Source organism: Vigna unguiculata, chromosome 1 (genome assembly GCF_004118075.2).
Source record: "Vigna unguiculata cultivar IT97K-499-35 chromosome 1, ASM411807v1, whole genome shotgun sequence".
Classification (NCBI taxonomy): domain Eukaryota; kingdom Viridiplantae; phylum Streptophyta; class Magnoliopsida; order Fabales; family Fabaceae; genus Vigna; species Vigna unguiculata.
Genome location: NC_040279.1, coordinates 31,546,922 through 31,677,819, shown reverse-complemented (window position 1 = coordinate 31,677,819; position 130,898 = coordinate 31,546,922). Strand labels below are relative to the sequence as shown.

Here is a 130,898-nt window from a genome sequence, read left to right as displayed (position 1 = left end):
TACTCATTTGTGCACATTTTTTTTATTACAGCTGGTTTCATATCTGTATTACATCAGTATTATAATATATATTATTTAAATAAATAAATAAATACTTTATACAACAACAGTCTAGGTCGTCGTCTTAGATTGACTGTTTTGATCGTTCAGTCAACGTATGAAACAGGTCAAATAGGATCAAAACGATAGTTGAGACGAACTGGGTCAAATGTTAAGACAGTTCAAGCAAACAGTCCAGAATACCGAACTTACGACCGAGATGGACCGACGAGGCATGACTTACTCGTCTCAACTGGTTCGTCTTGGCCATCGTCTAACCTGTCTCGGTTGTCGGCATGGTCAAGCCCAACCTATCTCAACCAACGTCTTGGCACGTGCCGACATACGATGCGACCACGATTGACAGGCTAGACGAGTCGTCTCAGGTCAACGACCAAGATAGGTCAGTCCGAGTCGACGGTCTACGTAGTGCGACCTGGGCTGACAGTAGAGACAGGTCGGGTCAACAACCAAGACGTGTCGATGGTCGAGATAGGTCAGCACGAGGCGAAGGCCGAGATGGTCCAGCTTAAGTAGGGATGACAACAGGGTGGCGACGAGTTTCACTATTCCATGCCTATCTCCATAGAAAAAATGCATTCATATCCCCATGCCTAATCCCAACGGGTATCAAACTTTTGTCTTATTCCCATTCCCACCGGATAACAGGTATATTCTCATACTCATACCCATACTCATTTTCTTACTATTTCAATATTAGTTAATTATTTTTTATAAAATAATAAAAAATTATGGCAAAGGAAACATAATATATCAAATATTCAATATTAAAAGATGGTTGTTTCTTTGATATAAAATATTTAGAAACAAATTATAATTGCATACATTTCGAATTAGAATACCAAATAAAATTCCATGAAAACCAAAACATTTATTAAATTTGAAAATATTAATGAAACATAGTTGATAAAATTTTAAAATAATTTTAAAAAAATATAAAAGGAAAACAAATATTCAAATTAAAATATATTTTAAATGTCTCTTTACTTAAATTTTTTAAATTTTAATGAATCTTTTTTTGTATACTAACAAAAATTATAATACATCACTTGATCAAAATCACACAAAGAACAACTATTAAACTAATAATAACAAAATTTTAACATAGATCTTATATATTTTGAAATTCAATATGTGTTGGATGGTGATAAAAAAAATTCAGGAAAATTACATTAAATTTTTATATTAGAGTAAATAAAATTTATTTATACAATTATAGTGACAAAATTACATCATGATTATAATGAGTTAGAAATTAAAAAATAATTATATAAAATATATCAAAATAATATTCTACATGATAAAAATTAAAAAATTAAAAAATTAAAAAATTAAAAAATTAAAAAATTAAAAAATTAAAAATTAAAAAATTAAAAAATTAAAAAATTAAAAAATTAAAAAATTAAAAAATTAAAAAATTAAAAAATTAAAAAATTATTAAATGTGTGTCTTAGAAACAATTTGAAAGACTATTGAATGAAATTGCACAAAGAAAAATAAATGTATAATTAAGGGTATGATAAGATGAAAAATACCTTAGAGATATAAGAAAACTTCAAATATCAACATAGTTAATGGTTGAGAAATAACGAAAATTATTTTAACGAAACAAAAAGGTTCTTCAAATGAAACAAAAATTAATAATAATAGAGTAAATAAGATAAATTTTTTATATTACCTAATAAAGGAAAGATTTATGCTATTAAACACTTAAATTGAGAGTCTTAAATATATATATATATATATATATATATATATATATATATATATATATATATATATATATATTGGAGATGCGAATGAATTTAATGACAAACGAAACAATTAGAAAAAATAAAAAAATAGAAAGTGTGCAGTAATATAAAAAACGAATTAGTTATTTTTTATCAATTAGTTTTGAAAAAATCAATTCTTTGTAATATGTCATTCAACACTATTTAAATGGGTTATTTGAATTTTGTTTAAAATTTATGAATATTATATGTTGTATTTTATTTAAAGTTACGATTAAAATATGTTGTTAAATATTTGTTTTTATTTTTTATAAATACCTGCGAGTATCCGTGGATATTAAAAACTTATATGGCCGCATAACGGATACCCGACAGATATGAGTACGAGTACAGAACGAATATTTATCTAACGAATAGGGTATAAAGGAGCTACTACCGCCCCATTAACATCTCTACCAGTAATAGTTAGGGATGGCAACGGGACGGGGCAGGGACGGGTTTCATTATCCCATACTCATCCCCGCATAAAAAATTCATCCCCATACCCAAACCCAACGGGTATCAAACTTTTGTCTCATCCCCATCCCCAACGGGTAACGGGTATAATCTCGTACCCATACCCGTACCCGTGTTCTAATTATTTCAATATTAATTTTTATAAAAAAATTACGGTAAAGAAAAAATAATATTATCAAATATTCAATATTAGGAGGATGATTATTTCTTCCATATCAAATACTTTGAAATAAATTATAATTGTCTACATTTTAGATTAGAATACCAAATAAAATTTCATGAGAACCAAAACATTTATTAAATTTGCAAACTACAACATTGATGAAACTTAGTTGATAAAATTAAAAAATATTTCAAAAAAATATAAAAGGAAAACAAATATTCAAATTAAAATATATTTTAAATGTTTGTTTACTTCAATCTTTTAAATTCTAATGAATCTCTTTTTTATAGACTAATAAAAGTTATAATACATCACTTGATCAAAATGACACAAAGAACAAATAATAAACATAATAATAAATTTTTGACATGGATTTTGTATCTTTTGAACTTCAATATATGTTGGATAGTGACAAATAAATATTCATAGCAATTACATTAAATTTTTATATTGTAGTAAATAAAATTTATTTATACAATTAAAGTGAAAAAATTACAGTATGGTTAATAATGAGTTATAAAATAACAAATAATTAGATAGAATATATCGAAATATTATTTTACATGATGAAAATAAACAATAAATAAAAATATTAAAAAACTAACAAATGTGTGTTTTAGAAACAATTTGACAGACTATCGAAAGAAATTACACAAAGGAAATAAAATGTATAACTAAGGTATGATAAGATGAAAAATACCTTAGAGAACTAATTATTAAATTATGTTTGAAGTGGTTAAAATTAAATAGAAATATCATTAGTGACAAAAAAATTTGTCATTAAATTACAAATAAATTAGTAATTAAATTGGTCACTAAATCAAGTACCGATTCGATCATTAAATCGGTCACTAATTTAATCACTGATTCAGACAATAAATCAATTACTACCACCAACGACGAAAAATATTGACTGATATGGGTTAATGACTAAATCAGTCACTATTTCATGTTTTTCTTGTAGTGAATTATCATATATTATTCCTAAATATCATTATATATATATATATATATATATATATATATAACTTTAACCACTTCAAACATAATTTAAAGTGAAAAAACTACAGTATGATTAATAATGAATTATAAAATAAAAAATAATTAGATAGAATATATCAAAATATTTTTTTTACATGATGAAAATAAACAATAAATAAAAATATTAAAAAACTAACAAATGTGTGTTTTAGAAATAATTTGAGAGACTATCGAAAGAAATCGCACAAAGGAAATCAAATGTATAATTAAAGTATGATAAGATGAAAAATATCTTAGAGAACTAAAAAAACTTTTCAAATATCAACATATATACTCAATAGTTGAAAAATAACGAAAATTATTTTAATGAAACAAAAGAGTTATTCAGATTAAACAAAAATTAATAATAATAATAATAAGTAAATCATTTTTGTTATATTACCTTAAATTGAGAGTATAAACATTCTCATGTGAAAAAATATATATAATAAATAAAAATATTAAAAAATAATAAAAATATTCAAATGTGAGGCATAATTTTTTTTTAATTAACATACATCATTTTAACATAATTACATAAAGGTTATGATAAGATCAAAAATATATTGGAGATGCAAATGAGTTTCATGACAAACCAAATAATTAAAAGAAATAAAAAATAGAATATATATATATATATATATATATATATATATATATATATAGGGTTACTTCATTAATTGTGAATATTTTAATAATTTAAACGAGAATGGAGATATGGCGGGAACATGTATTATGACGGGGATATGTACATCCCCATACCCATCCCCATACCCAACTGAAAAAGTCGGGGATTCCCATACCCATACTCAGTCAATGCGGGGATTCCCCGTCAAAACGGGGACAGGTTCGGACAATACCTACGGGGACGGGTTTATTTGCCATCTCTATAATAGTTATATAAAACTTTCCTGTTTATTTAATCTATAATTATATGATATTGTAAGAATATTTCTATGCAAATCATTTTTGCTATTTTTAATATAGTTGAGGAGAATAAATATCATAAATTATTTTTTCACGTCAATATAAATGGTGTTAAATATCAATTTAAAAGTAGTCAATAATTATTTCCCGTAATACTTCTGCACTTTATATTTTGAAATATTAGAATTATGATGTTAAATTAAAATTTCCAATCATTTTTAAGAAGAATACATTTGATTAAATATAAGAAGAATATATTTATGTTTAATTTAGTATTATCATTTAACACAGAAATGCCATACCTTTCTTGACAAACAAATGCTATGCGAGGCCCCAAATATATAATGGGTTTAGCTAAAGGGTTTTTTTTCCTGCACCCCCAATTTTTCTTCCTACACCCCCAACATTTTTATAATTCCACTACCATTCTTTTGGTTTGTAGTTACCGACGTTGAGAAGCCGGAGTCACAGGCTTTCAGAAGCCGGAGTTACCGGCTTTCAGAACTCGGTGTTACCAGCTTTCAGAACCGGTGTTATCAATTTTCAGAATCCGATTTTATCGATTTTCAAGATAGAAACAATGGCAAAACATGAATATAAATTTTAGGAGTGCCAAATTTAATTTTTTTTTATATAAATTAATTTTCTAGTTAAATAAAAATTTATTCATTTTCTTTACTTAAACCATTTTTATACAGTGATTCACGTATGCACTTTTCAATTTCTAATATTTCTAAATCATTGAATTCACGCAACAAAGGTATTCTAATTTCTATTCCAAATCAAGGTTATCCAACTAATTCATTATGTGTAGCAGAATTTGTAATGCAACCCAATATATATCCATAAATTTTACCATTTCAGCAAAAAACACAACAACCTTTAAATTTCATAATTTAAGACTGTACTAATTTGGGTGAAAGTAGAATTAAGGTTCATGCCAATCTGATCAAAAAATTCCTAAAATCATAATTAGGGTTCATACTAATTTGGGTAAAACTTAATTTGGAATAAACATCATAGGAGAATCATAAATTTAAGATACATAAACCATACTAAAATATTAATGATTTATAACAAATATTGAGATAATCATTTATCTCTTCATTTTTCTTTTTTACTTTAATACTTTCTTGATAACTTATTGAGAAATAATTTTATTATGACCAGAGATAGAACTTTAATCGCTTTTATCAACCAACATCCATTAAATTAATTTTTATTTTTAAACAATAAAGATATACAACTAAATGATATATAAATAAAATTATTAGAAATTTTCTTAAACTTAATATATATAATATAATTATATATAAATATAATTTTAAAATATATAAAAATATATATAAAAAAAATTAAAAACAAAAATTGAGGTTACCGACTTTTAGAAACCGATGTTACCGGCTTTCAGAAACCGGTGTTACCGACTTTCAAAAACTGAAGTACCGAATTTCATTCTTGGGAGTACGAGCTGCGAAGATATTTAATTTATAATTTATTTTTATTTTTTTAAGGATATAATGGTCTTCACAGTTAAATGTGGAGCAGGAAGAAAAATTGGGGGTGCAGGAAGAAAAACCCTTAGCTAAATGACCCCACCATTAACTTCAAGACTATTATTGCTTCCTGCATCTTACCGTTACTAATTGCACCCTATAATAAAAGAAAAAGACTTCAACATCCTTCACTACTGTTGTAGAGAAAGAGTAAGAAGGGGAACACCGCAGAGAGGAAGAAGAAAGAAAGAAAATGCTGAAAAAGAAAACTTATTTGAGAAAAACCAAAGAAAAGCTATTTCCAGAACATATTTTATTTGATTTGGGTGTTCCTGTAAGACTAATTGGGAGAATCATTCCAGAAGATATCTGAGTTTCGGAATTTTCTTTTTAGAAATTTTATTTTGAAATAGATTACATATGTTTTATAAATTTTATTTCAAAAATAACTCTTAATAAGTAATAAATTTTAAATTCAATTGTATATTACACATTTACATTATTTATAATTGACGTGTGATATTTAATACATTTTATTTATATTGAGTTAAATGTGAAATTAAATATTAACTAATAGTTTGATAATAATTCGATAATAAATTACATGATAAGCCTAATAAATAATAAATGCCATTGAAACAAACTTTAAATGATTATAATATTAAGAAAAAATTTTAAATCTAACTTAATCTTAAAATCAACTAACTAATTTATAAGTTGTGGTTTTTGTCCATTAATACGTTACAAATTTATCTTACTTTTAGAATCCATCGCATTTCAAAAATTTTATTATAGAAATTATTTTTCACAAACTTTGTTTTAGAAATAATTTTGAAATTTTCAAAAAAAATTATTTCTGAAAATTTCTAAAATTATATAATTCAAAAGTCACTTTTCAAAATGATAAAATGGTAATTTTTGGAAATTTTAGGAGGTGAAGAAATTGTGGGGTGCAGAAGTAAAAGCGCAACCTTAATTCCTCATCGTCATCCAAGAGACCCAATAACATCATAAAATATTAAGGCAAGGATTTCCTGCACATATCAAATTTCTTGATGCAATCTATCAAATTGTTTTCATAATAAAGTGGGCTCACAAGAAAAAACTTTTGAATTTGTTTTAATATGTTACGGAAAATAGAATTGGGAATGATATGGTGTAGCCATATGGTGGGGGAATTATTAGCCAAATATTAAACTGGTGATTATCACAATAAATAAAATTTTGAGGTATTCGACTTGATTCATTTAACTTGTACTAATGAATAGACAAAAATAATGTTTTTTTTTTCATAAAACAAATAGTTTAACTGTGACCTCTAATTATTTTATCTTATATCTCTATCTTTTTTTTCTTTTGAAATATTCATTTTGTCCCTTTCTGATTTAAATCCCAAAACTCCATTTAGTATTTGCAAAATCTAAAACCTACCCAAAATTAAAATAATTGTTGATTGAAGGATTTGTTATATTTTAAATTATACCATCCAAAAATCATTTATCAATCAATTCAAAATCACCCTAATTAGTAAGGAAACTAATGTAAAAATAGGAGGAACTTGACAGATATGTATGAACAAAAATAAAAGAAAAATTTTATATTGTACCACTAAAAAAGGTGGCCGCAAAAAGTGACTTATTAATTTTATATTTTATTTAAGAGGTCATTTTACCTTTTACCACATCACATAATTAAGATGTAGAAAACAGTTATATAAACTTAGAAATAGAGGCACTCTAACCTAATTATATAAGTTTCTCGTAATCAATAAAATATACAATTCATCATACTAACTAAATCTACACCAATTTAAAGACTTTATTAATTGACTTATACTATGGAGGGCGGGGATTTCGTTGTTAAATAGAGGAGTTTATTCTTCCAAATTGTTTTTACATAAACAAAAGTTAGCATGTAAATACAAATATTTTATTCTAATTTTATTAAATTTTATATTTCTGGCTTCTTCAAATTTATATGCATGTTGTAATGTCCCATTTAATCAATAATCCTAATTAAAGGAAACATCACACAGGATAACATAGTAACGCGGTATTGGAACATAAGCATAACTCCTTACAACCCAAGGCACACCATGATGCCCAAAAAGAAACAGGTTATACAATTTAATGGAATCATATAGAAATATAAAAAGATGGACAAGTACATGGGTCATAGCCCTAAAGAAAAGCCCAAGAAAAACATGAAGTTCAGTCCAAGTATACTATGCAGCAGAATCATCTCTCCCCTGTTGATCACGAGTACCTCTCGCATCTGCTTCCATCAATAAATTGATGATCATCGCAAAGTTAAAAGAGCAACATACAAAGCAATCAAACAAGAAAAGGGTAAGATAGAGCCAAAAAGATTTTATCATACAATCAAATATACTTTCACAGTCCGATATACATACATCATCTAAGCATGTTATGACCTTCCAATCAATACACTAAGACTCGACTCGACTCATCTGGATACATATAATCTTGGTCGGATTCAGCGGATGCTTTCACACACCAGGTTAGCCCTTAATGAGTTGCTACTCTCACCACAGGAGTCAATCCGCTCTGAGTGAGACTAACTGACTCCTTAGAGTGTCAGGATGCAATCCTTACCTTGAATCCTTACCAAGTTATATAGATGGGACACCACCATAGACTCCTACTAACAGGGGCCATGGAATTACGTCCCGACCACTGAAGCACCACCAGGAAGTCTCACCTAGAGACTCATGGATTTACATACTGACAACATACCAATCACATTCCAAACAAACAAATAATATTGATCATGCATTTAACACCTCACACCATCCTTTGTAACCCATCCTCATTCATATTCCATGTTGATTTCATACCATCCCATTCTTCCCAATTCAGGGATATAGAACTTCACCTCATACCAATACCATGCCAATGTAACATTATTGTTCATACCGAATTCATGACCATATATATAACCAACCATTTCATTGAAATCGCATGCCAAGATTTATCCAAGTTTATCATTCACAATCCATGAATCACATCACCCATGCAAATTCATTCATCTCATACTTTATAAATGCATACCAAGACATACATATATCACAAAATAGTATTCATCCCAAATAAATGAGTGCCAACATTTAAGTACTTGCAATTCCATGCAATCAAGCATAGCCCACAACCATAATTCTTACACCAAAATTCTCAAGAAAATTTATTATCACAAAACCAAAATCATTGCAGTAATGTGTGACACATTTTTCAAGCTACAGACATCTAATCGACGATCCAACCGGTCAAACCATAAAATAGCATGTTATGAACCACATGTCAAAATTTGAGCTCAATTCAACAGTTAATGAGTCGGGAAAGTCAATTTTACTAAAACTGCGCATATAAGAAAAACACACAATTGCCCAGCGATCCAGGGCAGTCACCCAACGACTGTGCGACGCCATCAGAATACGAGAAATAACGTCAAATATCACAGTTTCATGAATATTTGAACCCCTAACTCAGAAATATACAAAAAACTAACGTTTCCCCCAATCTTTTCTCATATTTCACAAAACATTAACTGCATAAAATAGAAATAACGTGAAACCCTAGCTTCCCTTACCTGAAAAAGGGCTAATATTGGACTTTGACTCTTAAGCCAACGAAACTAGTAGCTCTAAGGACAGATCTATGAACTGAAACAGTGGCACGACAAAGGAGATTGAATTCACAGAGTGAGTCCCGACATAAACCACGAAAACAACGTAGAAAGACTAGGTTCGAGAACTAACTTACGTGAACGGGAGACAGAGGTTGAGCTCACTTGAACTTGGGTAGATCTCCAAACCCTAGCGGAGGTTCTGTGGAGAGAAAATGGGTGAGTTAGGACACTTATTTTTTAGAATGACTTGCAATTGAGGGACCTTGGCTGCTTTAGGGGCCTTGACACCCTATGGACCAGCCCTTTAGGCCCAACAGTGTGGCAGCCCTTAACATTAGGTCACTCAATAAAAGTGGGCCTTACACATGTATAAAAGAAAGTTTAGCTCTTTCAATGTATCTTCTCAACATTCGTCATTAATTATGTATAATCTATTGTTGAGTTAGGGACGGTTTGAATAAATTGATTACTCTATTCACTAAAAAATAAAATAAAAGGTTAGTAATAACTTTTTTTAATTAAATTTAATGTAAATCACTCTCTTAAATTGAGAGTTAGATTAATTTGATCAATATTTCAAAATACTTTCTTTAATAGAAAAATATAATTTTTAAGTATCAACCTAATTAAAAATAACACAAAATTTATAAAAATTGATTTAAATCTTGAATTGAGTCAATAAGTTAAGTGATAACAAATTTGTAAAAAACTAATTCAAAACATAAAAAGAAAATATTTGCATAATTCAAGTATTAGAGTGAGTCTTGGATTGAGTTTTAGATTACTCATACTACACTTATTCTCAAACTCAAATAAAACTGAACTAGTTTGGATTTTCTTGATTTTGACTCTATGTCGAATGAAATTTTGTTCAATTTAATTAGGTTGGACAACATGGTTCAATTGTTTTTTGAATGGCCATATATTCAATTTCAATTACCACAAGTTGATCATAATGGGTTGATCTAATTAAAACTAATTTTAAGTATATAGTTTTAAATATCACAAGTTTTTTTTTTTAAATAATAAAGTTAAGAACGTATACTTGTAGTCTAATTAGTGGCCAAATTGATTTAAATACTTGGTGTTTTCTTTATCTTAAATTGCAATACTAAGAACTAAACAAATAAAAAATTAGTGTTTTATTTATGAATAAATATAAAAGATAATGCACCTATTATCTGAAATTTTCAAAATAAAACGAACATGTTATCGGATTAAGCACAAACATTGATGTTCATATCTCACACTCATAAAGTTGACAACGAAAAACACAGAAAAAAAAAACATTAAAAAAAAAAAAAACTACATTGAGAAACATTATGTCGACCACCATTGACTGCCCCTAGCTATCACCCAACGGATGCTATTGATTTAGTGTAAATAGTGACCATTAAGGAAGCACTATGAGTGGTTGTGCCTTTAGGTTTAACATATTTTCATCGTACACAAATACCACCTTCCTACCTACGAAACCTTTTTAGTAAAATTGGGAAAACACAATAGTAATTTGTAAGAAAATAATATTTCAAATCGAAAATAATTTTATGAACTGTAATATTGATTTAAATATTTATTTGTTGAAGACATGATAAAATATACAGAGATTTGGCTGCACATGGTGCTGATATTTGACAATCGAGAGTCAAATCTTCTTTCATCTTTTTAACTAGAATGAAAACATCATGGTCTATCATCTTAATTATTTGTTTATTTATAGAAAATATAAAATTAGTCACGTATTTTCAAAACTAATAAATCAGATTTAATATAATTAAATTAATATTATTATTATAGTAAGTGTTTAAAGTAGTACATCATATTTTTTAAGGGCATAAGTACTCATATTACAGACTATATGTTGAGTTAACTTTAGGGTGAGTCCCTTGTTTTCATATGATATATTTTCTTTCAGGTGTATAAGTGATCCTTTTTTGTTATGGTTATGAGGTTAGTCATATCTTTTTCATATATATGATTTATAGTTATAGAGAGATTGTGATTCCATATAGTTATATGACATTAGTCTTACACATATAAGGCCTTTGACACCACTTTAATTCCAAAACCTTAAGACAATTGTGTTATGGATATTTATTCTTATATAGTGTTTAAATTTGTCTATTCTATCCAATATGAGACTTTGACTCACACTTAAAATATTCCTAACATTATACATGCAAATCGCCAACTTGAGCGTTGAAATATAAGAACCACTCGTCTTTAAATCATTGTTAAATTTCAACTTCATTCAACAGTGAACAATTTTGCAATTGAAAATTTATGGTGAATATCAAGTGTATGCATTTGAGTTGATATATCCTATTGGACAAGAAATTAGTGATATAAGTGGTCCGAACCAGTTACTGGATTAGAGATGTGATCGAATCAGAATAATTAACTTCGTATGAATAGACCAATTTTCTTATTAAATTGATAAATTGGTGTGGTTGAAACTGAATCATGATAATATACATTTTAAAAGAATGAAAAAGCAAAAGGAATTAAAAAGATTCTAGATATAATGGGTTTTCAATTTTTGAAGCTAGTTTTTCAACTACTGTGAGACACTTTAAATTTTTGAAAGCTTTTATAGACTGATATTCTAATGTTTAAGATATAATTTTTTACCTTAACTCAAGATTCTTCCAACTTGAAAAATACTCAATATGATTCAGTTCCTTGTGGAAAATAAATTGTTTACATTAAAATTAATTACCATAGGCATGGAAATCTGTGAGATTGTTACCTTAACTAACAGTCACCAAAACCATGAAAAGAAGGGAAGACGTTGTTGACAACAATCTTCCAAATAAAATTATGAGAACCTCTTTATCAGAACAAAACATTAATTATATCTAAACAGATATTTTTAATTTTTCATTTCCATCATTTTCTATAAATCAAGTCTTTACCAAAACTTAGTCACAATATTACCCTTTTAAAACTAAGATGTGTTAGCAATTTGAGTGTTATATATATACAAAATTGGGTTTAAATAATGTTTTTGGTCTCTTAACTTTTACTTTTAGAATTAATTTCGTTTCGAAACTTTGAGCTAGTTTATTCTTTTACCTTTAAAATGCATGGATTAGTCATTTTAACCTTTTAATCATAGATTCAGTCATTTTAAGTAAATTTTTGTTAAGTTTATTTGACGTTTCAAACATGATTCTCAGTTAACATTGAAGTGAAAATTGTTAAACGGTATAAACAATTCAAATGTTATCATGAAACACATTTGAAACGTCAAATAAACTTAACAAACTTTGATTACAATGACTAAATCCACACATTTCTATAATTGAGAGACTAAATTAGACAAATTTTCGAAGATGGACTAGTTCAAATTTTTTCTAAACGTTAAGGGATCAAAAAAACATATATTTAATCCTATAAAATTAGATGTGTTAAGATCATTTTATTGTTAGTCAAAGTATTAAAGTGATCTAATTAATTAAATTTATGATTGAGAACATATATGTCATGAAATATTAAGTGTATACCATACAATATTCTAATTTGACGGGCCAAATTAGAAATATTGTTTTTTAGGAAAAAGTAACCGACAAAGAAAATCAAGACAAATTAGGTTACATAAAGAGTTTATGATACATACAAATATTTTTGTTTCTTTCTATTCATTCTCAATAGAAGAGAAAATCAAGAGAAAACTTAATTGCTCGATTAGATACCAATACTTTATCAACATTATTTTTAATGGTCAAGCCAAGTACACTTATTCTTAATATAATTTAAATAGTTTATTATGACAAATTTTTATTGCTCATCAATAATTGATCTGGTTCTGGTGCATAATCTGTTTCTAACAGTCACAATATTACCCTTTTAACACTAAGATGTCCCTCCATAATGTTCTTGCATTACTTTAATTATGACACTCTATCACACTAAAGATTGCACCACATGTTCCCTTGTCAACTCAAAGCCTATAGTATGTAGGATTTGGGGTTGCATAAATGAATTTTTCAATTCTTTACAACAAGCTTTCCTTCAACTCTCTGTGCTAATAAATTTCATAAATTGAATGATGAAAAAAGCTTTTAACTTTGGACCACTCAGTTTGAAGAGAAGAATAATATAAGTAATGGTGACGTAGGGCACAGTTTGTGCATGTTATAGAAGATGATTTTAGTGGGGGGTCCTTCAAAAAGCATGCGTTGCCATAACCTTATAACTCAATTATTGATCTAAATGGATTTCAGCCACAACACAGGGTCCCAGCTGCAGCAACATTGGAGCTATGATACAGTGCCCTCATATGATCCTTAGTCAATGTGTTACATTCTCATAACCGCCTAAGTTTATGTTCTTCTGCTATGTCTAGCTATACTATTTATAGCAAATTGGAAATTTATGTCGGTGCCATTATCATTACATGCATTTCTATGTTACCCAAAACTAGTCAAGCAATAATAATGCTGACAAAGGGAATCAAATCCATGTTCATCAAGTCAACGCCCACCTTTATTTGCACCCATACCTCACAGTGCAATGTATGTTTCTATGAAAAATCAAACAGACAAAAGTAACTTAGTTTTGGAAAAAAATTGATGAAATTAGTCATTTTTCACCACAAGTAAATCTAATTTGTATAACATGTTACGAGATTAACATCTAATCTAAAGTTGTCATCATTATATTACGACTTGTAAGATATTGTAGTGAAATCTAAAGTCATTACCATAGACAACTTTAATGTGCGTACCTAGATGAAACTTAAAGTCGTTTTTCACTTTATGTTTCCACCTTGCCCTAAAGTCTTGTTGACTTGACTTCTTTTACTGTGCAAGGCCACATGAGTCATGTCATATGTAACAAAACTTGCATAGGATTCCACTGGTTTTATCGTCTTCACCTATAAAAACTCCTCATCCCTTCGATGTACCTCTACATTGATTCTTTTGACTGTGGAAATGTATAAGGATCAAAACTATATTGATTACATTACAAAGTTGTGTCATGCACATATAATATCGACTCTCTGCATGCAAACTTCAATCATGTGTGTGCAAAAGATTTCCTTCACAAATTGCACCAAAATTATTACCTGCCACATGAATTTGTTAATCTATGCACTGTGATAGAATTTACCAAATCTATGTTCGTGAGAAACAAAAAGTACCTCTTTGTACAGTAATTTGATGAAATTGGTCATTTGGAAAAAAAATATGAAGGATCTTTCGAGATAGGTTATCGGAGATAAATAATTTTAATAAAAGCTATGTGTCAATTGATAAATAAAAGATTGAAACTATTTTTAATTTAAAATTTTAAGACAATTTATAAATGTTTATTTTTACTTAATACGAGACTTTTAAGTAAAAGGAGTAACGAACAAGAGAGTGATTTGCGATTTGTACATTGATTCATAAGTCTACATGGGCAGAAACTGAACCATATAAAGTGGTGGGCCCAAACCCACCCACACCGTTGAATTGGATTAATCCAGAACCTCAACATTCACAAACTGCCTTTAGGAAACAAGGATTTGGTACGACATAGTATCACACAAGAGATGCCATTCTAGTTACAATTTTTTTGTGATTAAAACAAAAGTGGCACATTGCTAATCGAAGTTTTTTGGAGAAGAAATAGATACACATTTCGTGTCGGTGCAGATAGATTCTCCCAATCGAGTCAGGTTTTGTTGCCACTCATTATTTTCAAAAGCCTATCATACCATCCTAAACCAATTCTTCTCACACCAAAAGTCGATTCAGCTCAACGTCCAAAGTATAAAATAATTTGTATCATCATAGATAGTCAACCATATAACTTTTAAGATAATTAATGTGAAGATCTATACATTTATCACCCATATACATTATTTGTGATTAAAAGGCAATGCAAATCTCTTTTACACTATTATTACATAATTTATTCTCTCTTCGTTATATGGGTTTACTGAAATGAATTATTAAATTAAATGTGGTTATACTTACGAATTTGAGCTAAATTAGGTTAGAAAAAATTTAATTGTATTTAAGTGTGAGTTAAATTAAATCCAATTTATTTAATTTACCAGTTAAATGAGTTTACTAAGATCTAACAACAACCATTTATATTATTTATATTATTTTATTATATAATTATTTATTACTTTTCTAACCATTTGGTTGACAATTTTTTATTTTATTTTAAGAATATAATATTTTTAATAATTTTAAATAATTTTAATGCTTAATTTATTTATTTACATGATAAATACTTTGATTATATTAATACATTTTAATATAATAACAACATTTATTTAACAAAACTTGTTAAATTTATGGCATTGTTGACTATTAATTGATATATTATATTGGAAATGTGCCTATATATAGAGAGGCTCAATTATATTAAAAAAGGTTCAAACTCACTTCCCTTATTTTTTTATGAACTTTTTTAGATACTCACTTTATCTTTTCACTCTGTCTCCTCAATCCAAACAATTCACTTTCTTACTTTCCCTGAAACAGAAGCTGAACTATGGCCATTGCAAAATTCCCCTCCTGTGTAAGTAAAAGACTTCGAACCTCTGTCTGTTCTCTTTTACAGTTCTATAGTGTGGATTTTGTCTTGAGGTCTTCCTTAGAACCTCATTTCGTTTATTAGTGTTTTTGTTTTCAGCTTTTTAAGTTGTTCCGGGTCTTGGTATTCATTCCATTTAAGGCCTTTTTCCCTTACAAGTAGTAGCGTTTTTTAGGTAAGGGAAGCTAGGGTTCAAAGTTTTTTTAAGAGTATTGCGTGTTTTTGGGTTCTGAATCATGTTTACAATGCATGTTTGATGTTTGTGTTGTATGGAAATGAGTTGGGTGTTGTTTTGCTTGTGTTTCTAGGTTCTAGGTTTGCATGCGTGAGTAGGTGAGGAACTTGCTATTCTCGCATAAGTAAGCAACTATTGTCTAAGTAAGAATAGCAGAAACTCACATTTGTCTTTGTTCGAGTTGTTACTCAAGCGAGGAGCTTCCGTTTAAAGCGAAGAGCAATCTTGCTCAAGTGAGAAGCTCTCGCTTAAGTAAGAACTCGCAGAATCTCACAATGCTCACTTTTTGAGCTCTTGCCTAAGCGAGAATGCCTAGGTTAAGCGGGAGAACTTCTGTCGCTTAAGTGAAGACTTCTAGCTTAAGCGAGATTGGTTCATGGAAGTGTTTCATTATGTGATTTCTTCTATGATTGGTTATGTTACTTCTCAAGAGTATGATGTATGATGTTGTGCATGTATGATGTGGTGATTTAAGACTGTATTTCATATGATTAACATGGGATGATAATGCTCTAAGATAACATGCGGACTTGGTGTGGGAATTTCATGGAGAAATCCCTTTTGATGATAAAGTAGTGTGTGTAGTAACTTAAGAATTCAAGTAAGGTTGCACCCTGACACTCTAATGAACCAGTCAGAGTCATATAAAGTAGAATGGTTCATGTGGTGAGAGTAGTAAAAAGTCCTAGTCTTTGACAACATAATAGCCTTAGATGATCATAGACCAACCTTGTGTGGTAGGGTGAAACCCATTGGCAACGATTCTGCAGAGCCATAGAGGTCACCACAAGTACAAGCAACTAGTGAATCTGATTTCATTACACGTATTCAGATAATTGATTTAGATGATTTGTTATGGTTGCTATCACATATTGCTTGTGTTTAATAATTTGCTTGCTCATTTATATGTTAAAATTATTTTTCTCTAGCTTACCCTTTTCCTTTTTGTGCTATGTTTTCTTGTGGTGTTTTTCTTTTTGCAATGATCACCAAGGTTGGTGTGAGCAGACATGGAGACTTGCTTGTAATCGTTCCGATAGTGAAGATGCAACTCTTTAGACTAAGTTTGTTATTGCTCTTTGGAGCACCTTTTGAAAAATTGGTCTTATGTATTCCTTACTTTGTGAGCAATCTTTTGTAAACTGTTTCATGTTTAAGTTGTTTGTGGATTTTAGGATGTTGTTTTGTGCCTATAATATTTTGAGTTCAGTATATTTTGGATAATTGTAATGGTTAATTCTTACACACTTTATGTTACGTACTCTATCTTATTATAATATGTGATGTTTTGTTTATTAAAATTTATCTATTAAATGGGATGTCACGTTTTTATTATATATATATATATATATATATATATATATATATATATATATATAAACAAAAGTGAGTGTAAAAAAAATTGTAAAATTGGAATATGTTTAACATTTTTTTTAATAGTTATTATATTAATGTTTTAACTTAATTAATATCAAATTTTGTAAAATGAAAGTTCTGGGTACAAATTAGTTAAAGAATGTTACCTATTAAAATCAATAACTCATTTAAACTATACACTGAACAGAAAAAAACAAATGTAAAGAAAAAAGGCAAATATATGTTGTTTTGAAGATACTTTGAAGGATTACATTATAGAGTTATCTGCGATGAAGGGGACAGTGTTAGGAGTTTGAAATATCTAAATGTGATTAATTAAATCTTCTCCCATTAACACATGCATTTGGCATCTATTAGATGTGAGTTTCCATACACCCACAAATTCCAGCTAAGTAACCTATTTAGATCTGTCAATTTTGCTCACGATCTGAGAGACTTCGTTCTTATTACTATATATTGTTTTTTTAAATTAAGTTTCAGATTTTTTTCTTATTTTTAAATAACAATAGTATTAAATATTTAACAATTTTTTTGTTTTCATAGAGACATTGATTTGATTCAACCCTCTTATATTCCTCCCTATCCTCCCCTCTTTGTCGTAATGATCGTCTTATCCATTACAATAATTTAAACATACTCATTGTACCTTAAGCGCGTACTATTACACTGCATTCTAGGCTCCTAATTAATAATTGTTAATTTTAAATAATGATACGATTCTGAGAAAAAATATATTAATTTTAATCTATCATCAAATTACTGTTTTTTTTTTCATAATTGCATTAACAGCATATTTAAAGTAATGTTTGGATATTGTAAAAATTTACATTATACAATTTATGAGAAATGCAAAATACTAGAAGAAATAAACAATGTAATTGCAATTAAATATGACGAAAAACTATAAGTGTATTATTATTTTTCGTTATTTTTTCTTCATTTGTAGATAAATTCCTCCTTATACTCGTCACTTTTGTTAACGCTATTAACTTTAAGAGTTAACATTGTATTTTTTTTTTGTGTGGAATTTAAGATATTAAAAATCTATTTTTTTCTTGAATATTTATTACAAATTTCATCTTGAAAAACAGAATTAGTTACGTTTAAAAAGTTAATTAATTTTTTTTATCACATACGGACCGTTGATAAGACCTGTAAGTCAAGTCACGGGTACAAGATGTAACGAAGTCAACTTGAAGCTCGACTCTTTTCAAGATTAAAGATAAATAAATAAAATTAGATCTGTCACCTAGTTTCCATTTTATAACTTTTAATTTTTTATTTTTCAAATCAACATTTAAAATGTTGATAAATAAATCCTTGGTCTAATATAAAATGAGTGATATTTTAAAAAGAAAAGAAATCAAGTTAAAGTATTATTAATTATGATGGTAATTTAACTCTACTGTGCATGCATGTAGCTTAACAATTTGCATATACCATATAGTTAAGTGCAATTGTTAACTCCATGCAGCTAAAGTAATTCTATTTAATTAAAAGGGTATATCCGATAATATTGCATATTACAACACAGAGAGAAATTTTAATCATATGAAATTAATTAATCGTTCCTTTTATATTACACAGTGACGGTGTGAATCACGGAATTTGTTTCGTAAACTCTGCAATGAATGAGGTCACGTATTCACATTGCCCAAGTCTAATTAAAAAAATTATCATTATTTCATCAATTATTTCAACACTAGTTTTTCAGTTTTCCTTTTCCTTCGCATTACAAACTTAAATCACCAATTCCATCCAAATAACAACTTCTATAATTATTCATTTTTTTTTCTTCAACTTGTCATGTTGGTCACGTGATCTTCTTGTATTACTTTTCTGATCAAAACTGGTAGTGGAATTGTCTTACAATCAAACTAAATTTAATTGAAATGAATGTAAAGTACTTTCAATCCAAATACTATAATAAACACAACAGTTACTGAAATGTGTATTTAATACGGGCAATGGATTAACAAAGTAGTCATAGACAACTGTTTTGTTTAGTTATACAGAAAAAAGCTAAATTATTTCTTTAGTTTTTATATTCATATAATTCTTGTTTTAAAATACAGATAAAAGAATAGAAAATAAAATCATTCACGCACACATCTAAACTATATATATTACACAGTACCTCGATCCCGCTAGTATTAATAAATATAATAGTTAATTTACAAAAATACTATAATAATTCCTATGCATATATCGTTTCCTTTTAAATTTCTAATTGTCTAGTAATATTATGTTTTTTTTTCACATAAATATTTTTTTAAGAATTAATGTTGAAAGTCTCAAATCAACCCAAATAAAGTTAATTTAGAATATTAGTGCAAATTTTACCTTACAAGTTAAATTTGTAGAAAGTTTAAAATTTATTGTTAATATGATATTCATGTCATGAATTAGAGTTGATTCTAACCAAATTTATTGTTCCATATATTATTTCATATATGATATTGAACCATCCATTAATTTTAATATCCTATTTTATAAATGAATTCTGTAAGATTCAATTAAGCATATTTATCTGTATAAAGTGAAATTATACGTGTGCATGAAAAAACTTCTAACGCTTTAATCTCTGCCAAGAAAAACTGGAGTATGTATATTTAACTAAAAATAAATAAGATTATCTTCTTAAAGTTTAAGACAAGTTTGATTTTGATCAGCAGTAAAAAGCGAGAAAATGTAGGGTAGCTGAAGCTATGAGAAGTGAAAAAGAAAAAAAGAAGAAGATAATGATATTGGTAACACGATCCTGGTGAGAAGGAAAAAAGGTAGATTCAATGATCTTAGTGTCGAGAGTATCTGAAGATGAGATAGGGAGTGAAGTCATAAGTCATTACCCATAAGAAGATGCGTTTGAGTTTCCTTCCTTTTTCTTCTAACATGTGTTAGACAAAAATCACTAATGCACCTGGTGGTGCCCAACTTCAGCTAACACATAACATTAATTAATATTTTTCTCACACCTTAATGCTCGATTAGCATGTCGCCCTTCTCAACTGTTCACTGGGTCTCTTTCAACTTCTGAACATATCTCACAGTGAATTGCCGGTGAGAGAGTTAAGTATATTGTACTAGATATGTTCCCATATAGTAGTGGTTAGAAAAAGAAGAAAAAGTAGAAACAATATTAGAAGTGAAAGAAAGAACACACCTCAGCATTCCATCCCCGACCACACACATGACCAACATAACTGCCCTTAAACTCTCTTTATATAAACCCATATCATTCACAAACTTCTACCACCAAACCTCACCCTTACCTCTTCTTCTTTCTTATATCATCCCCTCCTCAAAAACCTTACTCTAATGGGTAACGCAGACTATGAATACCCGAACGTGGAGAGTGTGCAACGAGTGGCTATTCCACCCCCTCAACCATTCTTCAAGTCTCTCAAGTACTCCTTGAAAGAGACCTTTTTCCCAGATGACCCGTTTAGGAAGTTCAAGAACCAAACATCCTCAGTCAAGTTCGTCCTCGGACTTCAGTACTTCTTCCCCATCTTTGAATGGGCACCCAAATACACCCTCCAGTTCTTGAAATCAGACCTCATATCTGGCATCACCATTGCCAGTTTGGCCATTCCTCAAGGCATCAGCTACGCCAAGCTCGCCAACCTCCCTCCAATTCTCGGACTTTGTCAGTACTCTCTCTCTCATCATGTCTTTTACTATCTTTTCCTCTTCATAACAACCTTTGCAGACATTAATACTCAAGAGAACATGTCTTCGTAACCAGACCAATAACATATTAAGATATAAACTATTCTAATTTCATAAAACTTGCCCTCAACTTCTTCTGCTCTGCAATATATACCGAGTTCTTTCAAGTTTTGACCTACTTAAAAACATGAAATTTAACAAAAGTGTTTCATGGTATATATCTTGTTTTGTTTGAATGGGGGAACACATATGAAAAAGGAATGAATGAATGCAGATTCGAGCTTCATACCCCCACTGATTTATGCTATGATGGGAAGCTCAAAGGATTTGGCGGTGGGAACTGTGGCGGTTGGATCACTTCTGATGGCTTCTATGTTGGGTCGAGTGGTGAACTACGTCGAGAATCCCAACCTTTTTCTCCATCTAGCTTTCACTGCTACATTCTTTGCTGGAGTTTTGCAGGCATCGCTGGGCTTCTTCAGGTAATATTATATTATTATACTATATACACTTCTACTTGTCCTATGTTTGAAAACATGTTCAAAAGAGAAAAATCATGTTTTGGAAAGTAGAACACATTTTATGCTCTAATTAACATACTAGTTTTTATTTCAAATAATAAGAACTTAATTATTAAATAAATACTTTAAGCTAGATGTAAGTTAAAATGCGAACAAAATGAAAGTGAGCCCAGCATGTTCTTGTCACTTGTCAGTGAGTAGTATAGTATACCTTTTATCTTTTAAAAATCTTAATTTAGAAGCAGAAAACTTGCGTATTTAAAAGGAAAAGTGAAAATATTGTGGGGAATGTTGTGTAGTTCGCTATGGGCTGGAGTTTTTTGTCTTTTGGCCATGATTTGTCTCGTGAAACCATTTTGTGTTTTGCAATTATGAGATTCAACACCACCCACCCCCATTCCCTAAAGCATATACATATTATTATTATTATTATTATTATTATAATAATAAAATGTTGAATTCTGGAATCAGCTCGGGCAGTGCGATTGGCTTGTATTGGCTACTGCATTCCCTTTCATGAATACTGGTTTGTATTGGATGGAGCATTTCTGTTTCAATAATGCCAACTTTTTTTAATTCAATTTTCACCCAAATACCATTGGATTTGAATAATTGTACTATTGAAAACTACAATTTTCGTTTCTTAAAATAATAACAATAAGAAAAAATGTGAGTTGATACACATGATTTGTGCTGTAATTTAAAGTGAGGACAAATGATTGAGTAGGAGAATTGGATTTTTTGCATAAAATATCATTTGTGGATTTTGTTGTTGTTGTGAGCAAGTGGAATGGTTGAGGAGTGCAGGTTAGGGTTCATCGTGGATTTTCTGTCACATGCAACCATAGTAGGGTTCATGGGGGGAGCAGCCACAGTGGTTTGTCTGCAACAGCTAAAATCAATTCTTGGTCTTGAACATTTTACTCACGAGGCTGATATAGTGTCAGTGATGCGCTCTGTTTTCAGCCAAACTCACCAGGTAATTACAAATTCAACACTTTCTCATATTTCTTCTGTATTTTTTTATCCGACACCGCACACGACAACACATTATTCACACCCAAACGCGCACTATCATCCACCACACCATCTATACACCTCCATGTTATCATTGCTCCATTTTTGTATTATTTAGTTAAATCCAAATCTTCAGTTTAATCAACTCAAATTTTACTTTAAAACACGTGCTTTTTCAATTGTTCAAAAATATAAGTTATTTATCTATTAACATATTTTTCGTTAGGCATAGCTTCATTAGTATTTGCTAATATTGCAGACTAACACTACTACCAAATTCGTGGAAGATTTTCTGAAATTAAAAAAAAGAAGAAAAGAATCTTCTCTTTCTCACTTGAAGTTATTGTTGGGTTGATGTTAGCATGATTTTGTTTTTCTTATTTGTTTATGCATATGCAGTGGAGGTGGGAAAGCGCTGTGTTGGGTTGTTGCTTTATTTTCTTTCTCCTTGTCACAAGATACTTCGTAAGTGATACCTAACCCTTACCTTAATTATTCTCCACATATGCTACATCCCACGTTTCACATATTGTGTTGCATTATTTGGTAGGTAAAAGTTTATATGTTACATTTAATCCTTCATTTTCTTTTGTTTTTGTTTTTATTCCTCAAGTAAGGTTGTAAAGTAAACCAAACAAAGAAAAAAGAAAAATACCCAAATGTTATTATACTAAGACCCATGACTTTAACTGTCAAGTGTCAATGGAAAACATCCTAATCCCTATATTAGTGGTCCTTTTTTTTCTAGGGTTCAGATTCTAAAAGGATCAACTTATTCTCTCGATAAACCTATTTTCAATCCTAACCTACCTTCCCCCTTTGATCCCTTATTGAAATTAGATAACAAGTTTTTCAGAGGTAATTGACTTATATATAATTTTTTTTATGTTCCCAACTACAGCCATGATCTTTATATATATCATACCATAGACAATAGTAAATAATATTCGTTTTTTCTATTATGCTATTAGTTTTATAATACTATTGCAGTCAAACAAATCAAACTTGTTTCCATTCGATTCCCACTTCGGAGTTAATATTCGATGAACCTGACGGAAAAGGACATCAATCCCCTTCACAATTCTATTCCAATATAATATAATATAATATAATATTTAAAAATAATGTGCAGTCAAAATATTAGGGCCTGTTTGTTTGATTTACCCTTTTAATTAAAGCTACACGCTTTAATAACTACTGCATGTTTATAAGTTTAAAAGTAGTTTTACGTTTAAAATAATTAACTATTATTTCTTTAGTTTGTAATTCAGAATTTGTAAATATTTATTGAAATTCTGAAAAATAAGCTATCAACTTTTATCCATTGATAACCTTTGCATCATGTGATGACAGAGCAAACGACAACCAAAGTTCTTCTGGGTGTCAGCAATGGCACCATTGACGTCGGTCATACTTGGAAGTCTACTGGTTTATCTCACACACGCTGAGAAACATGGAGTTCAAGTGGTGAGTGTTGCAACAAATTTATTATGCAAAAATATTCACTAATGTTATTAAATTATTTATGCCATCAATAATACAATTTATAAATTTACGTACATATATTTAAAATAGACAAAAAAACAACTATAAATAACTAATAAATACGCATTTAAACAAGTAATACATTTAAATTTATTCCAAATCCAAGAATATAAAGACCCCATTTCGTGACGCACTACTATTCACCTTGGCACTCAAGCAAACACGGCACTAGTAGCTGCCTGATAGGGAATAGGACAGACACTGAGGCTCACATGTATTAAGGCCTTTTGGGTTCTTATCAATGGCCCAATCCCAAATTATTGTCCTACCCTACCACACAACCACCACTTGTGGGACCCATTTACACACCTTCACTATTGGGCCCCATTCACTTTAAACATCGGCCCGTTTAGTGAATAGCGGTTTCTTTCTAGTGATCCATATTCAAATTGTCTGATTGAGAAAACTGGGAGCTAGTTAAGGCTTTATTTTGTGATGTGAAGTGATAGTAATGTAATTTATTTAAATGTTGTTTCAGATAGGAAAATTGAAGAAGGGGCTGAATCCACCTTCCGTGACGAATTTGGTGTTGGTGTCACCTTACATGGGAACTGCCATAAAAACTGGACTTGTCACTGGCATTATAGCACTTGCGGTTAAGTATCTCTCTCTGTCTCATTTCCTTTGCTAGAGGGTAACCTTCGCCATGGTCCATCACTTAATGTCTGATTTGACCAAATCTCAACTCAAATAATTGATCACACCCTAATAATAAATGTTTGGACAAAATGTCAGACAAAAAATGTTTCAACTTCTACCAAGAAATACCATAAAAACTTGTATCATGTTGTTTCTTTGAGCATGTATAAATTAAGAGATAGTTTAGTTAAATAGTTGCACAATGTTTTGTATGAAATGAAAAAAAAAAAAGCAAGTAATCAATCACATTGTCCTTCTTTCCTCATTTGATGAATTCGTTTTTGGTCTTTGAAAAACACTGTTCGTGACCAAGCACAATAATATACAGTCACATCAGATCACTTTCTTCTTTTCTTGTTGTCTATCTCTGGTCTCTGCTTTCTTAATTGTCCTGATAAGATCATGTTCCAAATATCTTTTATACTAAAATAATATGCTTCAACTAGGTTTTTAAATTTAATTTTAATGGTACTATATAGTATATTATTTTGAAAAATAGATTAAAACTGGACAAAACATAGCATTTGAAATCTGTTTTATAAATTAGGTTTATTTTGAAAGAAAACAAACAACATAATTGAACATTTTAGTCCAGTTTATAAAGAGTATTGAGAATAAATATGATTGATGATTGTGCAGGAAGGAATAGCAGTGGGTAGAAGCTTTGCAATGTTTAAAAATTATCATATTGATGGGAACAAAGAGATGATAGCTATTGGAACCATGAATATTTTTGGTTCCTTCACCTCCTGCTATCTCACCACAGGTAAAAAAAAAAACCTTGATCCAGAAGAAAAATCACAGACTATAATCAAACAATTGCTAACAAAATGATGTTTGTTTCAGGACCATTTTCACGTTCAGCTGTGAACTATAATGCGGGGTGCAAGACTGCAGCATCAAACATTGTGATGGCAATAGCAGTGATGTTAACATTGTTATTCTTAACACCCTTGTTCCATTTCACTCCCCTGGTGGTGTTATCAGCCATAATTGTGTCAGCAATGCTCGGTCTCATTGATTATGAAGCAGCCATTCATTTGTGGAAAATCGACAAATTTGATTTCTTTGTGTGCTTCAGTGCTTATGTTGGCGTAGTCTTTGGCAGTGTTGAAATTGGCCTAGTCATAGCAGTATGTATCATCCACCTCCTAACTGTTTCTCGTGGATATTCTTTGAAAAAATTGTTAAATTTAGCTTATTATTTAATTCATACAAGTTCCTTTTCTTCTTAAGAAGGGTTTTTCAAACAAAGGTCAAGGAAATTAATGTGTTGTTTTCTGTGAATATTCAGGTTGCAGTATCTCTACTTCGAGTACTTCTTTTTATTGCAAGGCCAAGAACATTTCTCTTAGGCAACATTCCAAATTCCACAGTATACAGAAACGTGGAACAATATCCAAATGCAAATCATGTTCCTGGAATCCTAATTCTAGAAATTGATGCTCCCATTTACTTTGCCAATGCAAGCTATTTACGAGAAAGGTAACAATCCACCAGTGATTTTGTTCCTCTTTGCATGCATGAAACTGTAAACTCACCTCAAAATTTTATTCTTAGAATCACAAGGTGGATAGATGAAGAGGAAGATAGGATAAAAGCTTCAGACCAAACCAGTTTACAGTATGTTATAATGAATATGACTGGTAAGTTTATTGATTAAAGAAATTAAGTAAATTTGATGACAATGTGATTAAAAGATCATTAATCTAATAACTTGCAACGTGATTTCATTGGCAGCTGTTGCAAACATTGATACAAGTGGAATAAGCATGCTTGAAGAGTGCAAGAAAACTGCTGACAGAAGAGGGTTACAAGTAATTATTTCTTTCTCCTCTTTTGAATTTTTGGGTAGGTAGTCTTACGTGTAAAAACACTTAATTTATGTATTTGTAATGATTCCTTTATCTGTGTTTAGCTTGTTTTGGTAAATCCTGGAAGCGAGGTGATGAAGAAGCTGAACAAATCGAAGTTCCTTGATGAACTAGGGCATAAATGGGTGTATCTGACAGTTGAAGAAGCTGTTGGTGCATGCAATTTCATGGTCAACTCATACAAACCGAACCCCATGAAGGATGATTCAGAACCTGATAAAAGCATTGTTTAGATATTAACCCTAAAGTATGTGCCATGAGAATCATGCTGCACAAGATTTAGAGTCATATGGGTATTTAAATTTCTCAAGATAATTAGTTGGAAGAAAGTTTTCAACATGAGCTGTGCTTAATTAATAATCTATCAAAGAGAAAGTGGCTGCAATGGAATTGAGTTCCATGGAAATGTTATAGAGCTGATCAGTGACCATTGCAAAATTATAAATAAATATTTAGTTTCCTTCATATCTCTATCATTTTCACTTATTGAGTTCTGGTTTTTCGTTGTTATCAATTAAAATACATTAAAAATGCTGACCAAGGAGATTGTAGTTTTATGTCTAACTGGGTTGGTGCTATCAACAAGTGAGGTTGTGGTGTAAATCTGATGAACTTTTCTGAATTAAAAATGATTTCAAAACTTTATGCAGTTTCTTCATTATGCTATAGAAGGCATTATTGGGAGGGGTGGGGTCAAAGGCTGTTTAGTCAAAGTTAAATTAGGAAAAAGGTTATAGAGAAGAGGAAAAGAGAAAAAGAAAAGAAAAGCATAAACAGTTAGATGTTGTTATGTCTAAGAAATTTTTTAATAATTTAACTAAGTAAAAAATATATATAATGTTTAGAAATTTTGAATACCATTCAAAATCCATACCAAGAAACTCTATTTTTTGTCGTTGGTAACACCAATTTTATATATCAAAAGAGAGGTATGACATACCATTTTTCATCACTTTTTTCCCTTAATTATATTCTTCAACATCCAACTTGGCCATATAAAATTTATACACGTGTCCATAACATTGAAGTCCCTTGTAAGTGTCATAGTTTTGTTAATTTGTGTTGACTCTAATAATAAGATTTTAAACGTAACAACAATCACCTTCTATTATTGATTAGAAATAATGTTACATTTTAATATATATTATTGATTAGAAATAACTTTACATTCAATATTTATATAGATACAATATCCCTCTTGTGTTTTTACCACATAAGGCTTTATCCTCTAAACTCCCAGTCCATTTTGTCGTGACGTAACAAAGAAGTGGGCTTAAGGCCCAAAGGGCCGATTATGTCATTCCACTCTCCTTGCTCCATCTTTTTCCACAAAAAAGAAAATATGACTCATGCACAATATATTTGTCCATGTTTTATTACTATTTATAAAAATACACAGGCTATCAGCATCTTGGTATTTACATTTTAAAAAATTTAAAAGATAATTTGAATCATTATTATCAGATGTTGTAATTAAAATGTTATAAAACGATACATTATTTAAAATATATTTCAGTTTTTCTTTTTTATTGTTCGATTTAAAAGATATTAAAGAAGAAAAATTGAATGAGGTGATGACAAGCAATTATATGATTTATTGCTAGAGAAAGTAATTAAATTAAAAAATAATTTTTGAAAAAGATGATGTATAAAAGAATCTCTTTTAAATATTATTATAGATTACATATGCTATAACTCTTGAAAACATGACCATCTAAATACATATTTGACACCAATTTTTTTCTTTTTATAGTTGGTACCCTCCTCCACTTGTCAATAAAGATCTTGCTATTGATACCTTTTGTGTATCTTCTATGTGTTTGAGAAAATAATTCTCTATATTATATTTTTCAGAATATCCCCTTTATTGGATTCCTCTAAAAACTAAGTAAAAGAGCTCTTTTTTTTTTTACTATAAAAATTCCTTGGTCTTGGTCATGGTCAGAACTTAGTATGACAACTGTGTTTTATTTTTAATTCATTGGAAAAGTATGAAATGTGCTTGTTCGCTATGGAAAGGAAATTTACAAAGAAGATTTTCAATTAATTTGTCCAAATTTTGAAAGGGTTTTGTTCTTCTGGGTATAGAGGCCCAAAGTTGCCATTTTTAAGAAATATAAAATCTTGAATTGGACAACAAAATTAAGTACCGAAGACAAAGATAGCGTGTACGCTTCCGAGTAACTTTCAGTTTCACTTCACTCTCTGTACTCTCCACTTCTTCTATCTCACCAAATAATCCTCCACACTTCTAAGTAAGGTTCTCCTGTCACTTGAAACAGTGAATTATTCGTCCTGTTGTTAATGTTCAATGGCACCCTTCCAGAAAAAATCCAAGACCAAAAAGAAGACTAAGAAGTTCAAAAAACACAAACAGGTGAGTCTTGTACCTGTTGAGCCCAGAACCAGTGAGACCGATTGGTGGGACTCTTTCTGGCACAAGAATTCTACTACCCCAGGTATCTTCTCCTTTCCCATAATTCCATTCCCCTTCAAAGTTTCGAACTTTAATGGTTTATCATTGATGTTGTTCTGGAATGAAACCCTTCAAAGTCATGCATGTTTTTCTCTAGTGTTATCACCTGATCAATTGTCAACAATTTTGTTGTTTATGTCTTGTTGGTAAAGAAATAAGGGGGTTTCCACGCGTGGGTTTTCTTCCCACATCCCATTGTTTGAGGTGGTGATCTCATTCAAATTGCTTAGCTGTTTTGGGTGGTGTTACGGATATGATTGATTTGATTTGAAATTTTTTTTATTTGAATGGGTATGCTTGATGAAATGTGCAGGATACTCTGTACCTATTGATGAGGCAGAAGGGTTTAAGTATTTCTTCAGGGTTTCAAAGAGTTCTTTTGAATACATATGTTCCCTTGTGAGGGAGGATCTCATATCAAGGCCTCCATCAGGGCTCATCAACATAGAGGGAAGGCTTCTGAGTGTTGAGAAGCAGGTTGCAATTGCCCTTAGAAGGTTGGCATCTGGTGAGTCTCAAGTCTCAGTTGGAGCTGCCTTTGGGGTTGGGCAATCAACAGTGTCTCAAGTGACTTGGAGATTCATAGAGGCACTTGAGGAACGTGCTAAACATCACCTCAATTGGCCAGATTTCAATAGAATACAGGAAATCAAGCGTGGTTTTGAAGCATCCTATGGGTTGCCTAATTGCTGTGGAGCCATTGATGCAACACACATCATGATGACCCTTCCGGCTGTCCAAACCTCAGATGACTGGTGTGATCAGGAGAAGAACTACAGCATGTTGTTGCAGGGAATTGTGGATCATGAAATGAGATTTATTGACATTATGACTGGTTTGCCTGGTGGCATGTCATTTTCCAGATTGTTGAAGTGTTCAGCATTTTTCAAGCTATCAGAGAATGGTGAGCGTTTAAACGGAAGTGTGAAAGCTTTGGCTGGAGATGTTATAAGAGAATATGTGGTTGGTGGGTGCAGTTATCCTCTTCTTCAATGGCTCATGACTCCTTATGAAACTAATGGAGCTAATGCCATATCAGTTTCACAGTCTACATTCAATCAGAAACATGGAGCTGGAAAGGTTCTTGCTGTGAAGGCATTCTCGTTGTTAAAGGGAAGTTGGAGAATCCTGAGTAAGGTTATGTGGAGACCTGATAAGAGGAAATTGCCCAGCATTATCTTGACATGCTGTTTGCTCCATAACATAATCATTGACTGTGGAGACTCCTTTCAACCAGACGTTGCCTTGTCTGGTCATCATGATTCTGGATATCAAGAACAGCATTGCAAGCAAGTTGACCCTTTGGGGAGGACCATGCGAGATATTTTGGCCAAGCATTTACAGCAATAATGTACTTAGATGTTCATGATACTTCTGATGTTACCTTTGTACATCTGATCTACAATTTGACTTTTGACCGCGGCATTCTGTCTTTGAAATTAAGAAACTGAGTTTTCTCTCCCCTTTGGTTGGGAATTGTGATTTATCCCCTTGATTTTGTTTAATGTTAATTATTCTCGAAATATATGTTGCTGAACAGTTAGCTAGATTTTTATTAGCCTTCAGTCTTGTAGGATAATTTGTCCATGAGCCACTGTATCGCAGTAACTAGTCCTATTCTCTCTTGTAACAAATGAAATGATGCTTAAGACGCAAACATGACAGAAAAAAGTTCCATCGTAGCTTCTTCTGAGAGAACATTACATAAATTTACAGCAGGATCTCTACACTACAAGAACCGTAGATCCTCTATATTGAAAAACAAGTACGGTCTTGAACCATCTCTAGATTACAAAGAAAAAAGGTAAACGTCTAATGTAATTTAAACTAAGTTAAAAATCCGGCTGACTTAATCTCCCTTAGTGGGAGGCTGCATGCATGCACAAAAGGGTGCTTTCTTCTTCTTTTTCTGGTAGTTTCTTCTCGTCCCATCATAGAGATAGTCTCGCAAAAGGACTTTTGAATTTCGTTCATCTATCATTGTCTTTCCTTTGCCTTCTTTTTCATCATTCAACTTCAGAAGTAAAAATTGCAGTCTTTGCACCTCCAACTGCAGCCGACCTATCTTTTCAGACCCTCTCCGAGCCTGTTCTGAAACTCTCCTCCTGCTGGCACTTCCACTCTCATTTGATTCTGCTGTATACTTCGCAGCAAAGGATGAAGTACCCTCTTCTACATTCTTCTTCAACTTGTCGTTGGCATCAAACAACTTTGTGATGGCTTCCTGGGTAGTTTCAAGCTGCCCTTTCACCGTATCCAACTCAATACCTTTTCCCTTTGTGGTCTCAGTAATTTCTAGCTTGCTCATCAAATCTTGCACGGTAATTTCAAGGTTGGTCAACTTTTGAGCATCAGAATCTAGTCTTTCTAAAATCTTCCTCCTGTTGCCTTCTTCATGTGAATGTGGCAGTGTCAATCTTCTTGAGATCTCTAATTTGTCCACACTCAACTCCTTCTCAATCAAGGACTCTACGGATGGATATTTGTTTCTCAGTTCCTTGGTTGCTCTCTTTTGTTGGTATCCAGTAGGCACAATGGCTGTCTTCTGCGCCTTTCCAACTGTCAGTCCAATAACGCCATCCTTGTTAGCAGTTTCCCACAATTCGAGCATCTGATCATCAGTCTCAAGAGTTCCTCTCCTACCTATCCCATATGAACATTCAGACGTTTGATCAAGCATGATGTCTTTTGGCAGAACTTCAATTTCTGCTACAGGGACATCTGACACTGATCTCTTTGATTTCAGTTCATCAGAAGGTCCACCCCGATGCCCCTTCGTATCATGCATTTCAGTAGCATACTTACTTGCTTGAATATTTCCTTGGCGCCAGCTGAATCCAGATTTTAACACTTGAATCTCTCTCATTTCATCCTTAGTTTTGAAACTTTCATTCATCTGTTTAACAGCCGTTTCAATTACGTTGATTCTTTTCTGCATGTCTTGGAAATCTGGAAGTGCATCTATTGCCGCAGCATTCTGATGTTCACCTGTTTGTTGACCACCTTCATTGTACTTGTGAAACGCCAAACCTTTAACCTGGAAACAATGATTTAAAAAAAAAAAAAAAAACTTCATTTTGTCAATGTAACCAATGCAATAGTAGCTGGTTCCCAGTTGAAGATAGCATGTAAATCACCTTTGATACTTTGTCTTCATGTGGTTTTGCATGCCCAAGTGTTTGCATCTCCAAGGATGTTATGCAGTCATTCAGAGCACTGGCAGCAGGGACATAAGCAGCCAACTGAACCCGAAGCTTCCCGTTTTCACCTTCCAACTTGCAAACTCTTTCTTTCAGCATTTCACTTTCCATATCTTTGAAGTTCCTTCTGCGTTCAAGATCTTCACATGCATGAGCTAGCTCGCGCACCTTCTCTTCAAATAATGTTTCATTGACGGCAGAAATCTGCAGTCTAGTATAGAGTGTGGCTGCCTGAGTTTCCCATTGTTTAATCTCATTTGTTCCCTTGAGTAGTTCATGACTTAGCTTCTCTTCCCTCACTTTAATTTCTCCAAGTTCTTGGCGCAGGTGCTTCATTTCTGCCTCCAACTTCTGATTCACTTCACCAAGGCATCCAAGCTCTTCATTTTGTCGATCCTTGTCGGAGGATAATTTTAAAATTTGACTAGCTTGTTCTTCAAGTATCACCCTGGCTTCATCATACTTACTCTTCAGAACTTCCACCAATCTTTGTAATTCTGTTTTCTCATCATGTAAAGTGCTAAGCATCTCTGCTGCTTCCAAAAACTCATTTTCCTTTTGAGACAACAATTGTTTTCCATTCCTAATCTGACAATTTAACTGATCATTGACCGATTGAACCAATTTTAGTTCAATGCTTGACGCTGCAAAGGACTCTCTAAGATCGGAATTTTCCATTTGTACATCTTCTATTTTGTTCATCAGTATTTTTAGTTTCTCCTCGATGTTGGTATTTACAGAACAAAGTCTATCGAGATTGTTGCTTAGCTCTTTAAGTGCCAGGAGTTTTTCGAAGACAATGTTCTGGTAGACCAGCGAGAGATTAGATTGTGTGATTGTCTCATGAATCATAATGCAGATTTCATCTTCCATCTTACTTTTCTCTTCACCCAGGTCCATAAATCTTCTCATCAAGGAATTTTTCTCTTCAAAGGTTTTGCAACTTTCTTCCTTTATGTTTTGGTGATCCTCTTTCAAATCTAACAGCTGTTTGCATAAATTGTCTATTTCAGTAGCCATTACTTCCATTTTTTCTTCTCCTTTCCTTATTGTCAACTTCAACTCCTGATTCTTCTCCATTATCTTTTGTACTTCTGCCTGCATTATCAAGAACTGTGTAGACTGGGTTCTCAACTCCTTGTCTAGGGAATTTCTTTCCGTCAAAAGATTTTCAGCCTCTAATTTCAACTGGCCAAGGAATGTAACAAGAACTGAATTTTCAATGGCCACTTGCTGGCTTTCATTGAAAATTGTGACAAAAGAACTTTGTGTCTCTTGAATTTTGCCATGTACGTGGTTCAGAAGCTCCTGGTCCTTTTCAATCATATTTTCACACCAAGGCTCGCTGTTAACATCAAGAGCCTTCAACACCTGAAGGAGCCCGATCCTGAGTATTTTAATTTTCTCAGACAATGAATTAACATCAACTTGCTTCTGAGTGTTGTCATTCTCCAATTTAGATATCAATCTATCAGACAGTTTGGAAGCCTCCAAGAGTCCCTGACACTCAACTAGAAGGGAGAAGTTCTTTTGCTCCAAATCCTGGATACATCTCTGCAAGATGAATATTTCCATTTGAGCATGTACAGATCTGTCCATTTCCTCTTCATACTCTTTTGTCTGGTAATCTGCATCTTCTTGGAGAACAAAGATTTGTAATTCCTTCTCAGCCAAGTGACATTCATGCAATTGCACAATTCTGGAATGTTCTTCCCTCTCAGCATATAAGGAAACAAGTAGCTCTTCCAACTTTAGAAGTGCAGATTCCCTTTCTGCTTTCAGTTCAGAATGCTTCAGTTCCAATTCACTGTGTTGTTTCCCAAGATCTTTCAGAGTTTGATGAGTGATGTTGAATTGTGAAACCAAGGTTTCTTTGTCAGAGTTTAGACTGGACTTCTCATGATCTAGCAACATACAAGAGTCTTCTAAAATCTTTGACTTTATCCTTAATCCTTCGAGCTCAGCATTCACGTCACATAGTGAATTTTCTAAAAGGTTGTTTTTTTCTGAGAGCTTCTCCAGCTGCTTAGCTGTGGTTTGTAACTGAGAAAACAGGGTGGCTTTCTCAGCAGCAAGAGTGGCTTGCTCCCCAAGAAAAGATTCGCAAGTTTGTTCCAATACCTTTACCCTTCCTCTAGCATTCTCAAGCTCCACAGTCAAATCTGAAAGAGACCTCTCCAAAACAGCATTCTTCTCTAAAAGATTCTCCATGGTCTCCACTTTTTCCTTTAGATCTGCTTTCTCATCTTTGTAGGTTTCACATCTTTCCTTCAGCTTCGAGTTCTCATCTTGCAAGTTCTTCACAGAAGAGGCAAAGCACTGCGGATCTAAGTCAGTTGATCTGACATCCTCCATCATGGATTCATGTATTTTCTTCACATCATTAAGCTCTTCTTTAAGATGGTAAATTTCTTGCTGGAGAGCATTTCTTTCATCTACCTGCAGTCCAACCTCCAGTTCAAGTTTCTTTATTATCTCCCTCAAATTTATTATCTCATCCTTCATTTTTTTTATAGACAAAGATGAAGATAATTTAAGCTCATTTAGAGTTTTGTTTTCCACTTTGACCTTGTGAGCTTCATCCTCTAAAGCCTGCTTATGGGATTCCATATTCTCCAGAATCTCAGCCTTACCATGAAGCTTGGTGGCAAGAGATCTTAGTTCTTCCTGAGATTGAGAATGCAAATTCTGCAGAGTTTGGAAAGCAGCTTCAGCCTCGATAAACCGCAATCTCTCCTCTTGTATGCAAGTCCAGAGTCTACCCAATTCTTTCTGCTTCTCACTAAGTTCTTCACCCTGAGATCCCAACTTCTGTGCAAAAGACTGCAATTCAGATTGCAAAGTCTGATTAGATGTTTCCAAGAGAAAACACTTCTGTTCAGAACTATGTAACTTTTCAACCCCATCATTTATCTTGCAGTTTAGCTTATACACCTCCGCTTGGGCACAAGAGAGTTTATGCTCCAAACTGGAAATTATCTCTAAGCATTGTTGATAGCTGTGAGCTGCATCTTGCTTCTCTGCAGTAAGTTTAGCAATTTCTAACTTCATGCTTTCAATTTCATTTTTTGCATCATCAGCTTGTTCTTTAATTATCCTTGCGTTCTCTTCAGCTTGTACGAGTTTCTCCTCTAGTTTTGACAACAACTCCAAGGACTGTTTATACTGAGCAAGGGCAGCTTCCTTTTCAGCTTCTACTCTAGCAAGGTCTTGATTTAAGGATCCAGCTTTAGTTTCAGCTCTACTAGCTCGTTCATTGAGTTCTCCTACATCCTTTTGGGCAGAAGAAATATGATTCTCCAGATTATATATTTTCTCCAAGCATTGCTGGTACTGAAGAAGACTAACTTCTCTTTCGGCCTCTAATTCATCAAGGGCTTCCTTCAAGGTTTGAACTTCAGCTTCAGCTATGTTTGCTCGTTCATTAAGTCCTTGAGAATTCTCTCTTGCACGAGACATTTCTGATTCCAGATTAGACAATCTCTCCAAACTCTGCTGATACTGAAGCAAGCCAGCCTCCTTTTCACTTTCTAAGTTAGACAGGGCTTTCTTTAAGGCCAAAATTTCTGTCTCAGCTTTTGTCATCCGTTCAGACTCAGATAAGACTTGAGTCCTACTATCTTGGCTTTCATTGTCTTGCGCATTAATCTCTTCTACGTCAAGAAAATTGAGCCCCCTTCGAACGCGCCCTTCTGAAGACTTTGCATGATCTCCTGACATAAATAGATCGTTGAGCTGTTTCAAACCCTTTCTGCTTATACCACAATCAGTTTCATCAGTATAAGATCCATTTCTTTTTATGGATTGGAAATGAGTTGAAGCATCCTTTTGCAATTCATCTGAGTCAAGAAATGAACGGGAGAAGGTGAATGTCTCTGGTGTATGTGGCTCAGTCTCCATGTAAGAAACTCCGGGTGAATCATCTGCTGATGCAGGAGGCACTTGATTAGGAAATGCTTCAGCCATGGTCCGATGGGCCTGACGAATCACTCCAGTTGCATGATCATATCTCTCCGCCAATGCCCGATATGCACGATAAAACTCTTCAACTAATTTCATCAGCTCTGGCCGTTTCTTATAATACATTTCTGCCCTCCTTGCAAAGGAATCTGCATCTTCTTCAATAAGCTTGATCATATGTTTCACCTTGGAATCCATATCTGTTCAGGAGAAGGTATCGATGAGATAAATTAACGAGTTTCAGGGAACGTACAAGGAAGTTAATCCACAAAACTGATACTTGTGACTTTTAGATAGAAATGTAATTTTAATTTTAATGAAGATACACCAACATAGAAGATTCTGAAAGATGTATCAAAATACAATACTGCAGTTTCATTAAATGTCCTTGCATTGCAAAGTTTCTACTAAAGTGCATCATGACTGTAAGTAAATTTGGAAGTAAAACCGGAAACTGGTTTAAACCAGAGTAAATCTTTTTGCCATATACTCCCAAAGGGTGAATATACATTGACGATTACATATGATAAACCAGAGCACTTTGTAGCCAGTCCAATAATCTTAAGATGTTATCAACAATTATTTTAAAAACCCAAATTTTACAAGGTCTTACATCAGCATAAGCAATTATCTTTTATCAAACAAATACTATAACTAGAATTAAAATTACCAGTCAGATTCTCTTGGAGCCATTTCGAGTTCTTGGGGCTAATGTGACTGTCCCACCACCATGAATACATTCTTCTAGAATCAGCATGGGACAGAGCCGCCATCGCTCCCGCCAAGTAAACCAACACCAACACTGTGTCTTCTGGTGTTCAAAATACTTAATCCACAAAAGTTCAAGGGAAGAGTAACCAGGACCACGCTAACACTGTTACACAGCTGATGAAATACTAGTCTCTCTTGCTGCTACCATATAGTCATTGGAATAAACAAAAAATACAAAGGAATGCAAATGATTCAGTTTCAGATAAATCATAGACACACCTTTTCTCTCATCAAAGCAAAAGTAAATTTCAAAAACAGCACCAAAAACAAAAGTAAGAGAAAGAAAATACCAGTTCAGTTAAACTCTCAAGTTCCAAGACTGAATGAATCAACAAGCATCTGAAACACCAGAACCAGTGCTGATCAAACACAAAATTTCAATTAGAACCACAGAAAGAAAGTTAACAGAATTTGGCTAGTACACAAAAAGCATAGATTATGTGCCTGTCAGGAAATACAAAAAAAAATGTTATAAATTATTTCTCCGTGAAAATCATCCATGAACATGAGATGGCTACACCATATATTCAAAACACATGACCGGTCAAGAAGGTTGCACTCATAGTTAAGAGATCAAGGCTCAAAACCTGCAACATGAAGCTCATAATTCAGGTAACAAGTTACTCACCAAATAAAAACAAAATTCAAACGTAGGACATTCGGTTCCAATCAGCAGCAACGGCAATGAACAACTTCAACTGTTTTTCTTGACTTTTTCTTTTTTATTCCATTTTTCAGAGTCACCCCATGTTGCTTAGATCTCTCTATTTTGCGGACAATGTTGTTTCTGTTCTGTGCTTCTCTCTCTTTCTTTCTCAGCTTTGCTTTTTATGCAGTATAGGTTGGTGGTACTGTCTCCCAGCGTCTCAGAACTGTTAAAGTGGAAAAGAAAACAAAATCATAACAAGTTGGCAAAGAAAGAAAAAATAAAGGCAAACATGGCTCTTATAAGGAAAAAAAAAACAATTAAAGGTTAGCATAATAAAATCACATTAATAAGTACTAATTTAGAATCTCAGGCTCGATCACATTAATTTGGAACATTGAAGATGAAAACGGGAGATTGTGATATTAGTAACCGCAATTGTATTTCTTTCCGTTACTAATAATAACCATGATTATACTAAAAATAAAAATATAGAATATGTAATGAGGATGAAATTATTCGTTATATTAAAACATTAAAAAAAAAAGTATCTAAGTACTCCTTAAGCATTCATGTATCAAAACTATGATAAAAAAGTAGTACGAAACTTAGTTGCGTGTATTTTACGAGGAGAGGTATAATGTGGTTTTGTTATCGTTACCAAAAATTTCAAACATGTCGCGGACTTTAGGGTGAACTTATTCCTATGTAATGCAGTGTAATAATAACATTTTGTTGCCGTTGCAGAATGGTGCATCACTGTGTGAACAATGAAAATGTGTAAAAAGCAACACTATTATTGTTATTGCGTGTCAAAAAGTAATGGTTGTACCAAACAAAAGTCATACGCTCCCCCATTTAAAATATACAAAAATACGTAGTTCCTTTTTTTGTTTCTATTTACTCACTCCATAAATATTTTTTAAATATAATCAAATTTATTCATTCAAGAGGTCTTGGTTGAATCGATGCCTTACTTGTTCTGAACTTTCTTTATTTCATGTTTATATAGATAAAAAAAATTATTTGTTTGAAACTGAAGGGGTTAGTCTTCACAACTCACAGACCAATATTGATCTTTGTTTGAAAAAACAAAATGTCCACATTTAATATTCAATAGAGGACACTCAAACATGATTAACTCCAAAAAGATGAGGTGTGAATAAAAAAAGATATTTTATTTTATTTTCCGTTTAAGATATGGAATATTTCAATATTAAAGCTATTTAAGTCTATTATTTAAAAGGAATATTTGTGAATTTAATAAACGGATAGTACTAAAGTAATTACCGACCTTACCAAAATTGCCAAATGTCCTTGAGACAATCTATCATTTTATCATACTTATTTGTTATGTAAAATAGTTAAAATGAAAATCACGTAAAAAACACACAACCCTATTGTATTTTTAGTGAAGGTATAAGTTATACATAAACCATATAACCAATTAATACATACATATATATATATATATATATATATATATATATATATATATATATTGTGAATATATGAATAATATTAATTTTTGTCATTTAAGTCAAACTTGTTTTTCATCTATATATTTTAATTTAATAAATTTAGTCTTTTAATTTTTAAAAGTATGTGAATTTAATTACTCCATAAATTTTGATTTGCACTCTGTGGTGATTTCTTATTTTATTTTTTCATTTGCAAAATAAAAATATTGACAATGCATTCTTTAAAAAAATTATATTTCCATATAATTTTTCTTAATTGTATTCTTAATATTTCATATTCCCATGTACTAAATGCAATTATTATAAACAATTTTTTTGTAAATTTAATGAAACTTTTAGATCATTATATTTAAAAAAAAATCAGTTTTTCTATCAATAATATTTATTTTCAAAATTGTCAACGAGTGTAGTTTCTAAAAAATAAATTACTTTTAAACAATCAAATTAAATTGTAGTTTTTCGCACTCTAAAAAACAATTGTATACCACAGACAATTTATATAAGTAAAAAATAAAAATAAAGTTGACATAAATAATAAAATAATAGAAAATGTTTGAAAGTGACAAGTGTGAATAAGATTGAGAAAAAACAGTTGTAAAATTTCGCAACAGCACTCGTGTTACACGTGCCCCAGCAAATTCCTTTGTCCCATTAGGAAAACCATACGAGTTTGTCGTGCGAGAAAATAATATACTTTCAACATTAGATAAAATTGCATAAACTCACTAATAATTAATATACTTAAATATTATTTGAATAAAAGATCTATTAAATTTTCTTGTAATACTCTAATTGTTGTTGTATTAGAAAATTTCAAACACTACGAGAATAGAACGTTATACTGATCATTTTTATTAATTAACTTTCGATCACCGGTAGATATTACAATTTAACTATATATGGACGTGTTTGTAGCGTACGTGAGAATTAAATAATTAAATTTTCAATCTTTTTTAAAAGGGTTTTTCAAAATAATTAGCTGTGGTTAAAAAAAAAAACCTACTTTAACAGAAAAAACGTGTGTATAGTTGAAAAGAATTTTTTTTAAATTAATGATAAATTAAAAAATTTCATGTAAAAAAAAAGAAAATTTTCTTTATAAATTTTAGTTATTATTCCAAATATAGGGTTTATTTTCAAAAACTTTTGAAATACAATATACGATGAATGAAATATTAAATGAGAACCAATACTAGATATTTAAAAAAATAGTTATTTAGAAAGTCATTCATCCTAAACTGTCATTTTCTAGGGATCGAATGAGTTGATAGATGAAATGTTATTTATCTAAGTTGACCCATTGAATTTGTTAGAAGTCTCACATCGACTATATATAAGACAATTTCATAGTATATAAGTGAGCTGCAAACCTCACCTTACAAGCTGGTTTTGTGAGATTGAGTTAGGCTTAAAATTCATTTCTAACATTACAAGCCAACACATTTTAATTTTAATTATGAATTGTAAGGTTTATTTTAAAATGTTTAATCATATTATAAACACATTAATTATTTTAAAATTTATTTTGTTAATTTTTTAAATTATTTTTATGCTTTAATATTAAAATTTATCATTATCTCAAATCTCAATGACTTTGTTTTAAAAATATATCTTCTATTACGTTGCTTTCAAAATACCCATTTTCACTTTTTAAAAATCTAAATACTTGTCTAATCTTACTGAACTAATTGCGTACATTCACCCTAAAAAAATAATTTTTCTGTCTTAATTATTTTCAGCACTACTTGAAATATGAAAAAAAAAAGCCACACATTGCACGAGATAGTCCTTAGCTTTGAAATAATCATATCATCTATGTGAGTCAAAATTGGGGTGTGAGATTGGTTTGGTTTAATTTAGTTTGAAAGGAAAAGATGTTAGTCAAACAAACAAAAATACATAAACTTGAATAGTTTTTCTCTCTTTCCCCGTGTATATTTTTTAAAATATCATGCTATTTGTTAAATAAAAAGACTCTCAAAAGCAATAAATTATTAACTATATATTCTGTCTATAAATTTATAAAGTTTTGTGATTCCAACACTATTTATTAATTTATAAAGTTGCTGCTTTTATATGTTATGACATGAAGTGTGCATGTGTGCCTGTGAGCTCAATGGCACGCGTAGACCATATAATAATCACACTCTTCAAACTTTTGATGCTGTTGTTGAAAATAATCTTCTAACTTCATCTTAACGTTTGTACTATGATTTTCCTTCTATAGGATGTGGTAACTGTTCTACGTTGTCTACAAATCTGCACATGCTATACTAAAACAAGCTTTTCACTGTTTTTGGTGACAACGTCAATATCAGCACCACACATTAAGTACTTGTATGGTTCACTCTTAAAACCCACCTACAACCTACAACAAAACTTGCTTCATCAAGAGCCCAAACAAACAGGGCGTAGTCTTGGGGTCATCTTTTACATTATTTAAACAATATTACTAACTAAAGTAAGATACCAAGTATGAGGTGTTTGACCTTATCACACGATCACATGACCGATACATGCAGCTATTTAAAGTTCAGACATTTCCTTATTATTATTTTACCAAAACTTGATCCTTAAATTAAACAAATAAATTCGACAGTTGGCTTATCTTGAAAGTAGACTAAAAATGATAACCATGTGTGACTTGTGAATAAAATGAGCTGTCTCATAACATAAATGTTCACTTTTTTTTTATAATCAAAAAGATTGAGTTAATAGGGAAACTAATGCATATATATGGTCGAAGATTATCACAAATAAAATAAAAATAAGGTTTAGTTTGCAATGTTTGAAAGAATGAAGGGCATGTAGCTACATATATAAACACCCAAAACAAGGTTGTTGGATATAATCAGTTTAAGTAAACCTAGCCTTCCAAAATTGACATCTTGAGTTTAAAATACATATTTAGATGGGATATAAATTTAAATGATTATGAATTTAAGCGAATAATTAATGTTGGTGAAAACTTATGAATTAATACTCCAAAAGATTAGTATGATTGAATGACATTTTTTGTTTATCTAGTAATTTTTATTTAGGGTATGTTTGTTTTTAGGGATGTATTTTTTAAAAGGAGTGAAATAAGAAGACGTCTCTAATTTGTTTCAAGAGATTTGTACGGTTTTGTGATGATTAATTTGGAAGAAATCCTTATAATAGAAAAGATTTGCAGAAATTTACAAAAAAAGTCACATCATCGATATTATTCTACCAATTTATTGCTAACTTTTAATTAATGATATGTTTATTATTATAATCTCATTTACCTATTAGAATTAATAAAAATGTATTAAATGCTTTAACATTTACAAGTTATAAATTAAATTAGACATAAAATTTAACTATTTTTCATATATTAATAATAACAAATAATAATACTTTATTTTAATAACTACTAATAATATAAGTTTTATTACTAACTAATAAATTTTATTAATAACAATAATCATAATAATATATATTTAATTAATAATAATAATGATAATATAAAAATATTAATCTTAATTTAAACAAATAAAAAAGATACATATTAAAATATTCCATCAGTTTTAAATTGACGATAAATATAATATAAATTATAATTTTCTGTTGACATAATGCCACTTTGTTAAAATTGTCTTGTTTGTTTAATTGAACCTATGACCATGTGTTGATAGAGATTTATTTTGTCGGGAAAACAACTTCACTCGTTTTGTTCTTGGTTGTTGTTTCAAAGATTCATGACCATCCAATAAGTGTAAAGTGTGCACATATTTCATGGTGGATCAAAGTTTTTGCCCCTATACACGGCTAATGATTCATGAGTGAAAATGAAATAAAAATATAATAAAATTAATTAGTTAAATTTAAAAATTCTCACAAAACTAATTAATAAACATTAAAATAATTGACTTTGTAAAAAAACATCATAATCCAAATTAGTTTAGTTTATTTTATTTTAATTCTTTATTATATTATAATAAAAACATAAATATTTTATTATATTTTTGTAAACATAAATAATTTTTTTAAAAATTAATCACTCATATCTGTAAATATTTATTTAATATAATTGGTTATGTTTGACTTTTTTTTACAAATTTTCGTGTAGAATTATGTTTATATTTCTTTCGATTTTTCTTTGTAGTTTTTGTTTTTTCATGTTTCCATTATTGGAATGAAACAAAGTAAAAGGAAGAGATACTGAGATCATGAAAGAGTGTAAATATGATAAAAAAAATTAAAAGTACCACATTGTCTTCCCTTGTACCCTTTTTAATCTATTCAAAACAGTTTTTTCTTCTTCTTTTTTCCAAACTGAAGTGACAATCATCTGTATAATCAGTGCAGAACCAAGTTTACCCACCTCTTGTAACAAGTAGGAGGAATAAGTAGCTTTGTAGGACATTAATAAAATGTTTCATAGTTATTTAGTTTTATGCGAATATTTTTAGTATGTTCATATAATTTTTAAATTTGTTAATATTTATTTTGTTCATTATTTTAATATTTTTAAATTTACTTCCTTAATTTACTTGATTTGAGTAAATTAAATTGCAAGTGTTCACAATTATAAATGAATTTAACTATTATTTTTAGGGTTAAATATGTTTTTGTCCTCATGTTTCAGTAAATTTTGGAATTAGTCTCTTTTGAAATTTGATACCAATTTAATCGTTCTTCTTTAGAAATGTGTGAATTTGGTTCTTTTTACCAAATTTTGTTAAGTTTATTTGACATTTTAAATGCATTTTATGATAATATTTAAGTTAACATTGAACCGAAAGTGTGTCAAACAGTGTAAACGATTCAAATATTATTATGAAATGCGCTTGAAACGTAATAAACTTAACGAAATTTGACAAGAAGGACTAAATTCATATATTTCTAAATATGAAAGACTAAATTGGTATCAAATTTTGAAGAAAAATTAATTCTAAAATTTACTTAAACTTGAAGAACCAAAAACATATTTAACCTTTATTTAAAAAAAGAAAAAGCAAATTGAGTTAAAAAATAAAATCTGTACCTGAAACTATTGAACCACTTTTTAATTGATAAATATAGATGGATGGTGTAGGTGATAGAAAGATGTGAATGGTGCAGCAAAAGAGGGAAGAGATTCTCAACTTTATAAAAGTAGATCCAACCACAAATCTTGTTACTGCTTCCTTTTCTAAGGCTTACAGTAACAAACTACTCATACTTATATCTAACATGTCTGTTCATAACTTGAGTTTTTTTTTTAAAACATATTCAGAATTTTCTCTATATATTTGATAATATCATATAATTGAAACATTTAGAAAGGGTAACTGAAATGGAACCGCAGCAGTGGGGACTGGGAAGATGAGGCGCTAATGACGGCAAAGTATTATTGATGTGTAAAATTTTGTTCGTGGTTGGGGCATTTCATCATACACCTTTTAACGTCAATTCGCAGATCTAACTGTCTCTTATGATTCGTTACGATTGTCAACTATAATGTTTTTCTTTAGATTAGAAATGAATCAGAAACAGAATAAAAATGCAATTTTAGACGAATAAAAAAGAAATAGATCTGAGTGAGATCCACACTCCAAGTTCTCTGTGCTTTTGAAAACTCCATTTAGTGTGTGGCTTTAATATTCATCTGCGTTTTTGTTTTTGTTAAAGCTGCTCTTAAATGCAACAAACACAGTGCAGAATGGGAGCCTGCGATGGTCCCACGCTGGTCCTTGTCGGGTTGAAACCGATGTAAATACAAACTTAAGGTTGTAGGTTGTGTGGTGTCCCCATTTAAACTTGTGAAGATGTGATTCTACATATAATTTGTGATGATGTTGTTAGGTTAAATGAGGAAAATAGGCGAAGGAGAATCCCCTTCTCCTTTTCCACCCCATGTGAACACATTCAAACACTCCACATCACTTTATTACTTTCCATGTTCTTCAGTCCACATTGGTTAAAATTAATCCAGTTTTGGTTACATTAATTTGTTGCATGATAGGCTAAGATCTTGCTAAGCACAATGGATTAAAAGAACGTTTTGGTTTTCGTGAAATTAGGTAAAACTACTTTTACTACCATAATTTTACTACGTTTTGATTTTTGGAGAAAGACGAGACATTCTAGAAGTACTGTTGTACCAGCAAAACGATGGAAACACTTTTACTGTGCAGCAAAGAATGTCGGTCATGAATGATTTACCGTAGCAGAGTGGACATATATCAACATTGATGAAATAATTTTTAGTGATTTAAACTCCTTTAAGATAAACCAATGAATCTGTCACTTAAGACCCCAACTCACTCATAAACTAAAAAATTCTATAAGAAAATATTATTTTCTTCAATTTTAATTATTGCTACATCATATGTTACACACTCAAGATTAGAATTTAAAAAAAAAAATCTATTTGGTTGTGACTTATAAGATTAGACTAATAAAGAGAATAATAATCTTAAACTATCTACTGTGTACTTGTGTATGGCTCACTAAAATTAGGTAAAGACAAGCAATATATTACTTCGATATGACACACTTAAAAATATAAATAATATTTTTAAAATTAGTGACCTAATTTAGCTTATTCAGTTCAACCTAATTGAAGTTTTTTTTTTCTTTTTGATCGAGAATGAATTTTCGGACACAATTTAAGATGATGCGTATATTTATGAAAAAAAAAAAAACAAGTTATGTTAAAAAATTGAATAATGTAATCAACAAAAAAGTTACATGAAAATTCATAAAATCTGTCAAGTGTTACAGTATTTTAATACTACTCGTTGTTGAACATCCAAAAAAACAAAGCACAAAAAAGTAGAAGAAACCGAGAAAAAAGATATATTGTACCAGAGTACTTCAATATAATTGTGTTTATTATAGAAGTTCCCACCAATAGAAAAGGTTGGAAGTATTTCGCCTGCAACTGATTTAATTCATATCTAGATTCGGTCGCAAAGCATAGTACCAAAACAAAGATATTGCAAAACAAAATTTATAAAAGTGCACGAGGCGGAGATTTAACTTTAAATTAAAAATCATTAAATAAAAATTGGATTTTCAAGATAAGTGAGTTAGGAAAAAGCCATTATACAAGATACTCTCATAGTAGACTCTTTAATTTTTAAGAAACCGAATGGTCTCATAGTAGACTCTTTAATTTTTAGGAGATTGAATGTTCCCATAGTATATTTTTTTATTTTAGGATATTGGTTGGTCCCATAGTAGATTCTTAGTTTTCTGAGATAGGTTGTTCCTATAATAAATTTTTTGGTTTTAGGAGATTGGTTGCTTACATCGGAGATTTTTAGGAGACTGATTGTTCCCATAGTATATTCTTTCATTGTTGTCTCATTAAAATTCTCACATATTGTTAGGAAAAAATTGTATAACCATACAATGTAAAAGATAGAAAAAGAAAATAGGGAAATAAAAAACGTTTCAAAAGACAAACATTAGTCAAACCTTAGATTTCTAATGTTCCAAGTTTTGGGGAAGGTATCACCATCTAATGTTTGTAGCTCAAACGTCCATTTTCCTAACACTCATCGAACTTGGCATGGTCTTACCCATCCATATGATAGATCATCTTTCATTTATGGATGTGTGGCCATTTTTAACACCATATCTCCTTGCACAAATGTATGTGGATTAACTCTGCTTGTGTACTTCGCCTATATTATTCTCTTTGTTGTCAACGTCTGGATATGTGCAATCTCTCTTATCTCCTCAGTCGTGTCCAACATTACCTATCTGCCTCCTTCATTTGTTGACTAAAAAAAAATGTCTACTCGTGGTGACAAAAAATGTATCTTAATGGGAAGCACCAAAGAAGAAGGGGTCTCTTGCATAGTTGATTGTTCAGTCGTATGATAGACCTTCGACCATTTGCCTTTGTGACCAGTCACCTTTTTCTTTCTGTCACCTTAGGTTGGCGATAATCATTTTCATTAACTACTCCATTGTGGGAGGAGTGAATCCCTATCCCCTTTTATTTATTTATTTATTTTGTTTTCAAATTTGTAACACATGACTAGTTTTTATTTGCTTGTGGACGTTGCCAAAAAGATTGGTATTTGATTAGTCAAAGCATTTAAATTGTTTATTCTTTCTTTCCTGTCGTGAAACCCTATTTATCTTGTATTCCCTCAATCTCTTAAGCTCTTTTGTCTCCTTAACGCTTTCTTAATGTCTCTTTTATGAATTTAATGCCTCTTTAATTCTCTCATTTATCCTTATATGATATCTTAAGTCGATTTACTCTTTCTCCTTATCAAATTTTCGATCTCGTATTGGACCGATTGGTTGAGCCTACCATCACAAAAGTCTATCCTAACGATATTTGTGTTTGTTGGACATATAATTTCACTCGTTATCGGATCCTTACCGAACCAAAATAATTTTATAATATAAAAGTGAATACAAACCTTGCCTTAGAAGACGATTTTGTTAAGTTTTGAATATAATGGATTTGTAAGTTGCTATAGTTATACATGGTTTATCTGAAACTTCTATCATGTGAATATCAACTCCAATTAGGGATGGCAACGGGGCGGGACGGGGACGGGTTTCCCTATCCCATATCCATCCCCGCATAAAAAATTCATCCATATCCCCATATCCAAACCCAACGGGTATCAAACTTTTGTCTCATCCCCATTCTCAACGGGTAACGGGTATAATCTCGTACCCATACCTGTGACCCCCCGACTACTATACTAAATAATTATTATTTGATAAAAAGATATGGAATTAATTGTTTTTTTTTTTTTACCATAAGATTATCCTTGAGAGAACATTAATAATAACATAACTTCATATTTATATAGTTTACATCTCTATAATTGTTCATGAAATATTACAAAAATATATATTTGTAAAATATTAAGAGTTCTACTTCAGAATAGAAGATTATCTATATTTTTAATATCTCCTAAACATATTAATAGAAATTATCCATGAGTCAATCTTCAGAAGATCCACCAATAATATCCCGAACAACTCTCATTGAGCAGGTTCCTCTTCTGCTCATGCAACGGGTACATATGAAAGAAAAAAAAATGAAAGGAGTGAGGTCTTTATAAGCCTTAAATATCAATCTTAATAAACTCAACAAACAATGCAGACACCGGGGGCCTAGATTTGGACCTATAACCACCAAACTTGATCTTGTTTTACCAGACATATGGATCCATATTCCACTTCTGATGATCCAATCTGAACATCAAAAGTTGCTTTGGGAAGTGATTAGGTAGTTGAGTATTTCTCATAAAACATTGGTACAATCATAATTATTTCTTTCTCGAGAATATCAGCCATTCATCGGCTCACAAAAGAGATATATACTCACTACCTAACCTTGGCGATGCCGAGCAGGTATCGGATAGTCCCAAGTTTGGCCTATGAATATCCTAGTCCAGGGCGCTATTCTGAACTATCCAGATATTCACCTACTTGGTAAAACTTCCTTAGACCCCACCATGGTCCCTGCCTTTCATCCCGCAGTGTACCAAACTGTGACTTCCCAAATACAAACACTTTGACACTGGTTTAATCTCAACTTATTGAAACCAGACTTAACTCTTACTTAACCGACATACTCTTGGATATTTTCAAAGGTCATTAAATGTGATGACTATCAATTCATGTCATCGTATAAACTATACAAAGAATATAAAATAACAATAAAATGTACATACAATTTTCTTATATCCAAGCTCACTAAATAAATAATATATACTTTCACTTCACATTTATTTATTTTTAATTGTAAAAATAATGATAAAATAAGAATCAAAGCAAGAACTTTAAATAAATAATTAGATAAGGGTAAGAACGTTATAAATAAACAAAAATATAAATTAAACAGGAGTAGTACGTAATTGGAGATTAAATAAAATAAATAAACAGGACCAGTGCATAACTGGAGATAAATTAAATTAAATAAAATAAATAAATAGGACCAGTGCGTAACTGGAGATAAAAATAAAATAAAATAAATAAATAGGACCAGTGCGTAACTGGAGATAAATAAAATAAATAAATAGGACCAGTGCATAACTGGAGGTAAATAAAATAAAATAAATAAATAGGACCAGTGCGTAACTGGAGGTAAATAAAATAAAATAAATAAATAAATAGGACCAGTGCGTAACTGGAGATAAAAATAAAATAAAATAAATAAATAGGACCTGGAGATAAATAAAATAAAATAAATAAACAGGACCAGTGCGTAACTAGAGATAAATAAAAAATAAAATAAATAAATAGGACCAGTGCGTAACTGGAGATAAAAATAAAATAAAATAAATAAATAGGACCAGTGCGTAACTGGAGATAAAAATAAAATAAATAAATAGGACCAGTGTGTAACTGGATATAAATAAAATAAAATAAAATAAATAAATAGGATCAATGCGTAACTAAAGATTAAATAAAATAAATAAACAGGATCAATACATATTTGGAGATTAAATAAAATAAATAAATAAACAGGATCAGTATATAACTGGAGATTAAATAAAATAAATATAAGAGGATAATAAATGAAAATAAGTTAAATGAAAGTAAAAAGAATAATATATGAGTCAAAATAAATAAAAGATTAATATAAAACCCATGAGCTTATCAAGATTAATATATAAGAGCTTAACCTCACTCCCCCCTTACCTTATTGATTGAAGAGAACACTAATAATAGTTGTAAAAGACTAGGATCTCTTTGAATCTTTGCTCTAAACTTTCTTTCCCTATTTTCTCCTTATCTCTCTTATTTCTCTTTCTCTTTCTCTCTCTCCTTTCTTCTTTCTTTCTCTCTCTTCTTTCTTTCTTTCTTTCTTTCTTTCTCACTTTTTCTCCTTTTCTTTTTCTCTCCCGTAACTTCTCATCTCATACGTATATACATGCTTGTCTTTCTCAAGTCATCATTACCTACATTAATTAATGTTTATCTCTTAGGTTTTTTTTTTTTTTTTTCTTCTTCTTATCTTTTCTCATCTTATCTTCTTTTTTTTTTTCTTTTCTTCTTATCTTTTCTACTTATCTTTTCTTCTTTTCTTCTTATCTCTTTTTTTTATATATATATTTTTTACACACCTATTTAATAAAATTTAAATTAATATATATATATATATATATATATATATATTTTACGTAATATTTTTTTTAATATATATATATATACATATTTATTAGTTTTGTTTTCTTCTTATTGTTATTCTTAATAAGTAAAAACATGATAAAATATATTTTTAATGTTTAAACTACATCATAATAAAATATGAAACATTAGTAAAAATAGAAGATTTTCTAATTGTTTTATTTAAAATAAATAACACAGTTTATAAAAAAAAGGATGTTACAATACCCGTACCCGTGTGCTAACTATTTCAATATTAATTTTTAAAAAAGAAAAAAAATTACGGTAAAGAAAACATAATATTATCAAATATTCAATATTAGGAGGATGATTATTTCTTCCATATCAAATACTTTGAAATAAATTATAATTGTCTACATTTTAGATTAGAATACCAAATAAAATTTCATGAGAACCAAAAAATTTATTAAATTTGCAAACTACAACATTGATGAAACTTAGTTGATAAAATTAAAAAATATTTCAAAAAAATATAAAAGGAAAACAAATATTCAAATTAAAAGATATTTTAAATGTTTGTTTACTTCAATCTTTTAAATTCTAATGAATATCTTTTTTATAGACTAATAAAAGTTATAATACATCACTTGATCAAAATGACACAAAGAACAAATAATAAACATAATAATAAAATTTTGACATAGATTTTGTATCTTTTGAACTTTAATATATGTTGGATAGTGACAAATAAATATTCATAGCAATTACATTAAATTTTTATATTGTATTAAATAAAATTTATTTATACAATTAAAGTGAAAAATTTACAGTATGATTAATAATGAGTTATAAAATAACAAATAATTAAATAGAATATATCGAAATATTATTTTACATGATGAAAATAAACAATAAATAAAAATATTAAAAAACTAACAAATGTGTGTTTTAGAAATAATTTGAGAGACTATTGAAAGAAATTGCACAAAGGAAATCAAATGTATAATTAAGGTATGATAAGATGAAAAATACCTTAGAGAACTAATTATTAAATTATGTTTGAAGTGGTTAAAATTAAATAAAAATATCATTAGTGACAAAAAAATTTGTCATTAAATTACAAATAAATTAGTAATTAAATTGGTCACTAAATCAAGTACCGATTCGATCATTGAATCGATCACTAATTTAATCACTGATTCAGACAATAAATCAATTACTACCACCAATGACGAAAAATAGTGACTGCTATGGGTTAGTGACTAAATCAATATATATATATATATATATATATATATATATATATATATATATATAACTTTAATCACTTCAAACATAATTTAAAGTGAAAAAATTACAGTATGATTAATAATGAATTATAAAATAAAAAAATAATTAGATAGAATATATCAAAATATTTTTTTACATGATGAAAATAAACAATAAATAAAAATATTAAAAAACTAACAAATGTGTGTTTTAGAAATAATTTGAGAGACTATCGAAAGAAATTACACAAAGGAAATCAAATGTATAAATAAAGTATGATAAGATGAAAAATATCTCAGAGAACTAAGAAAAGTTTTCAAACATCAACATATATACTCAATGGTTGAAAAATAACGAAAATTATTTTAATGAAACAAAAGAGTTGTTCAGATTAAACAAAAATTAATAATAATAATAATAATAATAATAATAAGTAAATAATTTTTGTTATATTACCTTAAATTGAGAGTATAAACATTCTCATGTGAAAGAAAAATATATAATAAATAAAAATATTAAAAAATAATAGAAATATTTTTTTTAATTAACATACATCATTTTAACATAATTACATAAAGGTTATGATAAGATAAAAAATATATTGGAGATGCAAATGAGTTTCATGACAAACCAAATAATTAAAAGAAATAAAAAATAGAATATATATATAATTTAAACGATAATGGAAATATGGCGGGGACATGTATTATGGCGGGGATATGTACATTCCCATACCCATCCCCATACCCAACTGAACATGTCGGGGATTTCCCATACCCATATGTATACCCAGTCAATGCGGGGATTCTCCGTCAAAACGGGACGGGTTCGGACAATACCCACGAAGACAAGTTTATTTGTCATCTCTAACTCCAATATCCTAAAAATGTAATAAAAAAAATAATTTTTGTTTTGACGTAATCGTTATGGGACAGTTTCATATTTTTCACCCCCGTATCTTTACATAAAAAAAATCCATTTTATTTTTCTTAAATTATACAATCCGAAAATAAAAATGATTTTTAGTCAATTTAAAAGCTAAAAGTGTTTTTTAGATTATATAATTCAGAAACTAAAAAGGACTTCTAAAAATTAGAGAGTTAAAAAAATAGCGTTTAAAAGTTTTCTTTTTCTAAAAAATAACTTTTAAACTACGATCTAAAAGTGGTTTTTAACTTCTAAATGGATTACATAATATAAAAAGAATAAAATGGATTTTTTTTTTGATATGAGAATGTATGAATAAATATATGAAGATGGAGGAAAAAGCTGCCTTATAGTCGTCGGATTGGGCCATGTTGTATCCATATATAGATGGGGCCATGAAGTATCCATATGCAGCTTGGGCCGGGTCTCAATTCGAAGATCTAGCTATAAATATGTAATAAATAATAAGCAAATAATTAAATATTCAAGAAAACCAGTTCCTCTTTCCGGTGTAAAAATGTCGTCGTTACTAGTAGATTTGCTCCGCCAAAGAGGCGGCACCGCCGTCATCGACGGCGGTCTTGCGACGGAGCTGGAGCGCCATGGTGCGGACCTCAACGATCCCTTATGGAGCGCCAAATGCCTCTTTTCCTCTCCTCACCTCATTCGCCAGGTACATTCTCCTTCGTTTCAATTCTAACACCGCTCGACTCTTCAATTTTTTTTTTTAAATGAATAAATCTCTGGTATTTCATGTTACCACAATGTTTATCCATTGTTGCCAATATAAAGGACCATATTTTTGTTTTATTTTTGCTTATATATCTGTTAAATAGTTCTTTCATTGTTAACGGTCTTAGCTTAGTTAAACGATATTTTCTTTTTCTTTTTCTTTTTTCACTTTCAAATGGAGGTAATGATTGAGTTACTAAATTGAGCAGGTGCACCTTGATTACCTAGAAAATGGCGCTGACATTATAATCACAGCATCTTATCAAGTGAGTTGGTTTAGTTTAGGGGTGTCATATTTCTCTGTTGTTTGTTGCTAATGTTGAAGTTGAGGTAGTTGTTCGTGTACAGGCCACCATTCAAGGTTTTAAAGACAAAGGCTATACTGATGAAGAGAGTGAAGCCATGCTCAAAAGAAGTGTTGAAATTGCTCGCGAGGCGCGTGAATTGTATTATAAAGGATGTTCTGAATGCTGTTCGGGTGATGGGGCTGAGGGTAAAATCCTCAAACAACGGCCTATCCTGATTGCTGCGTCAGTGGGGAGCTATGGAGCTTATTTAGCCGACGGATCAGAGTACAGGTGAAATTATTAAGATCTATTCTTTAGCATCGGCCGTGGTTTGTTATATATCCCATGTATTGACTAATAATCAAGATGATATACTTTATGGTTACTATATGCTGTAAGGTCACATGAGTGGCTTTGTAATTTATATTGATTACTTTGGCACCAAGCTTTCCCGTTCTTGAATGGAACTATATCAAGATGCTGTATCAAATGGATTTCTAGGCCCATCTTAATTACAGTTTTCAGCTTTTTTTTTCTGCATAGGTTTGTTAACATTTTAGAAAGGTTGTGGTTTGATAATTGCTTCTGTCGTTGACACTAATAGAAATTATATTTTTTTATTGTCGTGTTTCTTGATATTGTGCTCTTAACAGTGGTCATTATGGTGATGCTATCACGAAGACAAAACTAAAAGATTTTCATCGTAGAAGAGTTCAAATCTTAGCAGATTCAGGTGCTGATCTGCTTGCATTTGAAACAGTGCCCAATAAGCTTGAAGCTGAGGTACCTACCCTAAAGTTCTGGACGGCCAGATGCTTAAATCTATTCCCTTTTTTCTTTCTTATATCTTTAGAAAGTGTCACCTGTCTCTTTACAATAATGCAGCACAATTTCTTTTTCTAACTTAGCACTTAATACTTATGAATGAGAGAAGATCAATAGAATCTTAATAATATTTTAAGGGGCACCTCAGTCCAGTGAACTTATTTTTCTCATAATCATGGCTATCTCATGACTTTCTTATTTTTTATGCTGTAACCTTAAAAGCCAGATAATGAACGGAAGGGATGGTAAAATTATTGATGATTAAAGATATTCTGGTGCAACTGTATTATTCATTTTGGCTGATTTATTTTTGTTCCATGCTACCATGAAAATGTGAACTATGTAAGCTTCTGATGGATTTTTGTTTGAGTGAAGAAATTTTTGACAAAAGAAATAAAGAAATAAATAGCGATCCTGCACGTAGGGAAAATCCTCAAATTAAACATATGAACATGTTGACTTTACTTCCAGAGAAACATTAGCTTCGTCGCTTACAAATATATTGCATTATATGGTCTATATCTGTTATAAAAGATGAAGCCTTATTGTCAATCAGGTTTAATCATGCATTTTATGTGTATTGTTTCTATTCATAGCCCTTTTGCTTCAATGTATAGTTTGAATTGCAGTCTGAAGACATACATGGTCTTTCAAAGTATATTTGTGGATTCAGAAAAGAGCAAAAGGCTGTTCTTGTCAAAATAGTAGTCTCTTTAATATTTCATTCCTTGTTATCTCCGTTTCTAAAATACTGTTCTAAAATTAGGCCCAAATTATGCTTTGCTTCTCTAGACCACAGGAAATTCAGAAAGCATTAAGTTTTCGTTGCTTTTGTGAAATGTTAAAATCACTAGTAATGTAACTGTGATGAATAACTCATTAAGAGATATTTAATCTATTAAACTCCCGGAACAAGCACAAAATAACAGTTATCTAAAGGTAAATAATAGTTTTGGATAATAAAAATTTGTATGTCTACCATTAAAATGTTCGTTTTTGTCTTGACTCCTGAATTTATCAAACTTTACTGATTGACTAAGCAGGCTTTTGCTGAGCTTCTGGAAGAAGAGGACATAAAAATTCCAGCATGGTTTGCTTTTAACTCTAAGGATGGAGTTAATGTTGTTAGCGGTGATTCCCTTTTGGAATGTGGCTCTATTGCTGAATCATGCAATAAAGTTGTTGCTGTTGGAATTAACTGTACCGCACCTAGATTTATACATGATCTGATTGTTTTGCTGAAAAAGGTATACTTTGGTTCTCTTGTTTCGAGATGAATTTGTTGTTTAACTTTTTTTACATTATTATTTAGTGCAGTTTCAGTTCTAGTAGCGTTAGTATCTGTGTTGCCAAGTTGTTTTTATGTTTATTGGCTGTATAGGTTTTCAACTATACTGGAATAGCAGTCAACCTCTTTCTCTCTCTCTCTCTCTCACACACACACACACGTTTCAGTTCTAGTAGCATTAGTATCAGTGTTGCCAAGTTGTTTTCATTTTTATTGGCTATTTAGGTTTTCAACCTTCACACACACACACACACATGGATATATAAAGATGGCTTATATGAATGGAAACCTCTTTGAATCATGTACTTAATCTATATACCCTCATACAGTTTTCACAAGTATGTCTTTTGAAAAATATCACTATGCCTTTTTTCCCTTGTTTTTGATTTTCATGAAAGGAAATGTGCCTGCATTAATAAACTGTTATATTTTTATTGTTTTGGGACTTGTCATTGTGGAATAAATACTTATCCTTGGTTCACATATATCTTCAGGTGACAACAAAACCAGTTGTAATATATCCTAACAGTGGGGAAACTTATGATGCTGAATTGAAACAGTGGGTGGTAAGTTCATTTCGTGTGGTTATACTGTTATATTTAAAAAGATAGTTGCCCATTTTTAATAAGAAAAATGAATCACTATGTATTGGAAAGTTTGATTGTGGAAATTGCTTGAATTAAAGCAACTCATGCTGTCAAATAATAAGTTGTAGAGGCAAACCTAATTAAAGGACAAAGTACGTAGATGTGTGCTTATTTCTTCTCTTGTGCTTTTTGGTGAAAACATTTTATTCATTTTTATTTGAACTGTGTACTACTGATTCTGATTATTGTGTGTGATTTATCGTCTAAAATGGAAACTTGCTCAGAAGTAGAAGTCTAACTGTAAGTGGTAGCCTGGTATGGTACCGGTTTGGAATGACAATTTTCTTTTTGGTCGTTTTAATTTATTTTTCTTCCTCTTTTGCTCTCTAGAAATTGTTTGTTTTAATTGATGTCATGACTTACAAAGATTGTTGCATGACCTAATGTTTCCTAAATAGCAGTGTTTAAAATGAAAACTCATTACAGAAGAGGGGCCCATATAAAAATTTACTGTTATATTGTAACTGAAACTAACATCAGGGACTAAAATTAAACAAAAGTAATTACCGGGACCAATACAGGAAAATCAAATTAAGAGGGTCTGAATAAACAACCGAATAGTGTAGAGACTAAAATGTTATTTGAGCTGTAAAGTAAATTTGGATGCAAAAAGTAGGATCCTCCTCCTTTAGGTTCATTACTTTCTGATTTTCATTCTAAATTTTGCGCTGATTTTTCATTTAACCTTACACGGGTGGTTGCGGGATGATTTAAAACCATTTTGGAGATAGTAAAGAGAGATTATGGCATCTCCAATTGAAGCAAGTCATATAAGTTGCTTCATAGATTGAAAATTGTGATTTGTTGTCCCAACTATACTACATCATATTATTAAACAAGTTACACTGAACTTTTGCTTTGATAAAAGAAACTCTAAATCTCCAATTTTTTCTTGAAAAATGTGATTTTTGGTTTCTATTATCCTTTATTGTTATTGGTTGTTCTGAAAGAAACAATTTTTTGTTCACAAAAAACCATTTCTTACATAGGAAACAAATTTTAACTTCAAAAAACCGAGACTACCACATTGATTCCAATGGAAGATTTCTTGAAGGAGCAGTTTCTTCAACTTATGATACCAGAAAGAAATGGTTGTTGGATATGCTCTTAGCGATTATTTAATCATGTTCAGCCTGCACAATGTTCTATACTTTTTGGAACACAACAGCAAACAATACAAGTAACATAGTAGATTATAAATTAATTGAATATTGACATGAATGCAGAGAACTGAAAGGTTATACTAACCTAACCTGAAGTTATTTATCTGTTTCTAGCTATGTTATCGATTTTATTGTGTTTTAAAAGTTTATGAACTTGATGGTTTGTTAAAGTTGATAAGTACTTCATATCATACAAATCGTCATGTTTCTGAGAAACGAAATATAGGATGGAGATATTTAATTAGTGTGTTTAGATTTACTTTTAGACACTTCAAAGGTCTGTTCAATTCAATCTACCCAAAGACAATGTTTTCCGTTTGTATACTGATACTATGCTGTTATTGTTTGCAGCAAAACACTGGTGTTACAGATGAACACTTAATCTCATATGTTACTAAATGGCTTGAGGTAGGGGCTTCCCTTGTAGGTGGCTGTTGCAGAACGACTCCAGCTACTATAAGGAAGATATACAGTGTACTGTCTAGAGGTAAATCTGCTATTGTTGGCAAAGAGTGACTACCCTGTGTTCTGAAAGGAGGACCAATGCGCAAATCAATATAATGTACATGTCAACAGTGCTGACAACTGCATTTGGATCAAGTTGCAACTCTGGGCTAAGATAGGACCATGAATATGATTTGCCTAATTGATGAAGACATACATTATGAAACATTGGCCAATGCAAATTGGAATATGCTTTAGCCTTGGAGCTAGTTACCTGAACAATCGCAGTTTGTGCACGTAAAGAGCAGGAGAAAGATGCGCGTGTTCCTTTTCTCTTCGATTTTGGAAAAAAACATGTTTAATAATTGGCATGCGAAATATATATATATCTTTAGCAGTTTAGGCTAGGGATTTATGAAATTGACTGTGAAATGAGATAAAATGAGTTGGTCCATGAAGTTATATTTTGAAACTATTTGCAAGTAAAAATGTATCGCACGCATATGATATTTCATGTTTAAGCTTTTACAAAATAGTTACTTTTGCTTGGCCTTAATATCTTTAGTTAAATTACACTTTGAATCATTCTTATTTACATTATTTAAGGTTGTCCCTTTATCTCCAGAACAGAATGTTTAATTTTTAAAAGTACTTAATGTTCTTATTCTGTCTTCCTTTTCATTTGTCTTAGCAGAAACAGTAATATTGGACATTGTTTTGATTAAAGGATAACATTTTTTAAATTATTAATGTAAAAAAGGAAGACAAGAAAATTATTAATTTTTATGTATTATTTTTTCATCTAACTGATCTACTTATGGTTTTCTGCTATTTAGATTACTTTGAATTTACTTTTATCTGTTAATCACTTAATTTGTTGTTTTATCTGTTAATCACTTAATTTGTTGTTTGGCATGATTTTGGTTAAAATGTTTAAGTCAGATTACAATTGCACAATGGTATTGAACCAATTTGATTGAGAATACATTTAGTGAACGATATTTAATAATAAAATATTCTATTAATGTTATAAAAATAAATATATATAAAAAATTATAATATAATAATAGTATTTTAAAATGTTAAATGATAGTAAGAGAAAAATTGGAGTGTCAACTACCACCGTTCTTAAAAATATGACCCCTTCTGAACTAGTGAACTCTAAAAATATTTATTGTTTTAAATTTTATCTAAAACAATTTAAGATAACAACAACAAAAAATACTAATTTAAAGAGTACACAAATGTATTAGTTATTTTGTCCATGATTATTCAATTTACTCTCCATTTTCTAAAATGTCCATTTGGTACTCTGTTTTTTTTTTTTTAATATTAATAATCCCCTTATGTCTGATTTCATTAATCTAGTTAGGGTCAATCAGAACAAATGACAAGATTGAACGTTTTTATTATTATTTTTTTAAAATTAGAAGATAAATTAAATATTTTAAAAATATAGAGATAAAATTAAATATAAAATAATATAAATAAAAAATAACCTAAAACATAAATTTACCTTATTATTATTATTTCTACTTAATTCAACACTCCTCATCTTGTGGTATGAGAAAGAGGACCAAAGAGGGAAGTTGTTGGAATTTTTTTTCAGAGCATTATGTTCCTTATAACATTGAAGTGAAAGAGAAATACTGTCGTCATCAATGTAATTTATTGTTGTTGTTGTGTGCGCATTTGTGGTGCAAAAGGTTTAAAATAAAAAAGTAAATAAAAAATGCATGAATGAATATATGCAGATGAGTTGCAGTACAACATACAACTATATATATGAAATAACTGCATATTAACACTGATGAATATAGACAACTACTATTTAGCAACCATTTCATCACCCTCCATTGAAGCATTATCAAGTATAAACTCTCCACCAAAATCATAACCCACTCATCTAATTCCTCGGTGGCCTATTTAAAACATTCAATATGCCACCCAAGAAACTTAACTTCCAAGTTAACCATGCTGCGCTGGACCATAAACAGTGATGACCAATGAAACTGGTTTTGTACACAGATGCTTAGAGAGAAAGATAAATGACACATGATATATGAAAATGCATGACATGTTTATTACATTCAAATTGTGAGCCTTCAATTGCAGAAATTACTAAGATGGTTGTTATATGGTACAAACAACTTTTGAAACGATAAATAAGTGGTGGACTAAGACCATCTAATAATAATTTGAGGTGTCACGGAATTGTTATATGATGTATATGGATAATGCACAGAGAGATACTGAAAACACAAATTGGGACTAAAATGGTACCCACTGAGAAAAGCAAAAAGGGAAAAATGTTGAACAAGTTAAATATATAAACAGTGAAGAACATCATGGATAACTATAAGCATGAGACCTGAGAGCACTGTTGTGCATGCGATGATTGAGCATTCTTTTGTCTGTAGAATGGCAGGATAAAGCAAAGATCCAAAAAAAGAAAAAAAATAAACAAATAAAAGAAGACTTCTTTATAGTAATCTTAAGCAAGTGAAACATTTTTACCTAGAAGCTCAGTTTCCAAATCAGACACAAGTTTCAGTCTCATGCACACACCATGTCCTTTTCCTAGGTCCACTAGGTGTGTAACCTTGTGTATCTCTTGCAATGTGTCATTATAATTTTCTTGAACAGTTAAGCATCATGTTGTGTACACAGTTTCCAAATTGTAGCAGTGACGATGTGATGATCCAACATGCAAGAAAGGGTTGCATGCGTGGGTTTGGTCTGGCAGGAATTAAAGACAGTGATGATGCAAATGATATAGTAAAGCATGACAAAATATCTTTTGTCTGGTTCTGTGAAAACGAGGAAATGGTCTGAACTCACTCAAACCATAAATAACAATAACTGTTTGGGTCTCTGAATTTTTTTCTACCCTATGGTAAAAACCTTCACATCACCATCAGCATCACCATCAATATCAGCCTTATGAAGTCAACACCACAGCCTTAATTGTTTGTTTAAGCTTTTCACACAAACTGCAAGTCATTTATGTAACTCTTAACAGCAACCTCACCAAAGGTCCTTAAGAAGAGAGTTTGTTGCTGAGGCACTAACCTCAAAGTTGAGAAGGGTTCAAAAAATATACATTTCTGATTTCCCTGCATTCTTCTGCTTTATCACTTGAATAATGCTGGGCCCATTCTGGTATATGCTATTCCATTAACTCTGCACAATGCTCTTTCTGCTTTCAATGCCAACTTTTCTTTTCGCTATTCCTAATGTTATTATTACTACTGTTGTAATTAGACAATAACTGATGAACAGTATTCATCATAAATTGTGGCCGGTGTAGAAATCAATAAACTTAAATATTAATAAGAATGTGTTTTATGTTCCTGCTACGAATCCTATTTATTGGTGAAAAAGGAGGATATGCTGTGAAACTTTTATTTGGAAGCAATTTTTATTGCAATTAAGAGCTGCTTGCTAGGTTAATTTTTCGATGCACGTGTGAAACAGTGTTATGTTTTTAAGGACTTTTTTTTTTATTAAAATCTAATCACAGAATTAGTAAATTTTTAAGAGATCCTAAACATATTTGAATCTATTTTCATAATTTGGAATTTTATCTAAATTTTTTATTTCATTTTTCAAATCACAAAACTGCTAATAACTATTAAGAACCATTAATCGAGTTAGAGAATTACTGCACTAGAAAAAAAAAACTAACAAAAATATTTATCAAGATGGATTTAACCGTGTTACATGAGGAAGGAAAATATTCTTGTAAATAAAAGGGAAGGGGATATAATTTTAAAGAAGCATAGATATAATTTACTATTTCTTTTTCTTTTGAAAAGTTAAAATAAAATTCTTTTCGCATTCAATCCTTAAATTAAATTTGCTAAAACTGCAAATAGACAATATAGGAAATGTACTTATAATGATGTACATTTTCATTTCTACGTACAAAGAAGCATTAAAAAGAAACTACATTAAAAAGTTTTTTCTTATTATTTTTAAACACTAATTAATTCGAAATATAATGTGTATTCAAACCAACAAAAACAATATTTATGTTTGGATGGAGACATGCTTATGCTTATAGTTTTTTGAAAATTTTAACACATTTCACCTGAAATTAAAAATGCGATTATTCAAAATGAAAATAAATAAATAAATAAAAGAATGTTTAGATAATCTTTCAGTGTTTATTCTTTTCTTTTCATAAATTTCAATCCCAAAATTCTGTTTAAGGAAAAAAAAATCTTATTACTTTGAATAACAAGTTTTGGTTATCCAACTTATGCAATTTAAATCTTTCATTAATTGATTCATCTAAATATGTGCTCTCATACAAATTGAATGCACTGTACCATTTCATTCATTATGATATCAATACCCTTTCAGAGTATTCAGTACAATTAAATAAAAATAAATAATTAAAATTGACACAGAGTGAGTGCCAAAAAAAAAAAGTGTCCCTTGAAATATGACTAGAATTGAACAACTGTATAGCCTGCTTTCCATTATTCAAATAAATAAATAATTCAGATTTAAAAAAAAAAACAAAAATTGTACATAAATGGCCGTTCAACTAACGCCTCCCATGATTGAGCATTAATAAGTCCAATTTTGATTTACCTATAAAAGAAAATTTATGAGGGAGGAATAATACCTTCATAGCTGGAGAAATCTTAATCAATTTTAATCAATAAAATATTTTTAATTCCGTTTCTAGACATTCTCTTATCAATATACATACAGTTGAAAATTATTATTTTATATATAAGACTGTTAAAATGAATTTTACCTTTAATAACAAAAATCCTATGATTAATTAACATAACTAATATATAATTTAACCAAATGGTATGAGATCATCACTCTCATATGTTATTTAATTCTTACCAGATACTTAATATAGAAAAAAAAAAACTACTGCCAATATGTTCAAAATTCTGAATACTTACCAATTATGTTGGATAGTATTTGTAAATAAATAATTTTTTTCATAAATAAAATAAGTTTAGGAGTGTGAAAGTATTAAGTATTGTAGTGGTCCATGGTCCATATCGTGATTAATATTTTTGTACTATAAGGACATGTATATATAAAAATATAGTTGAGAAAGTAAAAGCGTTGATGTTAACATAAATATCTATTTCAATATCAGCAAGTGCGAGTGTACAACAGTACCAGTTACATCTCTCCTTTGCCAGATTGTTAAGAAAATGACAGCAAAATAAATTGTGAAGGACAAAAGGAAAAAAATAAAATAATGAAAAACCTAATTTGACACCTTCATATGAAATGGCTAAGAGAGTGAAGGAGAAAAGGAAAGTACGATAATAACAATAGATTTTTCAAAGCTGCAAAAGCAAAATAAATAGAAATAGAAAGGGTATCATCCTATCTTAGATCCAACTTGCTTTAGTTAAAGTACGATTAAAGATCATTCTTTGACTGCCTCGTTTCTCTATCAACCATTTTTTTTTACCTCATTCTTCACAACACAATGCATCAATCAATTTATCACATTTTAATAATTTTTTTATGGATTAAATATATTTTTAGTTCTTAAATTTAAACTTGAAATTAAAATCTTTTTATATCTTAAATTTTGATATATTTTAATTTTTAAATTTAAAAAATAAATAAATATAATTATCGAAATCCAACAATATTAATATTTTTTAGTTTGTCAAATAATCTACAATCTTTCAGTTTGACAGCGTCAAATAAGATAAATAATTCAAAGATAATTTTAAACATATTTAACATGTGAAACAAATTTAATGTAATTAGATTAAAAAAATTATATATATTAATTTTTAAATATTAGAGATTAAACTGTATTAAAATCTGAAACAATGATGAATCATAATTTTTCATCAATATTAATAAACTAAAAGCATATTTAATTTTTTGTGCGAAAAATATTCAATTTTTTTTCTAGAGAAATCATTAAAAAATAATAGATGGGTAAGTATTTTTAAAATAAAACTAGATCAAACATATAGGATGAATATTTGAAAACAATCACAAAGATACTTTATTATTGACTGAAATTACTAACCGATCTTAACTAATAATTCTAAAATGTTAAAGTAATACACTTTGTAATATATAATTTTGATAGAAAGTTATTAAAATTTATTATCTACACTCGAAAAATAGTGTGATGGAAATTCTCATTCTTTTACACACATATATTATACTACTCTTACATACTAAAGAATACAAAACAATTACATCTTCTTTAATTACCAATAACAACAATGGTCTCATCTCTATTTTTGAGAAAAAGAAACATCAGAAGCAGTGAATTGAGGATGGAGTTGAGGGGTGGAGACTCCTAAGAAAATTGAAATATGATGAAATGGGTGTTGTGAAGTGTAAATGAGAAAAGGAGGGAATGAAGAACCCTAATGAATGATAACAGATATACTAGTATTTCATTATTGAATCCAATAATAGGGAGCCCCAATCTTTTTGACAATGTAGTATCTACTAGGTAGCAACCTTTCCCTAGGCAATTTAGAAGATTCAAATTGTAGGGTAAACGATATCCCCTTTAGTTATGCATTCCATGAATTGGGCCCATTCTTATTTAATTTTGATACTGCCCTTTCTTGTAAGCATCATTGCCACTATTATGAGGGGAACATTGAAAAAAAAAGGAGAAAAATATGCAATCGTGACCTTTCACCTGTCGGATTCACCTATATACATCATCATTCTTAGTCAACATTATCAAATACCTAAGAACTCCCATTTCCCAAATCAAAACTTTTGACTTCTAACTCAATGCTCCGTCAATGATTCCTCAGATCATTTACACCAAGAAAAAAAATTCCATTTTCGTTTAACATTGTTACAACAAACAACCTCGTATAGAGTAAGAGAAACAAATCTAAGTTATACTCAATGATTGAAAAAGTTATATGCTTTTTCTACCCAACTCAATTTCTAAGTTATATACTATATGATTTGGTGAGTATGGAAAGAAAAAATACGAAAAATTATGAGTTCAACTTCTTCGTTAACAAAATACTACCAATTAATAGAAAGATTGAATATGTTTGGCTAGATAGCCTAATAGAGGTATATATTTATATGGGTTAAATATGATTTTAGTATCTTAATTTTCAGTGAAAATTGAAATTAGTCTCTCTTTGAAACTTTGAATCAATTTAGTCTTCTATTTTTAGAAATGTGTGGATTTAGTCCTTTTAACCAGATTTTGTTAAGTTTATTTGGTGTTTCAAAAGCATTTCTTAACTAATATTGAAGCGGAAGTATGTCAAACGGTATAAACAATTCAAATGTTATCATAAAATGCGTTTGAAACATCAAATCAATTTAATAAAATTTGGTTAAAAGGATCAAATCCACATATTTCTAAAATTTATAAAATAAATTGAACCAAAGTTTCAAAAATAAACTAATTTTAATTTTCAGTGAGTGAAAGTTAAGGAATCAAGATCATTTAATCCTATTTATATATAAGACGCAAGCTATAGGTAAAGATTGACCAAATGGAAACGCGTCTAGTTTTGGTTATTCCTAGAGCATTTGCTAGCTCTTTTAGAAGAAAGAAGTGAAAGAGTGTATAGATATGAAGTGTTTGGGTTTAAAAGGAGATGAAATACAGAGAATATTGGTGAAGAGAGTAATGTTGGGTGTATTTTTTTTTGTCCGAAAGTGTAATCATATGATATGATAAGGTGAAAGGACACGACACGTATAGTTAGGAAAAGAGGGTATTTTGGAGAACCACATGTACTGGTCTTGACAACCTATGCACTATTGGGGGTAAGGCTTATATGGTGGTAGTGGAACCTTCACTCAAACTAGTGGGTCACTATGTTGGGTTCATTTCAAATTCCAACCCAAACATTCACCTGGGGTTCTCTGAATCTTAAATTCTTGATTTGAAGTTTTTAACATCAGAAACCTCCCACCTAGTTCTTATTAAAAATGCAAAAAGCTCATTGAAAACAGAGAACTCATAAACTATGATTTTGCAGATACATGGTTTCACTTAGGTCAAGGAAATCGCATATTTTCACGTGGGTTAAGTAGGAACATCATTTTTCGACGAGGTGGGACTTAAATCGCTATGGCCCAACAAGATACTGTTTTATAGGGTAAAAATATTAACTTACTAAACTTCATTTTAGATATATATGTTTTAAAGTAAATATTATAATTCAATGATAAATAAGAAGATATAAACATGCATTTTAGCATGATGAAGGATGCGTCAAAATGAGGAGTACTCAAAAGCCAAAGTTTCATTTGCTTAATAATATTTGCTTTCAAAAAGCAATGAATGAAGTTTTTGAGGAGACATAGTGTTATGTAACTTGTAGAACCAATGAGTCCTTTGAATTTGCCAAACCCAACACACACCAAGAGATAACAAAACTCATGAAATTACAAATGGTGTGGCATTGGAAACACAAGTAGTTCTACACTTTTCCGTAAAACACGAAACATTCTCTCGGACTATGCCACCACACACACTATGTTTACAATACTTTGTCTCAAACAAGGTAGATTCAAAGCCTCCATGGAATTTTACCAACCAAATAATAAGAAATAAATTGGGTGGAAAAGGGAAAAATAGAAATGATTTTTGTCGTGTATATTGAAGACAATGTGAAAACATGGAGAGAAGTTAAAGAAGGAAGAAGAAGAGGAAAACGATCCTCCACACATGCCTCTTTATCTTTTCTCCTCTTTAACTGCTTTCTCCTACATCACCAACTTCTTACATTAAGATCAAACCTAACTTTACTGTCCCTGCCACAACTACCAGTCATGTATATTTCAAACTACTATACACTCTTCATTTCTAATCTAATCTCTTAACTTGTCCACTCATGTTCATGAAATTCACATGTTACACTTCCTAATTCCTTAGATATGAAAAATGCTGAGTGGGATTTCTAGTAACTTTTAATGTAAATTCCAACAAAATATTTGTTTTAATTTTCTTATATAGAAATGTTAGTAAATACCATTTAAAAAGACATTTAAATGTCTAAGCCTAATGACATCTTTAAATGCTGATTGTCTTCTTCTGTAATCACCAAGTATATAAAGTTTTTAAATTATATCCTTAATTAATCTCCTTTTTATGAAGTCCATTACATAATAGAGTAATTAAGCTCAAATCAAGGTTGGAATACGAAAAATTATTAAATGACCAATCACTAAGTTACACATGCTTACATTTTAAAAATATATATAATAGAGTAATTAATGACATTTAATTGGATGTTCATTAAAGGTTATTACAACACCACTCAATGGATTTCTTATACATTATTCAATCCTTAACTAAATAACTCTTATATACACTATTTCAATTATATATAACTCAAGACAAAAATAAATATTTAAAACATTTATATATAATTTTAACTTGTAAAAACACTAATTTCAATTATATATTTTTTCTTCTTAAAAATCTTTACAAAAGATATAATTGTAAACAGAATTTAAGTATTGAATCATTTGAGAACATCGATGAAGGAATGTGAGCATTACAAATATATAAGCAAACGTAGTTGCAGGTTATGTTTTGTTGAATGTGTGAGGTTGGGTGGGTGAGGTAAGCCTTGTTTTTGCGGTAAGTGAAAGTCCTCAACAGAGACTCCAACTTGCCTTCCTTCACTCTCTTTCAATTGTTTTTGTTGCTTTCCTCTCTGTACCTCAACGAGGTTTCTCCAAAACTCTCTCTTTCTTCATGTCTTCTACATTGTCTTCTTCTTCCTCTCTCCCCTCAAAACCTTAAACTTCACAACTGGTGCTGCACTTAATCATTTCTTCAGTCTTCACCTTCTTTAACTTCATCACATTGCTATCATCACCACAAGACGTTTTCCCCTCCCTTTTTCTATCTGTTTGAATAGAGATACATACATATACCAGAAGGTGAAAGTCAACAGAAATTAAGGTTGTCCTGTCCTGGTGTATAAACTTGTGTTCTGACTTTCACAATCTCCATTTTGGTGTGTAAGCGTAACCTCAGAAAGGAGGAGTGTTGATTGAAAGAAGGAATAGATTGTGTGACAGTAATTCAGTGGCTTTGTTTCTGAATAGAGAAAGCTACATGAAGTTGTGAGTTTTGCCCCAACAATGAGAGATGAGAACTCGAAGAAGAGCAAGGTTTGAGAAATGCAAGCTCTCTTCAAATTCATTTGCATTTGATTTCTGGGATTGGCATTGCTTACCCTGTTTTTCTTGTTCAAGCTTTCTTGGCCAAAAACATTGGTCAAGAAGTGGTTCAATATCAAGAGCAAAGCAGAGGATTTTCAGGCAGATGATGTTCTCTCCCAAGGTGATTCATCAATTTTCCCACTTTGATGTAATCCACATTCTAGGGCTCTCGTGATGCAAATATTTTGTTTTAAAACCAAAAAGGGCATCATTTCTGCTACTAGTCCTACTGATTTGTCTGTGTTTTTAAACAGTTATTTTTAAAATATTTTTTTATTGTCTGTTTCCATGGGTATGCGCATGCTACTTGCAGCACAAGATCTGCCCTTTGTTGTTTTCCTGCTTCCATGGTTTCTAATTCACCCTTTTGCTATAAAAAATAATTCTGCTTTATTTTGCCTTGTTTGATTGAGTAGGTGCTAAAATGACTGAAAAGAGCACAGCTTTGTTAACTTTACGGTTTTCCTTTTTCAGGTGTTGATGAAGAGTGTAGTAGCAACTACTCAGAGAGGGAGGCATGCACCATCAGGAAAAGCAAATCAGGTTCAATACCTTCTTCACCTTCTTTTCTCTTAGGACCACATCATTCCAAATCCCTCCACTAGATATGGATAAAAAGATACTTATTCAGACCACATTTTTCAGCCTTCATTTGTAAATTTATTTCTTTTTGCTCTTTTTTTTTTTCTCTTTTCTAGTTTTTCGCGTCCTACTAATTGCAGATGTTTAATGTCATTATTTGATATGTAGAGAGATCAAGCAGATGGTACTCAGACAGATCGCGAAGAGGTAAGAATGACCTTGATAAAGCTCAGGTTACAGATGTGTATAACTATAGGTATGATTCATGCAACTGTGTATAGAACTTGATTACCCTGGTTGTTACTATCGCCATGAAATTTGATAATTTTTATCCTATTGAGCTTCTTTTCGCCCCTTTCGAATACAGAATCTTTGCTGCCACTTGGAATGTAGCAGGGAAGTCACCTCCAAGTTATTTGAGTCTTGAAGATTGGCTTCACACCTCTCCACCAGCTGATATCTATGTTCTTGGGTAAATTACTGTCTGTATAATGTTCCATCTCCTTTACTTACGCAAAATTTCACATACTGAAATATTTTGAATTTTCATGGCTCAGGTTTCAAGAAATTGTACCTCTTAATGCTGGTAATGTTTTGGGAACAGAAGACAATGGTCCTGCAAGAAAATGGCTAGCCCTTATTAGGAGGACCTTGAACAACCTTCCTGGAACAAGTGGAGGATGCCACACACCTTCACCCCTCCCTGATCCTATTGTAGAGCTAGATGCTGATTTTGAGGGATCAGTGAGGCAGAAGACAACCTCTTTCTTTCAACGAAGATCCTTCCAATCCCTGAGTCGTAGTTTGAGAATGGACAATGATATGTTAATGCAACAAGCATGCTTTGATCGCCGTTTCAGTGTCTGTGATAGAGTGATATTTGGTCACCGAGCGAGTGACTATGACCCCAATTATCGATGGGGTTCCTCAGATGAAGAAAATGGCGCTGGTGACTCTCCAATTACAGCACAATATTCACCAATGTCGTATGGTGGTTGTTTCTCTGCAGAGGACAGTGATAGACAGACAGGCACAGGCCACTCAAGATACTGCTTGGTCGCTAGCAAGCAAATGGTTGGGGTATTTCTAACTGTTTGGGTGAAAAGTGATATAAGAGATGATGTTCACAACATGAAAGTGTCTTGTGTTGGCCGAGGGTTGATGGGATATCTCGGAAACAAGGTACATTTGACAATCTATTTCAATAGCAGAGTTTATAATGGACTAGGGAAGGAAACAATTTCATTGTCTTGGATTTTCCAGGGATCAATATCAATTAGTATGTCATTGCACCAAACAAGCTTTTGCTTCATTTGTAGTCATTTGACTTCTGGACAAAAGGATGGTGATGAGTTAAGGAGAAACTCGGATGTAATGGAGATTCTCAGAAAGACAAGGTTTCCCCCAGTCCACGACATGGGTGATGAGAATTCTCCTCAGACAATTCTGGAACATGAGTAAGCCCCTCATCTCCACTCATGATCTATACAATGCATTTCATACTTGGAGATTGTAAATTTAAATAAAACTAAACTTTTGATGTAACTGGTGTAGTCGAATAATTTGGCTGGGGGATTTAAACTACCGGATAGCACTTTCTTACCGTGCAGCAAAAGCTCTTGTTGAGATGCATGATTGGAAGACTTTGTTAGAGAATGACCAGGCATGTTACTATTTTGTTTCTTAACAAGTAATTTATGATTCATCTTTGCTCCTTTCCCATATTAGATATGTTTCTGATCGTTTGATATTTTTTTGTTTCAGCTGTGTATAGAGCAGAGGCAAGGTAGAATCTTTGAAGGATGGAACGAAGGGAAAATATATTTCCCTCCAACTTATAAGTATTCAAACAATTCAGACCGATATGCAGGCGATGACAGGCGCTCAAAACAAAAGAGAAGAACTCCAGCATGGTACTCTTCTTTCTTGCAAATAACTTGTGTGAATCAATGCTATTCCCTAATGAAATGTCCTGGATCATTATTGTGAAATTGTATCATTATTTATGCATACAAACCAAATCTATATTCATGAAGGTGTGATCGTATCTTGTGGTATGGAAGGGGCCTTCACCAATTATCATATGTTCGTGGGGAGTCAAGATTTTCTGATCACAGGCCAGTTTATAGCATATTCTTGGCAGACGTTGAGTCTATTAGCTGCAACCAAATAAAGAAAAGCTCCAGTTCCAGGATTGATGTAGAAGAGTTGTTTCCACATTCACATGGTTATGGCTACACTGATCTGCACTACTTTTGATGAATGCCAATAATCCTTATTCCACATGATCAACTTGACTATTATGAGAGAACTGAAGGTCTACCACGCAAGGTAATTTACCTCAACAAGAAAATTCCAATAAATATTTCCGTTGATTACATTTCCTTCAATTTCAAACATTAATGAAGGTCAAGGTCCAATATGCTCAGTACCTGTACTTCTTCTAAATCGTCTTTGTGATGAAAATTAGTTAGTTAATTGTGAAATGATCATACAGTTTAGGTATATAGCCACACCTAATTTCACCAAACAAATAGACATTTGTAACCACAAGATCCATTTCAAGGAATGTGTACTTATATTGTCAGTTCTTGCTTATTAATTTGAGTGTGCAGAAGTTGATGGTAGAAATATTTCAGAGATTTCTTGATAGTAATGGATTTGACCATGTCGTTCTTCCTAATAAAGTTTCTAGTTGAGATGTCATGCAAGCCTTATCCTATCCTTGACTTGGGGCCCCTACACTTTTAGGTGAGCAATACTGTGAGGAGTTTGCCAGCCAAAATCATGATCGAGACATTTACCCTCACCCCCAAACAAGGTTGTCCTTTGCCCCTCTTTCCTTTTCTTAGTTTCTCTACATTTTTTCTTTCTATTAACTTCTAACCTTCTTCATACATCATTGTTGCAGCTGCAGAGTTTGTGGCTATGCACCAACTATATATATTTGCGGCTCACAACCATATTGGCAGAATAATGGCTATGTGGGGCAAAATAAACCGCATGTTCTCATTTCTCGTGAAAGAGAGGTCAGTCTCTTAAATAGTATTTCGAAGAATTAGTTTAATGAATATAACTTAGTATGAAGTAGTAGTTTTACTTCCTCACAAATTTTCTTGTCTTTGTTATTACTGCAGGGTTTGAAGATTCTAACTCGGGGTTTGACTTATTATTCTTTAACACAACTGTGATAAGCCATGGGAATATTTGTACCATCCTACTGTATCCTTATAGAAAGCTTTAACGATAATCATTGAAGCTAACGACTAAAATTACGTTTTTGTTTTTCTCAACAAGTTGCAACGAAAAGGAAAAAGGAACTATACTACTTTCACTGCTTTATTGGCTTTTACCAGTAACTCATTATTTGTACCCAACGCTAAACTTCTTTTTCCTTTTGTTTCATTCTGATTTAGGCATGTTTCTTTGAGCAACATTTGTTCATTTCGGTCAATGTTTATTCTTAAAGGAATAAGTTCAATTCGCATAATGTTAACAAGAATGATGTTGTCTAAATAATTTGTAACACCAAAAACAAAAGCCTGCGGTCCTTCATGGATCGTCTGGTTTAGAATTTTTTGGTGATAAATATCAGAAAAGCTAATCCGTTAAAGAATGACAAAATTATTTTAGCTATGTAAGAGAAAAGGGTGTACGTAGTAAAGTGTACTTTTTCTTGACTAATTGATCCTTTCACAGAAGAAATTTTCTGACCCCAATAATGACTCACGTCTAAGTTGTCAAAATCTAAAATGTGGACCACCATCATGAATGCAACTTCCACTAACCTTCTCAATAAATGCTCAAGTAAACAAGTGTTTTGTAGGACAAAACCACCAATGAATCTGATGTTCAATCCATATACCCATGTTTTAAGTTAATGCATTCAAAGTTAGTGCCTTCACGCATTTCAGTTGTTTCTGCATTTTTCTCTTATCGAAAAAGGGTCTCTTTAGACAACACATGTGTTTTGCTTTTTATAAATCCCTGACATTTTTATATATTATTATACTTGCATTCTAACTAGTTACAAAAAAATTGGTCAAGCACGTTAACCTCATCAGGAGGTTTTTTGGCACTTAAATCAATTCAATGGAAGTAAAAAAGAATATAAAGCAACTGTTCCTAAGCACGTTAAGTTCGTTATTCTTGGTAACTGCCCAATTATTAGACTTTGTTTTGCAGCTAATATTAATCAAGTTTTGATTACGTCACTGTCAAATGCTAGTTTGTCTTTGTTCGCAAATCAGCACATCAAAAGCATCCTAATGACTGCAGTTTAAAGAGGCAACAACTTGAATAAGAAACAACTAAAAAAAGATAAAGAAAAAGTGTTTTGGCTCCCTACTTTTTTCCTTTTTCTAATAGTAGGTATTGCCTCGCCTTAATAAATTTTGAACTAAATTGAGATGAGTTTATTGCATAAATAAGTGTATGATTCACTGTATTTCAAGCACGACCATATCTCATTTTTTTTTTATAATGAGTGAACTTCCCGGTAATTTATAACATGAACACACACGTGTGGGTGTATAGTTCTTTTTTTCTAATTAGATACTCCTCTCAATACTTTTTACAATAAGAAAAAATATATGAAAATAATAAAAAACATGAGATAGGATACATGTTACTGATATAAATGGAGAAAAACATAAATTGTAAGAAGTTATTGAAGAAAATTGATGTTAAAATGGTATTAGTCTTTCTACAATTTTGTTGTAAAAATTGTCAGTGGCATGTTTCAGCAAGTGATATCATTGTTGGCGTAAGATTGTTGTTCAGTCTGTTCAGTAATTGTCTTCCTATGGCCCATTTCTTGATGCTTGCCCGTGTGCAGTGCAGGAAAAACCTCTTGTTTTTCCCATCCTGCTACTGTTATTAATGTATTATCCGGTTTATGATGTATAGCTAGCTGAGCCCTGCATGTACTACAAATTACAATCACGCAAGTCCATTTCATTTCATTGCTTGTGTCAGAAATCAGAATTCACAAATAACAATGTTCTCAGCCGAGCATGTGTTTGTCCCAATTGATAAAATACATCAACATATTTTATGGCCATGAACTATGTATGCATGAACGTATGTGCCACACCATCTTCTATTTGTCGCCTTAAAATAACGGAACTGAAGATGTATAACTTAAATTTTCTACATAAAAAAGATATTGGTTTATTCACATTGGTAGTACATTAGTGTTAACCCTGTAAACATGAGAGGAGATAGAACAAAATTAAACAGCCTTGACTTATGAAGTTGATGGTTTGAATTTTGAAACTTTCAAAAGCTAGTGCCTTGATTTGGTTGAAACTGTCATCAAGTCAAGCCTATCCACCTTTTAAAAGACAGGGCTGCTTCCCTTTTGCTTAGTTGGGATTCTGTCTGAAATTTCGGAGCCTTCCCTTTGTAAAGTGATTTATGGTATTTCAAGAATAGCATTCGGTACTTGTATTTGTCAATAAACATGTTTCCTTTTTCCATCATGATCACAACTTCATTGGCTCGAACGAAAAATCCACCCCTTACAAATGTATACAACACAGAATCAAGAAGTTCCTGATCAAACGTCATGGAGACGGAAGAAGCAAGACCTTTCATCTCACCCCACAGCTCTGTCACCTCTTGATATTTTCCTCCAGTGGCAGCATACCCTGTGACCATAGAATGAAAAGTTTGAGCATTTGGCAAGTGGCCTAAGCTTCTCATCTTCTTTAGAGCCTTTTCTGCATCTTGCATCAGTTTCTTCTTGCAAAAGAAGTGGATTACATTATTCCAGTCATGCACTCCACAGTCCACTCTCTGCCCTTCCTTGATTTCCTGTAACAGCTTGGTCATTAGCCCAGCTTCTTCAGTCCCCGTTCCATCTTTAGCCATCATGCCAGAATTTTGTTCAGTAACTCTTGGAATTCTAGCCTCTTTCCTCTCTTTAAATAGTTGAAGTGCTCCCTGGGTGTCTTGCTGAAGCACTCTGGATTGGATCATCGCCTCATAAGAGCTTGAGTCAAACTGGATACCAGCTATCCTAGCATCTCTCAGAAGCGATGTGACATCTGCCACCCTATTCGCTCTGCAATATGCTTTCAAAAGAGAGGAGTATACAGATGAACCAGTTCTAACTCCGGCTAGACGCATTTCATCCAGGAGATCATGTGCTTGGTCCAGCCATCCAAGTGAGATGCAGGCGTTAATAACATGAACCAAAGCTGAATTGTCATTGGAAAATGGAGAATCTTCTCTTTCTGCCTTGAGAAGAAACACAGCTAAATCTTTGGTCTTGCCAGCTTCTAGCATAGCTTTAACTAATTTTACATAAATTGTTTCAGTTGGTTGCAATATACCATGCTTGGTTGTGATCAAGTCCACCCGCATCTGCAACTTTGATAATAAAGAACCAAGTATAGCTTTGGACTCTGCCTCAAGCTTTGAGAAGTTCCTATCTTTAGAGAACTCCTCATAAGATAATACAGCACTTGAATTTGACCTGTTATTTTGTAAACTATCTAAATCTTTACTGTTGTTCAAACTATGCACAGAAGCCAGTCCAGGAGAACGGTTATGATCAATTCCATGTGCATTCATCATAAATTTGGCAGCTGCAAGAGAATTTCTTGCTTCCTTTGCTTTCCTAAGCATTTCCAAAACCATGTTTGATGCAGAATCTAGATCCCCAAATTTCAAATGGCATGTCAATAAACAATTATAGAAATGTCGAAACTGTAAATCAGTTAGATTTGGAGCTTCCTCTACGTGCCTTTGCAGCTTTTTGAGCTCTTCCCTTCTCCCATTTCTCTCGTATACACGTGCCATTATTATCAGTAAGTGTGCATCTGCTTTGACACCAATTCGAGGCATCATATCAAGAAGCTGTTCTGCCTTCCTAGATGACTCAAATAGGAGGCACCCTGCCAAAGCAATGCTAAAAGCAGCACTGTCTGGCTTCATGGCTATCAAAGGTGCATTGCTCTTTTTACGCGGCTCTACTCTATTGTTCTGGAACAAATAACCTATTTCAAGAATCAACTCAGCAGCAAGATAACTTCCTTCTGCTGTTTGTGACATGTGCGCTAAAACTGCAGACCAAGCAGTGGCTGGGGGAAAATGCTCCATATCTATCATCTTTCTTAAAATGGTTGATGCTGGAACTGGTAGTCTGGCTTTTGCAAGGCCAAAGCTGAGGTAGATAAGCACATCCTTTTCCAACAAATCTTGTTTACCTTTCTCAATAGCACGTTCTACCAACTCATAAGCCTTACCTAGCAATTTCGTATCAAGGCTGTCCACATAGCTTGTTACAAGCTTACTGATGACTGATTTTCTGGGAAACCCCTCCATGTGCATATGCTGCTCCAATAATTTCCACGAATAATCTAATTGATTCAAATCGATAGCATTTTGTATCTCCAAACTAACTTTGGCAGGGTCTTGAGCATGGATCAGGATTCTTTCAGCCACACTAGAGAAATATAGTCCCTGAAGAGCAAAATTATTCTCTGATCCCAGTAGAAATGCTGGTGAACTTGATTTAGCTAAACAAGAGACAGCCGACTTAACAATATACCTGACACTTTTGTCACTGGAAACTTGGGCTGTTCTATAATTGCATTTAGCAACCATGACACTTAAAACCAAAGGGATATCAGGCCCCGTTTTGAGCTTTCTCACTCCAAGCATCTTTAACTATAAGCAATTTTGGGAAGATGAATTTAAGAATGAAATCAATAAAAACCTGCACAATCATAGTGTCCTTGGTAAACAAAATGCATAACAAATGTTACACTAAAATAGTATAAACAAATCAGAGTTATACTCAAAACGTGGAATGAGCAGTGTTGAAACTTAGTTTCAACAAGAGGAGTCTGGTTAAACAAAAATAAAAGCAGGTTTAGAAGTGCATTATGGTAACAGCCAAAAATAAAATTGAAAATTCAGAATTATTACATTTGTAAGTACATAAAACATCTCCAGAAAACCGATATAATTATGCAGGTTAAAATTAAACTTTACTTATTTTAATTACATCTAACTTGTGACACAAAAATTAAAACTTGCTTTGGCATCATTCCTTAAGCACTTTTCACAAACTACAGACAATTATTACAAAGAAAGAAAAGAGTCGACAGACATGAACAACGGCAGAAACCCGATAAAAGTTTGAAAGTTGGTACTTTCATCACTATAAACAATTAAAGAAGTGAATATAATCTCATAAACCAAGTGGGTCGCTAGTAAGTGGGGAAAATGTAAGAATTAAGGTCTCACCAGGATATGAGTAAGTGGTTGATGCCCATGATTTCATTTCATTTGATAAACAGCCAGACAAGGCAGCGAACAGCAACCACTTGGTTTGTCCACTGCTCAGCTCTGCTCTGCCCATCAACACACACAAACCAACCATGAAACCACCGTACCCGACTTCGATCAGCCACCGTGGAGAGAGGCTAAGCCCTGAATCAGTTAATCAATGCCCTTGCTTTGGGTTTTAGTTTTATGGGCCAATTGCTTTGGGTTTTAGTTTTATGGGCCAATGGGGGTTTTTAAACGGGTCTTTCTTCCTTCACCTCCAAAATTTCTTCTACACCTCCGAACTTTCTTTAAATTCTCAAAAAACCCTTTGACCATTTAAGAAAACCCGTAGACACCACACCCTCAAAATTATGTCGACTTCCGGAAGTCAAAATATATAACTTCCGAAAGTCAAAATATATCACGAAAGTCGATTTTCGAAAGTCAAAATACATAACCAGAAGTCGACTTCCGGAAATCAAAATGTATCACTGAAAGTCGAATTCCGAAAGTCAAAAATCATCACCGGAAGTCAACTTCTGGAAGTCAAAAAATATTTCCGGAAGTCGACTTCCGGAAGTTGATTTCCGTAAGTGAAAAACAAGTTTTATTCTGAATATTTTCAATTCTTTTTAAAATTTATATTTTTTAACTTCTAATGATTTTTTTAGTTTATTATTTTATTTATTTTTTATGTTTTCATATTTCTTAATATATATTTTTTTAAACAACATTAATATCTATATATATAATTTTATTTTTATTTAATATACTGAAAAATAAATATAAATATAAAAATAAGTAAAATTAAAATAATATTAAACTTTAAATAAAAAAAACAAAAGAATACAAAATTTATTCTGCTTCATTTAATTTTATTTAATATTTAAATTCATTTTAAATAATAAAAATTTAAATTAAATAAAAGAAAAAAGAAAATATATATACAAATATATATATATATATATATTCGTTTTTTAAAATTTAAAATTTCATTATTTATATATTATTTATATATGTTATTTTAATATGATTTTTTTAATTTTTTTAATATGGAAATAGAAGGGTACAACAGATGCTATAATGATTAATTAACCAGCAGGAACTAATTCTCAGATCATTCCCAAATACCGACTTTTACATTATGCATTCTATGCTTGGACCTGTTATTGAAAGTCACAAAGACCCCCTCTAAGCTGCATTAGCTTGCCACATCTAAGTTTCATGATACCTAAATACAGTAATATATATTCTGAAGGGTCAAGGAAGAGTAATTTAATATTAAACTTCCATTAGTAAATGTCCAACCCCAATAATGGAAAAACAAAAAAGAACAAGTCAGTGATATGCCCTTCTTATCCGGCACGAAATAGAGCAAAATGTTTCTGTCATTTAAGAAAACCATGAACGACCCGATAAAATAAACCTCAGGATGCAGATGCTCCGAAGAAAAAAAAAAGAAGGTAAAATAATATCTACATGTAAAAGGACAAATCAATTTCACTGAATCACTGGACATTATACGCTCTATAGCAAACATGTGAAGAAAAACTCTTACAAATTTCTTGTGAACAAATTACCCCTCACTTGTATATATTATTTTGGACATATCACTAGTCAATATAGAATCTACAACAAAAACCGCCCAGGGAGAGCCAAAAAGGGAAATATGATCTAATATGAGTACAATGCAATGCTTTCCTATCAGTATCAAGAAGAAATACATTCAAAAATGAAATTGACCGAAAAAAACCTCTAATTCAGTTTCAGTGCATAACCCAAAACAAAACGAAACTGAAAGTTTCGAAAAATGTCTTAAATTGGAAGCAGCAAAAAAGAGACCAAACTCAGTTCTACCAAGAATACAGCAATGAACAAAGTCAAATGGGAAAAACCAACAACGAAACTCGGCGCTGGACACGGATTGACGAACCACTTAGCGTACACACAACACATAATTCAAATAGGGATTCCAGCCCTAACATTTCTCACCACTCGAAAAAAAAAAACAGTGTAATAACAAAAACAGGAACAAGCAAGTACGATAATTGCGACAAGTGGTAAAGCAAAATAGAGTCGAAATTCGAAATTAACAGAGCAATGGGTATTGGATCAACTCCAAACACAGCCAAAATCAACGCAAATTAAGTATCATCCCTCACTCAATTAATTAAAAATTAAAAAAAAAAAAAGACAAGAGAAGGGACAGAGGAAGGTGATTTACCTGGCAGCGAAGAGAAGCGAAGAAGAAAGGTAATTGGAGAGATTGCGAGGAGAGAGAGAAAGAGAGAGAGCGCGATGGAGAGAAAGGAAGCTTAGGAAACGGCTCGCTGAATTAAGAGTTAACAATGTGAATGTGAATGTTGTGCGTTTCGGTTTGCGTTACTTCCCCTTCCCTAGGTTTTGTTTTTCAAATATGCAAACTAGATAATACTTACAATATATCTTTTTATTTTTCAGTATTAATTTATCCTTGTGATTTTACATTTTATGAATCTAATTAATTAATTAATAATTAATAATATACCATACCATAATTTAATTTCAATTAATTTATGTTTCCCTTTGCGTGCTCCAATTCACCACTCTCATTCGTTATGGTGCTGCTGCAGCAAACCAACGAATAACTCTCCGCATATTCTAAATTCCTTTTCATTTTTCTTCCCCACAACTTCTGGAATCTCTAGTTATTTATTTATTTATTATTTATTAATTTTTTTTCAACTCTCTTTTGTTTTTATTTCCGTGCTTCAAACTATCATCAGAATTATTCTATATTCGTATTCACGTTTGGTAGACATGTGAATCGCGCGTGGACAACAAAAAATATAAAGACTCAACTCAACAACAACGATGTGTTCTTCTTTTTCACATGAGAGGTTTTATTTTAGATTACAGTGGCCCATTCAATTCCGTAACTGGCTACGTTGATTTGGATATTGACTCTTGATTTCGTATGGACCAGGTAATCCACCCGTTTATTCTCTTTTTTGTTTCCAAATATCGGTTTACTTAACTTATAAAATAACATTGAATAAAATATGACCATTTTTTTTTTAAATTCTTCGTTTATTAATGATGTGATATTAAAAAATATTTGTATGTTGCGTGTATAGTGAGCACCCATTGTTTCTAGGCTTGGTGCTATCTAATTCGGAGTTGTCTTTGATGTTGATAAGACATTATAAAGTATCTCGAAAAATTAGAGAGTATTGATTCAATTAGGTAATACGTATTTTTTCCATAGCTACCAACGTAATTTTCGTTATACTCTAATTTCAATTACAAAAAAGGGTTTGAAGTTAGATTTGTGTATTTTTTAAAAATAGTGTCGATGCATATAAATTTTTTACATTAATTTGGGATAGTTTAAGGTATTAATCAACCAATATAATAGAGGATATTTGGAGTAATTTTATATTAAAAATATGAACTATGATTCAAACTTAAAAGGGAAGAAAAAATTAAAAACAATTATTTAAAAATAAAGGTTATTTATTTATCTTGAAAATAGGAGTTGCATAGCTCAAATTTAAAAAGTAAGAGAGAACGTGCAAAGATCACACTTTTAAGGGGGTAATGGACAAAAAAAAAGTTTTTGTAATATGTGATAAGCCAAGAAAATAAAATTATAAATACCGAATATTATGACTTGTCATAAAAATCACCTTAGAGACTTTGACTGTAATATTTTGAAACCCAATGGGAAGTAGGTAAAATTGTTTCTATATTATTATAAAACAAAGTTTCTTTCTAATATTTACTTCAAACCCTTTTAGTCTTCCTTTTACCATAGTCGTTGGAACACATTTCTTTAAAATCATTAATCTAACAAAGCAAATTGAGAAAATTCATATAAATTGGAAAAAAAAAATAACATGAATTATGAGTTGATGATAAAAGATTCATATGGTGACATCTAATTTTTCATTAAATAAGAATTAGACGTTGGCAAAATAAATTGCTTTACAGCGAACACAGCAAAATAAATTGCAATCAATAAGTGAATTAATTCATCATCATTCTTAAAGTTAATAGATAAAAGTACCCCTGTATTTTTAATGTAGCGATATATATATATCATCCCCTGCATTTGAAAAATAATTTAATGAATAAAACTTTATTTCGCTGACAATAAGAAAAATAGATTATCAAATTCAGTCTAAGAAAAAAAAAATCTGACCCATGAAAAAGTATATACATTTTTTACGATAATCGATTATCAAATGTGTAACTTGTAAGAGCATTGCCATCCAAATGTAATTGAATTACTTATATATTTTTTTTTCTCAATTATGCATGTTGCAATAATACCAATAGTTGAACATGTGACACAATTTTAGAAATAAGACAAAAGAAAACAATTGTGAATGATGAGACAAGATCAAGATGTTTTGAAGAATTTCACCAGAGGACAAAAGAGTAGAGAAGACCATGCCTTTGTTTTCCAGAAATAGTGAAAGGAAAACAAGTGGATAAAGTAAAATGTATTAACAACGAAAAAGTTGGTTCATGCAAGATATCAAACAAATATAAGAGAATTATCTTCACAAACTTTTTTGCGATAAACAATGATCAAGTTGTAGTATGTAACAATTATAAATTCAGGAAGAAAACAAAATTTAGCTTAATACCAGAGAATTCATCTTGGATAGATAAAAGGGGAACATGAAAGAATGAATAAGTGTAAAGTTGGTGGTCCTTCCTTATGGTATTTCTTTGAATTTTTGAAAATGTAAAGGAAAACAGAGCATGATTTGATTCATAAAATTTTGAGATATTAGAAAATGTCAAATACAAAAAAAAAAAATGAGCATTTTGATTATTATATTGAAAGTAAGAGACTCAGAATTATGTAAACTTCATAGAAATTACAATAAAATTTTAGGATTGTGAAAATACTCAATTTTATTAATAAATTATGTTTATCTATAATAATATCGGGGATTTCTGAATGTATGAACATTCTTCGTTTCTATTTTGTCCTTGATTATATTTTAAAAATTAATATTTTTGAATTTTAAAACTAATCATTTCTATAAGTGTTTCTTTTCTCTTTCACATAAAATTGTAATTTATATTGCCTATTTCATATTATTTTTATTAAAATTATAAATTACATATCAAATATAAAAAAGAATATATATTATTTACGTAAATATGTAAAATTAAAATTAAAAATATATTTTGATTTCCGGAAGTTATATATTTTGACTTCCGGAAGTCGACATCCAGAAGTATTTTTGGGGTGTGATGTCCGTGAGTTTCTTTAAATGATCAAAAGGTATTTTGGAAATTTAAAAAAAAAATTGGAGGTGCAGAAGAAATGTTTGGAGATGTAAGAAGAAAGACCCTTTTTAAACTTACACAGGTAAAATAAAAAGTGTTTAAATTTATATAAAAGATCGTTTTATATGAAATGTTTAAATTTAGATTGTAAAACTTACAATTAAAAAAAAAAACTCATTTAAACAATCATTCACTGTTAACACAATATTAATCAACTTTTGTTCTATAGTTGTTTAAAACCTCTTTAGTTTTGTGAATTCATGGAATCTTAGTTAAAATAAGAATTGTCTTATATGTTTCATTTCAATTTTAGAGTCATCCTTAGGCACGATTGTAATGAAATATGAAATTTGTGCATCTCTTTGGTCCATCATAAATTTTAATCTAATATTTGTAAGAAAAAACTGAAAATATATAGAATTGTAAACACACATATCTTTGTTTTGCTTTCCACTTATCTTTAGAACACTTCAAAAATTAAAAAAATTCAACACCTTTGGAGCTCTTGTCTTTGTCATACTAGACGAGAAATCGTATGGGTTTTTTACTCTCGTTTTTTGAAATTCATGTAGAGAAAAAAATCATTAATACAAATTTTGCATTTATTTGTCTCATAAGTTGTTAATTAATCATTAACATGTGTGGAAGCGTTTACAATGGCTGCATTTTTTGTTTTGTTCAACATTAATGATTTTAAATTTTATATTAATTGAAAATTTTGTTTGGTGTTATAAACAGTACTTACTAAACAAATTCCTTCTTCAAATATAATTTCTTAAAACATCAAGTTTTATTTTTTATATGTATATATATACTTATTTGTTTCAAATTAAATTAGCTAATCCAAATGAAAAATCAAACAGCACTTATTTCATTTTTTTTAATTCTTTCGAAACACCACCTGAACCATCTTATCTCTATACCGAATCTTGTTCATATCAAACTTATTACAACAGGTTAATTTGGCTAAGATTGATGATGAGTCACATAGTACTTATCAGACTCATAAACACACACAACGAAACGATCAAGAAATTGGAAATTGATGTGTCGCTTAACGTATCCAAAAATTTAAAGCATGCATGAAATGAAACCATGACGTTCTACTATTATTTATTAGAACATTATTATTTGTATGAGTAAGCAGAAACATGGAGAAAGCAGGTTGTGCAGAGTGATTAGATTAGGGTTTTGGTGTTATGCATTGCACAGTAAAAATTAGGAATAGAGGCACAGAAGCACGATTCCTACGAGAAAAGTGGAAGGTGGTGATGAGAGAAAAGATGAACGAGATGGCGAAGGAAGTGGAGTCAACACTGGTCTGATCTGTGGAATTCTACTTCTACTGGGTGCTTCTGCTTCCGCCGGAGATGCTGCTGCTGCTGCTGCCAATTGCACTTTCTCATATTTCTCTTCTTCGACCATTTTTGAATCTGCTAAACATCTCTTATAAATTAGTGTATAAACCAATTTTCGTTACTTTTAACATTATAGTTCTTCTGTTAAGGCCAATTTCCACGAACCTTTAGACTCATTGCTCGCACCTGGTGATAGCGCTGGGCCATTCGATCCAAGAACTGCAGGACCTAACAAAAAATAATATACATTAGCTGTTTTTTTATTGACCGAGGAAGGTAAAATTTTGATAATCTGGAGTATTGGTAAATGCAAAATACCTGGAGCTGGTAAAGGAGAACCAGAAGCTGCGATGATGTATCCGAAGAAAACACAATTAGAAATCTAATTTGATTATGAGAAATGAAAATGGGAAAGTTAAAGTGTGTGAGTGTAACAGATGCAAACCTTTGCACTGCAAAGGAAGAGCATTGATGTTGCATGCTTGTGAAAATGAGAGGGCAAGGGTGAGGGGTAGTTGGAGAAATGGAGCATTGGCAGAGAGCAGAAAACAAGCACAGTTGGAGTTGGTGTTCATGAAAGACCTCAGTGAATCACAACACGTACTTGGTGGCTTTAAGCCATTGTTATTAGTGCTTCCGGTGATGACGTTGGCGCATGGTGTGAAACTGTTCATCATAGAGGTTGTGCAAGAAGTGCTAACTTGTCCAGTAACCGAATTTACTGAACTCACTGCGAGGGCTGTCAGAATCACTCCGATTTGAAAAGCCATGAGGGATAAGAGCATGAATCTTTGATGAAGGAGATTGTGTTTGATGAATGATTTTATATACTACAATGGAGGATTGGTAGATGTGAGAATATTGATAAAGGAGTTCAACTAACTTGACTAACATTTAATATTGCTGTCGATTGCGCCACTTGTTGTTACAGGCTTGCAATTTGGTGTGGTTGGCAAGAAGAATTTGCAAAGCTTCACGGAAATTGGATTTTACGAATTTTGCATTAGAACATGCAGAATATATTTATATTATAAAATTTTGACAAACTTCTTTAGAAGATGAGGTGTAAATGATTTTAAAATATTAAAAGTAAAAAATGAAAAAATGAAAACTATTCAAAAAATAGCATTTATAATTATAAAAAAAAGTTTTCAAAATTTAGTAGTTAAAAAATATTTTTCTTAGATTATCATTCACGAACCATTGCAGTATACATATGCTCACAAACCAGAAATTCTTTTTTAATATATTACATGATTTTCTTTTTCAAAATATATGAAATATAAATGTTTCCACAATTCTTCCATATGTGTCACGAACCACTGCAGTGTACATGCTCACAAAGCAGTACATGTCCATTTTTTTAATATATATCTATCACTCTCATTTTCATTAAATCATTTCAAATATAAATTTCCTGGTAAATAATTTATGTATTACTTTTATTGTTCTTTTCATTAAACTTCTCATATTAACTAAGTTAATTCATTCACTTTTACACATTTTATTTATTGAAAACTATAATTCGTTAGACAAACTTTAACAAAAATAACCAATTGTTCTTTGATTGATATTTATTGAACAAAACTTAATCCACTAAGTTAATTTATAAGATTTATTGAGTAATTAAGTATGTATTTAATTAACTTCTCTCAAGTTGAAATTAGCTGTGATAAATAAAATAAGTTAAACATATTAACCATATATGAGCTTACTTTTTCTACTTGGGACCATAACTTAACCTATTTTGGTTTGAAAAACTACTTCTCTATCACTCTTGAATCAAATTAAAGTTCTCCAACTCTCAAAATTTTCATCCTTAACATTAAGACAATTTTTCACAAACAAATTTTAAGTATATAATTTAATATCAATTCATTTCACAACTTGTGTAACCTCAAATCATTTAAAATATTAATTCTATTCAGTTAATTGAAGTTCATTCTTCGATTACTCTTTGTGTACTATCAAATCAAATTTGTCTAAACAATATACTTTCATGAAACTATCAAATACTCAATTCAATCATCTAACAATTTAATCATTGATTAACGACTCAATAAACAATTCCCACAATTATAAATATTTTTTCGAACCAAAAGATTAGTTGGTCCATTTTACATTAACCCTTAATATCTCTCAAGAAATTGCTCTTAGAAGTAAAAAAAAAAAATTAACTTATTATCTGAAGGGATAATATGGGTTAGGAATGACAATAGGTCGGATCAGACAGATATACTCTCTACCAACTATCTAATTCACAACAAAAAATTCATCCTGGTACTCGTTGGATACCCTTTAAAACATATTTGCGAGGTTTTTAAAACCTACGAGTATTTGTGGATACCCAAAAATATTTTATAATTTTAACATAAAATCTAAATAAAATTACAAAAAATAAAATAAAATAAATTAAATATAAATTTAATCTAATCTAATAAAATATAAATTAAATTTTAATTAAATTTAACTTAAAAAAATATAAATAATTTTTTGTACAGGTAACGGATAATCACAAGTACGAAGAGCATGATACTTACATCCAACATATTTATAAAAAGGTATTAAAATATCCGCTACCTGTTACTCACATGAAATAGATACATGTGGATATCAATTATCTTATGTAAATGTAAATTTTATCTACAGACACGAGTATTTTTACATAATATGTACTAAACATGTCATAGATTAACATAAAATCATAAATTGAGTTTTAATATCACATGTTATCACTGTAACTCTGTACATGAAAAAAAATGAAAACAAAAAAAATCAAAAGAACATAAAAACTCAATCTAAACAAATTTAATCGGGTTCGATGATTATCATATTCTATATCATCTTCTAACATCTATTAAAGAAAAGATAAGAAATTATCTCAAAAACATTAAAAATAACTTAAATATTTTAGAGTTTAAAAAGATGAAATGTTATCAGTTTCAAAATAAGAAATTATTTGTTCTCTATTTGATTTAATTTTTTTCTTGTAACCTTATAAAATAAAGGGTTAAATATGTTTTTGGTCCCTCAAGTTTCAGTGAATTTTGAAATTTAGTCCCTCATCAAAACTTTATACCAATTCAGTCCTTCATCTTTCAAAATGTGTGAATTTAGTCCTTTTAACCAAATTTTGTTAAGTTTATCTGATGTTTCAAGCGCATTTCATGATAGTATTTAAGTTAACATTGAAGCAAAAATGTGTCAAACAATGTAAATAATTTAAATACTATCATGAAATGCGATTGAAACGTCAAATAAACCTAACAAAATTTGGTTAAAAGGACTAAATTCACGCATTTTGAAAGATGAAGGACTAAATTGGTCAAAAATTTTGATGAGAGACTAATTCCAAATTTCGCTGAAACTTGAAGGACCAAAAACATATTTAACCCTAAAATAAATTCTTACATATGGTACTAAAAAATCGTTAATTACAATTGTGTATATAAATTGTAAAGATCTCCATTTTAGACCGTCATAAGAGTCTTGTTGAACAGAATGGAGGCCCATAGTTTTTGTATACGAAGATTGAGTGTTGGACACAGTTAAGTTGAAATTGGCCATAGGAACTTAACAAATAAAAATTAATTTCGAAAACAATTTGTCATCAATCAAGTTAGGAATAATCGTGACTAGGAAACTTCAATGCTTAAGCAAAAGTAAAGTTTAGTATGCGTTGAAGGTTTATTTTCTTAGAAAATGAAACATGTAAATGCTAAAGTTTTAGTTAGAAAATCAATTAGTGATAAGAATCTTGAAAAAATTAGGGAAAATAAAACTGTATAATTGGGTCCAATCTGTCTCTGATTTGAAAAAAAAAGAAAAGAAAAGTCGGTCAAGTTGTTTAATCAAATGAAAGCTAATTGAACATTTTGCCGCTTTACCTAAAAGTGAGTTGGTAGGCAAATACACTAATTAGACAAAAAATAAAAATTAACCTATAGGTAAATTTGATTAAAAATTTTAAATATATCATAATTTAGTCTAAACAGTCTTCAGTATTATTAAACAAATTAAGTTTAAAGTAGCAATAATAACATATTATTATTATTTAAAAAAACTTTAAAATCTTAAAAATGTAACTAATTGATAACTTTGAACTTGAAAAATCAGTGCATATACTTTTTTAAATTTTTTGAAAATAAAAAAAGTATATACTACTCTTTTTCCTCTCGTTAGTGTGGTCCACTTGGTTTGGCAAGGTTAATAAGATGTGAGCCACAACATATTAGCGAGTTAAATCACCATTTCTTTAATGAATTACTCCATCGGCTAATTAATCCATACAATTTTGTATAAACTTACATTAAATTTTCCTAAAGACAAATATTTATTCTACTCCTAAAAATAGAATCTTTATGATATGATTTGTTTAAAAAAATTTAAAAACAATTTTATGGATTGCCTGTTAAAAGAGTGCACAAAATAATATAACATTTTATGTTTTTGTTTCCTCCAGCAATGAATCATTTTCTTATTTATAATTATTTTGTAGCTATTCTTGGCGTGACCATCTTTGCATCACACATTGGAAGTAGAAAGAGGAAAAAGTTGTTGGACAAAAGTATCCCATGTTTCAACGCCCATGCCCACAACATGCCTTCTCTTCTAAGCATTTGTTTTTGTTGTTATTCAATGCCTTAACATTTTAACTCCCCTTTAAGTACCCCTCCATTATTCATCATAATTATTGCACCAAAAGCACACACACTAATTCCACTACAAATCATTCTCAAAAGTAAACCATCATCAATACATTATGCATTGCCCAAGGGACATACATAGCAACAAAGGAAAGATAAGAAGAAGCATTGAACGACACATAGGAAACTTTATTAAATCAAAAATGGTAAAGTTCCAATCACAAAATTAAGAAAGAATCTGTTGCCTATGCAAAGTAAAAAAAGTTATTTCCCTTCTGCACAAGCTATCCAGCTGCCACTCTTTAACTCACTTTTTCTCACAATAAGTCATTCTCTTCCTACTTTTCCCCCTCAAAAAATCCAAACAAACGCATTTCATCAACACCAACATTGTTGGGGGAATAACTTATACCTACAAACAACAACAACAACATCGTCAACATCATCAACATCATCGTCCAATGGCACCCAGAAGGATGAAGATGCTGCTAAGGCTGTGCTTTGTGGTGGCTCTTTGGGGTGCCACATCGGCTCAACCTCAATCAAGTTGCACCAATGTGTTCATAAGTCTTGCTCCTTGCCTTGACTATGTAACAGGAAATGCATCAACCCCTTCCTCTTCTTGCTGCTCTCAACTTTCCTATGTCGTGACTTCACAACCACTGTGCCTGTGTGAGGTTGTTAGCGGCGCTGCTTCATCTATTGCTGCAAGTTTCAACATCAATCAGACTCGGGCTTTGTCTCTTCCCACTTCTTGCAACATTCAGACACCCCCTCTTAGCACCTGCACTGGTACAACTTCATCACATTTTTCAATATGTAAATCACACATGTCAAAAACTCATCACCTTCTTATTATCTCTTGATTTCAGCCTCAGCTTCTTCCTCACCAGCGTTTTCCGTCTCAAACTTTCCCAACTCCCCTTCAGGTTCCATACTCGTAGATGCTTACGTTATTATTTTCTTCAATTTCAACATCAGATATGAATGCAATACAGAATACAGTTTCGTTTTTTCTTCTTTTATGACTTGTACAGTGGAATTGACAGAGTACCTTTTTGGCACAGGGATTGGATCTGACACTGTTTCATCAGCGACCGGAGGTAGTAGAAGTGTCGGTGGTTCATCTCACGGAAATTCAAGTTCCTCTACTAAATTATCGTGTTCTTGGTTTCTGATGTTTGCCCTTGCAACCGCTTTGACTTTCACCTTCAAGAGTACGACCTACACCACATCGCTGAACCTTTTTTAAACCCTTCTTATTATTATCTCTTACATCTTCCATCGTACCCACTGGTGTTATATTGTGCCTTTTGCCTTAACAGAGTTAGGAATAATTTCGCCTCTGTATTTTTAATTATTTCTATTTGCCTTCTAACTATGTCTGCGCTATGTACAGTGATACCATATTAGATTCTGTCATAACATGATATAAGGTAGATGTGAACAATTAATTTAAATAGAAACTGATACTGAAATTTCAAAATATTTAGAACTATGAACACTGGGTTTACAATTAATTGAAATAAAAACTGAAACCGTATATATAAAAAAAGGATTGAATTTTAAAGTACATACAGCCAGTTAATTTAAAATAGTTAAATATCAAATTTAAGAAAAAGAAGTAAGATTTGTTATCATTTGTTTGTTTTTTAAGTGTCCGCGGATTGAGAAATTAATTCTTATTCTCTCAAGAATGGAATAGAAAACATTTCTACGTGAGGAACTCAAGTTTTTTATTTTAATAATAATTTCTATACATATTTTCCTGCTTGATAATTACAAATGTATTTATTTTTTGTTTTTCTAATGTTTTCTGTTTTTTAAACAAGTGAAATTGAGATTTTTATTGTCATACATTTAGTTACAACAAAAGTTTTATCCTACTATTTGCTACTCCTACCTCTTGTGTGTGGCATTTCGAACTTGTGGTATGAGATTTATTTCCAAATTTACCTCAAGGTGGTTTTCTTTTATTTATTCGTAATATTGCAATGTATATACTTTTCTCAAAGTGAATCTCCAAAGTTTAGAGTTAACGTTTTCCCTCAAGTATTTTATCGAAACTGTACCAATTACAAAACCATGAAATTATTAATATATTTGGTAAGCAAATTCAAAACTAAATTAAACAAGTACTAAAAAATAAATCTTGATATAATTAGCCATATTCTTATAAAATAGGTTTTAGTATAATTTATTTGGTAATCCTGCATCAGTGTAGCTGCCTCATTATATATGTCTTACATAACTCGTAAAATCAAAAAGAACAACTTTCTTTTCTAGAAGTCTATTATCACAATTTTCTTCTTAAAAATCATTTTTTTTTCTTCGATTCATTAAAATCTGAATGTAGAACCTCTTTTTTTTTTAAAAAAACATTTTTAACTTGTAAAAAAATTACTTTTGAGTTAAAATTTAATATATATTTTTAATTTTAATTTTACATATTTACGTAAATATTATATATTCTTTTTTATATTTGATATGTAATTTATAATTTTAATAAAAATAATATGAAAAAGGCAATATAAATTACAATTTTATGTGAAAGAGAAAAGAAACACTTATAGAAATGATTAGTTTTAAAATTCAAAAATATTAATTTTTAAAATATAATCAAGGACAAAATAGAAACGAAGAATGTTCATACATTCAGAAATCCCCGATATTATTATAGATAAACATAATTTATTAATAAAATTGAGTATTTTCACAATCCTAAAATTTTATTGTAATTTCTATGAAGTTTACATAATTCTGAGTCTCTTACTTTCAATATAATAATCAAAATGCTCATTTTTTTTTTTGTATTTGACATTTTCTAATATCTCAAAATTTTATGAATCAAATCATGCTCTGTTTTCCTTTACATTTTCAAAAATTCAAAGAAATACCATAAGGAAGGACCACCAACTTTACACTTATTCATTCTTTCATGTTCCCCTTTTATCTATCCAAGATGAATTCTCTGGTATTAAGCTAAATTTTGTTTTCTTCCTGAATTTATAATTGTTACATACTACAACTTGATCATTGTTTATCGCAAAAAAGTTTGTGAAGATAATTCTCTTATATTTGTTTGATATCTTGCATGAACCAACTTTTTCGTTGTTAATACATTTTACTTTATCCACTTGTTTTCCTTTCACTATTTCTGGAAAACAAAGGCATGGTCTTCTCTACTCTTTTGTCCTTTGGTGAAATTCTTCAAAACATCTTGATCTTGTCTCATCATTCACAATTGTTTTCTTTTGTCTTATTTCTAAAATTGTGTCACATGTTCAACTATTGGTATTATTGCAACATGCATAATTGAGAAAAAAATATATATAAGTAATTCAATTACATTTGGATGGCAATGCTCTTACAAGTTACACATTTGATAATCGATTATCGTAAAAAATGTATATACTTTTTCATGGGTCAGATTTTTTTTTTCTTAGACTGAATTTGATAATCTATTTTTCTTATTGTCAGCGAAATAAAGTTTTATTCATTAAATTATTTTTCAAATGCAGGGGATGATATATATATATCGCTACATTAAAAATACAGGGGTACTTTTATCTATTAACTTTAAGAATGATGATGAATTAATTCACTTATTGATTGCAATTTATTTTGCTGTGTTCGCTGTAAAGCAATTTATTTTGCCAACGTCTAATTCTTATTTAATGAAAAATTAGATGTCACCATATGAATCTTTTATCATCAACTCATAATTCATGTTATTTTTTTTTTTCCAATTTATATGAATTTTCTCAATTTGCTTTGTTAGATTAATGATTTTAAAGAAATGTGTTCCAACGACTATGGTAAAAGGAAGACTAAAAGGGTTTGAAGTAAATATTAGAAAGAAACTTTGTTTTATAATAATATAGAAACAATTTTACCTACTTCCCATTGGGTTTCAAAATATTACAGTCAAAGTCTCTAAGGTGATTTTTATGACTTAAGTCATAATATTCGGTACTTATAATTTTATTTTCTTGGCTTATCACATATTACAAAAACTTTTTTTTTTGTCCATTACCCCCTTAAAAGTGTGATCTTTGCACGTTCTCTCTTACTTTTTAAATTTGAGCTATGCAACTCCTATTTTCAAGATAAATAAATAACTGTTATGAATTAATGATTGTCCATTGATTTGATACATTTACTGATATGATTCATTACTCTTTATGGTAAATATTTGTATTAACTAAGTTGATTTGTTTCCTTTATGGATTACATATTGTATCTATAAATAGGACTCTTCCTATCAATAATAATACACAGATGAGTTGCTCCCTATTCTCTCATTCTCTATTTTCTCTTGTTTCTTCTCTTCTCTATTATCTGTCGTCATTCTCTATGTTATTCGCTTTATTTCATAACACGTTATCAGCACGATGCTTCAACCAATTGAGGACTAGTGGAAGCTTTTTCTCTATAACGATAGTGCTCTGCATGTCTCAATCCAGGCTCTTTCTAATCCTTTCTCTAATTATAATTTTAACTTATATTCTTCCTCTTGCGATAAGAATTGTTTAACTTTATCAATTTTTATCTCCGTCTTATTATTTTTATTTTTATTATGACGGTGATTATTATTATTATTATGATTATTATTATTATTATTATTATTATTATTATTTTATGTGCTAGTTCTAAACACACGAAATGTTGCAAAAATTGGATTTGTGACCCTTGATATTACAAGGAAGAATTCCTTATATTGGATTTTAAATGTTGAAATATATTTAGATGCAATGGATATTGGGATACCATTAAATAAAGAAATAAAGCATCTAAGCAACATGACAAAAATATTGTGAAAAGAGATTTCACAAATATTGTGAATTTATTTCATGTCTATGTATGGCTGGCTGTACAAAGCAACAAAGCTTTTGATGAAAAATCATAAGATCCGCCTAATATGCTCCATTCCCAAAAGTGAATGCAGTAATCAATATTATGAATTTATTTCATGCCTTTGTATGGCTGAACAAAGCAATGAGCTTTTGATCTCAAGAAAATCATGAAACCTGTCCAGATTGGTTCTGCTTCATTCCCAGAAGTGAATGCAGCAACATTTGATTTATATTTTCATGATCGTGATCATGATCTTGATTTTGGACATGGTTATAAAGAAAATTTCAGAGACACATTTTGTCACCAGAAGTGGCACAATAATGTGAAAAAAAAAAGAAAAAAAATGTGAAAATATTGACAAAAAGATGAAAGTATATATTATCATTACGGTGTTAAAGGCCATTTGAGTTGTACTTATTGTACACCAAAGCATCCTACAAATAACGAGAAGAGCATAGAAACATACTTTGCTTATGAAGATGGTGATTCTGATTATAGTTATATGGATGCTACTCATTTTGATATTGTTATTTTCTTTGCTAAAGCAAATGAAAGCATTGATCACCTCATTGATTATGAGAGTGTTAAAATTTTCTTTTGTTTGATAATGTGAGACATCGATGTCAGTATTATTTATAGTACTACAAATATATTTGAAGACTCTAGAAGAGCTATTATACTTCTACTAAGAAGTTGAATAGAAACTTATTAAGTTTCAATGATATTTGTCTATATGGATATTATATTGAGACAAACAATGAAAAAGATATGAAATATCTTTATATCTCTATGATTGAGTTGAAAAAGAAAGTGTATTGGAGAAATTATCAACATTCTCTTATAGTTTGTACTACAAGTTTATTAGTACAATTGAAATGCATGTCATGGTAAACCATAAATTTACAAATCAAAATGATGCCTTGTTTGACATGATCAATTATGATGCGAAAAAAAAAAGGGTTGAAAAACTCATGTGAACACGTTTGAAGCGTGGTAGATATGTTGGTTCCAAAGATAAAAACTCTTGAATGAGAAAGGGAGCTAATATGCAAAATGACCTAATCGAAAAGGTTGAAATCCCAAAAAGATTCATTTGACATAATTAATGGTTCGGTTCCAGAAGAACCTCAGGTACCTGAAATGGTTGAAAATGATGAGATCTCAATAAATTATGTCATGAATCATATAATATGGAACCAAAATGAAGTTAACATTGACGAAACTTTTACTTATAACATAGCGATGAATGCTATGAATGACAATGAGGATCAATAAACAATGATCATTGAAGATTGTCGGCAAAGAAAAGATTGACCAAAAATGAAAATATGCAAAGAAGCAAATTGTATTTGCTTACTGAACGAAAGGTTTTTGGACGTATAGTTCGCACACCTGAAGTTGTGAAACTTGTTGGGTACATATGGATTTTTGCGCAAAAATCAAATTAAAAATGATGAAATTGTTAGATACAAAGCACAATTGGTTGCTCAAGGTTGTTCACAAAACCTTGTATTGATTTGTGAAAAAAACATATTCACTAGTATTGGATGCAACAACATTGCAATATTCGATTATCCTAGTTGCACAACAAGGTTTGCATTTACATCTAATGGATGATGTTACAACCTATTCGTACGATTCTTTTGAGAATCATATTTATATGAAAATCCCTGAAGGATTTTATTTGCCCAACAAGACAAATTCTTAAGAGGGTTATTCAATAAAATTGAACATGCTCTTTTATTGATTAAAGAAATCAAGACGTGTGTGGCATAACCGTCTTATTGAGTACTTATTAAAAGAAGGATATAAAAAATGATCCTATTTGGTCTTGTATTTATATGAAAAGATCCAAATAATGAATTTGTCATAATTATTGTTTATGTAGATGACATAAACGTCGTTGAAACTACTAATAAGCTCACAAGGCAATTGAAAGAATTTGAGATTAATGATCTTTGAAGGGCAAAATCTTGTTTGAAATTAGAAATTGAGTATTTAAATAAAAGTATTTTTATACGTCAAGAGGCTTATATGATTAAGGTGCTTAAAATGTTCTAAATTGACAAGTCATGTTCATTATGCACTCCAATAGTTGTGAGGTCGTTAGATGTTGATAAAGACTCTTCTTAGACCTCAAGAAAATGATGAAAATCTTTTTGGTCTAGAAGCACCATATCTTAGTGTCATAGAAACACTAATGTATCTTGCGAATTATACTCGATCTAATATTGCATTTGCTATAAATTTGTTAAGTAAGATATAGTTCTTCAACTACAAGAAGAAAATGGTTTGGAGTAAAACATATACTTTGTTACTTTAAGGGTACTACGAATATGAGCTTATTCCATCCAAATGATTCAGATTCAGACCAATGGGTTATGGATATGCATGTTATTTTACATATTCTTACAATGTCACAATGGTTGATCACAAACAAGATGTTTGTTCACATGTGGTAGCAGAATAGTTTCATGAAGGTATATGAAACAAACCATAGTAGCAACATCGTCTAATCATACAAATTACGAGGAAAGTTGTGAATATGTTTGGTTAAGGTTTATAATTCAACATGTGCAAGAAACTTGTGACTATCCCCGAGAAAGATGAAATCAACAACCATATATGAAGATAATAGTGTATTGTTCAATTGAAAGGATGATATAGATATCCAAAAATTCGTTCATCTGAAAATATGACAAGTCTATTTGTAAAGTTTTGCCAAGAAAAACTTTTGAGCAAATGACTCACAAATTCGGACTCACCTTAATGATGTAAGTTTACATGAGGGGGAGAAATAGAATATGTGATGAACAATATTGTATTAAAGAATACAGAATGTTGTACTCTTTTTCCTTCACTAGGTTTTTTATCCCAAAGGGTTTTTCCTAGTAAGGTTTTAACGAGGCACATTCTTTATCAATGGACACTCAAGGGGGAGTGTTATGAATTAATGATTGTCCATTGATTTGATACATTTACTGATATGATTCATTACTCTTTATGGTAAATATTTGTATTAACTAAGTTGATTTGTTTCCTTTATGGATTACATATTGTATCTATAAATAGGACTCTTCCTATCAATAATAATACACAGATGAGTTGCTCCCTATTCTCTCATTCTCTATTTTCTCTTGTTTCTTCTCTTCTCTATTATCTGTCGTCATTCTCTATGTTATTCGCTTTATTTCATAACAATAACCTTTATTTTTAAATAATTGTTTTTAATTTTTTCTTCCCTTTTAAGTTTGAATCATAGTTCATATTTTTAATATAAAATTACTCCAAATATCCTCTATTATATTGGTTGATTAATACCTTAAACTATCCCAAATTAATGTAAAAAATTTATATGCATCGACACTATTTTTAAAAAATACACAAATCTAACTTCAAACCCTTTTTTGTAATTGAAATTAGAGTATAACGAAAATTACGTTGGTAGCTATGGAAAAAATACGTATTACCTAATTGAATCAATACTCTCTAATTTTTCGAGATACTTTATAATGTCTTATCAACATCAAAGACAACTCCGAATTAGATAGCACCAAGCCTAGAAACAATGGGTGCTCACTATACACGCAACATACAAATATTTTTTAATATCACATCATTAATAAACGAAGAATTTAAAAAAAAAATGGTCATATTTTATTCAATGTTATTTTATAAGTTAAGTAAACCGATATTTGGAAACAAAAAAGAGAATAAACGGGTGGATTACCTGGTCCATACGAAATCAAGAGTCAATATCCAAATCAACGTAGCCAGTTACGGAATTGAATGGGCCACTGTAATCTAAAATAAAACCTCTCATGTGAAAAAGAAGAACACATCGTTGTTGTTGAGTTGAGTCTTTATATTTTTTGTTGTCCACGCGCGATTCACATGTCTACCAAACGTGAATACGAATATAGAACAATTCTGATGATAGTTTGAAGCACGGAAATAAAAACAAAAGAGAGTTGAAAAAAAATTAATAAATAATAAATAAATAAATAACTAGAGATTCCAGAAGTTGTGGGGAAGAAAAATGAAAAGGAATTTAGAATATGCGGAGAGTTATTCGTTGGTTTGCTGCAGCAGCACCATAACGAATGAGAGTGGTGAATTGGAGCACGCAAAGGGAAACATAAATTAATTGAAATTAAATTATGGTATGGTATATTATTAATTATTAATTAATTAATTAGATTCATAAAATGTAAAATCACAAGGATAAATTAATACTGAAAAATAAAAAGATATATTGTAAGTATTATCTAGTTTGCATATTTGAAAAACAAAACCTAGGGAAGGGGAAGTAACGCAAACCGAAACGCACAACATTCACATTCACATTGTTAACTCTTAATTCAGCGAGCCGTTTCCTAAGCTTCCTTTCTCTCCATCGCGCTCTCTCTCTTTCTCTCTCTCCTCGCAATCTCTCCAATTACCTTTCTTCTTCGCTTCTCTTCGCTGCCAGGTAAATCACCTTCCTCTGTCCCTTCTCTTGTCTTTTTTTTTTTTTTAATTTTTAATTAATTGAGTGAGGGATGATACTTAATTTGCGTTGATTTTGGCTGTGTTTGGAGTTGATCCAATACCCATTGCTCTGTTAATTTCGAATTTCGACTCTATTTTGCTTTACCACTTGTCGCAATTATCGTACTTGCTTGTTCCTGTTTTTGTTATTACACTGTTTTTTTTTTTCGAGTGGTGAGAAATGTTAGGGCTGGAATCCCTATTTGAATTATGTGTTGTGTGTACGCTAAGTGGTTCGTCAATCCGTGTCCAGCGCCGAGTTTCGTTGTTGGTTTTTCCCATTTGACTTTGTTCATTGCTGTATTCTTGGTAGAACTGAGTTTGGTCTCTTTTTTGCTGCTTCCAATTTAAGACATTTTTCGAAACTTTCAGTTTCGTTTTGTTTTGGGTTATGCACTGAAACTGAATTAGAGGTTTTTTTCGGTCAATTTCATTTTTGAATGTATTTCTTCTTGATACTGATAGGAAAGCATTGCATTGTACTCATATTAGATCATATTTCCCTTTTTGGCTCTCCCTGGGCGGTTTTTGTTGTAGATTCTATATTGACTAGTGATATGTCCAAAATAATATATACAAGTGAGGGGTAATTTGTTCACAAGAAATTTGTAAGAGTTTTTCTTCACATGTTTGCTATAGAGCGTATAATGTCCAGTGATTCAGTGAAATTGATTTGTCCTTTTACATGTAGATATTATTTTACCTTCTTTTTTTTTTCTTCGGAGCATCTGCATCCTGAGGTTTATTTTATCGGGTCGTTCATGGTTTTCTTAAATGACAGAAACATTTTGCTCTATTTCGTGCCGGATAAGAAGGGCATATAACTGACTTGTTCTTTTTTGTTTTTCCATTATTGGGGTTGGACATTTACTAATGGAAGTTTAATATTAAATTACTCTTCCTTGACCCTTCAGAATATATATTACTGTATTTAGGTATCATGAAACTTAGATGTGGCAAGCTAATGCAGCTTAGAGGGGGTCTTTGTGACTTTCAATAACAGGTCCAAGCATAGAATGCATAATGTAAAAGTCGGTATTTGGGAATGATCTGAGAATTAGTTCCTGCTGGTTAATTAATCATTATAGCATCTGTTGTACCCTTCTATTTCCATAACTGTGTTGAAAAAGTAGAACCCTTGCGAATGTATTGAATGAAGGATGTGCCTATTTATTTAAGTGTAGTTACTCTATCTTCTTGTGGCTTTTATATAGGCAATAAACACTAGATGATGCTGGGTTGCATTTTTATGCCTTCCTGTCTCCTTTGTAAACCAGATTTTATCCTTCAATTATCTAAAATGAGATGATTCAAGGTCCCTAGCTGTACGCCTGTCAATTTGAGTTAAACTCTAATTGCCAGCCTGGTTCATATATTTCTAGGAGAATAATCGAGCAATATTTGAAGTTTTTTTTATTCTTCAGAGGGGGTGACGTTGAATAGGTATTTATATATGTAATAATTCTGTAAGAGGATTGAAGAGGTTGGTTAAATGTGCATTCATATTAGTTTGAAGACCGTGAGAGAACATGGGATTAGTTGCTGCGGCTAAGGGGATGAAATTGTGAGACATCTTAGAAGGCTATTTTGGCTTAATCTTAAACAACAGCTTGTCATTGCTTGACGCTTAGGAAATTCACTGTTATGTGTAAGTTTTCCACATTTTCAACAGGACTTTTACCATTAGGTAGAGGGAGGGACCGCTGATCTAAAATCCTATGGGTCAGTATGTGTCTCTGTGAGACTCACTTGATCATTTGTACCTTTTCTCCAGTTCTACAATATAGGTAATTCAATTTAAAAAAAAAAAAATCATTTAAAGGGATTCAAAATTATTTTTAAGAAAATGAATTTTAAGTCTAACTCAACTTTATACAATTGGCTTAGTTAGAAGGGATCTACACCCACCTATTTATTATTGCATAGCCATATCTCTCTCCAGTTGACACCTTCACAATCTCTAGTGAGACTAGGGGGATTCGATAGTGGATGCTCGATAGACCTAAAAGACTTGACTAAAAATAAGCTCTAGATGACTCTTGTACCATTTTAGGAAAGTGAATTTTAAATCTAACTTAACCTTGTAAAACTAACTTGTTAAGGTGAGGTTTGCACCCATCTATTAATATTTAGTCATATCTCTAATCAATGTGCGATCTCTAAGAATTTTCATAAATTATATGCCACTGCACTGTTTCAGTTGTTATTCCTGCTGATATTTAATTCACAGAAAGGAAAGCTTATTGTTTTTAATTTATTCTGATATCCAATTAAATTGAATGTAAATGGCTTGTAGGCAATTTTCATTCAAACTTCTAAATTGAATTTGAATTTCATTAAAATCTCCCTTGCCTTTAACATTAGTACTCAATTTGAATTTCTAAAGTATCACTATATTGGTATACATTAATGAATAAATACTGTGATTGCAGGTGCACCTTTTATAGTAACAGAGAGTCAGAAGTGGAAAGTTATCAGAAATAGATGAAACAGCAGTTATAAATTTATAATGTCTGGACTGATTGAAGGACTTCCTGATGCTGTTGCAATTAGGTGCCTTGCACGGGTACCTTTCTACCTTCACCCGGTGTTAGAGCGTGTCTCTCGATCTTGGCAAGCAGCTATTCGAAGCTCTGAACTATTTAGAGCTCGGCAGGAGGTTGGTTCAACTGAGGATCTGTTATGTGTCTGTGCTTATGATCCAGAGAACTTATGGCAGCTGTATGATCCTTTGCGAGATCTCTGGATCAGACTTCCTGTTCTTCCATCAAAGATCAGGCACCTTTCCCACTTTGGTGCAGTTTCCACTGCTGGAAAGTTATTCGTGATTGGTGGTGGAAGTGATGCTGTTGATCCTTTGACAGGGGACCAAGATGGTTGTTTCGCAACAGATGAAGTCTGGTCATATGACCCTGTGGTTCGACAGTGGGCCCCTCGGGCACCAATGCTTGTCCCACGTTCTATGTTTGCATGCTGTGTTTTGGACGGGAAAATTGTTGTAGCCGGGGGCTTCACTAGCTGCAGAAAATCAATATCTCAAGCAGAAATGTATGATCCTGAGAAGGATGTCTGGATTCCAATGCCTGATCTTCATCGCACTCATAATTCGGCCTGTTCAGGAGTAGTGATCGGGGGAAAGGTGCATGTACTGCACAAGGATATGTCAACAGTGCAAGTTTTAGACAATGCAGGGCCTGGGTGGATTGTTGAGGAATGTGGATGGCTTCAAGGTCCGATGGCAGTTGTCCGTGATGCGCTCTATGTGATGACCAATGGATTTATCCTCAAACAGGACAAAGAAGTGAGAAAGGTTGTGGGTTCAGCATCTGAGTTTCGAAAGAGAATTGGATTTGCAATGGCGGGACTAGGTGATGAGTTATACGTGATTGGAGGCTTCATTGGCCCTGATAGATGGAATTGGGACATTAAGCCATTATCCGAAGTTGATGTTCTCACACTTGGAAATGAGAGACCAACTTGGCGTCAAGCGGCTCCAATGACTTGGTGTCATGGTACTATTCTTGGTTGTACGCTGCTGAGAATTTAGGCTTTCGCATTCTAGGTTCTAGTGTTATTTGTTCTCGCAGGATTTGGATACCTTCGTAGACAAAGAATCAGTCGTTCAATGGTTTCCCTGTTTTGTATGTAAGCCATAATATTTGTCCTTGTTTTTATGTTGATCACATGCAGTAACGAGTTGAGTTTCTGTATCTGTTCTGTTTGTAGTAAAACAGTTAATGATCACCATTAACAAGGCAACAAATCGGTTCTATTGATATTTCTACCTTGAAATTCATCACTTCACTAGGAGAAATAAACTTCATTTAGCTTTTCACCCTTTTTCTTTTGTAACTGAAGTTTGATTGTTTTGATTTTGTTTTTTCCTTTAAAAAAGGTGAACCATTTCTTGCTAACAAAATTTTGGACTGAAGTTTGTATGAAACTCGAGAACACTATTGACGGAGAACTCTCTCACTCTCAATACATCACATGATATTAGTTTATCAATATCAATACTAAAGAGGGAAACAATAATATGATTTACAATCTGTTAACCGGTTGAAAGTAAATGCTAGCTGTGAGAGAAAAAGAAATAAAGATTTGAATATTTGCTTTGTCTGGATAGAAAGTAATATTTGAGCGAAAATAGAGAGTTAGTTTACTTGGGAGATAAAAATAAAAAATTATTTTTACTTTAATTCTATTTTCATTGAACATTCTTTCTGACAACTTTTCTTTTTCATAACAAAAACGAGTGGGTTATCACGCTCGTTTTATCATCTCCAACGAAAATTAAATTAAAAAAATTATCAAAATTAGATAGAACATGAATAGAAAAAAAATATTGAAATATATTGCAAAAGCTTAAATTTAAACATGATTTTTATATTCCAGAAATGAGTTAAAATAATTTTAAAATTTATGTAGACTCTATCCAAATAACTTTTTGATTTCAAATTTAAATTTAAAAGCTAAGAACGAGATCTTCACAAACAATTCAAATGCAACCTAAATTAATTGAGATGGTTAGAATTTTTATATAACTTCTTTGGACTATAGTAATTGTAATATTTTGTTTTTGTCAAAAATGAGTAACTATTATGATTCACTTGATGATAGCCAAACATAATAAAAATATGAATGATTGTTTAGGAGCTTTGGAGACTCAGTTCTTATTGGTGTGGGTCCAATAACTATGTTCATACTAGGAGGTTCCTTTATTTTCACACTTTATACATTGTTTTTAAGATTTGTCTCATTAAAATTTATAAAATATGGAGAACGTGATCAAACACAGGAATATTGAAAATTATCCTTTGGAATTGGAGATACTACTTTAAACATAAATCATTTGCATCAACCTTGATTATGTCTTAATCAAGTAAGTATTTTAAATTCATATGAATTATTTTATTCTTGATACACTATTTAGTTTAATCATATATTCTATATCAGAGTCAAATTCATTTGATTTGGAATCGGAAAATTTTAATTATTAGAAGTTGTTTCCAACCCATTTTTGTATTAATTTCACTGTCTTTGTTTCCAGATGCATATATGCACTCATTTAGATCTCCTCGGTCCATTTAATTCCTTTTGAATTCACTACTACACTATACTATATTATATTATATAAATAAATATCCTCTATTACAAAATTTGAATAGATATATAATATTATAAATTAGTAACTTCTTTCAACAAGACAATCACGTATTCACTTTTTTTTCTTCTTTTGCAAAATGCACTAATTGAATTTTTTTTACAATATATATATTTTTTTAATTTAAAATTAACATGTCTTTGATAAGCATACTAAACCATACTGCAAAGTTTAAGTATGTTTTTTTATATATCTGTGTAATATTAGCAAAGTATATAATTTCTGACTAATTGAAATATGAAATTTTAATACAAAAATGATTATAAAATTTTTAAGAGTAATTATTATACTAAAATACGAAAATTAAATAAACTAAGAGTTTATACAGAAATAAAAGAAGTAAAATTGTCAGATTAAACTTAATTGTACATCTCAATGTTATGTGATAATCAATCAAATACTTAGGCTTTTAACGTTAACATCAATCATTAATTTTATCCAAAATCCTAATTTCTTAGGTGAAAAGAGCCTAGATTTATCTGATAAAAAATTTATGGGTATAAAAGCTAAACATTATATTTTTGTTCGGTGTTAATGAGTTGACTTTGTTCTTAATGATAAATGACTTTATGAGTCACTCTCTGATTTTTGTTTAGATTAAAGTTGGAAAACAAATTCTAAATATGGGCTAAATCAAACCGTGTAGTAACTTTGAATATTGATAAATTTAAAATTTTAGTTGAATTGGTTTTGAACTTAACTCAAATATTTTGTTTTAAATATTTTAGGAATCATTTGTTGTAACGCCCCATTTAATTTATATACGTAAAATTAAAGGAAACATCACACATAAGATAGTAAAAACGCGCAGTGATGGGATTCCCAACATCACCCCTACAAAACCAGGCACACCACGATGCCAACAAAGCAGGATAAAAGTTTGACTAAGAGTTACAATCCAAAAACCACGAATACAGGGGTCATAGCCCTAAAGAAAACACGAAAGAAAGAAGTGTGAGATCCAGCCCAGATGGCTAAGTAGCGGAGTCGCCATTCCCTTGTTGCCCATGAGAACCTCGCCCATCTGCTCCCATCAACCAAGTTGATGATCATCGCAAGAGAGAACAGCCACATACATCACAACCATGCAACAAACGGGTAAGCTAGAGCCAACAACATATTCATCATGCAGTCAAATATATTTTCCCCATCTCATATCCACATAGCAACCAAACATGTTATGACTCTTCATTCAATACACTACGACTCGACTCGACTCATCCGGATACGTATAACTTGGTCGGATTCAGCGGACGCTTGCACTTGTGGTGAATATCCCTGCTCAACTCTGAGCTGCTCATCTCCGAGCTGTGTGTTACAAGTGTTACGATGAAATCAAATCTCCCTCACCACAAGGTTAGCCCTTAATGAATTTCAGGCCTCCTGCTACTCTCACCACAGGAGTCAGTCTGCTCTAAGTGAGACTAACTGGCCCCTTAGAGCGTCAGGATGCAGTCCTTACCTTGAATCCTTACCTAGTTATACAGATGGGGCACCACCATGGGCACCCACTAACAGGGGCCATGGAATTACGTCCCGACCACTGAAGCGCGACCCCAGAGGTCTCACCTAGAGACTCCAAGGAATTTACACGCTGACACGGACTAACAGTCATAATTCAGCAATAAGAGAATATTAACACCATATTTACATTTCCATACCGACCCCCTGAGATTAATTCCTCATAGCCTCACATTTTGAATCCATACCTCTGATCATCACCGTCCCATGAGTCTAGGGTCTCATCTCATGACAACACCATGTTCCTTTAATTTCAAACCACCCATTCATTTATTTCTCATGCCAAGTCTCATACCAATCCCTTCATCCTCAATTCATGAATCATGCCAAATATATATTTCATACTCCATTATATACATGTCCATCATCACACAATCATACTCAGCCAACATGGTTCATTCGGGAAACATTAAACAACCAAAACACAGCACGGTCTCGCCCAGCATCTCGCTCAAGCTGAGGGGTCTCGCTCAGGCGAGACATGCTCGCTCAGGCGAGCCTCCCCCTCGCCTAGGCGAGAGCGCCAAAAACAAGGGCATGGGCAACACGGGATCTCGCTTGGGCGAGTTGCCTGCTCGCTCAAAAGTTGAGCGAGCCGCCTGGGCGACGTTTCGCGCAAAAAACTTAGGCGAGCTCCCTGTTTCATCTCGCCTAGGCGAGATGGACTCGCTTGGGCGAGATTAACAGGTCTCGCCACTATTCTTCACTGTACAACCATGTTCTTCATCCAAACCACTCATGCAAAGCACTCTCACACATCCAAACGACAGATCCAACCGTACAATCAACAAATAACTCATAAGCAGTGCCAAGAAAGACTCGAAACTAGAACCCTAACTTCCCGTACCTGGAAAATGGGTTCGTACAGGGCGTTCGACGCGGGACCAAGGAGCACAGCAGCTCTAGAACGCACAGGAGCTGAAAATAGAAGGCACACGAAACCAAGGCAGATTAGTACCCAACCCTAACTGCGGAAAATACAAGGGGGAAAGTAAAATAGGACTCTGATGGTCTAGAGGGGTTACTTACGTGGGGTAGAAGCTGATTCGGGGCTAGCTCGAGAGACTTAGGGAGGAACCCTAGCAGAGCTCTAGAGCGGAAGGAGAAGGTGACGGCTGCGGAGTTTCTGCAATAGTGAGAGTGAGTGTGGAATTAGGGCAGACTTAGGGACTTATACGTTGGGCCGGCCTTAGGCCCACTCACAAAGGCAGCCCATCAACTTTAGGGCAGAATATAAAAATGGGGCCTTACATTTGTTACAATAGTATTTTATAAACTCCAACGTTAAGAAATTGATTTGAAATTGTCTTTGAAACTTCAATAATGTTGAATGATTAAATAAGCATATAGATAATCATAGAAGTGAATAAGATTGAAGTTCAATATTTTTATATATTGCACAATTATTTGAATGAGCATATTTTGGTTATGTAATATCAACAAGTTAATATATGAAAAAAACGAGTCCTAGTTAATTTTCAACTTTTGCGGGGAAAAAAATATTAGAGAAACATGTAACTCACATTATTCTCTAATCATAAATAACAATTTTATTTATCTTTGTAATAAATACTTTAAAAACAGTACTAATATTCATAATTTTGGATTGTCTAATGATGTAAAGATATCTGTTTTCACAGTTTGCCATTAAACTCAAAGTTTCAAAGTATGAAAAAAAAGATTGATTTAAATATATTTTTAATTTTTTAAATCTGTAGTTAATTTGTAAATACAACATATAATTTTAATTTTATCGCTTAAATAATAAATTAAGTTTAAATTTTACGTTTGAACGACTTCTACCAAATTATCATAAAGAGTAAATACTTGTATAAAAAAGAATGTTAAATTTGTTTTTCATCATTTAACTTTTAATAAAAATTAGAAATATTTCTCCATCAAAACTTTAGATTAATTTAATCATTCAACCTTAAAAATGTATGTATTTAGTTATATTTTAACCAAATTTTTTAAATTTTATTTGACGTTTCAAACGTATTTTATGATAGTATTTGAATTATTTATACCATTTAACGCATTTTTATTTCAATATTAGTTAGAAACACTTTTAAAACATCAACTAAACTCAACAAAATTTTGTTAAAATATTAGATCCATCAAATTATGAAAGATGGAGACTAAATTGGTTAAAAATTAAAAAAGATAATAATTTCAATATTCATTATGAATTAATGGAAAAAAAACATATTTAACAAAAAAACAAAATAATATTTGATGTAAATAGTAAAGTCAAATAAACTACTAATGACATGCAAACAAAATTGTTAATATATAGAAGTGAATGACTATTTTTTTCCAAATTATAAAAAAATAAATAAATTTTAGGGGAAAAAACTTATTTTAAATTTAAAAAATAAAAAGCATATTTAAACGTGGAGGTTTTATTTTTTGTTAGTGGGTTACAGAGAAACTAGAAAGCCCAATATTTGGAACGGAGAAGCGCCAAACCCTAAGACGGAGGTTAGTTTCTCAGTGGCAGCATGGATTCGGAACCCAAAAAGGACATCGAAGTCGCTCCGGCACTTATCGCCGTTCACCCCGACCAATGCTCCGTCGCCGTCGCCGTTGGTCATCACCTTCGCGTCTTCGACCTCCTGTAAGCAAAACTTCATTTATCTCATTTCACTTCAACTCACTTGTTATACTGATAAACCCGCAGTGCCGGTTCCGCAGTTTCATTAACGGATGACTCCGGCGCCTCCCCCTTCCACACCGACAACATCAGAGCCATTCGCTTCGGCGCCAAAGGAAAACTATTTGTGTCCGCCGGTGACGATAAAACTGTCAAGGTCTGGTCAACACAGTCATGGCGTTGCATCACCAGCGTGTAATTTCAACCTCTCTCTCGCTCTTGCTTTGTGTTGGTTCACGTGCACTCTTTCAATTCAATCATTGATTTTTTTCCTTTTTTGCTTATGACATTAGGTCCTCCGAGAAGAGAGTATCCGCTGTTGCAATTAGCGACGACGGAACCTACGTTTGCTTCGCCGACAAATTCGGCCTTGTTTGGATTGTGGATCTCGATCCTCCGTTACACGATAAGAAACCGGCACCTCTTCTTTCTCACTATTGCAGTATCATCACTAGCTTGGTCTGTCACGTCACGTGTTTTTTCTTCATTTTGCTTTTCGAATTAATTTACTTAACTTTCTTCTAATTGTTCCTATGCCATTGTCTTATGTAGGAGTTTTCCCCGGATGGTCGCTTCATTTTAAGTGCTGATCGTGATTTCAAAATTCGTGTGAGCATTATTTCAAAGTTCGTGTCAGCTGTTGCCTTTTTCTTTTCACTAATAATTATATCCATATCGCAGGTTACTTGTTTTCCGAAGAATCCCTTAAATGGAGCTCACCAGATACAAAGTTTCTGTCTTGGTCATACAGAGTAAGAGTTGCTTCTATTATTGTTGAATTTGATGACGTTCAATGACTGCCATTATCAAATTTCCATGACTGTGGATACTGCGTATGGTTGCGTAATTTATTCTAGTGTTAAACAATACTAAGGGCATTTCAAATGCTAGTTTTTACTGTGCGTTTTAGAGTAAAAACTCAATTCTTATTTCATTATTTTATTAGAGAAAAATGAGTTGGCCATAAGAACTTGTTATTAGCAGAAAAACAACAATGGAGGGAAAAAGAATTAAATTTTAAAAACAGAATGCATAATGGGATCCATTAAAATAGGTTAGGAACTCATTAGATTTTAGCACAAGAGAAAATCACTGAAAGTTCTTTAATTATGAGGTACTAATGAGCTGAGTTCACAAAAAGTGCGTTAAAAACCTGCAATGCATTCTAGCATTGGAGATGTCCTAAGATATTGAGATCGTCTTATTAGAGATATTTTCAGAGTGATTGTTTCTCGTACGCTTACTTTCCTCCTAGACAAATGAATGAAGCTGTCTTGTTTTTTTCTAAGTAAAGTTTTCTTCCTGGTTTTAGAATAAATGAATATGCATCTCTATTCAGGTTTGTTTCCTGCCTTGCGTTCGTTCAGGCTCAGGAATGCCCTCAAGGCCTTCTTCTCTCTGGCAGTGGGGATGCCACAGTTAGTAATTCATTCAACCCTTCAGGATTCAGGCCTACTTTCTATTTTCTTTTAGATGAAAACATTATCAAACTGTGAATTGATTTTTTCAGGTTCGATTGTGGAATGTCGAGTCTGGAGCACTTCTAGATACTTGTGAGGTTGCAACTAAGGTATTTCTTCAATTCTTGGTGGCTCAAAGTTGTGTGTATATATATATATTTTCATTGTGGAAGCATTTCGAAAATTATTACTGGACTTGCCAATTCTTCACATATATGAAATAAATTTTATTTATATAAGGTTGTGGATTTGACTTATTTTTTGCTGTTCAACTTGGTTTTTACTTTCTTATTCTGCATCCTCTGTTTCCAAAGGCAGGACTTTTAGAGTCTGACGGCAAAGCAGAGGATCATGACCATGCTGTTACTGATTTATGCACTGTCCTTGACGGTTTGCTTGTTGCGGTGGCCATTCAGAGGCAAGTTTATCACTATAGCATTCTCGCATATTTCTCACTGGGAGAATTTTGTTTTGGTTTTCTGACAAGTTTGATTTGATAACTCTGTAGTTTGCAAGGAATAATATTGTTGAGTTGCAATGTTTCTGCAAAAACTCTTTCTGTTTCCAAGGTATTGCTCTTACACATGCTTGAAATGACCATTATTCACTTGTCTCATTCTGGTAATATTTAGTCAGGGTTTGTTTCTATTTTTAACATGTGAAGTTAGATTTGTTCTCATGTGTTAACTATTGTTCATTTATGATGATGGGAACTCCAGGTAGTTTCAATTGGTGGAGAGGCCTTTGTTCCCACCTGCTTGGCGAGCCCTTCTACAGGGACATTGTGGATGGTTACTGGTGTCTCTACTTTACCTGGTTGCAATTATCCCGCGTTGGCTCGTGTAAGAGTAATTTCTGGTATAGATGTTGAGCAAGAACCAGTTATTGTGGGAGATGATAGCATACCTGGGGGAGAAAAACTGCTAGAAACGTTGCAAGGAACTGCATCCGTTGATGACAATGCTTTTTTAGCAGCAGCTGAAGCTGTCAAAACAGCAATGGGTCACCTGTTGATAAAAAAACAATACCCTTCAGAGAATAGAGAATCTAGGAAGAAATGCAGAAATGATAGAAAACTAAAGGGTTAGCACTTTTCTTTTTCATTTTGTTTTTATTTATATATGAAGCAGTTTAGCACGGTCTCCTTGATCACCATTTTCCATAGAAGATTCCTGACTATCCATTCTATTTATTTTGATAAACTGTGCATCTGATATATTAAAACCAGATTGCCATTAATTTTGTTCAGTTATTTTAACATTGTTCTTAACATATTGTATCTTTTTGTTCATCTCTGTTACATTATCTATAGCACGAGTCCATGAATTCTCAGCTCTTCTACAGAGTACGATAACACGAGGCAAGTTTCGTTCCTCGCAATCATGTGTGCGAGAGCGTGTTTCGTTGAACTTTATTTCTGAGCTGATGCGTTGGTATATCACTTCGACTCTCAATTAGTGGTGAGTTGAAAAAATAGGATACGAATTTAAATATCATATTTTAAGAAATTAATCTAAATTTATATATTTAATTAAAATTTCAAAAATACATTGATGAGTTATTTAAAATTTGGTTTGAATATAAAGTTTCCTTATTAGAGAAAACGAATTAATAAAATAATTCAACAATGTTAACAAACACATTTTTGATAAAAAAACTTATCTTTTAAATGTTTTCTTCCCTTTTATTAGTTGTTAGACAGAATAATCACTAATGCATACGAAGGGTGGCGAATAGGAATTTGAATAACTGAAAAAAAAAATATAAATTTGTCTGTGTTAAGGATTCATTTGATGTTGAAAAAAAATTGTTATAATCTCGAAATCGGTTTACGATTACGAGAAGATGAATAAATAATATAGCCTTTACTCAATATTATTTCTTAGATTTTTCACCATTTGCTTCAATCCTTGAAAATACAAAGAGAATGTACATTTGTTGTGTCAAACCTAGAACAAAGATCTCGCTAGTTTTTCTTAGAATTGTGGAACGGTGTTGAATTCCTCAAAAACAATATGTTGCTTTTTCATATATCTTAAACTGATTACAGATACGAGTAATTCATACCGTGTAAGAAAATATACATATTAAAGGTCTAAACCAACTCTGAAACCTGAAACCGATTATTATGTTTATTGTAATGGACCATCGATATATCTTTTTTTTATTTTTATAATTGATTGAATAATTTTTTTATTTCGTCTGAGTTTCATCTACGAACAGTATACTACATTAAAATAAAACTATATTAAATATACAAGTTTTCATTATTTTGTAACCGATTAGGACATTCATGTAATAATTTAATTATCATGGTTTGCTTGTCTACAAAAATACTCAGGACAATTTAATTAGTTCCATAAATTTTGGAATATATTGCAATAATACCAACTTCAAAATTTTGAAAGTCCTAAGTTGCAATAATCATTTTTAAAATTAAAAAAAAAACATTTTTCAAGACACGTGACATGTTCTAACAATTAATTGAAATGAAATTGGGTAATTGATTTTAATTTCCCTGGTCTAATTTTAATTATTTTTATATTCGAGACAGATTAGATTTTTGTGTACATACATTATTTTGTACTATTTTGTATTGAGTGTATAATGACCTAACATTCTAAAGAAATGCCGAAGATAACTTAGAAACCCAATTATAGAAATCCTTGAACAACACAGGTCTTCTTTTTAACCTTGTCCAGAATAGTGTCTTGTCCTTATCACAGTTTCTTCACCAAAACTTGCGTAGGACTCGTCAGGATCACATTTTCATTCCCATTAATATCTTTCTTTTGTTATTTTTGGGGAAAAATGAGTCGATTCCTCTAGTCAAAAGAGTTTTTGGCTTTGTAAACAAGATTGTTCCATTCAATCGATGACGCGTCTTGGACCCATCTCATCATATCAACGATACATCAACACGTCAGCATCGATTGAGGTGAAAAAATTAATAACAACCGAAATGATTGAATTGATGAGTTCAATAACCATTGGCTCAACCCAGCAACTCCACTCATTTGATCCTCTTAACTCATAATGATACCAACTTGGCGCTGTTATTCCAATCAATATCAGACAAACTAATAGTTTCACCAAAACAAAAAAAATAAACTATAGTTTTACACACAAGCAACTTTATATTTAAAATAATTCGATTCTAATTTTTATCAAATTAATCTTAATTTTGTTGTTGTGTTCAAATAGATTTTAATTTTCATCAATTTTTTTTAATTTGATCATTTTTTGCTAACATCATTTAAATCATTAACAATCACCAGTGACTTTTCCGTATCACTTCGTAGTTTTCTCTAATTTTTTAAATTTTTTTTAAATTTTTTTTAATTTTTTAAATGTCCACCTGTCAACCCAGCAGCGTGTCACCTGTTAAAGTCAATGTTTTTATATTTAATTTGGTTCATATATTTGTTAATTTTGTTCAATTTAGTCCCAACTTTTGTTAACATGAACCAATTTTGTCATTCTCTGAATTGAAACCAAATTTAATTTTTATATTAAATTCACATTTTTTATTAAATGTTTTTATATAATATATTAAAATTCACATCATTATAACTTATATAAAAATTAAATTTGGTCTCACCTTAAGAGGGACAAAATTGGTCAATTTTAAATAAAACTGGGACTAAATTGAATAAAAATAACAAATATAGGAACCAAATTGAATATAAAATATTGACTTTGACACGTGACATGCTGGGTTGACACATGTACATTTAAAAAAAAAAACTCACGAAGTGACACATGACATTCACTGTGTAGGATCATTAATGATTTAAACGGTATTAACAAGAAATGATCAAATTGAATGAAATTGACGAAAATTTGGACCTATTTGAACACAAACACAATTAAAACTTATTTTGATAAAACTTGACGAAAATTAGGAAAAAAATATATTTTAACCTTTTATAAAATAAGTATAAAACAAGTAAAAACTTAAAATTATAGAAAAAAATTAAAAAATTAAAAAGAGACTAAAATTATAATTGGGTAAAAATAAATTAACAAAAATGTTTAATTGATTGAGTCTCAATCATTACCAACCACCAAAGGCCATGGATTAAGTGCACCATGCATTTCTTGTATTATTAACTAGTTTGAGATATAATGAAAAATTGTTTGGTAGATGCTGACGTGGCTTTCTAATCTTTTGTACCAAAGGAAAGTGAGAAACAAAGGAATTGAAGCAGAGAAAGAGTAGCATGACATGTAATGATGCGTGTACGGATACGATTCCTCCTCAGTTTTACGAAATATAACTGCCGTATACATTTGTATAATGTATACGTATATCTATACAGCGGAGAAAATATATTTTTTAAACACAAATATTCACTGTAACATTTTAAATGAATGATTAATAAAATCGTGTTCAATAGACAACATGAAATACGAAATCTCAGAGAGTGACAACATTTATGCATTTCAAGAGTATATTATATGAAGCTATTTGAAGTATTAATTAACATGACCAAGTTTAAGAATGAGAGAATCTCGATCTCAATAACGAATTTAGATAATCTGATTTTAGTATACAGGACAACGTACATCACATTTTAAAAAAAAAGAAAATGAAATTAATAATAATAATAATACGTGTTGTGTTCTTTGGGATAACATCATCCTCATCATCCCTAATGTGTCTAATGCTATATGGTTCTGACAACGTGGTCCTGTGTTTCTTTAAGATTTATCTAGAAAATAGCCGCACACCAAAGATTGAAGTAATTATCGTAGGTTATGTTATGGCAATAACTTCATCCTTATCCAAAAAAACTCAGTCACGTAAATTTCGTGATGATCAACCATGCATATATATATATATATATATATATATATATATATATATATATATATATGCTAATGTTTTAACAGTGTATAGAAGAATCGCATGAACGTAGTATAACATGTTAAGATCCATCCATGGTGTGATAAGAAGGAAGGTGAAATATTAGGGTTTTGACTGTGGTGATTTGCAGAGTGAGTATATGGGAGTTCCATTTCGAAGTTTTGACGTTGCTTTTGGGACCCCTTCTCCATATTTGGCTGCATTATAATTAACATCAACGTAGGGTGGTGACACTCTACCTAACTCCTTTACCTTATTCCGCCATCACTATGTCTCAACTCTTCTTGTCTTCTAGCTACCCAAAACCTCATAATTCAACCCAACTTACTATTTTCACCCCATTTATAACACTTTCACTTTAAACAACTTCATTTTCTGAATCCTTATAATGTCATATAAACTTTGCTATTCTACACTCACTTCACATTAATACTAAACAATCAATGCTATTTACTTTTACTTAATAACGTTATTAGTATTTCGAATATGTTATTATTGTTTTTAGAAATTTCACATCAACGTATAAGATTGATTTATAGCATAAATTAAAATAATCTTTATCTTATGAATTAATTTAGTGGGATTCAATTAAGCTTGAGTTATATTACTTTAAAATCATATAAGAGTTATATTAAAATCCATTATCAGCTCCAATGAATAACTCTATTAATATACTTCTTCATGCATAACTTTTTTAAGCAATTATGGTTGTGTGTAAGCAACTCTATCCAACATACTTCAATAATTAATTTTACTATCAACCAATATTATTTAACTTCATAACTTTCATAAAGAAAATTTGTCCATGGTTCATATTTTCTTTCCTTATTCGTATTCTAGTAAAATTTAAAAATTTAGTTCTCACCTATTTGATTAATTTACAGTAAGAGTTAATTTCTTTCGTATTGAAAAAAGGTTTACGGAAACTTTAATTCAAAAAGGTGAACTTAATCATTCTAATGATTAATTTTGATATTTTAGAGTTTCTGAGTTAGCTAGTGTTTGATGGAGCCAAGTTCAGAACGAGTCAAGTCAAATTATATTAAAATCAAAACTAATTTTATTAACTTAATCCATATTTTAATTGTTGGATTATTAATTATAGATGTCATGTAGACACAGTAATTTTAACACTGTGAGGTTATAATTGATCAGGATTGTTATATAACTAAATGAAATAAAATCCTGTTTCATCATCACATCCCTTCCATGACACTGATTCAAGTAAAACCAAGTTCGAATCTTTTAAACGATATGTTTTAAATACTGTGAATGAAAAACATAATTAAAAACAAAAATGGGTCAATCCTTAAAAAAGGTTTCTGGTCAATACATTTGTGGATGACTCTTCTATTCTTATTGTTCACTGTACCAACACACAGCACCATGAGAGGTATATATTGCGATCTCTCTCACCCACCTGCAACAGATAACATTTTTTGAATGGAAAAAAATTATTTCCTCCTTCATTCAAAATGAAATAAAAGGGGTAATTCAATTTATTTTTTTACGAACTTTGGTTTCCACAATCGTATTCATTGTGTGACCAAACACCCCATGTTATCCAATAATTCTAAATACATGCCAAATATTTCAGTTTGCAATTTCCACACTCCTCTTTCGCCACGTTTCTTTTATCCACGTGGAGCTTCTGAAAACAGAGAAGTGCAAATGTTGGCGAGCACTTTATGCAATTTATGGTAAATAAATTACAATATTTCGTTTAAAAATTTACAATCATTATATAATTTTTATGTTTAAAGAATAATATTATTATTAGTCATTTTCCTTCGTGTTTTGGCAGATAAAATTGACTTAGGAACTCTGGTAAACAAATTAATTTGATTATGTGAAAATGATGATTTCAAAATTCAGATCTGAAAGCCTTAACGGTTTCGGATAAATCATGTGTTCCAAACACAACCACGTGGACTGGTGCTGATATTTTCCTTCAAAACAAGCCACCAGGAATAATTTGTATTAGAACCAAAATTAGTTGTTAATTTAGGCCAAATTCTAATCCACTAGAAAAATTGGATCGCTATGTCATTTCCATGTTTCCAACTTGATATTTTAAATTACTAGATTCCTTGTAATCAATTACGAGAACTAACTCAACAGAATATTAAGACTGATTTTTAAATTATTTCATTGTTTATAAATTGAAAAATGATTTAATAGTCGAAATTAATTACTGTTTTTTGGCAGAAAATATGTTTTTGTCTTATATAAAGTAGAAAATACACGGCCCAGTAAGGAGAAAGTGGGCCCTGGATAAGATCGAAAAGGACACGGCTCTTTGGTGGGCCCATTTGAGCCAACGGATAATAGAAGTACGTTACGTGGGACAGGTAGGTTTCGTTAGTGGGTCCCATCCACGAGGATAAGCAATATGCATTATGCAGTCTACGTCTCTGTGCCTTGTGTCCCGTTTCATATCTTACATCATTTATTTATTTATTTGTTTAATATAAATGAAAAATATTATAACTTAAATGATTAACTCAGGTTTAACGTTTATTTAAGACGTAAATGGTTAAGTTTAATTTAACTTTGTAACATAAAATTTACATCTATTTTATAAATTTGTCTTATATTCACTCCAACTGATATTATTATATATCTTCGTTATAAATGATAACGGATCAGATCGGATATACAGATATTGTTTATTCATTAATTTCGCCTACAATAAACAAATTCATCTTTCTTTTCTCATTGCTTGTCTAATAATTGTTTAAAATATATATGTGAATTTTTTTAAATTTACGGATATACGTAGATATTTATAAATATTTTTAAAAAATATTTTATAAAGTTTTAAAATAAAAATTTAAATAAAATTACAAAAAAATATAAATTAAATATAAATTAAATTAATTTTAAATTTAATTAAATTTATCTTAATAAAATATAAATTAAATTTTAATTCTAATTTTTTGTCAAAAACGGATACTTATGAGTTCATGTATTATGATATCCACACCATACCTATTTATAAACGGTTATTAAAATACCCGTTACTCACTACCTGCAAGTATAAAATATTTGTGGATGTTAACTATTCATCGTGAATCATATTCAGAGATATTCACAAACACAAATATTTTTATAATCCTTAACTTTGATAATATTTAAAAAAATAAAATTTAAATCTAATTTAATTTTATAAAATTAATTTATAAAATACGATTTATTCTTCTTTATATATTATAAATATTTTTGATCTCTAATCAAATTGAGTCTCCATGGCTTATCTTTTCCTTACTAACCATCCAATTATGGCTATGCCCATTTACCGTTTTGTAATAATATGATTATATTAAAGAAGAAATAAAAGAAGGTTGGTTGACCTAAGTTTTCACTTTAATTTGCGTGTGGTGTTTTATTTTTAACTTATATTAATTGTTGCCTTTTAGTTTATTGTTTGGTAAGAATTGTAAAGAAAGAGTGATGTACTCAATGTTTTAATTATATTTGATGATTATTTTACGTAGTTACGAGATTATTTGTTGTATATTTAAAAGTTTTACTAAGAGAGAGATAACAGAGATCTATGAACTAATGAAAGTAAATTCTAAAATAAAATGATAGGGTTAGCTGGTGTGTCTGTTTCCCTGTTATGAGGCACTGTGCAAAAGAGAGTGTGGACAAAATACCTTCCATCACCCAACACAACATTCAAATCTTCAAAAAGGACAAAAATAAAACTGTTTATTCACACAGTTGGATGGTTGGAGATTAATCACATTAAAACAAAATCAAAACTAAATTAAAACTCAATTTCGAATACCATCTATGGTAGCTCATATATAATATTAAAACTGAATCATAAAAATTAAAAATAATTTTTTTTATCATTCAATTAGGTAATATAAAAATTAATTTCAGAGCCAGTATTATAAGAATATATTCAGTTTTTGTAAACAACAACACACTAAAATTCTTATATCACTTCAACTAGCAAACATATTATGCCACATACTTTTTAAACAACTCATTATAAATATATATATTAAATTTATAGAAGTTTTGTTCTAACAGATGGTTTTTATACGTAATTATTTTTTTCATTCTTCTCGTTAAACATCGTTCTTTGTATAAATAAAGTTGTTGAATTTTACAAGATACGATTACTTTTTGTTAAGCAACATCTTAAGAACTAGAGATATTTTCAAACATTTGTATTCATTTAAAAGTTTCAAGTAAATTTTAAAAGTGACATCATACATTAGAATAACAACAAAAAATATAAATTAATACCTTGTATAATATTCTTATAAAGTAGATGACCTAATAGCTAATATAATAATCTAAGAGCAAAATCTTTTAAATCACGTATGTATATATACATTTAAATTGAATCCATTTAGTGCTTCTTTTTTAGATTATCATAACCCATTAAATAATTTAATGGTATAATGAGTATTTTATCCAAATTATTATTTTGAAAAACAGGGAAGATGAGTTAATACAACAATTGTTTGATCGAAAAGAAATAAAAGAAAAGTAATGACTGATAAACAGATAAATACAATATAAAAATATATGTGAAAATTGTATAACAGATACATTAATTTTTTAATTTAATTTCACCAAAAATTTTAATCAAGTTTCTTAAATTAATTTCTTTCATTCTTTTTCTATTGTTCGTATTCTAACATAATGTTAAACAATGAGTAAAGAGGAAGAGAAAAAGAAAATGTAATGTAAATGTTGATAGAATAGTTGGTATGCAAAAAATTCTGTAATTTATTATTCTTTTTAATTAAATTTTTATTTTAATGAAGACCATTGTTTAAGTTAAAATATTTAATTACTTGCTCTGCATGTGTATCTGATGATTAAAAATATCTTAAAGCCCGTTTTATTCTCTTTCATTAATAAAACAATAATATATAGTAATATGCATTTTTGTGGAAAATATTGTATTTTAATTTCTAATGCTCAATTAATTTGAAATTCATCCTCATAACAATTTAGTGTTTTTTATAAAACAAAATGATTTCAAGACATTTATATGTTTTTAATGTAAAATATATATAATAATAATATTAAACACGTTAGTCAAACATAAAAATGAAAGCATTCTACTTTTGATTCTGAAATCTAATATATATTAATTTCTGTATTTTGTTATAGTATAAGTTCAAAGGCTGATATTTAAATAACACTAAATGATGAAGATGAAATTAAAAATTAACTGCATATAAAAAAATAAATTTAAAGAAGTTTTTGTTCAGTCAAATTAGAAAACAAAATGAGATAATACATACATATGAAGACAAAGATGCATTTCAGCATATATAGTAATAACGTTTGATTTTCATGCACACGACTCCTTTGCTTCTCCTTCGTTTATCTCTGAACTGGCATGTGAATCCAAACACGACTCTCTCTTTCTCTCTCTCTCTCTCTCTTCTCTCTTTTTCTTCTCTTCTTTATTGCTCCAAAACCAAAGCTCTTTATTTAAACTCCCAGACTTTGCAGCATTAAACAGAAAAAGAAATATAGAAAAATCAAAAAGAGTGAGGAATCAGTGATGGGGAGGAAGTGGCAGGAAGTTCATGTGCTTGGTAACGAAAACCAAACAAAGCTCAAGACTTCATTTTTGGGATGATGCTTTTCTCAGACACAGCATCAAATCCAAAACTGTTTGTTTTTCGTGATCTGTTTCAGAACGCCACAGATCAAATGGCAGAGCTGCTGCTGATCACATGCCTTTCACTGCTTTTTCTCATTCAATATCAAAACTGACAAAAAAAGATAACCGAGAGGAGCCAATTCTGTTTTCAGTTTTTCGTGAGTTCAAAAATAACGAGTTCCAAGTACAGAAACATTCCCAGTACGCCAGACAGGGTTCAGTGCTAGAACCAGGAAAAGGACCTTTGCTGGTGTTTTCCTTTTTGAAAGGAAATAGCAATCTGCATCCGTGTGAGTGGTTTGTTATTGCTAGTGCCATCACTCTCTATAACCATTTTGGGTGAGTTTCACTTATCATAAATATTTCACCATCCTTGTAACATTTTGTTATTGCTACTTTTTTCTAATTTTGAGTTGATCTTGGTTCAGGAGTAAATTTTCCTTGTGGGATCATTTTCGTTCCACTTATGCTGCTGAGGAACAGATCAAGAGCAGTGAGCAAGCCAGGTTTGATGGCTGATCATAGCTCTCAGCAATCCCCCACTCAAAACTATGCTAAAACTATTCCCTCTCTATTTGGGTCACCAAAATTCAGAGATTTCACCAACAAGTGTCTCTCTTCAGGAACCGAGGCCTTAAGGAGCCCAACTTCAATTCTTGATGCCAGAGCATTATCCCCTTTTGCCTTTGCAAATCCATTCTCAACTCCTCCAAACAAAACCTCCCCACCAAGCAGAACATCCTGGGACAAGCCTGATTCAAAGGGTCTTGCTCTTGCTCTTGTTGGTGCTTTCAAAGATGACGATAACCCAATTCATGACAGTTCTGAGACCAACAAAGGAAACGTTCTGCTTAGAGTGAAAATCCCATTTGAGTCTCAGACATGTGGTGATGATTTTGGAAGCAAGCCCAAGGATTCAAAAAACTCATCTGGGTCAGAAAGTTTTGCAAAGGATGATTGCGTTTCAACTAGTGTGAGGGCTCTGTCTTGGAGTGAGATGGAGCTTTCTGAGGAATATACATGCGTGATATCCCATGGACCTAACCCAAAAACCACACACATATTCAATAATTGCATTGTGGTGGAGACCTATTATTCTCTCCCCCAAAACCAAAACTCTCATTCTGCTACCTCCGCAAATTTCCTCAGCTTCTGTCACACTTGCAAGAAACATCTTGACCAGACCAAGGACATCTTTATTTATAGGTACACACACTTTTCCCATCCCAACCTTTACAATTTGCGTCACCAATAGTTTTAATCTTACCCATCTTCTGTCACTCCTCAACCACAACACAACAAAACTCGAGAGCCTTTTGATTATGTACTCTATGGTCTTTTTATTCATTCATTGATCTTATTTAGTTTAAGGTACTGAACTGGTTTATTGTTGTGCAGAGGAGAGAAAGCTTTCTGTAGCAGGGAGTGCCGCCACCAAGAAATGGTGCTGGATGGAATAGAAAATTTAGAGTTTGAAAGCAATGGCTTTTCTTGACTTCACCAGTGTGCTTTGCATGCACCGTGGCTCCAAAGTCCTGCATTTTGATGAGGATAATAACCGGAAAAAACGCACAAAGTCAAATCCAAATTTTCCATTCATCATGATTTTATTACAAGACTAGGAATAGTTCTAGTAGTAACAAGTTACTAGTTAGTATTTCATTGTAATCAGTAATGTCCTTTTTTCCTCTTTTTTTTTTTTACCACCCTTTTTGAAGAAGTCTTTTGAGTTGTTATTTTCTTCTTCTTTTTTGCGTCCTCTCCCTTGCAAATAGAGATAAGAGGGGATGTTGTAGAGTTCATTCCAAGTGATGACTAATTTGATTGCTTCTTCTGGTTTTCGGGTGAAGCAGAACGATGATGTGTGATTGAAAACAGTGCCTTTCTTTTTCTTCTTCCTTTGAGTTTATGATAATGATGGTGCTACCTATTGTTTTAGAAGGGGACCGGTTAATTATTTCTCACAAGATTCCTCTTTCTCTCTCTCTGCATGAACTCTATTATTATCATCCTTAGCCCTTCCTTGAGTTGATAAACAATTCAGCAAACCATTATAATAATACTCTACAAAACTGACAATGACACAAAAAATATACATCGGCTAAAAGTCCTTTTCCTTACCCATTACTTCATTATCCAATTGTTTTAATATTAGGTTACCCTTGGAAACTTTGATACGTATTAAATCCAGAATCCTCAATTTTCAAAGTTTGGAGATAAAAGCCGTTTGTGATGAATTAATTAAATACCCCAAATTCTTATTCCACGTCCCAACAGCTTGGTCCTAATCCATAATAGTGAAGCCAACAGATTATTGTCAGAGAACAGAAAAGGTATGAAATAACTGGAGTGATGATTAAAGGAAGGAGCAGAAGTAAATGGAGTTGAAAAGGCAAAAGATTTATGTGACAAAAAGAAAAAGGCCAAAAGAGATGAGGTAAAGGTGTCCTAATGTCCTATACTATCATAACCTTTAATCACCTTGCTACCTCTTTCTCTCTTCCCCATTCTGCCTTTCAATAACTCATTGAATCATTGCCTTCACACACTTCTAGTAACTCTACATTGGGGGCAATATGAATCACTGGATAAAAGATGCCATGTTGCCATTTTTAACATAAATGATTTCATACCTTATTGTTTTCAACATCTAAACATTTATGGAACACAAATGAAAGTGAAATTGTTGTTTGCAAACATAAATATATATTAACTTAATTAAACATTTATGCAATACATTAATAAATGAATTTTAAGCCTAATTCAGTTTGACAAACCTACTTATAAGATAAGATTTGCACTAACTTATATATAATACACCTCATCTCAACTCTAATATTGTGTTAAGAAGTGAATTTTAAACCTAATTTAATTTACAAAACTAACTTATAAGATGATATTTACATTTAATTATATACTATAAATTGCTTTAATTTTTGTCTGAGATTTCCAACCAAAATACAAGAAAGATTGGTGGTTTTGCTGCATTAAAGTTTCTTTAGCGACGAAAATCAAAGCCATCTAACTTACTTTTTCCTTTTCATTTAAGGCGAAATCAATTACATAAAACATGGGTGCTTACTCTACATCTTTTAACACTTATTATTTTAAAATCACCAATCTAAAACATCAATTTTCTAATTTGGGATTATAGGTTTAAGTGTGATGGAAAACAACAACACAAACAATATACCAAAGAATGCAGCGGATATAATTTTTCCTACCTTGCAAGAATCTATGAGGAGCAACAATCAAAAAGCATCAATAATAAATCACCAAAGGCATAAATAAAGGCACCAAGATTTTTAATGTGGAAAACCCCTCAAATAAGAGTAAAAACCACGAGTCATCCAGACCAAAGAAATAGCTTCACTATGATCAACAAGAGTACAAAAGAGTCTCAGCTCGATCCAACAGTGAACGAATGCGTAAGGCCGAATTTACGGTGACAGCTTTGTGGAAAACGTGAACAAAATTTTTCCCCTACCTCTCCCTCTATATGTATTAGAGCTTTCAGTGTGTTCTGACTCTATTATTCTGCCTTTTTATTTATTTTATAGCCCCTCTCCACTAGGTTAAGTGAGACATAAGCTTCTCAAGTTTTGGGTCTTTTCTCCACATAGGAAGGGAACCCAATACCTAACAAACTGCACGTACCTCAATACACCAATTGATCTCAAATGAGTTAATTTTGGTATTTAAATATTTGTTCTAGGATGCACCAAGAAAAAAAAAAGATTTTCTACTGAGACTTTCATTATTGTTCCTCTATTGTGTCTTCAAACTATATTAATGGACACTGATTTTGATATTTTAAAATATATGACAATTTTTTAAAGTATCAACTTTATTGTATTTCAATGTTCAACATAAACTAATATAAAAAAAACTAGTAAAAAATTTGAATCCAAGAGAAAGTGTTGGAGGAGCAAAGATTAGTATATATGGTTGTATGTAATGGAAGGTCAAGAAATAAGATTTAGATACCTTATATTGTAATTTTGCATTCAATCTTTACTTAATCTTTTGAATCTTTTTGTATGTTTTTGTAATGAATTGCTATTAAGCTTCGGTATATAAGGTTTATGTGATGAAAGGTAGAGAAATAAGATTTAAGATTTAGATACCATATATATAATTTTGCATTCAATCTTTATTTAGTCTTTTGTATTTATTTGTATGTTTTTGTAATTAATTGCTATTAAGTTTATTAGATAACTTCTTAGAAGAGCTTAGTAGTTTTAGGTGCAGGCTAGTCTAGATATATTATAGTTAACTTTTACGTAAGTTTTATGTTTTGGTGAGGGATTTTCTTTGAGTTTTTGTAAAGACGTGTATTTAAATTGTTAATTTGGTATGATGAATCTCCTCAATTTTTATTTTATTATTATCTGTTTGTCTTTTTTATCATTCTCTGTTCTTTTACTCGTTTGGTTGAATTTGTGAAAAACAATTGTTCCTCGTAATCCGTGTATAAAGGCTTCTCTATATGTCTAAACAAGTAAATACACAAAGTTGGATGCATTTTTTTTTTATAAATTGGTAAGTATATATAGGATCCACACAAGGTTTTTAATTTGGTTTTGGTTTCAATTCATCTTTATCATTTGTATTAAATTGTATCGAAAGACTTTAATGCAATTGCTAAAATTTCATAAGCAATTTTTTTATTTTATTTTAAACGTTGGACTTTTATCCCAAAAGTATGATTTGGTTATGATTTTGTGCTATTTTGATTGAGATTGTTTTGTCATATTTTCATGTTTCCTGTAATTTTCATCTAGACGAATGATGCAATTTGGTCTGATCAGTGAAATTGCAAAATCTTGCATATGTACAATGTGTATTTTAGACTTTAATTTTCATCGTATATTTTGGTAGAATTTCTTTTCATATTATATATGTATTGAACTTTATTTAAATTATGATTGCAAAAGCTTACACATATATTATATTTAACTGTTATTGGTTTAGTTTTATGTTACAGGACTATAAAAGAAATATACATTAAATAAAGATATTATTTTTTAATAAAAATAAATTAGAGTTGAATTTTATTTCAAACAACTAAATTACGTGCGGATAACTTGTATGTTACTTGTTTATGAGTGTATTTCGTATGCAATATTATCGGCCGAAGTAATATGTTGGACCAACCTATATTCAACTTATTGACCAACAAATATGTTATAATATTAAATGGTTTCCCACAATTATCACTTTTTTTTTCTCGTATACAACATTATTATTGACAAAAATATTTCCACAAAAATATTTATTTTAATTTTACATCCAGATTTTCTTCTTTGACTCTGTTTATTCACCTAAAATTTAACTCTAGAAATTTGTTCAGCCAGAAAAAAAAATGATTTTTTTTTTTTGGAATTGTCAATTAAAATTCCACAGTGTATAAGCATCGTAGCACCCTTCTAACCATAAACAGATTGTTTTTTATGTTCATTGTCTTATTTTTCTCTGGACCTTCATTGTTGACCTTCATTATCTTATTTTTTATGTTTTTTATGTTCCCCTACATACACAGATTGCTTTAAAAAAGATCAAATTTTTATGCTATTCTCCAATTAGAATTTAAAACTTTTGTATATAATACAATACATGTAATAAAGATTCTATTAAACATAAGGTGAAATGCTGCAAAATTTGGTCGGAGATATAAGTTTATCATGTTTTTTAAATGTTGGACTCATGTACCATGAGAATGACTTAAAAATCAACTCTCTATAAGAAAAACATGCAGGGACATGCAACCCGACCATTTTTTAAACGAATAATGTGTATTTAAATTACTATGTAAAAGAATTATACACGGTATAAAATTTATAAAAATAAAATAAAAAATTATACATAAAACAACCATGTTAGATGACTTCTATATAAAAATAATGATATAAGAAAATGGCAACTATAAATGGTAGGAAGCAGAGACAATATGTAACCAGGAAGTAAAGACAATTTATAAATATTATGATGTTGAAATGCTGATATATATTATATATAGTTATCCAATATTATATTATACATCTAATATATATATATATATATATATATATATATATATATATATATATATATATATGAAGCAAATAATTAAAGTTGCGGCTTAGATATAAGAAATGTACAATTAATATATTTGAAAATAAGTCCCTTTCTTATAATTATGAGATATATGTATTATTTTCTTATATAAATGATCACATAATTAGATAACAGTATTCTCGTACTCAATAATATAGTCATTTATTTTTTATGCAGCTAAAAATATAGATTTTTATTGAATTATTGTGTTTTGGCCTAACATATCAGCCTGTCATGATCTAATTAGTGGTAATCTGGCGTAACCATGTTCAGCACATAATGCAGAGACATAAACCAGAATTTATGGTTCCCTACCATAAACTGTCACAAACACACGAGAAAGAAAATGGGAAACACTGTTGTTTTTTGATGAAGTAGTGGTAACTATAGCATAGATATTGTATGTGGAAATGAGCAACAGAGAAGAACAACCTTAAATTGGCGATGGAATGCAGTAGCTGGTGAAGCATTAAATGGAAGAAATTGACATGTAGAAATGGAGGTGCAGGAGCAGGGTGGCCCGTGTGAAAACTGAAGAACACACACACTAGAACAGAGTTGGGACCCAAAGAAGTAAAAAGTGCGCGTGCATTAGATGCTCAATGGATGATAATAAAGAACAAACAAAAGGAACCTAAAGATGGTGACTCCTTTGGCATCTTTCAACATTGCGACAGATGAGAAATAACATCGTTGTGACACCTTTAGGATATATATCTATGCCTACAACAAGATAATCTCCACCTAGCTACCTTCTGCTACAGCAACCCCTTTCATCAAACGCAAGGCAAAATAATTGCTACACAACAAAACTCCTATCACTTTATACTACATGCTCAACATATACAAACCAAACCATCAAATGCCAAATAAAAATATTTATACCACTTAAGTCAATTTTAAATCTAACTCAATCCTAGGTTTATATGGTGATTTTAGTACTTAATTATATATTGTAAACTCGTCTTACTTTTAGTGAATGTGGAATCTCCAATTCACTCCTCACACTGAAACATATAGATATCGATCGAACGTAGAACTAAACATTAATATATGGACACTAGTATTTTGACATCACACTTTTTCTTACTACCATTTGATACTATCTCTTGTTATTATTCACTTTCTCTTTTTTTCTAAATAAGTAAAAATTAACTTTTGTTAAGACTATTTTACCCTTCTAAGAGTTGTTAAGACTATTTTATCCTTCTAAGAATTGTTAAATGGTCGTTAAATGGTGTAAAAGAACATTTTTCCTTAATATATAGATAGTTTGATAACTGTCCAATAATATGTTACATGATAGACCTAACAATAACAAATCTTCCAATAATAGACGATACCATAGGCCTAACAAATAACAAATCTTAGTAAGATAAGTTTTGAATAACTTTTGTATAAAGTAAACTTTAAGCCTAACTTAACCTTATAAAGTTAGTTTATAAATAAAGTTTATTTTCACTTATATAATATAAATTCATCTTATCACTGTACGTGAAACATCGATCGACACTAATTGAAGTAAAAGACAAAAATTGAGGGCCTTTTGAAAGAAAATTGTCATTTGGTATAAAGCTTAATAAACCATATTTTCATTATTTTTTTTACTCCCGTTGAAAAATGATGGTGATAGTAGATCATGGAAGGTTTTGTAAGTTAAAGCCGTAGAAGTCAAATGATGATTGGTGACATATTTGTAAAATGGCGTCAAAACTCAAAAGTTTGGGGTTTGTGGGTCATCTAGGTAGAGGCTATATCCTATATAGGTATAGGTGTTTGAAATAATATGGAGTGGGTCAAGCTTGTAAATTGCTAACTAGTAATCATCATTCATATTTTGGGTATTTGCATGCTATCGCTTTTCATGCTTTTATTGCAACTTCTCTTCAACTTTAAAATATTTTCTTCAAGATTGATTACTTGGGTTTAGAAACACATCTACATATTTTAGTCTATATGGAACTATTTTTCCTTTGACTTAATAGCATTTTCATCTTCAAGTTATGTAATCAAATTATGTGAAGTTGATCACATGACAAATTACGTCAATCTAACGCATGAAAACATAATATCAAAAGTTCAAGATATGAATCATATATTTTATATTCTTACAACAATAATTAACCATCAAGTAATAGATGTTCTCGATATACACATGGCAAAATTAATATAAGCTAAAATAGTTATTCTTCGTGTTTGGATTTGGTCCTTGTTTTTATTTTTTATTCATCTCTCTTGATTTCTTTTGGTTTGATTGTTATTTTTTCAGTTAAATTTAATAATTATAATTGTATTATGATGGCATCATCCCATGTTAATTATATAATACAAAATTCTTAATGGTCATTAAAAGGTTGAGCAAATGAACTAAAATAAATGAATACACGTGGATATTTTGTATTGGGTGAAAGCGCATAACCTAGGGTGGGGGTTTTGTAAAATGTGGGAAGTAATTAGTGCTGTTCTAACCTAAGTAGATACAAGTGTTCTTGCTACATCACATTATTAAAAGCTGTTTAATAAAATAGACTTCATCGTGTTCAACAACTTAATAACATTCATTGCTGCTTTCACTTCTCCAGAGTTATAATAATCACTTTGTTCAGCAATGTGTTGAGAATCAAATGGGTTGAATCAGACCAACCATCAAATTGGGGAGAATATAATGTTTTTAGTTTGATTAGTTTTACTTCACTTTGTTTAACCTGTTGATTCGTTGACTTACACGTGGGAGATAACGAGACATGTCTCACGATTTATTTTTACAAACTTGTATAGCATATGAGAAAATTATTAAAATAAAAATAAAATTCATTATAATTTAAACATTTTTGAATATGTTTTTTATCTCTATACTTAACGTAAATTTGAAATTTGTTTCTATTTTAAACTTGATATTTAAAGTTTAAAAATAATTAAATATAGTTATTTTAATATAATTACATAAATATTTTTACGTGTTAAACACGTTTTAGGATAACATTTAAATTGTTTAACATATTTTACCTCAAATGTTAATTTGAAATACTGTTTAACAAATCTGACAAAATTAATGTTGTTAGATTAAAATGACTATATTCATTCATTTTTAAATTTATGAATCAAAATGTATTAAAATTTGGGACAATAATTAATTCTAATTTCACATAAGTTTAGGAATTAAAAATATATTTAATACTTTAAAAATTACAAATTTTATATTGTTTAAAATATACAAATATAAAAATAATTTAAATCATATATACTTAATAAATATAATTCAACGAACTATGAGTTATTCAATATGTAAAATTTACAAATTTTCTAATTTATTTAATTAAAATAATAATCAACCGGTAAAATTTTAAAAATATACAGTCAATCAAGTATATTTTTAGTGTATATATACGCATAAAATATGTACTGAAAAGAGCACAATAAAGACATTTATTTAAAAAATTATTTATTAAACAACTTTTGTTTTTTAAATATTTGTGGAAAAAAAATAGTGTGATAGATTCATTAAGAGCTTTTATAGTTATTACTACGAAAATTTTATTTGTATTAAGAAAAACAATATACTTTCAAAAAATTACCAAAATGAATTCTATTTGGAGGACAATTTATTGTGCTTCCAAGTACCATTTTTTTAGAGAAATATTACTGAAATGAAGTGTACTTGTCATTACAAGTTTAGAAGGACAATCTTTTAAAATATTGAAGGGAAGTTGTAATTTTTTATTTATTAAATATACAATGCATCTGTAATTGCTTGTTTGTCATTAACATAAATAATTTTTAAAATTAAAATATTTTTAAAGTTTAAGTACAAACTACTACAAAAATAATAAGGAATATGTTAAATAAAGTAAAATAAAATTATTTGTTCAACATAGAGATCTTTTGAGAACTGATTTTTATACACAAATTCAAATTCTGTTTTAACATAGCATGTGACGAAAACTAAAATAAAAAATATATTCATGTATCAAGAAATATTCCAGATATTTTGACTGCTTTTTTATTTATAATTAGTTTTTAATAAATTAATTTTTAAATAAATTTTATTTTCATGGATTTATTATAGTGTGTCTTTGAAAACAATTTAAGAACTACTATTAAGAACATTTTAAGTTCTTATATTTATTAGGTAAGACATTAACATATAATTAAGAAGAATTAAGTCTAACTTTTATATTTCTATTTCATTTCATAATTCTTTCTCCTTGCTTACATTCTTTTTTTATATCTAATTAAGATATTTTCTAATAGATTAAAAAAATTACATAGTTATATCAAAATTATACTAATTCATTTTTCTATAACAGTAAACTTAGTAGCATGTAATTAATAAGAAAGTATATCATCATATGATCGATCTTGTTTATTTTTTTATGATATTTAAATATTTTATCAGTGTGATTTATATATTATATTATTAAATAATTGGGTGGTAAATATTAAAATATCCTACAAAGATAATTTTTGTTCACACAAATCATCTTTGTTGTAAATTTTTTTGTTTTATTATTATAAAACATTTACATTGTTTTGTAATGAGAAATAAGTTATACATACTTATTCTTTACCAACTAATGAAATACTTAGGTTTAGGTAAAGAAAAGAGTGTCATGGTAGGTGTATAATGTTGATGTTTCATCCACTTAAGAGGGTTAAAAATAAAAAATGAATAATGTAGAAACTATAATTAATGCTCTTCAATTACAACTTAATTTATTATTTAATAAATGTATGAAAACTTAAACTGGAAGATAACTTTTAATAATGATCAAAATGTGTCCAAATACATACATTAAAAAATTGCTAAATTAACAATAAAAATAAGTTTCATTTTTAACTCATAAAAATTCAAGTACCAGATTAGAAAAATATTATATATTTAATATTTAAAAAAAATAATTATTCATCACCTATTAATACTACTATTATTATTATATATAATTACTCCCATAAATCTATTGACTCTTGACTCGTATAAGGATAAACTCATTGGACTAAGAGTTGATATGAAATGAGTCCTCAAACCAAATAATAAACCATACTACATTCTACAAAACAATTGTTATTTGCAACTTATTTTGTTATTTATACATTCTCCAGTTTTTTTTTTTTTGTTGAGTTTTTCATGTTAAAATATACTTTACAAAAACTTATATTTGAAGCCTTGTATTAATATCCAACAAAAGGTTCCAAATATTAATCCTGCGAATGTAATTTTATCACTTTAAAAAGTGCATTCCAGATACAATTGTAGATGGTTTCTGTTTAGTATTGTAACTACAATTGTACTAATCAATTAACCATACCTTTTACAACTAGGCTTTCAGTCTCCCATATTTTATTCCACATTTTTGTTAATTTACGTGATATCCTACTTTTAGAAATTTTATAAATTGCGATTAGTATGATGATCATAATTATTAGATGAAATCATAATATTGGTTAAAAGTTAATTGAATTTTGTTTCAAAGATTTCAGTAAAAGATTCTTCTAACACGAAGATTGTCTTGTGAAACAAAAGTCTGAAATTACACAACTGTGTCATAAAATTAATTTTAATTAAATTAATCCTGTATGAGAAAGTTAGAATAAATTGT

At 30.7% G+C, this 130,898-nt stretch overlaps 11 protein-coding genes and 1 long non-coding RNA gene across 20 annotated transcripts; 8 read left to right on the top strand and 4 right to left on the bottom strand.

Moving 5' to 3' along the window:
• Positions 1-20,902: 20,902 nt before the first annotated feature.
• Positions 20,903-27,442, top strand: LOC114193202 (sulfate transporter 3.1-like). Its single transcript, XM_028082924.1, has 12 exons — positions 20,903-21,358; positions 21,656-21,863; positions 22,710-22,881; positions 23,319-23,384; positions 24,273-24,386; positions 24,943-25,059; positions 25,743-25,869; positions 25,950-26,236; positions 26,398-26,588; positions 26,664-26,749; positions 26,844-26,920; positions 27,022-27,442. The coding sequence occupies exons 1-12, from the start codon at positions 21,028-21,030 to the stop codon at positions 27,208-27,210; spliced, it is 1,965 nt and encodes a 654-aa protein (XP_027938725.1). The 5' UTR covers positions 20,903-21,027; the 3' UTR covers positions 27,211-27,442.
• Positions 27,443-29,072: 1,630 nt separating this feature from the next.
• On the top strand, positions 29,073-30,976 carry LOC114168319 (protein ANTAGONIST OF LIKE HETEROCHROMATIN PROTEIN 1-like). Its single transcript, XM_028053129.1, has 2 exons — positions 29,073-29,436; positions 29,767-30,976. Exons 1-2 carry the CDS (start codon positions 29,289-29,291, stop codon positions 30,801-30,803), a joined length of 1,185 nt encoding a protein of 394 aa, XP_027908930.1. The 5' UTR covers positions 29,073-29,288; the 3' UTR covers positions 30,804-30,976.
• Positions 30,977-31,112: 136 nt separating this feature from the next.
• On the bottom strand, positions 31,113-38,283 carry LOC114168018 (protein NETWORKED 1D). 4 transcript variants are annotated; one of them, XM_028052836.1, is made up of 5 exons: positions 38,013-38,283; positions 37,675-37,743; positions 37,284-37,525; positions 32,591-36,813; positions 31,113-32,490 (listed from the first exon to the last, which is right to left on the bottom strand). In XM_028052836.1, exons 3-5 carry the CDS (start codon positions 37,384-37,386, stop codon positions 31,303-31,305), a joined length of 5,514 nt encoding a protein of 1,837 aa, XP_027908637.1. In that variant the 5' UTR covers positions 37,387-37,525; positions 37,675-37,743; positions 38,013-38,283; the 3' UTR covers positions 31,113-31,302. The 4 variants fall into 4 exon arrangements, with proteins under 4 accessions (XP_027908637.1, XP_027908748.1, XP_027908684.1 ...); XM_028052947.1 differs by having other exon boundaries at positions 37,284-37,522; XM_028052883.1 differs by having other exon boundaries at positions 37,675-37,723.
• A 14,972-nt stretch (positions 38,284-53,255) lies between these two features.
• On the top strand, positions 53,256-58,713 carry LOC114173564 (selenocysteine methyltransferase-like). The gene is made up of 7 exons (XM_028058045.1): positions 53,256-53,444; positions 53,713-53,769; positions 53,852-54,081; positions 54,444-54,573; positions 55,659-55,862; positions 56,398-56,469; positions 58,065-58,713. Exons 1-7 carry the CDS (start codon positions 53,289-53,291, stop codon positions 58,227-58,229), a joined length of 1,014 nt encoding a protein of 337 aa, XP_027913846.1. The 5' UTR covers positions 53,256-53,288; the 3' UTR covers positions 58,230-58,713.
• An 8,989-nt stretch (positions 58,714-67,702) lies between these two features.
• On the top strand, positions 67,703-72,289 carry LOC114177402 (type I inositol polyphosphate 5-phosphatase 4-like). Of its 4 annotated transcripts, none has more exons than XM_028062747.1 (13): positions 67,703-68,297; positions 68,382-68,469; positions 68,823-68,891; positions 69,099-69,186; positions 69,298-69,402; positions 69,488-70,112; positions 70,194-70,387; positions 70,485-70,593; positions 70,695-70,843; positions 70,994-71,261; positions 71,546-71,751; positions 71,842-71,959; positions 72,068-72,289. In XM_028062747.1, the coding sequence occupies exons 1-10, from the start codon at positions 68,268-68,270 to the stop codon at positions 71,187-71,189; spliced, it is 1,653 nt and encodes a 550-aa protein (XP_027918548.1). In that variant the 5' UTR covers positions 67,703-68,267; the 3' UTR covers positions 71,190-71,261; positions 71,546-71,751; positions 71,842-71,959; positions 72,068-72,289. The 4 variants fall into 4 exon arrangements, with proteins under 4 accessions (XP_027918548.1, XP_027918556.1, XP_027918541.1 ...); XM_028062755.1 differs by having other exon boundaries at positions 67,704-68,297; positions 69,099-69,137; positions 70,967-71,261; XM_028062740.1 differs by having other exon boundaries at positions 67,704-68,297; positions 70,967-71,261; positions 71,682-71,751.
• Positions 72,290-73,856: 1,567 nt separating this feature from the next.
• On the bottom strand, positions 73,857-79,632 carry LOC114176514 (pentatricopeptide repeat-containing protein At1g03100, mitochondrial). Of its 3 annotated transcripts, none has more exons than XM_028061590.1 (2): positions 79,438-79,632; positions 73,857-76,656 (listed from the first exon to the last, which is right to left on the bottom strand). In XM_028061590.1, exon 2 carries the CDS (start codon positions 76,599-76,601, stop codon positions 74,247-74,249), a length of 2,355 nt encoding a protein of 784 aa, XP_027917391.1. In that variant the 5' UTR covers positions 76,602-76,656; positions 79,438-79,632; the 3' UTR covers positions 73,857-74,246. The 3 variants fall into 3 exon arrangements, with proteins under 3 accessions (XP_027917391.1, XP_027917383.1, XP_027917396.1); XM_028061582.1 differs by lacking the exon at positions 79,438-79,632 and adding an exon at positions 77,190-77,882; XM_028061595.1 differs by lacking the exon at positions 79,438-79,632 and having other exon boundaries at positions 73,866-76,400; positions 76,489-76,656.
• Positions 79,633-83,562: 3,930 nt separating this feature from the next.
• Positions 83,563-84,653, bottom strand: LOC114194991 (non-specific lipid-transfer protein-like protein At5g64080). The gene is made up of 4 exons (XM_028085393.1): positions 84,306-84,653; positions 84,179-84,205; positions 84,026-84,088; positions 83,563-83,935 (listed from the first exon to the last, which is right to left on the bottom strand). The coding sequence occupies exons 1-4, from the start codon at positions 84,643-84,645 to the stop codon at positions 83,721-83,723; spliced, it is 645 nt and encodes a 214-aa protein (XP_027941194.1). The 5' UTR covers positions 84,646-84,653; the 3' UTR covers positions 83,563-83,720.
• Positions 84,654-88,765: 4,112 nt separating this feature from the next.
• Positions 88,766-89,966, top strand: LOC114178003 (non-specific lipid-transfer protein 3-like). The gene is made up of 3 exons (XM_028063668.1): positions 88,766-89,298; positions 89,379-89,435; positions 89,574-89,966. Exons 1-3 carry the CDS (start codon positions 88,968-88,970, stop codon positions 89,756-89,758), a joined length of 573 nt encoding a protein of 190 aa, XP_027919469.1. The 5' UTR covers positions 88,766-88,967; the 3' UTR covers positions 89,759-89,966.
• Positions 89,967-97,638: 7,672 nt separating this feature from the next.
• On the top strand, positions 97,639-101,728 carry LOC114193920 (F-box/kelch-repeat protein SKIP30). Its single transcript, XM_028083913.1, has 2 exons — positions 97,639-97,834; positions 100,326-101,728. Exon 2 carries the CDS (start codon positions 100,403-100,405, stop codon positions 101,438-101,440), a length of 1,038 nt encoding a protein of 345 aa, XP_027939714.1. The 5' UTR covers positions 97,639-97,834; positions 100,326-100,402; the 3' UTR covers positions 101,441-101,728.
• A 2,141-nt stretch (positions 101,729-103,869) lies between these two features.
• LOC114173469 lies at positions 103,870-105,755 on the bottom strand. Its single transcript, XR_003602509.1, has 3 exons — positions 105,608-105,755; positions 105,426-105,496; positions 103,870-104,081 (listed from the first exon to the last, which is right to left on the bottom strand). It is a non-coding gene; the product is annotated as an uncharacterized LOC114173469 (long non-coding RNA).
• A 1,246-nt stretch (positions 105,756-107,001) lies between these two features.
• LOC114173491 (tRNA (guanine-N(7)-)-methyltransferase non-catalytic subunit wdr4) lies at positions 107,002-110,002 on the top strand. Its single transcript, XM_028057939.1, has 10 exons — positions 107,002-107,195; positions 107,259-107,426; positions 107,525-107,690; positions 107,784-107,840; positions 107,913-107,983; positions 108,571-108,649; positions 108,742-108,801; positions 109,006-109,109; positions 109,200-109,260; positions 109,411-110,002. Exons 1-10 carry the CDS (start codon positions 107,080-107,082, stop codon positions 109,777-109,779), a joined length of 1,251 nt encoding a protein of 416 aa, XP_027913740.1. The 5' UTR covers positions 107,002-107,079; the 3' UTR covers positions 109,780-110,002.
• Positions 110,003-118,887: 8,885 nt separating this feature from the next.
• LOC114192255 (protein MARD1) lies at positions 118,888-121,146 on the top strand. The gene is made up of 3 exons (XM_028081919.1): positions 118,888-119,544; positions 119,634-120,411; positions 120,604-121,146. The coding sequence occupies exons 2-3, from the start codon at positions 119,672-119,674 to the stop codon at positions 120,698-120,700; spliced, it is 837 nt and encodes a 278-aa protein (XP_027937720.1). The 5' UTR covers positions 118,888-119,544; positions 119,634-119,671; the 3' UTR covers positions 120,701-121,146.
• Positions 121,147-130,898: the final 9,752 nt, after the last annotated feature.

Excerpts from the sequence above, each read along its gene's own strand:
- LOC114193202 (XM_028082924.1), top strand. The coding sequence starts at position 21,028 with ATGGGTAACGCAGACTATGAATACCCGAACGTGGAGAGTGTGCAACGA. Across the intron at positions 21,864-22,709 it reads GCATCGCTGGGCTTCTTCAG|GTTAGGGTTCATCGTGGATT; the intron begins GTAATATTATAT and ends TGAGGAGTGCAG. Across the intron at positions 25,870-25,949 it reads CTCCTGCTATCTCACCACAG|GACCATTTTCACGTTCAGCT; the intron begins GTAAAAAAAAAA and ends TGTTTGTTTCAG.
- LOC114168319 (XM_028053129.1), top strand. The coding sequence starts at position 29,289 with ATGGCACCCTTCCAGAAAAAATCCAAGACCAAAAAGAAGACTAAGAAG. Across the intron at positions 29,437-29,766 it reads CAAGAATTCTACTACCCCAG|GATACTCTGTACCTATTGAT; the intron begins GTATCTTCTCCT and ends TGAAATGTGCAG.
- LOC114168018 (XM_028052836.1), bottom strand. The coding sequence starts at position 37,386 with ATGGCGGCTCTGTCCCATGCTGATTCTAGAAGAATGTATTCATGGTGG. Across the intron at positions 36,814-37,283 it reads GCTCCAAGAGAATCTGACTG|ATATGGATTCCAAGGTGAAA; the intron begins GTAATTTTAATT and ends TCTCCTGAACAG. Across the intron at positions 32,491-32,590 it reads ATGAAGACAAAGTATCAAAG|GTTAAAGGTTTGGCGTTTCA; the intron begins GTGATTTACATG and ends CATTGTTTCCAG.
- LOC114173564 (XM_028058045.1), top strand. The coding sequence starts at position 53,289 with ATGTCGTCGTTACTAGTAGATTTGCTCCGCCAAAGAGGCGGCACCGCC. Across the intron at positions 54,574-55,658 it reads CCAATAAGCTTGAAGCTGAG|GCTTTTGCTGAGCTTCTGGA; the intron begins GTACCTACCCTA and ends TTGACTAAGCAG. Across the intron at positions 56,470-58,064 it reads CTGAATTGAAACAGTGGGTG|CAAAACACTGGTGTTACAGA; the intron begins GTAAGTTCATTT and ends TATTGTTTGCAG.
- LOC114177402 (XM_028062740.1), top strand. The coding sequence starts at position 68,268 with ATGAGAGATGAGAACTCGAAGAAGAGCAAG. Across the intron at positions 69,187-69,297 it reads ACAGATGTGTATAACTATAG|AATCTTTGCTGCCACTTGGA; the intron begins GTATGATTCATG and ends TTTCGAATACAG. Across the intron at positions 70,594-70,694 it reads CTTTGTTAGAGAATGACCAG|CTGTGTATAGAGCAGAGGCA; the intron begins GCATGTTACTAT and ends TTTTTGTTTCAG.
- LOC114176514 (XM_028061590.1), bottom strand. The coding sequence starts at position 76,601 with ATGCTTGGAGTGAGAAAGCTCAAAACGGGGCCTGATATCCCTTTGGTT.
- LOC114194991 (XM_028085393.1), bottom strand. The coding sequence starts at position 84,645 with ATGCTCTTATCCCTCATGGCTTTTCAAATCGGAGTGATTCTGACAGCC. Across the intron at positions 84,206-84,305 it reads TCTTCCTTTGCAGTGCAAAG|CTTCTGGTTCTCCTTTACCA; the intron begins GTTTGCATCTGT and ends ACATCATCGCAG. Across the intron at positions 84,089-84,178 it reads TTCTCCTTTACCAGCTCCAG|GTCCTGCAGTTCTTGGATCG; the intron begins GTATTTTGCATT and ends ATTTTTTGTTAG.
- LOC114178003 (XM_028063668.1), top strand. The coding sequence starts at position 88,968 with ATGGCACCCAGAAGGATGAAGATGCTGCTAAGGCTGTGCTTTGTGGTG. Across the intron at positions 89,299-89,378 it reads CCCTCTTAGCACCTGCACTG|CCTCAGCTTCTTCCTCACCA; the intron begins GTACAACTTCAT and ends TCTTGATTTCAG. Across the intron at positions 89,436-89,573 it reads CTTTCCCAACTCCCCTTCAG|GGATTGGATCTGACACTGTT; the intron begins GTTCCATACTCG and ends TTTTTGGCACAG.
- LOC114193920 (XM_028083913.1), top strand. The coding sequence starts at position 100,403 with ATGTCTGGACTGATTGAAGGACTTCCTGATGCTGTTGCAATTAGGTGC.
- LOC114173491 (XM_028057939.1), top strand. The coding sequence starts at position 107,080 with ATGGATTCGGAACCCAAAAAGGACATCGAAGTCGCTCCGGCACTTATC. Across the intron at positions 107,691-107,783 it reads GCAGTATCATCACTAGCTTG|GAGTTTTCCCCGGATGGTCG; the intron begins GTCTGTCACGTC and ends TGTCTTATGTAG. Across the intron at positions 109,261-109,410 it reads AAACTCTTTCTGTTTCCAAG|GTAGTTTCAATTGGTGGAGA; the intron begins GTATTGCTCTTA and ends TGGGAACTCCAG.
- LOC114192255 (XM_028081919.1), top strand. The coding sequence starts at position 119,672 with ATGCTGCTGAGGAACAGATCAAGAGCAGTGAGCAAGCCAGGTTTGATG. Across the intron at positions 120,412-120,603 it reads AAGGACATCTTTATTTATAG|AGGAGAGAAAGCTTTCTGTA; the intron begins GTACACACACTT and ends ATTGTTGTGCAG.